Source organism: Perognathus longimembris, chromosome 18 (genome assembly GCF_023159225.1).
Source record: "Perognathus longimembris pacificus isolate PPM17 chromosome 18, ASM2315922v1, whole genome shotgun sequence".
Taxonomy (NCBI): Eukaryota; Metazoa; Chordata; class Mammalia; order Rodentia; family Heteromyidae; genus Perognathus; species Perognathus longimembris.
This window is the reverse complement of record NC_063178.1, coordinates 18547225-18660786: the sequence shown is the minus strand read 5'-3', so window position 1 is coordinate 18660786 and position 113562 is coordinate 18547225. Positions and strand designations below refer to the sequence as shown.

Here is a 113562-nt window from a genome sequence, read left to right as displayed (position 1 = left end):
ACAGAATGTCGTCATTTTAAATACTTATGGGGAAGTTTGCCTCCTCTCTTATTACTTTCCCTAGTACGTAAGGCGTAAGAAAATGCATAACAAGCATATAAGACTATATTTTTAAGCCTACGCCTGCCCTCCCCTCCTCATTTTAGCCACACTAGGGTTCGAATTCAGAGCTTTCCGCTTGCTACGGTGGTGTTCTACCACTTAAGCCATGCCTCTAATTCCTGCTTTCTGCTAGTTTTAGTAGAGACAGAGTCCAGAGAAACGTTCTTCCTGTGCTGACACTGAGCCACAGTGCTCCAGTTGTGAGTTTACTGAGTAGCTAAAATGACAGGTGTGGGCTACCAGTATACAACTCATTCCTCCCCGCCGCACCCCCTTTTAAAAAAAAAAAAAACAAGAGTAATCGTCTATTTTATTGAATTTATTTTTTATTTCTCTGTTGTCAAAATGAAGTACAGAGCGGTTACAGTTTCATAGTAGGAAAGTGGCTAGGCCGTGGGAGGCCGCAACCCCACTCTGTTCACTGGAAATCAAATGGGAAGGCCAAGTAATATGCAGGAGGCTAAATGTTGTAGAGAAGTACCAACTAGCTTATTATAGAACTGTCTGGAAACAATAGGATAATACTATTTAATTTTTAAATTACCTTTAGTTATTAAAAAAAAGGAGTGTGTATTCAACATATCAATTTAGGCAAACAATACATCTTGATCAATGTTTTACCTTCTATCATCGTCCCCCCCTCTCTTAAAATGTAAGTATTTCTCTTCTGGATACCACAGACTGAACCCAGGGCCTTGCACTTGCTAGGAAGACTCTTTGGAGCGAGACCCACAGCCCTTTTAATGTTTGTGCCAGTAATTTTACTAGGCTTAAATATTGAGGGAAGGGGTGAGAGGCTTTCCACTAAGGTGTGGTTTAGAATCATTTTGCAAAGATATCTATATATATATAGATATCTATATCTATCTATCTATATCTATATCTATATCTATAATAAAATATCCCTAGGGCCAACTTCAGGTGCTTTGTGACAAAGATGACAAGTGTTGAACGTATAAATTAGTAATTACTATTGATTTAAATTTTAAGTTTCAAACTATTTTAATAAGGTATATTAAGCATTGGTTATAAAGTCTTATTTATTGTGACTGAATTTGTATCAGAATTTATACATGGTTTTATGTTAGCCACTTTTCAGGCTATATCCTTTATTACCAAACTATATTGCATTAATGAAGATGGGTTATGTGAAAGAAAAACTGGATACTGCATCTACTAACTGTCCTCATCTGGAAGAAGATATCCAATGTTTAGAGCAGGATTTATTGTCCATAAAAAGCATCCAAAAGGAATGGGAACATTTAGAGAAGAATCAGGAGGACTTAGAAGAGAAATTCCTGACATTCAAAGATCTTATTCACGAGTATATGGTAGGTCACAATTATATGGTACCTCTTGAGTTACATTGCTCAAATTCTAAAAAAACAAAACCAAGGACTAATCCTGGTAGCCTGTGGATGCAGGGCTCCTGCTGCCTTCCAGTGGCGGAGCAGCAGCCCAGCATACAGAGGGCGCCATGGCAACTCCAGTTTCACAGAAAGACAAAGAAATTATTCAGGGTTATTATTATTAATTTTAATTTTGGCCAGTCCTGGGGCTTGAACTCAGGGCCTGGGTGCTGTCTCTGAGGTGCTTTTTGCTCAAGGCTCACACTCTACCACTTGAGCCACAGCGCCACTTCTAGCTGTTTTGAGGTAATTTGTTGGAGATAAAAGTCTCATGGACTTTCCTGCCTGGGCTGGCTTCGAACCGCCATCCTCAGGTCTCACCCTCCTGAGTAGATAGGATGACAGTAGCTGTCAGTTACCAGCACCTGGCTCAATGTTTTTTGTTTTTTTTTTTTTAAGATTTAATATGGTTGATACTGCAGATAAATATTTTAACCCGCAGTATCTTATTTCCCACATTTCATATTGTCTAACAAATCAACAGACTGAAACCTAAGACAAATGAAAATTAATTCATATGTAATTATTTTCTCACATTTTTAGCATTAATTACTTGTAAAGGGACTTAATTTTTTTAAAAACAATATTTTTTAACATGCTCTAGAAACAAAATGAAGATCCTGAAAATTTAAGGCAGTTAAGTGACTGTAATACCGATTCAACAATAAGTGAGATGATATTCAGTCTAAAAGATCTTGAAATTGAACTTTTTAAGATGAAAGCTGACAGCCAGTTGAATAAAAGCGAAGTGAAAAAATATAACCAACTGTTCAAAGAAGAAGCAAAAAGCATAGTATCACTATTAAGTGAGCTAAAAAAGTAAGTTACAACCTGAACTGGGAAAGAACTGAGCATATTCATGAATTTTTAAAGCATAATTTTGCTGAACCACTTTATTGAGATTAGTGGCATATGAAATGATTTTGGAAAATAATGTTCGGAAATGCACTTACACATATACTGTTAACCCAGGACAGTGTATAATCTTTCCGTTTTATTTTTTAAGACTCACTTAATCAGTTTTTCAGTGGCTATTTTGTGTGTGTGTGTGTATGTGTGTGCGTGTGTGTATGTGTGTGCCAGTCCAGGGCCTTGAACTCAGGACCTAGAGGCTATCCTTGAGCTTTTGTGCTCAGGGTCAGTACTCTACCACTTTGAAGGGCAATGCCATTTCTGTCTTTTTGGGTGCTTAATTAGAGACAAGAGTCTCACAGACTTTCCTGCCTGGGCTGGCTTTGAACCAGGATCCTCAGATCTAAGCTTCATGAATAGCTGGGATTATAGGCATTAGCCACTAGCACCGGGCTTAGTGATATGTTTTTGAGGCTTTTAAAATTAAACCACTTATATTGATATAAAGCTTTCATTATCATTTCCTTAAATATAAATATTAACAAGTGAAGCTATTGTTTCGAAGACTGCAATGTAAACCCAAATAGTCAAGTGCTAGCTACAGAGCAAATTGTGGAATGAACTTTCCTTTATTGGAGACTTCAGTGTTATCACTGACATTTCCTTGGAATAAAACCTGTCCTGTTGGGTTTTTTTCTCCTATGCGACAAATAGGAATATTCAAGGAACTGGAAATTAATATTAATGCAAGAATTAAGGAAAGTGATAAATAGCACTTGCTAAGTGGCAAAGAACAATTCCTTAATTGGCTGGGCATCAGGGCTTGAGCTCTGTACTCCCAGCTAATTGAGGACAGGAGATTCATAGTCTGAGGTCCGTCTCACAGAAAAATGGATAAGACCCCTTTATTTACCCGTGACCTCTTGCAATGCAATATGCCTGTCCCCCCAAGCTACATGGGAGTCTGAGATGGGGAGAAAAGCTCATGAGACTGACTCAGTGGAGGGAAGCTTGGTGCAGTGGCGTACACCTGGGCCCCAACTACCAGAAGACGAAAATACGTGATCTCAGTCTTGCCGTGGGGCAGAAAGTAAGACTTATTTCAAAACCAAGTAGTAGAACACATGGCTCAGTAATAGTGCACTGCCCTAGCACTACTGCATATAATAATGATAACAATAAGTAGTCATTACTACTACTAATCATAGTACTTTAATCAGTGTGAGGAAGTGTGTGGAAGAAAAAAAAGGCTATGTCCCAATTCAGATGTCTTGGTAATGATATGAGAAGCCAATTATCTGAAGATGTTTTATTGATTACCAAATCCGCTTTCTCTTTCATCCCTACAAACTGCTACTCTGAAGTATTCCTGACTGGTTAATTTAACAGTTTATAAGTGCAACGAACACATGGGTGAAAATAAGCTTTTGAAAATGTCTTTAGGAGATGTTTGTTTAAATCCCTTGTTGGTTTAGTAAATACAATCATTTTATTTTCTATCTTCAGTTTCATTTTAAATTCCATGTATACATATTTATATATGTTTAGGTAATTCAGTCCATTTGTTTTTTTTCATAGTAGAACCTTTATTAGTCCATTTGTATATATTCATTTATATAAATGAATTTTCATCTATATATAAATCCATATACATATCTAGATCTTTATAGTACAATGTGATGTTTTATTGTATTGACATATATTGAAATCATTATTATAGTTGAGTGTGAACATATCCATTATCTCCCATAGTTTTATTTCCACTGACAGCCTCAGAAACATTACTAGAATAGGCCCCCTAGAAAGACCAGTATCATCTGATACACCATGTGATACAGAAAACTATTTTCTTCCTACTACTTTGTTTGGAGGTCTTATTAGTTCAAAATCTTCCTGGAAATAGATGCTTAAAAAAAACCCACAACAATTTGTACCTGTAATTTTGCACAGGAGGTATGCTTTGATGTACTTTTAGGTTTAAGACTGTTTAATCTTGAATTCTGTTTTGACATGTGGCATTAAGAAGTAAGTTATTTAGGAATAGTCCAGGTAATGAGCTACTAAATATTTGTCTTTTGCAATTACCCCAGGACTGAGGAAGAGCTAGAGGCTGCCAACAGAAAATGTTTGCTGAAGAAAGAGAAGAGATCTTTACACAGTAGTCACCGTGCAAGGTCAGTCCTGGAAAAAGGTAAATATAAACCTACATTTATCCTTAGTTTTTTTGTTGTTGTAGTTCTGATCTAGATAGCATAATACTTAAAATCTTTGTTCACTAGTGTTTTATGAGCTATTATGACAGCAGCAATTCCTTCATGTGTCTATGGTGATAAAACATAGTGATCTGGGTTCAATTTTTAATCTCCCTTTTGCCTGACTATGCTGATTATCGAACTCAGAGGTCTGCATTTGCTAATCAAGTACCCTAGTATTTGAACCCAATCTTCAGTCATTTTTTTGCCTAATTTTCTTTTGATAGGACTTTATACTTTAGTCTCGATTGGCTATGACTATGATCTTAGCTCTTTCCGCTAAGTAATTATGATTATAAGCATATACCACTACACCCTGCTGAATAATTAACTTTCTGAAGATCAAGAAAATTCAATTTATGAAAAAATACATTTACGTGGAAAAGATGATAAAAAAATTTATAAGTTGGGCTGGGATCACAAATAATGGATTTAGTGTATCTGTTGAATTATTTAATGTTTGTATTAATATAATACCTTCTGAAATAATATACTAATGGATTAATATTTGTAGTCTTTTTAGCATATTAATATAAAGTAGCAAACAAAATTTTTAAAAATTGAAATAATATTCAAGTTAAGTCTCATTGCTTCTATGTTACTTAAAGGCCACATTTTCTAAGTGATTTGTAATTCAAATTGTAATATATCTTTTTTAATTTAAAAGTTTTAAATACAATTAACTTATTTCAGAGGCAGAGGAAGATGGCAAAACAGAGCAGTAGACAAATAGAAGGTATGTGGTTGAATTAATGTATTAATTGTAGCTTCATGGATTTTGAAATAAATATGAGTAAAATGTTTAACAGATTCTAGTGAAATATTTTCATATGTACAGATGGAATAAAAACTGTAGAATGTGGACATTTCTGAAGAAAATACACTTATTTTTCATTTGTTCATGTTCTGTAGTTAGAAAAATCTCACAAGTCTTTATTGTTTGGGGAAGCACACATTTCACTTTATCATTGCTGTGCAACTATCCACCTATGCTCTTAAATTATTCATAGAAAATGTGTATATCATAATTTCTCTGTCAAGATGATGGCAAAAAGCCAGCTCATATAATAAACACATAGGCAGGCAATTATAGTTCAAACTGTGTTATTTTAAGTCTCTCTTTTAATATATTTTTAGCTTACCCCTTTCCCTCAGAAAAATTCTAAATTCCTTAACATGGACTAAAAGTCTCCAAGCCATTTCAATTATTTAAAGTTATTTAGCCTCATTTCTTGCCCTTGTCCATTTGTTCAAGCTTAGCCAACTTGAACTACTTTTAATCGCACAAGTGTCCTATTGCACTTTAGATGTTTTTATTTCCTGCTTCCCAGTTCTGTGGTGTACTTTTCTCTTATTCCTCAGATGTCAACATTACCTCCACCACAGAATCTACAATACTAACACTAAAGGACATGTATGTCCCTTCTGTATGCTCAGACAGGGCTCTTTAGAGCTATCAGAATGTCTGCGTTTATGGGTACATTGCCTTTAATCAGTTCTGGGGTTATAGGATATAATTGTTGGGGAGTTGTCATAATACTTCAGCACATGACTGTTGAGTAAATGAATGTGTTATGGGAAACTGAGGCTTTAGCACTTGGTGTGGAAGTATGGGTAAATCATATTTAAAGCTATGTTATACTGAAGTGCAGTACATATTCTTCTTGTTAACAATGACAAAGTTCCGGGTATTTTTACTGACTTATTGACTACAGTCTTTGAGATATAGAATATAATTCTCACTTTTAATTTCTAGCTACTGCTGAACTTGATTCTACGCAGTTGGAAGCTTCTCACTCATGACTGATTGAAATGTCATCTCAGTAGCTACCTTAGGGAGAATGACAAGAATTTACAGATACCTTATATAATAAGTGTATTTATGATAGTTAAAATTTTGTTTGTTGGACTGTATATATATATATCACATTTAAGTATATACATGTATCACATATTGAAAGGAAATATTCTTATATTTACTATCTATAATTAAAAATCAAAGACTTGCAATGATTTCTTTGCTTTAATAAGTAACATATAAATGAATCTGCAAATGTCACCCAGTATTATGGAGTTTTGCACACTGAAACTATTGAGCAGTAGCTGTTTAATCAGTTCCAACATAGCCAACATACCAATGATTGAATGGAAATAAATATCAGTTTACTGAAGCATTATTTGCAGTTTCTAATTCTTTTCATAATATATAGACAGAAATAGAAATTTTGTTGCATTGGCACCGTAGCCAGTACCTTTAAACTCCATTACTAGGGTTTGAAACTTAGGACCACCTGCTTGCTTAGCTTGAATGATGGGCTGGCTTGCTCCAGCTGTTGATCTACACTTAAGCCATGTCTCCACCACAGTTTTCTGTAGTTGCTTTGGAGATGGAGTCTTGATGACTTTTCTCCCCGGGATAGCTTTGACATGTCTTAGCCTCCTAAGTAGCAAGGTGTCATGCTCAAGCTGTGTTAGAAATTTGTGTCTTTCCACAATGTCAGAATTTATTGAATAACAACAAATTCACAAGCTACATTAATTTCACAAGAATTATTTTGACAAAATATACTGAGCTCACTTAAAAGACTGGAGCAGTGGCAAAACAAACTCTGAGATTATACATTATACTTCTCAATAATATAGAGGTTAGGTATTGGCTATACTTTATGAATATAAACTTATTATTGCTGTATTTGTGGTACTGGGAATGAAACCAACATCCTTATAATTGATAGGCAAACTTTCCAAACAAGAATTATATTTATAGCTCTTCTGTTATTTTTAAAATGCATTTAATTGGAAATATTCTTTTGATATTTTTAGACTTCTGTAGAAAATTTGTCAGATTGCCACACTATATTCTTGGACACTATTCCACACATATCAGTATTTTATTACATTTTCATTATTCCTTCTCATCCTTTCTTTCTAAAATAAGTATAAACAATATATTACTTGAAGAAGTGAAGACTATTCCTAAATTCTTGTGTTTATTCCTAAATTCATGTGTGTGTGTATGTGTGTGTGTGTGTTCATAAGTGCTTGTTCTAGTGCTGTTCTCACAGCCTCATGCTCTTAAAAGGCTCTTTCAACCCTGGTCCTCCAGTACTTGAATTATGCTTCTATTTCTGGCTTTTTGCTGATTAATTGGAGATAAGAATCTCATGGAAGAGACAAAGTCTCTTCCATGCTTTGTTTCATGGAGAGACAAAGGATAAAAGGTGAACCAATGCAACAGCAATGCTTAGAAGACAATAAGCAGTAAACCAACTTTACAAGGGGGGGGGGGTGGAAGGAGTGGGAAGGGGAAGGGTGGGAGAAAATGAGGGAGGAGGTAACAAGTTGGATAAGAAATGTACTCACTGCCTTACATATGAACCTGTAACCCCTCTGTACATCATTCTGACAGTAAATAAATAAATTAATTAAAAAGAATCTCATGGAGTTTTCTACCCTGGCTGTCTTCATATCATATTTCTCATATCTCAGCCTCTGGATTAGCTATTATTATAGGTGTGAGACACCAGTGCCTGGCTAAATTCTTTCTTGTTAAAACAAATTCTGGCTAAAGTCATGTATTCTGAAAGTAAGGAATTATTTGACATGACAGTGTAGCAGAAGAAATCATGAAATTAATATTGATTAAATATTATTTAACCTAAAATTTTATTTAGATTTTGCCACTTACCTCAATAACATACTTTAAAATTTAATAAAACTCAAGAGGAGAGATTGTCACAACCCATGATACCATTATCCAGTTGTCTTGTGTCTTTAGCCTTCCTCAGTTTGGGACAGTTCTAGAGTCTGATTATCATGACATTTATGTTGTTAAATATTAGGGTTCCTTTGTATTGCAGATTTTTCTTTTCACCATTTTTTAAAATTTATGTTTAAGTAATTATAAAAAGGAGTTGCTATTTAACCAAGGGGTTTATGGGTACAATGAATCTATTTTTTTAATGATTCTTGATCATTCTCCCTTATCTTTCCCAACCTATATTAATGCACTTTCAGGATCCAGTAGTTTTTTCTTTTTGGTCTTTTTTTTTTCTTTCTTTCTTTTTTTTTTCCTTATGCCGATCCTGGGGCTTTAACTCAGGGCCTGGGTATTGTGCCTTTCTGTTCAAGGTTACCACTCTGCCATGTACGCCATAGCTTCACTTCTGGCTTTTTGTGGTTCATTGGAAATAAGAGTCTCATGGACTTGCCTCCTAGGGTCCTCAGATCTCAGCCTCCTGTAGCTAGGATTACAGGTGTGAGCCACCAGTACTGAGCTAGTATTTTTCTTTTTTAATAATAATGTTGTGGATTTAAGCCAAGATTACATTCATGTTAGGCAAGCATCTAACCCTGAGCTTGGACGTCACCTTTGTAATCCCTGTTTCTGATGGGAAATTGACACCTCTTATCCTCAGAGTATTTATAATTCGGTGTGAAATCCACCTTATATGGCATCCATCTCTTTTCTTCACTGTATGCAGCATCAATTTTTCCGCATAATCCTTGTGCCAGGTTGTCCTGTTCTATGACCGAGCCTATGTTCGCTGTCCCTCTGTCTTGGTGTGGATTCCTCCTGACTGTCCTAGGGTTGAACATGCTTCTGAGTTCACCTAGTGCCAATAGCTTACTCTGTGAAGCCTTCTGTCTCTGTTTCCTTCTAAGGCTTTGTCCCCACAACTTTGTTTGTTTTGTTTTGTTTTGCCAGTGCTGGGGCTTGGACTCAGGGCCTGAGCACTGTCCCTGGCTTCCCTTTTCTCAAGACTAGCACTCTGCCATGAGCCACAGCACCCCTTCTGGCTTTTTCTATATATGTGGTGCTGAGGAATCGAACCCAGGGCTTCATGTATACAAGGCAAGCACTCTACCACTAGGCCATATTCCCAACCCTGTCCCCATGACTTTGAGATGTTCAGGATCCATACAGCTTCTGCAATCAAATTGCCAAACTGCAACGCAGGGATTTTGCTTGAGATTGCATTGCATCTATAATATGATGTCACATTGCTGATTTCCCAAGTTTTTAATATTTTAGCATCTATCTAACTTTAAAGGTTTAAAAAATTTCCCTTAGAATCAGGAACCGGTGGCTAGCTACTCAGGAGGTTGAGGATCACCATTGAAAGCCAGCCCAGGCAGGAAAGTCCATGAGACTCTTATCTCCAGTTAACCACCAGAAAACCAGAGGTGGTGCTGTGTGTGGCTCAAGCACTAGCCTTGAGCTGAAGAGCTCAGGGACAGTGCTCAGGCCCGGAGTTCAAGAGTTCAAGCCCCATGACTGACCAAAAAAAAAAATTCTCTTAGAACTGTTTCTTAGTTTTTATTATTATTTATTCTGGTTTAATAATATGATCAATGTTGTGCTTTATACGTTCCATATGTTCTTATTTGCTTACTAAACGCATTAGAATTCTATGTACTGATGCTATTGCATGTATTTGGAGAATCCTCAAATGCCTGTGTGTTAGAAGCCTTGATGGCCTCATTTTTTTTTTTTTTAACAATAGTAAAATCAGCTTGTGTTACTCACTGTCACCATGTGTGTTTTGTCTGGGTATTGCACACCTTTTTGTTGTCATTGGTAGTGGTGGTGGTGGTGGTCAAGGCCTGACCTGGGGCCTGGGCGCTCAGGCTAGGGCTCTCCTGCTGGGAGCCCCGCGGTTGGGCCCAGGCGGAGGAGAGGCCCGTGGGGAGCCTCAGGCCTGACTGACCGACCTGACCGGGAGGCTCTGGGGAGCACGAGCCTGGAGCCTGACCGACCTGACCGGGAGGCTCTGGGGAGCGGGAGCCTCGGGCCTGACCGACCTGACCGGGAGGCTTTGGGGAGCTGGAGCCTGGAGCCTGACCGACCTGACCCGGAGGCGCTGGGGAGCCGGAGCCTGGAGCCTGACCGACCTGACCCGGAGGCGCTGGGGAGCCGGAGCCTGGAGCCTGACCGACCTGATCCTGAGGTGCTGGGGAGCGGGAGCCTCGGGCCTGACCGACCCGGAGGCGCTGGGGAGCGGGAGCCTGGGGCCTGACCGACCCGGAGGCGCTGGGCGGGGGTGAGGGTGGCGGAGCAGCTGCTCGCGCGCCGGCCCTCGGAGCTCGTTCCCCGCGCTCCCCGTGCGCCCGCCCGGGGCGCCCGCCCAGGCCCCGCGCTCCGGGGCCCGCGTCTCCGCGTTGCCTGGCAGCGGGGCCGCGCCGCTCGAGGCCGCGGGTAGCTGCGGGCTGTGGGGGGCTGAGCGCGGGCTCCGTGGGGATCTGCGGGCCTCCGTCGCGGAGCGCTGAGCGGGCTTTCGGGGATGGCCAGGGCCGGGTTCGGGGCCGGGGGTCCGGGGAGGCGCCGCGTCCCGGGAAGGGCCCCCGGGAGCGGCCGCGGGGGTCCCCCGTGCTGCGGCGGCCGCCGGAGCCCCCCGAGCCCCGAGGCCGGGCGCCCCGACGCCGCCAGGCTCCTGGCCGGCTACCGCGCCTCCGGGAAGATCCACGAGGCGGCCAGCCGGGGCCACCTGGGCCTGGTGCGGAGGACGCTGCGGGCGGGGCCGGAGGCCGCCAACGCCCGGGACGAGAACAACAGGTGCGGGCGGGTGGGGGGAGGGGAAGGCAAGGGGGGGAAGGGGAAGGCCAAGGGGGGGGGGAGGAGCCAGGGAGGAGGTAACAAGTTGGATAAGAAATTAGGTATATTAGGTATGAAACTGTAACCCCTCTGTACATCACTTTAACAACAAAGAAAGGAAAACGTGTAAAAAAAAAATATCAGTTTATGTGCTTAGTCTTTAAAAAAAAAAACCATTCAATTGATCCCCGTCAGTGACGTCAAGGCTCCCCCACATATTACCATGAAGGTTCTTATCATTGTAAACAACACAGATCCGCATGTCACTGCACATAACTGCGCAGTGCACAACTATGTCTCATAACACATCGACTTCAGAGCTAGAATTTTATCCCGTGCAATCCACTACCCGTTCCGGGTCATTATATACCCTCTATACATGTCCTTTTCTGAGGGATGTTTGAAATGGGATGATGGCTCAGTGTTTGTCTTTCTTTTTTATTTTTTTTACATTTCACACTCAAGTATTCGGAGTGCCATTTTTACTCCTCAGTAGGTTCCCTTGGTGCCAGTGTGTGGCTTCTTCATGGGCCTAGTTCTGAAAAGTAACTCCGTGCAAGGAGGATTTGTCGACAGCCTTGGAGTTCCGAAAGACCTTTCTCAGCAGATTGCTGTTGGTAGATGACAGTAAAGTTGATTGGTTCTTACTTCTCAACCCATGAGCCGCCTCTTGCCTTTTCAAGTTTGTCCTACCATCAGGCAGACCACGGAGAACATCACCATTTTAGGTGTGATCTAAGCATTTTATAGGCAAATAGGGAAATAAAACATGAAACTGTTTATACAATGAACATATACTAATACAACATGTGAGAAAAAGAACATCTTAAGCCAGACACTTGTCTCTAAACAGCTGAAGTTGGAGGATCTTGAGACCAAGGTCAAATGAACAATGTAGTTCAAATGTCTTAACTTGTGAAACTTGGATTTACAGAAATATATAGCCCTTGAAAACTTATCTGCAGGACAGATATAATTGCATTACTTCATGTCACCAAGAGGTTATGTTTGTAGAAGTAGTAGTAATTATAATGGGACGTGAGCTGACGTGTACAGTACTGTACATATTCTGCCTAAATTCTCATGGAAGCATCACTGTAGTCCTCTGTATTAAACTGCTCTTCATTACATAAATGAGAAACCTCTAAGTTACTGATTTCATAGATAAGCTAAGCAATAGCTAATTGATAACAGAATTTAAAGTAGGATCCAAATGTCATGTTTAAAGTCTATATGTTACTTCTTCAAAAAGAAATTCACCTCTGCAAGGAATTGCAGATATAGAGCCCTTTGTTTAAAACTATTACAACAAATTCAATCAAACAGGCTAATCTTCCTTCTGAAAAATTTAAATTACATGCTATTTGATGTTTAAAACTCCCCATATAATTTGACTATTATCTTTCATAGATCTTCTCATTTCACAGGACTGCTCTACATTATGCTTGTGCCTATGGACATCCAAATATCGTGCTTCTTCTCATAGAGAAGAAGTGTGAGCTTAATATTCGAGACAGTGACGACAGCACAGCTCTGATAAAGGTAACTAGCAGTAAATAATTTCCTCAGGACATGGGTTTGATTTAAGCAGTTTAAAGTAATAGCTAGGAATGGTTGTGTATACCTGTAATCCCAACACTTTGGAAACAGAGCCTGTCTCAATATCTCTCTTCCCCAATAACAAAGCTTAAAATGAAAACTAAGTGATCACATTAAAAAATAACCAGTTGAGCAGCCGCGAGCTCCTGAGTGTGGCTTCTGGGGCCAGCACCATGGCGGCCACCAAGGCGGGCACAGGTCAAGGCCCTACGGGAGCAGCTGAAGATAGAACTGAAGAATCAGTCACAGGAGATGCCAAGAGGAAAAGCTGTCAACACGGTATCAAATCAAACAAAGACAGTACAAAAACAATCAAGGCATCACAACGCAACAATCAAGAGCTTGCTCATCAATTAGGAAGGACCCCGTTGCACCAGGAACTTCTTATCAGTTGTCCCAGGCCCCTCTCCCACAGTCTTAAGAGGGTCGTTGAAGCCATGAGTGCAGCTTGAACGTTGTGGTCAGGGACATTGGTTAGCCAGTGTGCTGCTCTGTGGAGCTTTCCGCATCCCACGCGTGGCAGAGGAGCTGGGCCTCTCTGGAGGTCTATGGTTGCCCACCCACCCACCCGGGGCCTCTGGGTTCTACAGCCTTTCACACCTGGTCGCACAACACTTCACAGAAGTTGTGTCTTTCCTTTGAGACTTTTTAAAAATAATTTTTGTATGAAAAAAATCCTTATTATGTTTATAACTTAAGATAATAGGGAACTATAAATGAATTCCCTACAGTAATATACGTGTCACCTATCTATCTCTGTTTCTACTTCGTATTAATTTTTAGCTGTAAAATTGGGAAGTGGATTCTTATTACTGTCACATCCCTGTTTTTACTGTTTGGTTTTCAAATTCTATTTAAATCTCCTTGATTAGAATCAGTGTATCCCACTGCAATATTGAACCACAAATGAACCACAAATGAGTTAAATTTGCATGCCAAATAGACATGTTGACTAAAGTCCTGTTTATTTAGTCAAAGGCTTATGTTACTCTACATATTTGATAGCCAGAGAGTGAGTCTCCCATTGTACTGTTACCATAGTCTTGGCATCTTATATGCTAATTAGGTACTATTTTCTGGGACTTGTGATTGAAGATTAGTGACAAATTCAGAAAGTTCTTAATTTGCTTATGATATGATGGGTATTTCTGCTGCAATGTGAATTACCCAATCTATCAATGTATTCCAACAATCAAATAGTCTTATCCCTCTTTAAAAAAATAAAAATAATCAATTGGTGACATGTGTGGAAGGCGTCCCCTGAGCGCCTCGCATTGATGAGTTGTTTCTTGCTGTGATGTCCACAGGCCTCCCAGGGCCAGCATGAGGAGTGTGTGACTCTTCTCCTGAAATACGGCGCGGATCCAAACGTGAGGGACGCCGGTGGCAATGCTGCTATCCATTATGCCATCTACAGTGACAGTGTACCCATGGTGGCCACGCTGCTGGCCTACAATGCCAGTATTGAGTCGCAAACCAAGGTAGAGTGAGCCGGCTTGTGTTCCACGTGTGCAAGTTCCAAGTCTTCAGTGAAAGAAAATGTTAAAAAAAAAAATTAGTTCTCAGTGAGCTTACCTCAAATGATGATACTGCTTCCATACAAGGTTCAGAGTGCGCAGGTCGAACTGTCCTTGCACGCGGGCTTTTTCTTCACAGTCAAACAAAGCAACCTGCAAACCTTGTTGAAAAATTTATCAAAGTGAATTTTCCCTCTGAGGTAAGACTGGAGCATAAAAAGAGTAGAGGAAAAGCAATTATGACGATGCAGGCCGATTTGATGGTAGGTAATTGAGGGGAAACACCAAAAACGGTTTGTTTATTTAAACTCTTTCAAAAAGTTTTTGTGCTAGAAAAGATGCTGTTCAGTTTGGGGATAATATTCCTTAATGTGGTAAAGGAAATTATGTTGAAGTTGCAGAGTTGCCTAGAGATGAAATTAGTTGGAATCTGAAGAATCCTGGCCAGAAGTGACTAGATGCGGAAAGATCGAACACTTTTCTTTCATTTTATCCTTTTCTGGTAGGAATAGATACCTAGATAATTGTTTAAACTGTGTTCTTAAAAGTATAGCCTCGAGCTGAGAGGTGAGGGTTATTTTATTTTGTAACTTTGGAAAATGAAATCAAGTTGTAATTTGAATTTCTTGGTCCATTACTGACATTTTCCTTTAGTGGATAAATTAAATGGAGTATTCAGCAAGTGACTGTCTCTGAATTTTTATTTTTTCCTTTTGTCCAAATTGTCAAGTGAGGAAGGTCTGGCTGTGTGGAGGAGGGATGCGACAGAAATGATCTTATTGTTTTGTGTGTGGGTCCTGGGGCTTGAACTCAGGACCTGGACACTGTCCCTAAGCTTCTTTTCTCTTAAGGCTTGTACTCTGCTACTTGAGCCACAGCCCCACTTTCAGCTATTTGGTAGTTTAGTGACTTGAGAGTGAGACTTTCTTCAGATTTCAGCCTCCTGAGTAGCTAGAATTACAGGCATGAGTGCTTGGAAGGAGGGTAGAACAATGTTCAACAATAATTGTACTCCTTTCCTTACTTATATAACTGTAACCCCTCTATACTTCACTTTTACAATAAAACACTAAAAAAAGAAAAACATAATGCCTTCATGCATGCTGTTTGTGTCCTGAAATACGTTCCCTGTCATGATATTTGGATGCCATATTTTTTACACATGTACTGTACTATTTAGGTTCTTCATACTGTATTTTTATATGTGTACATATTTGTCAGGTCTTTTATATAAGCAGTATTATTGCTGATTGGGAAATGTTTGATATCTCAGCAATTTTGCATCTCTAATAAAAACATTTTGAGGTTAGGAAGAACAAGAATAAGTTTTTTGTCAGTAATTTAAATTTCAGGTATTCCTTGAATTGATCTATTAATTAGATTTAATAGTTAATGGGTTATTAAAGAGATATTAGTAAGTACTGTAAAAGTGGTTGTCTTGAAGTAGTTCTGTTGAGTCTTTTAAAAAAGTTTTATGGTATGATATTTTTGGTAAAACATGATATTAAAGAAAGAAACGATTTCACATCTAAATCTTTCTTTTATCCCCAACCATGTGGGATCATACAAGAGCATAAACCCCCACTAACTGTGGCCTACTGTTGAGAACTTAGTTTGCCTCCATAAACAGAGTGTCCATTTTAATTTCTGGAGGTCTCAGCATAAGTCTGGACTCTATATTTTTGTAACCTTTGGGGTTAATCATAGGTAGAAGTGCATTGACTCTTCGTGCCAGTGACCGAGGTGATTGAGTTTTAGTTACTATGTAAAATTATTCATATTCGTTAGCATAAAGTTATTACTGACAAATTACTTCAGTTTTATTTTTCATGTACATGTTTCTGAAAACAACAACAACAACTAGTAAGTAACCTGGAAATGGGAGAAAAATGACTTTAAAAGGTCACAGAATTATCAAGGCCACAGAATTATCTGTAAAAAGTGAGGATAAAATTTTGTTGAGATAGCCAACAGTTATGAAAAATCTTTAGTAAATAAGAGAGGTAGTATGAAAGTATATACAAAGGTATTAACCGGAATATGGTAGATTCAAGGGAAAATTCTTTATTTTATTTTATTTATTTTTTTTCCGTAATTTTTATTATCAAACTGATGTACAGAGAGGTTACAGTTTCATACGTTAGGCATTGGATACATTACTTGTACTGTTTGTTACCTCGTCCCTCATACCCCCCTCCCCCCTCCCCCTTTCGCTTTCCCCCCATGTGGTGTTCAGTTCACTTACACCAAACAGTTTTGCAAGTATTGCTTTTGTAGTTGTTTGTCTTTTTTTACCCTGTGTCTCTCAATTTTGTTATTCCCTTTCAATTTCCTAGTTCTAATACCAGTATACGTGGTTTTCAATATACTCAGATAAGATTACAGAGATAGTGTAGATACAACCACAGGAAGGTGATAAAAGAACATCGTCAATAATAGAAGCTACAGATACACATGGGAAGTTGAAAGTAGTTATAACTGTGATATAACAATTGTTTCCATAACATGGGGTTCATTTCACTTAGCATCATCTTATGTGTTCATAAGGGTATAGCTATTGGGCTCTTGTGATCCTCTGCTGTGGCTTGCCTAAACCTGTGCTAATGATTCCCAATAAGGGAGACCATAGAGTCCATGGTTCTTTGGGTCTGGCTCACCTCACTTAGTATAATTTTTCCCAAATCCTTCCATTTCCTTACAAATGGGGCAATGCCATTCTTTCTGATAGAGGCATTAAATTCCATTGTGTATAAATTCTTAAAAAGAGAAAAATCAAAGTTTAGCAAAATAAAACACCAGGAAGCAGGTATTCAAAATGGTGAGATCAAGGGTAACAGGGTAGGTGAATGAAGAGAAGAGGGGGAGAATGCAGTCAAGAGTCTAATATATATCCTACAAAATTAGGAGGAGTGAGGGAGGGGGTAGGGACAGGAGGGATGGGTAAAAAATGTTGGAGGGATGACAGTAAGATTCATTGTGTTCATAAACTGTTTTGTTCAATGGCAACTTCTTTGTACAACTACTTAAAAATAGTAATAAGAATGTCAAAGTCTATGTGAATATTATGTCTTTTAACTTCCAATTTCCTTAGTGCCCCATTGGGAGAGGCAGAAGCTGGAATCTAGGTCATGCTACTACAAAAATAAGAATCAAATGGAAAGATTTTTTTTTTTAATCATTGTGCCCATTGAACTGTATCTCTTACAAAGTGAATGTTTGTTTTTTTTTAAATTGTCAAAGTGATGTACAGAGAGGTTACAGTTTCATACATTAGGCATTGGATACATTTCTTTTTTTTTTTTTTTTTTTTTTTTTTTTTGCCAGTCCTGGGCCTTGGACTCAGGGCCTGAGCACCGTCCTGGCTTCTTTTTGCTCAAGGCTAGCACTCTGCCACTTGAGCCACAGCGCCACTTCTGGCCATTTTCTATATATGTGGTGCTGGGGAATCGAACCCAAGGCAAGTTCTGTTGCCACTAGGACATATTCCCAGCCCTGGATACATTTCGTGTACTGTTACCTCGTCCCTCATTCCCCCCTTCCCCTCCCCCTTTCCCTTTTCCCCCATGAGTTGTTCAGTTGGTTTACACCAAACAGTTTTGCAAGTATTGCTTTTGTAGTTGTTTGTCTTTTTATCCTGTGTCTCTTGAGTTTGGTATTCCCTTTCACTTTCCTAGTTCTAATACCAGTATACACAGTTTCCAATGTACTCAGATAAGATACAGAGATAGTACAGGAACAACCACAGGAAGAAGAAACAAGAAGATCATCAACAATAGAAGCGAATGTTTGCCATAAAAGTGTTTTCAGACAGAGACTAAGCAACATTCTCACAATTTCTTTAATGCTAGGCTTAGAACGTACTGTTGTATAGTAGGTCCTAAATATATGTTCATGAAATCTTTCTAGGGGGTATAGTACTTCAAGAAGGGACATATTCTTGAGAAATGTTGCTCTAACCTCTGATAATGTTTACCTTTTACATGCTGGGGTCTGTGGCATTCAAAGAGAGGGGAGTGTGTGAGGAGGTAGAGCCTGCTGTTTATTTCCTCTCGTGTTCATATTCAACTCAGGGGAGAAATAGGGACTTTCATGAGTTATGACTTATTTTAATTTTTTATTTCCACAGGATGGCCTCACACCACTTTTGCTTGCTCTAAAGGAAAACAAAGAAAAAATGGCAGAATTTTTAATAGAGAATAATGCCAATGTACATGCTGTTGATAAGCTGAACAGGTATAGTTATAGTTGTTTGTTCTATTTTCCAACAAAAGTCTCCTTTTGTTCTCATATCAGAAGCATCACTCAAATCAGAATTAGCACATTCATAGAACAAAGGTTAGTTTATACTTATTGGAATATAATGTAAAATATTGGCGCAGGTGGTCAGTTAGATAGAAAGTAATGGTTCAGATTGTCTCCACAAAGAACAGTATAGAATAGGATTCATATTCCCTTTTCATATTTGCCAATCTTTGATATTTGTAATCTGGTTCTGATGGTCATATGGTCTTATCTAAAGAAGTTTTCTATCAGTATTTTTTTTACTTAATTTCTTTGTTTCTTTTAAAAAGTTATCTTTAGCTATGCAGAAAGGTTTCAATTCAACATTATAGTTTATGAGTACAACGCAACTTGATCAGTATTACCCCTTGCATCAATTTCTTCCCATCTGTCAAATCCTCACTCATTTCCTCGTTACCTGCTTCCATTTTTACTTACGTTTGTACATTGAATATTGTGGTTTCAGTATGGATTTTAGTTTAACCTTTGAGCCACTATAAAATTCATAGCCATTTTATAGTCATGTCACTTCTCATACTATTTTCTTATGTGCTGGTCCTTGAGCTTGAACACAGGGCCTGGATGCTGTCCTCGAGTTTCTGTCTTCTCACGGCTAGTGCTCTACCACTTGAGCCACAGCTGCATCTCAGTCTTCTTGGTGCTTAATTGGAGATAAGCGTTAAAGGGATTCTTGTGGCCAAGTTGACCTTGAATTGCAATTCTCAGATCTTGGCCTCCCAAATTGCTAGGATTACAAGCCTGAGTCATTGTGCTTGGCTTTATTTCTTTTATACTTATTTAAGGGATTGTATTAAGCAAAAAAAAAATATGTGCTGGAAATAATTTTCTCACTCGGAATATTCTTTGCTTCCAATTGCTTTCTTTGAAGAATACTAATGTTAGCTTTTCCCCAAATAACTATTCACTGCGATTTCCCGATGCTCTTCCTGATGCTCTTGAGAGATTGCCCCTGTACCTATACTGTTTATTTTGTGAGTAAAAATGCCTGAGGAAAACAATTTGAAGAGGGTTCGTTTTGGTCATGTGTTCAGAGGCTGGCTGTTTTGTTTGCTCTGGGCAGAACGCCTTGACAGCCGGGATCTGTGGTAGAGGAGGGGAGGAAGGGGCTCCTCTCCTGGAATCTAGGCAGCAGAAAAGTGGAAGAGGCTTAGTTAGCACAGTCTCCCTCCAAGGACAATTTCCTTTAACTGAGTCTACTTCCCGACAGTCTGTCTGTCTTTGAGCGTATCCATTAAATTAACCAATCCACGAAGTTGGTACACTCAAGTTAGTGCTTGAATGTACACAGGAGCTTTTGGTAGAGCACTGTATCTTCAAACCACAGAAAATTTTATAGGTTTAATTGCTATATGCTTAGGAAATACAATATTTAATTGGATAAGCCTTTCCTTTCATGAAGAGCAGTCCCAGGTAGGTGATAAAGAGAAGATTTTTAGATCCATACAGTACTGGCTTTCATTCCTGAATTTCCAGGCGCTTGAAAACACTTATCAGCAAATACATTTTTTGATATGATAGGAAGAGTAATACCCCTGATAGGGGGATTATAAGTCATGTATATACAATTTAGACTTTTGTCTACCACATTATTACCATTCTTTTTATAGGATTAATGTTATTAGTCATTCCAATAGCTTTTACTTATTTGACTTTTACTTGACTGTGGATTATATTACATAAGATGAGGGAATTAGTGGAGAATTACTCATTAGGATGGTTGCTCCACATTAGACCCAGGAGCCTAGAATTTATTTTCTATCAAAGTACATTAAGACACATCTGACTGCAGTCTCCTTTTAGCTTTAGCAGTAACTGACAAAGGTGAACACTGGACGCGTAAGATGCTGTTGGTTGCTGGCATATGTAAAGGCTCAATTTTACCCACACAGGCATGATATTGAATTTATTAAACATACACAATAATGTACTAAATAAATGTAGTAAAAGTACCTGAAGGTGAAATTTTGCCTCTGTTATTTCAGATCAACCCTCATGTATGCTGTCCAATGTGAATCCAAACATATGGTCAAGTTTCTTCTTCAGCAAGGCGTTGATGTCTTTTTAAAAGATGACTTTGGATGTCGTGCATCATTTTATGCTCTTTATGGTCATTGTAAAGTGTAAGTGTTGGCATTAAAATACAAGTATACTTTAACTTGAGGTTGAAAATAATTACAAGTATTGCATAGTTATTTATCCACTGATATTTCATAGTTTAGTTCAGATAGTTCGGGCATAGCACTGAATGTTATTGTCTATAAGCCAAAAAGGGCTAGAGTACATACAAGGAGCAACACATGTAGAATTATTTTGATCTCAGGTTAACTATAGGGGATGGATCTTGGGACTCACATGGACTAGTAAAGTCTTCTACTAATGATTTAGGGATTTTAAGGCCTTTGTCCTTAATGGTTCCAGCATTCCCCATTTGATTCCAATTTAAATAATTATGCCTGCATGGTACATACTATCATAGCTGTGATTTGCCTGTTTATTTGAAATGTTTCATATAGCAGAATACAGAGTTATCATCCACAGATAGATATCTTCTGTATGGTTGTTCTTGAAGTTTGCTACATCTGAAGGAGTTCCTTAAGTACAAAGAACAAAGAACATTGTTCCTTAAGAACAATGCTGTTACACAAATCATGTGTAGTGGAATAAAAGAGGACATCCTAGTCATTCTTTTTGTGTTGTTGATTTTGTGGCTGCACTGTTGCCATTAAAACTCATATTGCTGACTGGGAAGGTTTTTTGCTTTTTCACTTTCTGCTTACTGATTTTGATATCACATGTATGTATATATATGCACATATGGATGCACACATATACATATATATACTCACACACTTTTGAAATTTTTCCATGGATATGCATTGTACATTATGACTTCTTTCCTGCCCTCTTCTTCGTTGTCTGCTCCTTCCCCCCGCCCTTTGCTCTCAAGTGCGTGTTTCCTGGCATTCATTTAGTTGGACTGTTAGTTTTTCTAAGAAATCACACCATTTGAATTCTCTCCTGCATGTATGATACTTCCCTTAATTTATTTGTGCACACTTCCACATGTGTTTACTTGTATATTTATAAATTATATCTACCTTCCAGCTAGGAGAGAAAACATGTGTCCTCTATCTCTCTGGGGATGAGTTACATGTATTTCTTTGCAAATGGTGCAATATCATCCTTCCTAATGGATAATAAATTTATAATGATATATATGTCATATTTTTTAACCATTCATCCATTGAAGGGCATCTGTGTTCTTTCCATATCTTAGCTATGGTCCATAGTGCAGCAATAAATATGATTGTTCAAGTGCCTTCATTGTATCATGACTTGTAGTCCTTTTGATAATTGGCTGGGGGAGGTATTGTTGGATAATGGAGGTAGTTCTATGTTTGTGTTTTTGAGGAATATTCGATTACTCTTCCAGTTTATATTCCCACCAACAGTGTATTAGGGTTTCTTTTCCTCCATTCTGCACCAGTCTCTCATTTGTTGATGATGATCGTTGTAACTGGGGTAAGATGGAATGTAACTGTTGTTTAATTTTGCATTTCCTTTTGGCCAAAGATATTGAGCAGTTCTGTATGTGTCTATTGGCTATTTTTACTTCTTCTATAAAATCTGTTTCACTTTCAATTTATTAATTTTGTTGATTCTTTGAGGATTCATTTCCTTGAGCTCTTTGTATATCCTGGACATTAGGCCATTGTGTGATGTTTAGCTGGCAATTAAGCTGCCATTCTGTAGGGTTTTGAGCTTGTTAGCTATGTCCTTTTCCATGCAGCAACTTCTTAGTTTGATACAATTCTACTTGAAGATTCTGTCTCGGATTTGCTTAGCCTGTGGAAATGCACTCAGAAAGTTCCTGGCTGTGCCAAGGGAAGAGGTTTTGGGTTGACATGGGTGGGGCACAATGATAAAATGGTGATATCCGTCAAGATGGATCATACTCATAAGATGATATGTCCAATGATAACCCCTACTTAGACATTATAAAAATGTTTAAAGACAAAAAGTTGCTGTTTTAATTCACATGTACATATGATGTTATGCTCAGGCATAATTCCAAAAGCAGCACGTAGTCTTACCATGCTGGCTTCGTAGCTTTCCAAGATTCATTGCTGCGAAGCTGAGCTTTCTTGTGTGTTGGAATGTCACGCGGAGCACACAGGTGAGTGTACACCTCCACACTGTGTTGCCCTCCGAAGTTTTTGTCTTCTCTGACAGTAGCTGTGAATTAGGACTATTGTAATCGATGACATAATTTCCAGTGACGCAGGGCGGGCTTTCTAACTCCCTTTCCGCTTCTGTCTCCTCCTCCTCTCGCTCATAACCTTCTTCTTTTTTTTTTTTTTTTTTGCTGTATTCTTCTTCCTGTATTCTTCTATTCTTTTTACCATCCTGGGACTTGAACTCAGGACTTTGGTGCTGTCCTTAAGATGCTTGTGCTCAAGGCTGGCACTCTACCACTTTGCTGGTGGTTAATTGGAGATAAGAGTTGTATGGACTTTCCTGCCTGGGCTGGCTTTAAAACAGGATCCACAGATCACAGACTCCTGAGTGGCTAGGATTACAGGCATGAGCTACTGGTGCCAGACTCCACTTCTTCTTTTTCTTCTTCATCTTTTTGGGATGTGTGTGTGTGTGTGTGTGTGTGTGTGTGTGTGTGTGTGTGTGTGTGTGTTGGTACTAATCTGGAACACAGGACATAACATTCTTGCTATGCCTTTCCCCCACATGGTGACACTCTACACTTGAGTCAAACTTCTGGTCTGGCATTGTGTTACTTACCTGAGTAGCTAGGATTATAGGTATAAGACATTTTTGTTATGCTATTGTTTCCCTTCTCTGCTACCAGACATATGCTAAAAGGTCTCTTGGTATCCTGTGTAGCCCCCTCACCGCACTGAGAAATCCCATGTCACCCTTCTTCCAGTGTCTATTAATGTTCAATTTTCCCTTTTAAGTAATATGTTTTCAATAATAATAAAATCCCAGTTGCTTGAGATTCTGCCTTAAGTTTTAAAAATATTTTCAAATTCTTTCTTCAAAGGGAGTTATTATGCAGAATGTTCTGAATCTAAAAGAGATGGGTTGATTTAATGAGCATCGTACCATTGTCTTGTTTTTGGTGGGAAGTGTTTGGTGAATGTGATGGCATTTTGGTAGCCTTGGTTGGTTCAGAGGTGAGTATAGGTTGGTGGAAAGTAAATTAAGCAGCAGAGGAGAAGTTCAAGAGAGAAAGAGGCTTTCTGTAGAAGTGACAGAATGTCTCTCAAGAGAAGAAGCAGTCAAGTAAGAGACAAACTCTTCTGGCAGTGTGTATCTTTCATTGAAAGAGAAAGACTGGAAATGTGTGAGTAAGAACTTGAGGCCTGTCCTTGTTTCTAGTCAGCCAGAGCATATGCAAACCACCAGGTTTAGCAAAGGCCAGCACCTGCTCTTGAGGAGAATGAGGACAGACAGGTGTGTGGGGAATCTCTTTTGTCTTTCTTGGTCTAGAGCCACTCCTGGAGGGTCATATGGTGATTACCTGACTTTTTCATTTCAAGTATACACTAGTTAAACATGGGTGTTGCTTATATTTGGAAGGTCCCAGTTTTGGAGGTAGATTTTAGGGCCATCCTCTTTGCTGCTGTGTATGTGCCTACCGTAACAACGGCTAATGACTATGCATTAAGCGAATTTTGTCTTCCAAGTCAGTTGGAGACTAAGTACCAGTCTAGTAGTGATCCTGAGTTTTATTAATTATCTTCCCTTACGGTGATTGATTAGTTTACCAATTTGGGACAGTTCATTTTATTTAAGGAACTAATACATTAATAAAAATTATTTACAAAGTATCAAAATTATTAAATAGTTGATATGCCCTCCTTTATAAGATTGCAAAGTATAGAAAAAATATAAATAAAAAAGATTGCAAAGTATTATGTTAATATAATTAATTTAAAAATTATTCCATTTTTCTTGTGCATGTTTTTACCTTATATTGTTTAGCCTTCAAAAAAATATTTGAACTAAAGATATAAGATCCTTAATGTTTAAAAGATTTTTTAAGCCTAACATAAAAGAATTTTACAAGAACAAAGTATTTGTTAGAGAGAAAGAATACCTGGTGAGTACCTTATCATGCCAATCAAGTTAATCTGCTGAGCTCTGTTGCGCCCTCTTCAGGATCATTTTACCTTTATTTTGTCTTCATTCATTACAGATCTTTTTTTTTTTTTCTTCAAATTTTTATTATCAAACTGATGTACAGAGAGGTTACAGTCTCATACGTTAGGCATTGTCATTACAAATCTTATGAAAATTTGTCTAGCAAAGTTTTGAAGCATATGGAACAAATTCCAAGAGTAGTACTTACCTTGTCTTAAATGCTCAAGAATTCAATATGTTTGGTAATTGTTTTTCATATCACTATCAAAATATTTTTTTCACTTTTTAAAATTCATAGCATCAGGAGAACACTTTCCAAATATGAAGAAAAGAATCTTAGATGTCTCCCATGCAACAATCCTGGTAAGGTCATTCATAGTGAATTACTGTAGATTGTCCAACCCTACACAAGTAAGTAAGGATGAGAAAGTTTTACTTCAGAAAGAGCAAAGAAACCAGGCACTGCTGGCTTATGCCAGTAATGCTAGATACTCAAGAGGCTGAGACAGAGGATCATGGTATTAAGACAACCTTGTAGAAAAGTCTTAAACATTCCATCTCTAAACAACTTGCAAATCCAACTAGCAGCATGTTCAAATGGTAGAGGTGTGTATGTTGGTCCTGGGGTTTGAACTGCTGGCCTGAGCACTGTCCCTGAGCTTTTTTGTTTAAGGCTTCCAGTCTACCACTTGAGCCATAGCTCCACTTCAAACCCTTTTGGTAGTTAATTGGAATTAAGAGTCTCATGAACTTTCCTGCCCTGGCTGGCTTTGAACCATGATCCTCAGGTCTCAGTCTCCTGAGTAGCTAGAATTACAACCTCGTGCACAGCTTCTATAGTGCTTTTAATGACTAATAAGGTTGAGCATCTTATGTTCTTACGTTTTCATTATCATGGCTTCTTTGGTGAATCACATTTTCAAATTTGCTTGCCCACTTAAAAATTAGTCATTTTTTATTTCAGTTTCATGAGTTCCAAAATACATTCTGGATACCAACTGAAAGTACACTGTGCACAATAATGGAATTATGACAGTGAAACTCACCTTGTATTATTGATGCATGTTAATAAGTTACAGTAAAATTGTGAACCTTTGCCACATAACTATTCAGTGCTAGAAATTTTTCTTAATACTGCTTTAGAGATCACAAGACATTCCATAATTTCTGGGTTATTTTTGCATGTTTTTGTCCATTCAGCTCAAAATGTTTCTCACTTTAGTTGTCTTTATGATCCAAAATTATTTAGATGTATGCTATGTACTATTCAAATTTCTGAGTGCTTTTCAGAGTTATTTTGTCATTGATTTCTGATTCGATCTTCATGACAAGAGAAAATATTTCAAATGGATTATTATGACTAAATCCTTAATAAGATGCATTAAAGATAATGAAATAAAAAATTAAAAATGTAGTGCATATGTAATAATTTGTTAAGATGCATGATTATGTTTGAGACTATTGTATCTCTCATGATGTTATATATTATATTAATGATTATTTGTGTATTATGTTTTGAATGTTTCTAGACTCTAAAATAACATTTGTGAATTGCTCTTCTTTGAGAATGTAATCAGTTTTCCACTTGCATTCTATTATTTGGTTATTAGTTGGCTCATAATCAATGAATCGTCTTCTGATGAATTAACCCTTTTTGATTTGAATGGAAAAGGAGCACATGTATTTGTGAATATATTTCCAAACATTCTCCTATACTACAACTCTCATATACTACATATACAAACTCTCATATACTACAACGTGTTAGTGACTTTTCTAGCATTCTGAAACATGTGGCAGTATCAATATAAAAATAAAAAGGATCATTTTGCTCTCAGATTTGGGTTTTGCATGCATACTACAGTCAGTCAATTGGCCTCATTTTGATCCCTTTGGGTCTGTGGTGAAACAACACGGCACTGAACACATAGAATTCACCTGAAGGCAACGCGGAAGCGCAGGAACACATATGCTAACCCGGGGTATAAATATTGACCACAAGTGGTATCGGCACCTTACTCTCATGCTTTCAGAGCTCAGTTGGGGAATTTTTTTTCTTCCCTGTTCTCCACTACTTCACAAGCAAATTGGAAAGATGATGTAAAGCGACACGAATAATTTGTGTACAGTATAGTTCAAAGGCAATTCAGTACAATGCTTCTACGTACCTAAGTTCCCACTACTAGACTCTTCCTTGAATACATGCAGCCAGCTCGTAATAGGACAATGATGTGGGCGAATAGAGTGATATAAGCAAGGTGGGTCCTGTCATGTATACACTGAAACTGCGTCCACCAGTTGATTAGATAGATGTTCATGTATATTTGTGTGTGTGTGTGTGTGTGTGTGTGTGTGTGTGTGTGTGTGTGTGTATGATTCTTTTTTTTTTTTTTTTTTTTGGCCAGTCCTGGGCCTTGGACTCAGGGCCTGAGCACTGTCCCTGGCTTCTTCCTGCTCAAGGCTAGCACTCTGCCACCTGAGCCACAGTGCCCCTTCTGGCCATTTTCCATATATGTGGTGCTGGGGAATTGAACCCAGAGCTTCATGTGTAGGAGGCAAGTGCCACTAGGCCATATTCCCAGCCCATGTATGATTCTTAATGATACGACTTTCTAAATACCTTTAAAGAAGGAGTAGGGAAGTATAGCAATTAACACCAAACATCTGACTTTTCTCAGACTCTTCAGTCGGTGAGAGTTGTGGTCCTGGACTCAAGAAATCTTCTCAGGAGGGAAAAGGTTCCTATTACTTTTCTTGCACTCCCTGCCCAGAGAAAGAGATTTCCAGTGAGACAGGTAAGACTGACTTACGGAGAAATTCCCCATTCATGAAAGAGAAAAGAAAGTATCTGAAAATAGGAATGCGTAGACAAAAACCTTCCTTCCTTCAGTTAGCAATAGAGCTTCTTGAAATAACTCAATCAATTCCTTTATTTAGATCTTTGATTGCTTTTTTTTCTCATCTATCACAGGTATTGTTATGATGAACTCAAACTTTTGTGATAATGAAATGACTTTGTTGCTGGGAGTAGTTTTTCCCACAATATCTACTTTAGTAAAAATACTGAAGCTGTTATCAACCATGTTTCATCAAGAATTCAGACATTATGTTTTTTTCCATCTTTCTAGCCTTTAAAGATTTTTATTTTTAATTTTTTGAATTTTAATTTTTTGATAGTGCTGGAGCTTGAATTCAAGGCCTGGGCTCTGTCTCCTAACTGTTTTGCTCAAGGCCAGTACTTGAGCCACAGGTCCATTTCCAGATTTTTTGCTGCTTTTCTGGAGATAGGAATCTCACAGACTTTCAAGTCCAGGACGGGCTTAAAACATAGATCTTCAGTGCAGGCTCCTGAACACCCAGGGTTACAGGCATGAGCCGAGTCTTTTATTTTATGTATTTATTTATTGCCAGTCCTGGGCCTTGGACTTAGGGCCTGAGCACTGTCCCTGGCTTCTTTTTGCTCAAGGCTAGCACTCTGCCACTGGAGCCACAGCGCCACTTCTGGCCGTTTTCTATATATGTGGTGCTGGGGAATCGAACCCAGGGCTTCATGTATACGAGGCAAGCACTCTTGCCACTAGGCCATATTCCCAGCCCCGAGCCTAGTCTTTTAAAGAGTATTTTTTGTTACTCCCCCTCCCCCAATCTGACAAGCCTAACAACATATCTTTCATGTGTATTTTCAGATACATTCACATGTATTGTTTACTTCCCCCAAAACTTATCTACTTACAGCCTATTAGAAGCCTCCTGATAAAAAGTTATTGCATTGAAACTGTGTAATGCATGGTGCAAATATGTGACAAACAAACCACTTTGACTGCAGTAGTTAACTTACTGGTGTGGGGAATTGCTTCCCGAAGGTGCTTCCCATTACATGGCCTTTACGTGAATATTCTTGACCTGTAAGATCACCACAATGAACACTGGAGGGACAGTTACCTTACTTCAGCACTGCAAGTCACATGGAATCTTTAGGTGTCTTAACATTTCTCTTCTTCAGCAGACACCACGAATATTCTGACAACGTTGTTTTATTCCCTGGACACAGGTGCTGGCGACTCACTCCATCTTGCGGATTTGCTTTACTCATGTGACAGACTAATCCAATGTAAAATCAGTAGATGTGCATTGCTTTCAAGAAAAATCAAAATAATGGAAAATAAGATCAGAAGACCACAGAAAGAGCTATTAGATATAGAAGAAGTGAAATCTCAATTAGAGAATGAAAATAGCGAACTGGATGAAATATACCATATTAGGTAGTATGAGGAAATGTTGGAACTCGTGTGTGTGTGTGTGTGTGTGTGTGTGTGTGTGTGTGTGTGTGTGTATGCTGGACCCAGGGCTTGAACTCAAGACCTGAGTGCTTTCTCTGAGGGATTCCGCCCCCCCCTTTTTTTTTCTTAAGTCCAGCTAGTGCTTTACAACGTGAGCTACAGTTCCACTTTTGGATTTTTGGTAGTTAATTGAGATAAAAGTCTCACAGACTTCCCTGCACAAGCTGACTTCCAACTGCAATCCTGAGTTACTAGGATTATAGGTGTGAGCCATCAGTGCCCTACTGGACTTTATGTATGTATGTATATATGTATATGTATGTATGTATATATTCACTTATATAATATATACATATATGTATATTTATATTCACATATATACATATGCATATATATGACTTTTGCCATATTGATATGGATATATTATATTTCGAAAGTGTTGTCTTGCCTGCTTATTTTTTGCAGAGAAAATGTTTTAGTGTAGAGTGTTACATTTTTTTAATGACAATTTTTAAATGTGAAACTTTTAATACTTCAGTACATAGTCTTCCAACTCATGACTTTGATAGTTATTTAAGAGAAGAGCAGATATGAGGAGTCCTGTTTTCTTTTTTTAGCAGCAAAAATTTGGGATTGTTATTTATATAATTATGTTAAATTAATGCCACAAGGATCTGACTTCATCTAAATTTTCTTTTATTTCTGATTTTTATCATTTCCAATTTTTCTTTATTTCCTATTTTGAATTCTTAAATATAAATTTCAGAATTGTAAAACCATTATTTGTATTTTATATACGCTATTCATTTTCATGTCTATTTATAGTAACAATATAGAAAATTTTAGAAAGGACTATGGCTAAGATGTGCAAAATAATCCTAAGAAATCTTGCATTAGTTTACACATGCATTAAAAGAGTATGAAATTACTAATTTTCCAAGCCAGAAATAAATTTTCAGTTAGGAATAAGTTACATACTTTATGTATTCATTCCTTTTCAGTAATGTGTGTATAGTCATTGGCTTCATATAAACTAAAGAAACTGTGTCCCATTAAGATAGAGCCAAAGATAACATTTTATTCTTAAGAAAATTGAAGGAAGGGATGTGTTGGGAGAGGGGTGTGAGAATGTTGGAAAAGGTGACACTGATCAAGACATACTGCAGTAGTAACCTGCTTTTTTGAATGGCAACTCATTTATACAACTACATAAAGATGATAAAAGTATTACAATTTTATTTTTAATATACAGGAAATAAAATACAGACAGAAAATACTGATGATCACAATCAATATGTCTCTCCACATTGATAAAATTAATTCAGGTTTTTATGCTGAAAGATCATACTAATTTTTTTTTTGCCAGTCCTGGGCCTTGGACTCAGGGCCTGAGCACTGTCCCTGGCTTCCTTTTGCTCAAGGCTAGCACTCTGCCACTTGAGCCACAGCGCCACTTCGGGCCGTTTTCTGTATATGTGGTGCTGGGGAATTGAACCCAGGGCCTCATGTATAAGAGGCAAGCTCTCTTGCCACTAGGCCATATCCCCAGCCCCATACTAATTTTTATTATTGAAATAATTCTATGCTTCTGGATTGTTGCAAAGACAGATTTTCAAATTGCCCATGACAGAAAATATTATTTGAAGTGTCAGCAGAAAATGAATACTAGAAATGAGCAAAAGCTTTTACACTTTTCCTTCTAATCCTGATTTTAATAATATGGGGACAAGTGACAAAACCGTTTTTAAATGATATTATATAGTATAAATAATTTTATTTCATTCCATTTTTTTTTCTGAACCTCAAAAGATTGTAGCAGGGGTTTATAGCCAACATGTCCATCTAAGTGTCTAGTGATTCTCAATCATTACTTCTTCCACCATTCGGTCCCACCCCAATTGTTTTCTAGCCACCTGCCTCATTTCACACGGTGGAGGGAGGTGATCCATGAGAAAGGGAACAGAGGACAAAAACACAATAAATCTTTTTAACTGTGCCTGTAATACCTTGATATTTTTTATCTCAAGTTAATATACAAACTCTTTTTTAACAATAACTTTAAAAATTAGTTACGTTATCTGTTTTTCTTGAGACTAATTAACGTGAGTGGCAAATATATTTTAAGCTTCTAACATTGATAAAATAGTAAAAGTGCTCTTTCTGTATTTACCAAAGTGGCACTTCACATTAACTTACCACCTCAGTCAACAAAATGTTCTTTCATTATTAATTTTCAAATAACCATGATCATTGGAAGAATTTTAGGTGAAAAATTAAAAACATGAAAAACTGGAGGAAAAGTGACTTTTTTTAGTATAATTAAATAGCATTGTAGGCATCCTGATGGCTACAGGAATTAAATTCTTGTTGCAGAATTCTCTTGCAGCAAGAAGCTTTGAAGAAAGAAAATGCTGATCAAGGTTTTGGAAACACTGACACAGTGCTAAAAAAAAAAGAAAATCATAATGAAGCAGAAGAAATAGATCAACGTACAATGTATGTTACGATGCTACATATGGAAATGAACATTATAAAATACCTTTTCAAAAAGGTAAGTTAATTTGTAGATATTGACATTTGTAATTTTATGTCATTTATAGACCAATGTGGATAAGGCCTCAGAAATATGTTGTTTAGGAATTTTATCATTGCACAAAAATGTGCAATTCTTAAGAAGATTTAAAGATACTCTCTGGATGTGTACTGTTCAGTGCTGGTGCTTGATTTATTCTTCCCACAATGATACCCATATTTCCCCAAACACATTCATCTTTCAATAACAACAACAACAACAACAAAACACACACATTTTTTTTCCTTGTTATTACTTAATGCGTCATTACCTTAGGAGGATTGCCATACCTTTTACCTCGATTTTGGGGCACCAGTTGCTTTTGGGAGACTTAGTTTAACAAAAATCAGTGCAAGGAAGCAATTAGTAGATCCCACAATAATTTCAACACAACTTATGATGCTAACTTCTCTGCATTTACTCAGCATTGGCAGGGACTTAACATCGTTTGGGAATTTATTTTTATTTTTACTTACTTTTGACTGCACTTGGCCAAACACATGTAATAGATCAGTGAATAAGGCATACATAATGTGTTTTGTGGACTCTTTTTGCTAATAAATCTTACCGTTTGAGTTAATTGGACTGATTTCACTGTATCTCAGCTTTTAGTTGTACTGTTCTTTCTGACTTTTCATCTTTTATTTCTTCTTTCTTTTTTTATTTACTTCTTACTGGCTCACAATTTACTTGTCATGAAACATTCTCTTGACTCGTTGGACTCTCATTGATTTTAGTTTGTCAGCCCTTTTCTGTACCGAACAAGTTTTCACTTGATGCTGTGTTTTGTGTTGAAACAGGACAGTTAATGGTGAGATAGAGACAATTATTTCCCAAAGCAACGTGCAGGTGAATGGGAGATAGATGTGTTGTAGGACATTTGGCTTGAAAATAAACGATGGCCAGATTAACACTAGTTTATCAGTAAAGACTTTTTTCTTTTAGTTGCAAGAAGAAGAGGCTCAAGACAGCAAGGCTATACGAAGTTCTGAGATGATTCAAGATCACCTACAAAAGTATAATTTTTTAAGCAATATAAATAATGAATAGTAATAAAGCAAATAAGCGTTGTACTATGGAATTTATATTAGTTATGGTATTCTGTATGAAGCTTGAGAAGCATTTTAGGGTCATAGTATGTGAAATAAATAATTTGGGACATAGTTCAGTAAGAGTCAAGTCATGCATTGTATCTGTGATTTGAACTATCTTTAGAGTGCCGAGTTCAATTTCTAGCACTAAAGAAAAGAAATGCATACATTTTACACAGTATCTTTAAATTTGGCACATTATCCACAAAACAGTTTGAAGAGTAAAAGACTCCAAATTGTCTACTTATTAAATGTTAACAGACTTATATAACTATTCCTATTTTTCTGATATGTGTGATATTTTAAGATTTCATCTGTGTTACTGATTATTTATCAAAATACCTTTAGGTTTAAACATGAATATTTCATGTTAGAAGGTACAATAAAAAAGCTAACAATGAAACTGGAAAAGTTACAGAAACAACTGATGGGTACAAATTTGGTAAGTCAGTTTTTAATTTTTTTCATCCTGAAAAGGACAATTTCTTTCTCTAGAAGTACTGTAGTAGGAATACTTAAACAATTTGAAAATTCACAAACATTTGCTGTATTTATAGCAATAGTACTGGCAATTAGTACAAATCTTACTGTCTTTAAAGAAGAAATTACGTGACTGGTGTAAGATTTTTCTAGAGAATTTGAGAGTCTAAAGTCAGTGTTTTATACATAAAGACAATGTTTTGTTTTTTCCATTCCTCTACTGGTAGATATGGACCTTTTATATCACTTTTTAGCTGTTGGGAATAATGATGCTCTGAACATTGTTGTTGTACTATTGTTTTAACCCTGATAACACTTAGTTTAAAATATCTCAAGACATTTAATTAAATAATTGAGCTTTTAATCTAAGCCTTTTAGTGACATTTGGAAAATGAGTTACTTTTTTCAGTCTCTATCAAGACTGAATACTTAGGCATTATTTAAACGTTCCTTGCAAATGTATGTAAGAAATGCATGTAAGAAAATGTTGCCAATAAGTATGTGGAAATAGTGCTTGTTTGAAAAAGACCTTCTGAGGTACTTAGTGCTCCTAGAATTGCAGGCTCAGAAACTGTGTTCCTCTGTTTTTTTTTTTTGTTTTTTTGTTTTTTTGTTTTTTTGTTTTTTAAAGACATACACTCCAGACTCAGAGGAGATTGCGCTACAATTCAGGATGTCATTTCATTTGTGTACAACAGACACTATACTATTGTTTACCAAACAAAGTAATTTCTCTACTACTCATATTTTGTTTTGTGGAAAAAGGTATCATAAGTTTGCTTTGTCAACACTATATTGAATTAATGAAGTAGTTGGCTTAATCAAGGAGTACCTAACTGGTTTCTTCCTACTTGACTTTCTGTTATTGATTTTGTTCCAATACTGGGACTTGGAATTAAGAACTTGTGCTCCCACTTGGCGTGAATTTTGCTCATGCTTGGGGCTCAATTACTAGAACCATGTTTCCATTAACTAATTGCTAAAGACGCAATATCTAGAGAAATGTACTTTCATTATGCACACAATATACATACATATTAGGGCGAACTTGAATGTTTATTTGGACTGCTTGGTTATGGCTAAAATGATCAAGAAAACTGCATATATATACATATATATGTGAATATATATATATATAATCAGTCCTGTTCTATTGCTGAACTTTGCAAATACATAACATTAGTGTATGTTGATAGTGTTCTATAAATGAGAATGCCAAATAGACATATTTTTATATAAGTGACACATGGAAATATATATTGGAAGAATATTTGAGAAATTTATAGTACTTCAAACCTATTAATCTTATAAAAAAATAACAAAAGATAACAAAGATAACAAAAAAAAGATTTTTCTGTACATTCCCGAAAGAATGAATCAGCCGTGTGCATAGGCCACTATGAATTCTACTTTGTGAGCCAAAAATTTCATTAGATCCAGCTTTCTTTTAGCCAAATCCATCAGTAGCTTCTAACTTTTTGAGAAACCTCTTCCATTAATGATTTGTGTGGTACAGATTACCTGGGTTAAGACAGCTGTGGAAGAAAAGGGACAAAGGGCGAACAAATACATCAGTGGTATTCGCTCGTCACTACGTGGAAAAGGAACTAAACTGGGAGAGTGAGGGGAGGTGTGACCTGGTTCAAAAGGAAGTGTACTCATTACCTGACTTACCTAACTGTAACCCCTCTGGCACATCACTTCTACAATAACAAATTATACACTCATGCATCGATATCTATGTATTGATGATACACAGTGCGATAGCTCTCGGTGATTCATACCTTTGAACCATGTTGCACATCTCAAATACATTTCAGAAGAAGACTCTTTGAAGGTCATGTCTGCCTAGAAAGGGACATGATTCCAGAGAAAAGAAAAATTGATAATTTGATCTCCTCAGGGAGGCTTTGCATCCCAACCCAGTGGCATCTCCACAGAGAAGTGGACATCTATCAGGCAACTCCTGGCATTCAAGAAATGGAGACTAAACCTGTGTAACTTCCAGACAGACCTCAAACTTGTGGCCAGTATCCCCAGGCCAAAACCCAGATGATTTGACACCAAGGCTTTAGTATGAATTCAGCATGACCTAGCTTCAAAGGCCTCTATCACTCGGAAAGAAGCCCCTGAGTACTTCTTCAGATTCATCGAGAACATCTGTCCCCGTCACCTCTTCAAATTTAAACTCCATTCAGGACATGCTACTCATGAACTCTAGCCAGGGCTACGAGAGTAAGAACAACAGAACCGGATGCATCATCTTGAGCCTCATCTGCTAATGGTGGCTGATCTCACCTTGAAAGTGATGTGAGGTGCAATTTCCTGGGCAGGAAATCTTTCTCCACAAGAATCATCCCTCAGAAGTCTATACTTCCTTGAAGGAATTTGATGATACCTCATGGTGCATAAGGAGTGAAAAAAACCCACAAAAACAAAAAGGAAGCAAGCCTATGTGATACTGTAAATTCCCAGCCCTAAAACATGAGCCCCTCAAGTCTGACTACGCTTGAGATCCCAAGGACAACACAGCAGAAAACGGCACACAGGCTTTTGTAGGATCTTCACTGGATCGGGCATTAGAAGCATGAGAAGGCCACCCAGGACTGGAGGAAGGGCACATGAAAGCTTGTTTCTAGCTGGATAGCAGATGTTATTCCTGGGCAGCTAGGACCAGTTAGGTGCAGGCCTCCAGCAGGCTTCTTCGGGGGGGCTACCATTGCTGCAAACGGGAAGACTACCTCCGAAAGTCTTTTGTGATTCTGTACCTGCTGCAGGAGACGCAGGAACAACAACACATGACTCCTCGTGGGCCCGGTCAGTGGACGGAGATGCCCCTCGTGTTCTCAGCCGTCCTTTCATTTGCTGAAACAGAGAGAAATGGCAAAGGAAATGGTAAAAAAAATTATCCTGGGCGAATGCTTATATCTCAAAATGACTTCAGCACATTGCTTTTATGCTGTTATGTCTTTCTAGAAAAATATTTTGAGGAAAAGGAAGGGACAAAATTCATAATCTGACGCTCACAGAAAAGACAAAACATGTGGGCCAGCATGCTAATACTATAAAAATGACAACCGTCAGGATCCGCTAAAAAGCCTGAAGTCAGTTGTCTGTAGAATCATGTATGATCAGTTTATTGCCTCTAAATTAAATAAATAATATACAAATTTCTGCCCCTCAAATCCCCTAAAAGGTAATGTTTATGAGTGTGTCAGTTTGAGATCCTTCTTTTAGTATTAATGTCCAATAGCCATCTTGTTAATTTTGCATATATGTTACTCATAAACTCAGAAATTATATTTCTAAGAAGAAGTAACTGTCTATAACTTTTTGAATTTTATTTTTATATGTTTTTCAAAGGCTGACGATGAAGCAGTAGAGAAACTTATTGAGTCCGTACAGAAGCTGGAATTTGCTTTGGCTCAAAAGAAGAAGAAACTGGAAGAATTAGAAAAAGAGATAACTGAGTAAGACCTTAATATTTAACACTGTCAATCACTGAACAGTAGTTTTACTAAATCCTACATATAAGTTCATTTTATAACCACAAATGAATTCCATGTTAGAATTTAGGTCAGAAACTCAGGACAGAATGCACACGTTTTAAAATGCCACCGCATAATGTTTTCTCCTTTGATGGTAAAAACTGATGCGCTGGCTGTGGTGCCCTGACCGAAACCATAGCCATTCGGGAGGCAGAGACTCAGGTGCATTCAAGTGGGAGGCTGGACTTGCACCACAGGTCTCAATACCACAGACATCAAACTGGAACTCCTAGCCAACACTTGTAATTCCAGCTGTCGGGGAAGTCAGTTAGGATAGCAGTCTGGGGCTGGCTCAGCCTAATCTGAGACTTCACCCGAACAAGAAATGAAATGCATAAAAAGCAGATAGCATTGCTCATTTGCTCAATTCTTAGTGAACGAAATAGAATGATAACAATGCTGCTTTTGGAGTAGAGCATCAGCCGCTTGCTTTTTCATGTACTCTGTTCATTTCTGTGGTCATTTTTTGTTCGTAATTTGCTCGTGTGCTTCCCTTCAGCCTCACCTGGGATAATTCCATGCCGCAGTCATGGTCTCGGGCAAGGAGGTGTTAGGCATTCTCTCCACTGGCAGGTCCCACCCCCATTCTCCCTTGCTTTTTGGGTGGGCTTCTTCTTGGAGACCCTGGTACTAGGGCTAAAGTGTACCTTTTTTTTGTTTGTGTACTGGACCTGGCTTTGAATAGAAGGTTTCACACTTGCTGGACAAGTGCTCTAACATTTGAGCCATACTTCCAGGCAGTTTTGGTTTTTTAGGGATTTTTCCTATCAGGCCTTCTTGTTTTAGCACAGGGCCAGTCTTGAATCATGAAATCCCACTGATACCTTCTACATGGCTGGGATTATAGATGAGAAGCCCATATCTGGCCTGGATTAGGTGTCATTAACTTCCCCCCGCCCCAGACTGGCCTTGGATCATGTACTTCCCGAACCCCCTCTTGTGAGTAGCTGGTGTTACAGAAGTGCATTTTAGTATCATATAAAAACATTTCAATAAATATACATCACCTTTATTTACCTATACGTATGCCATACTTATTCGGTTTAAGTATTAATCCTTAGACTATAGCCAATCTTTAATAAGGAAATGGTTCATGAATAATAATAGTTAAAATGATTCTTTATATAGTTATAATATGTGCTATTTCTCTGTCATACACACCATAAAATTTTCTCTGTCATACATACCATAAAATTTTTCAACATTATTTACATAATTTTGCTTACTAATACATAAATCTGCTCACTGATAGCTTATAATTGAAATAAATGAGAGATATTAGTTTAATTTGTTCGTGAGAAAATGTAATATCTGCTTAAATATTATTAAATACCTATACTGTCTTAAGCTTTGTTTACTGACTCTATGACCCCACAGGTTTAAGGAATACCCTAAAGTGGCCAATGAGAATGAAAATGAAAATGGAAATGGAGTGTGTAATACCAGTGAACATCTAAAGCAAAGTGAGCTGGAAAAAGGTGTTTCAATTAACATGCTGATACGTGAGGTAAATATAATCTATTTTTGCAACAAAAATCTTCTAGTTGGAGAAAATATAAATTCTATGAGCAGTGAAATAAAGGTTTAACATTCCATAAACCTGATTTCAGTGAAAGAAGTATATGTTTTCTCGGACGAGGGGAAACTTTTATTTTTTTTTTTTGCCAGTCCTGGGCCTTGGACTCAGGGCCTGAGCACTGTCCCTGGCTTCGTTTTGCTCAAGGCTAGCACTCTGCCACTTGAGCCACAGCGCCCCTTCCGGCCATTTTCTGTATATGTGGTGCTGGGGAATCGAACCCAGGGCCTCATGTATACGAGGCAAGCACTCTTGCCACTAGGCCATATCCCCAGCCCCGGAAACTTTTTTTTGGTCTTAAATTCCAGAGCACTGTGACATGATCTCAAGTTATAATGACGAAGTCGGTTTTTATTGAGTAACACCCTTAGGGTATAAGTGAAAGCATGCATTTCATCAGAATGCAATGCAGGTTTTAGGAGATTCAGAATTATACAGTTATCACTTTAATCTTAGAATATTTTTACTGTCCTAAAATGAAATCCAGTATCTTTTTGCTATCAGCCAGTCCTATTCTTGGTCAGATTTGGCAGCTGCCATTCTCCTTGTCCCCTATCAATTTGCACAGTTTGGGAATTCATATAAATGTAATCACCCAATCTGTGGCTTAGCTTTTTTTTTTTGGCTTATTTACTTGGAATGATGTTCACAATGATAATGTTGGTGGTAGGAGTTGTAACTATTTAATTTTTAAGGCTGAGTAACAGCCCATTGCAAGCATATTTGCTATATTTATGTGCTCATCAGCAGGTAGATCTTTGGTTTCTTTTTTTTTTTTTTTAATTTTGGCCAGTCCTGGGGCTTGGACTCAGGGCCTGAGCACTGTCCCTGGCTTCCTTTTGCTCAAGGCTAGCACTCTACCACATGAGCCACAGAGCCACTTCTGGCCGTTTTCTATATATGTGGTGCTGGGGAATCGAACCCAAGGCTTCATGTATGCGAGGCAAGCACTCTTGCCACTAGGCCATATTCCCAGCCCTTTGGTTTATTTTCTATTGTGGGATTTTGTTGCTGTTTCTGCTGTAGACATGTAAGTGGAAGGACTGAGTAATGTAATTCTGTGAAGTTTGCTGTCAGTGTTGCTGTGTTTTCCAATTTGACCATACCATTGTACATTCCACCAGCATGCCACTGATTGAAGTGTTACACCATAGAGGTTTTCCTCTGCACAATCTAGATAGGATTGAGCCTTTCATGTGCTAGTAAATCAACTGTACAGCTTTTTAAGAGAAATATCTATTTAAGTTCCTTCCAAATCACATTGTTGTTAAGTTTTTACTTTTAATAGTCTTCTGTATATCCCAACTAAAAATCTTTTATCAGATACACTGGTTTAAAATATTTTCTGCCACTGTGGTACTTGTTTTACTTTATAGTATCTTTACAAGTACAATATTTTATTGGGACAATCTACTTAATCTGTGTAAATTTTGTTTTCCTAGCACAGATCCAGACTCAGGAAATATGTCTGTTTTCTAAGCATTTAAATAAATCTTACTTTTGCATTAGCTCTTATATGTAGAGTATGGTGGGAATCACATGTGAATATCCAGGTGTCCTAGAACTATTACTTTCTAAAAAGACAATTGTTTGCCATTTTATTGTTTTGAAACACTTTTTGAAAATTAATTGACCATAAATATAGTTTGTATTTGGAGTCTCTGGCATAACTCAAAGACCTCTGTGTTTTTACTGAGCCAGTACCAAACCAGTCCAGATTCTCAAATAAAGACTCTTTCTCCCAGCAATATTGTGTTTGCCAGGTGGATTGTGTCAGAAGCCAGTGTAATAGAATGCCCTCCTACTGCTCTTTACTTAGACCTTGCTTATATCATCAAGATCAGATACTAAGTCATGCCTACAAGGACAGTCTCTATATCATCAAGATCAGATACTAAGTCATGCCTACAAAGACAGTCTCTATCGGTAGAGAAGAGAATAAGATACATTTAGTATCTAATCCTTCCATCTCCATTTCAAACAAATCTTGGCCACAGGATATGCTGTTTCACTCATTGCTGGACATTTTATTAATTCATTAAGATTTATAGAGTCCCATGTAGTTAAATCTTTACCAACTAAGAAGGGAAAATTTAAGCCTGGGCTTCCTACTTCATCAATGTACTCTAGCTACTTGTCAACACTTAATAACTAGATCCTTTAGATATCTGTTCTCTGAACTCTATTACCTGGGTGTATTGGGGCTAATCATTTGATGGTAATAGAGCCTACATTCTAAGAAACTACAGTTCCTTATGTTTACCTCTTTTCATTAGACAAATAGAGATGTATAGCTGTATTTTAGAGTTCAATGCAAGTTGCACTGAGTAAATAGTTTAACGTATCCAAAGGAAACTATTTCAAGGAAATTTGGCATATATCCACAATGGAAATTTTTTTGTCAGTCGTGGGGCTTGAACTCTGGGCCTGGGCTCTGTCACTGAGCTCTTCAGCTTAATAAGGCTTGTTCTATACCACTTGAGTTGTAGCACCACTTCTGGTTTTCATGGACTTTCCTGCCCAGGCTGGCTTTGAACCATGATTCTCAGGTCTCCGCCTCCTGCATAGCTAGGATTACAGGAGTGAGTCACCGGTGCCCTGCTGTCTTCTTATTCTAATTGGCAATGTTTGTCATTAATAAATTACTCTCAATATAATTAGATACTATTTTAGAGGAGATTAATTCTTATAGTGGAAGTTACTTTTTCTTTCGTATTTCAGAAAAAATAATTTCTTCTATTCACATTTTCTTAATTAAAATTCCAGACTTTAGTGGCATAAAATCATTAATTTTCCTCCTGGACTTGTGGTATGAATAAAGATTGATGAGGACAGATTAGCTCTGGCGGGCTCAGGTGTAGTTTGGAATGCCGACGGGCAAGAGACTTCTGTCATCCCAGAAAGCCTTCAGTCCCATGTCTGGATGTTGTCATTGTCAATGCTCTCCCTGGTTAAAACTTCAGATGGGGTAGCACCTGGCTGTCTATAACCTGACTTTTCTCAAACATGGAGGCGGGGTTTCAAGGGCAAGGAGTCTGTGGTAGACAGCTTTGCTTTTTTTAATTGTTGTACACTAAATTTCACATGGTTACTGGTTTTTAATCACACCAGCCTCATCCGTGTATTTATGTGCTTTGTTTATGCTCATCCACCCTGCTACTCTTTCTTGTCTTCATTTCTCCTCCCCTATTTTTGAAATGTCTTCTCTTCCTCAATAGTATCCATTTTACCATCGTGACATTTTTATTTTCTTTCACAAAAGATGAGCTAAATGATGTGAAGCCTGCCCTATGGACTAGCTTCTTTCACTAAACATGATGATTTTGACTTCCATTTATTTTCTGGGAATGCCTAATTGCTTAGTGGCTGAGTAAATCTCCATTGTGTATATAAAAATATTTTTGTTATTCATTTATTCATTGTGCACCACTGAAGTTGATTCTCTAATGCATTAACTGAATAATGTCACAATAAACAGGAATACTGGTAAATCTGTAATGCTGAATTTGATTCGCTTTGATATATACCCAAACTGGTACCGCTGTATTATACAAAAAGTTAATTTGTCAATTAACTTAATTTGTTAATATGAGATCAATTTGGGTATGTAATCTTTACATATTTTTGTGTATAAGATCCTGCAGTCTGGAGATAGATATAATTTGACTTCTGGGTTTCCTATCTTCATGTCTTTTCTTTCTTTCTTTTTCTGTATTGTCCTGGCTAGTGCATTTATTGGGACTAGGGAAGGGGACCACCAAAATGGAGAGACAAAGGGTAAAAGGCAAACCAATGCAACAGCAATACTTACAAGACAATATGCTGTAAACCAACTGTACAACTCAGGAGACTGTAGGGAAGGAACTGGGGAGGGAGGGGGGAAGGTGGGAGGAAAATGAGGGAGGAGGTAACAAGTCGGATAAGAAATGTACTCACTGCCTTATGTATGAAACTGTAACCCCTCTGTACATTACATCGACTTGTATACCAAACACCCAGGTGGCCTCGAACCCATGACAATAGTTACCAGCACTCAGTCAGTCGGGCTAGGAGTCTCTTATTTAGCTGTGCACAGTGTCTGATCGCCACCGGCAGGATGGTGAAGAACAGCACTGGGCCTCAGTGGGGCTGGGTTTTTAAATGCAAAAATCACCAGTACCATGCGCAGGTGGTCTGGGAAGTTGGGCAAAGCAGGCAGACGTACAGAAGCAGAATTGCTGTTAGTGATTACAGTGCCAGTAAACTCCGGTACAAAGCAATCAAAGCCATACAATTCGTGGTTCTGGGTGTGACAGGCATTTACCTATCTAACTTTCTTAACCTTAAATCTTTCTCTTTCCGGAACTTCCCCTAATCTAAAACATGCAAACGGAGTGGTCTTCCTCATTCCTTTCTTTTGCAAAGGTCGAGCAGCTCTAGGTCAAGCTGCTTTTGGCTCCTATTATTCAGCTTAGGTTTGCCCTTTCCCAGGCCCACTACCTTGTCTAATCCTGCTGTTTCTAGCGACTCAAAAAAGGGGGTTCCCCTACACCTTTCACTTGGATTCTGTAATGCCCAGATTTCAAGGCCCCCAAAGACACCATCAGAGTCCACAGTCAAAGCCAAACCGCAAGGGTCGTTTATTAGGTGTTCAAACCCGGACCCCCCCCCCCCCCCCCTGCACTCATTGACAGTGAGGCTGAGAGTCCCCAGCACAATTCCAACACAGCTTTTATAGACGGGTACAGGGAAGTTGAGGAAGACCCCTGGTTACAAGTACATGATTGGTTGACATTTGGCCTGGGTTTTCCCGCCATGGCCTTAACCTTGGGGTACAGATTCGGGTGGGCCTCCAGGAGAGGTCACGTAGCCACATCCCTGGAGCCAGATGGTTCTTGTCTCTTGTGCCCAGGTCCGGGCCGGGGTCTGAGAACTGACAGTTATGTCCAACCTTGAGTGGGCTCCGGGCGTAATCACGTCCCGGGCCAGATGGCCGTTATCTCCAGTGCTCAGATTCGGGTAGTACAGAGTTCACAGAGGGGTGTGTGTGGGGGGGGGGGGGGAGTGTGGTTACAGAGTAGCTATAGGAAGACTGCTGCTATTTCTCCACTTCCCCATGGGTTAGCAAGCAAAGGTACAGAAGCAAAATAGCTGTTAGGGGCATAATGGTCACAATTTTATTCTCTACGCTCTTCAGATTCCACAGACTATAAGTAAGTAAATAAATAAATTGTGGTACATGTACACAATGGAATTCTAAGCCTCTATCAGAAAGTATGACATTGCCCCATTCTTAAGAAAATGGAAAGACTTAGAAAAAAAAAATCATACTAACTGAAGTGAGACAGACCCAAAGAAACAAACTTCTATGGTCTCCCCTATTGGTAATCATTAGTATATATCTAGGATAGTCCCAGTGAAGGATTGATTCCTGCCTTATCCCCCAAGTCCAAGCAAGACAACGAGCTTTGACCACAGGCCTGTCAGCAGGCAGATCCAACCTGGGCTGCACCAAGGATACCACCGTGGGTCCCCAAGGGACAAAAGCCCCTCACCCCAGGTGGTCATGGACGTCACCCTGGGACCCTAACCCATGTTCTGTTTTCTATTTCCTTGTTAAGCCCTATATAAGCCCACACCCCCAAATCCAGTCAGCAGCACAACCTCCAAACCCTGGGAAGGTCTGTGCCCTTCGCTGTTCCTCAATAAACAGTGCTCCCTGTTGAGGATGGAGTCCAGCCTATCCCTTTGCCCTTCTCCTCCATGGTCCTCACACTAGCAGAGGATCACAGTGGCTCAACAGCTATGTACATCTGATCGCATGAGATCACTCCAAGTGAAATGGTCTCCAAAATGTGGAAACAAGCGGTTGATCACTGAGGTTGTTATTCTCAACGCACTGTGTGAAGTTCTTTCTTTCTTCCTCTGTCCATCTTTTTATGGGGTCGGGAAATCAACCACCGCTCAGATGACAGTCGGGAATGGAAAGAATTTTATTGAGCGAGACAGTACTGGTGCATCAGGACCGCACCCCAGGTTGGGATCTCAAGATGCAGCCCTGAGCCATCCCAGAAGGCTGCTTTCAAACCCAAAGCCACAGCAACTTTCCCTTTTGCCTAATTGTAGTGGCTCGTTAATTTCCAGAGGTGTCCAGGAACCAGTTCATTACTTTCAAGAAATATCCAGAAACCGGTTTCATTACTTTCAAGGAATGTCCAGAAACCGGTTTTGTCAACAGTTCAGGGCATCTTGACCATAATGGAAACCATCTACCCATCTGGTGACAAAACAGGATGTAGCTCTGGGGCAGGGTGTGTGTGTGTGTGTGTGTGTGTGTGTGTGTGTGTGTGTGTGTGTGTGTGTTTGGGGGTGTGTGTGTTACAGGTGTAGGCAATACAGAGCAGAAATCAAAACACAGGTGTGGGCAATTGCAACTACACACTATAGCGCAAAGAGCCAGTTTCAGAAAAGTTTCCCATTGAACAATGACACTAACACTGAACTTAGCAATACTTGTGTAAAGTTAGTATAGCAATAGATTATTTACATCACTTCAATTTCCCCTATTATTTAGCCCCTGGTGTCATTCTATTCCTAGACTCTTGAGAGCTTGCTTCATGAAGGTTTGTTGAATTTTACCAAAGGATTTCTCTGGAGAAATTGATATGAGCATGTGATTCTTGTTTCTGATTCATTTTGTGTGCTGATGGAACTCTGCATACCTGGAATGTCAGCACCTTGATCATGTCATGTTTGAGATGGTGTTGTATTTAGGTTGTGAATTTTGAGAATTAGCATATCCAAGAGATTTGTCTACAATTCTTTGTGTGCCATTGTTTGACTCTGGAATGTGTGGAAATCTGACTTCATAGAATGAGTTTCATAATGTACTTTCCCTTTTTGTCTCATGAAAACTTGAGGACTTTTGGTATTAGGTCTTCTGCAAAAGTCTAATATAATTCAACAGTGAATCCATTAGGCAGTGAACCTTTCTTTTGTTAGGCATCTACAATATCATTGCTTGCTATAGATTTAATTATATGGTTTCTATCCTTTGGTTAAATTTTGGTAGGTCAATATTTCTAGAAATGTATCCATTCCCTCCCACATTTTCTAGTTATGTGAAAATAGTTTTCCAAAGTGTTCCCTCATTATCTTATGAATTTGTTGTTTATTTCCATTTGTATGCCTATTTTTATTTGGATATTTTTCCTTCTTTTAGTTGGGTTTGCAAAAAGTTCTCTCTTTTTTAAAGATCCAATTTTTAAAATTTTTATGTATTTTACTTATCAACATATATTAGGTGGAGATGGGGGAGTGAATTGTGACATTTCCACTCAGATAGACAATGTATTGTTGTCAAACACATGTTCCCCAATTTCACTTCACTTTCTTAAAAATGTCAACATTGTTCTATTCATATATGTGAATACAGTTTATTGGTCATGTTTATCCTCATTCACCCTCTTTGTATGCTGTCCCCTCTAACGGTGTCACAATCTCACCTGGGCCTGTTGTGCCTTCCTGTGTTTTGTTATTTTGTTGTGTAAGAATTCTATCTAGTGGTTTCACTATAGTATTTCTCACAACATTGCTCTCTTCCCCTGCTGTCCAAATCCTCTATTGATCGACAGCATTCATGGAGGATTGTGATGCTGCTTCATGAATGGTTGCTGTGATTTCTGAAGGTCTTTTCTCTTGCTTATTCCCTCTCCTTCTCCAATTCTCCCATTGTTCCTATAGTTAAAGCGATATTCTATGTGTTCTATATACATAATGCAAATATAAATGTGATTGTGGATATCAGAATGAGTGTAAATGTGTATATAAATATATGGTACATATGTTTTTAGGTCTAACTCCACATATGAATAAACATCTTTTAACTGGAATTTTAAGTCAGGCTTATCTTGGTCCACATGAAGTCTCAAAATTCCGTTCATATTCCTACAGTGACACAATTTCATATTTTTATGGGTGTGTCCTATTACATAGTATATATGTATCATATTTTGCCTTCCATTCATCTGTTGTTGGGCACCTCAGCTCATTCTACCCTTGGGCTTTTGAGCGGCACTTTCAGGAGCATGAGTGTGCACGTACCTTTCTCATATATCAAGTTACACTCTTTCGGATATGTGCTCAAGGGTGGTACATTGCCCTACACCTCTACCTCCAGTATTGTGCAAATTGGAGATGAGTCTCCCAGATTCTCCTGTTCATGGTCGTTTTTACCTGCAGCCTATGAATAGGTAGGAATACAGGGGGCAAGGCAACATTCTTGAATTAAATCCTTTAAGAAACAAATAGTCACTAGACATTTACAGTGAGAATCACTGCTTCTCCTTCAAAACTAATTCTGATCCTACATTCAAGAATCTAAGGTAAATTAAGAATTCTCAAGTCATAATCATGACTTTGGAATAATTACTTATTAGACTAATTAAAGCCCTCCATTTCAAAGACTTTTTCCAGTAGGCATTTATTGATGCAGGCACAAATAACTGGAAGCTATGTCCCTGAAACCTTAAAACTTGTGAGGCTTGAATATTGGAGAAAGAGGTAAAAAGATGTTCTACTAAGAGGTAGCAAACATGTGGGCAAGTGCAGATGCTTTGTGACAAGAATGTCAACTGCAAATACTATTATTATTTATTTATTTATTTATTTATTTATTTGGCCAGTCCTGGGCCTTGGACTCAGGGCCTGAGCACTGTCCCTGGCTTCTTCCCGCTCAAGGCTAGCACTCTGCCACCTGAGCCACAGCGCCCCTTGTGGCCGTTTTCCGTATATGTGGTGCTGGGGAGCTTCATGTGTAGGAGGCAAGCACTCTTGCCACTAGGCCATATTCCCAGCCCCTCAACTGTAAATACTATAAAATTATAAATTACTATTGGCTTAAATTTTAATGAGTTTCAGAACTGTTCAATGCATTATATTTGAAGCATCCACTGTAAATTATTTATTGCAAGTATATATATATATCACAGTTTATACATGGTTTTATTTTAGGTAATTTTCAATTTGTATCTTTTATTACTAAACTATATTATTATATTCATGCAGATTAGCAATGCTAAACAAAAATTGGAAACTACATCTAGCAAATATATTTCTCTGAAAGAGCATATTCAATGTCTTGAGCCAGATATGTTGTCAATAAAAGATATCCCAGAGAAATGGGAACACCTAGAGAAAAATTATGAGGATTTAGAAGAGAAAGTCCTAATCTTCAAAAATCTTACACAAGAGCACATGGTAGGTCGTAAGTATATGGTAGTTCATAAGTTTCATAGCTCAAATTTTACAAAATTTAAATGAATGCTCTTATTCTGGGGATTTACCAATGAGATCAGTAGTAGACCAAGTTGATCCAGACTGAATGACATCTATGAGACACAGAGTTGAAACTCAAGCCCCACAGAAAAGCCAAAATAAATACAATATTTTTATGCAGATGAACATTTTAACCTGTAGGATTTTATCTCCCATATTCAACATTGTTCCATGAATCAATGTTACCAATTTTCTTACATTTTAGCATTGGTAATTGTACAAAGTGCTGAATTTTGTTTAAAATATGTCCTTTTCACTTGCTTTAGGAAAGCATAGCAGATCAAGAAAATGTAAAGCACCTAAGGGACAGCAATAATGATTCAATATTAAGTCAGATAGAACTCAGACTTAAAGCTATGAAAATTGCAATCTATAAAATGGAAGCTGAAAATGAGTCTGAAGAAACAGAGGAGGATAAATGTAAAAAAATTCGAATGGAAGATGTGAAACATATAAAATCACTCTTGTGTGAGCTAAATGAGTAAGTCTCAAATACATATTTTATTAATTGACTGAGGACTGGTAGGCCTGAAGCCAACCTTGGCAGCAAAGTTGACAAGATTCCTCATCTATTCATAATCAGGTGCAATGGATGTACCTGTAACCACAATCTACATGGTAGGCTGAAATGGGGAGAATCCTAGTGTGAGACCAGCCCAGGAAGAAAAGTTCATGACACCCTGTCTCAACAAAGGGAACAATTAGGTCTGGGGATATAGCCTAGTGGCAAGAGTGCCTGCCTCGGATACACGAGGCCCTAGGTTCGATTCCCCAGCACCACATATACAGAAAACGGCCAGAAGCGGCGCTGTGGCTCAAGTGGCAGAGTGCTAGCCTTGAGCAGGAAGAAGCCAGGGACAGTGCTCAGGCCCTGAGTCCAAGGCCCAGGACTGGCCAAAAAAAAAAACAAAAAAAAACCAAAGGGAACAATTATATATGAATCAAATATTAGATCTTCACAATCTGTATATCCATAACTCCAGTCTCATTGATGTCCTATTGTTTTAACTGTTAAACTTGCTGTTTAAACTTGTTTAGACTGTTTAATTTGATGGAGTAATGTGCACCTGTGACTCCAGCCACAGGAAGACTAAAATATGTGATCTCAGGCTTGTGCTGCCCCAGGAAGTACCATCCTATTTTTTAAAAGTAAATTAAATGTTATTGTCAAGGTGATGTACAAGGGGTAACAGTGTTTAAAAGGAAATGTAGCCATTACCTTACTGTAACACCCCCCCCCCCCTTCATCACCTTTGCAATCAATTAAAAAAAAGAAATTAAATTCTTCTGGAAAGGGATACAATTATTCACAACAATTTTAAACCAATAATTTAAACCAATACCTCCCAGAGTAGGTATCATTTGGCCTATTTCCAGGTTTAAGACATTATTTAATGTTCAATTCTGTTTGGACTTGTATTTACGAAAATGTTATTTAGAAGGCATCCAGATAACCATGAGCTACTCCTTTGCAATCTTCACAGTGCTGACGAAGAACTAGAGGCTGGCAAGAGCAAAGGCTTGCAGAAGGAAGAGCAGAAGCAATCTTTGCACAGAATTGACAGTACAAGGTCTGTCCTAGAAGGTCCTTGTACTTCAAATGGTGATAATTCAGACCTCAACTCCAGTTTTATTCCAAGCGAAGACTTACATTTCTCTAGCATGAGGCTTGCTTGTGAGGATGTAAGGAAGTACCTGTACAAGGTTAGTTATATTATTTTTTTCCTTTGGTATTTTAAATTTCTGATATCCTATTTTTAATTTGGAAATATTGTGTTGATTGGTGGGCTTATGCATGATGTGACAGTCACGTGATTCATGTGTAAAACTTAAATCAAGTTTTTATAAAAGTGAATAACATTACATTTCTAACTTCTAATTTCATAAAAATGTAATGTAACTTTTATAGTTTTTTTATTAATGGTATTATAAGTATCTTTCAAGAAAATTTTCTTTGATATGGTATTGAATTATCATTAAAAGACTTGTATGTAATGCTGTTTTCAGGGAAATTTTTCTCAAATTAATGTGAAATAAGTCAGTGAACTAAATTTTATTTTTCACTTAAACTGTCTGAGACATTTGACGTGATATGGTCATTATCACTAAAAGTGTTTGAAATATTCGGTAAACTATGTGAGACTGTGCGTAGCATGTGTAAAATATTTGAGTGATAGCAACCCTACTTAGAAAAAAAGCACAGGGCGCTCTTATCTTTAATTAACCAGTAGAAAACCAAGACTGGAGACCTGGTCCAGTGAGAAAGCACCAGCTTGAGTGAAAAAGCCAAGCAAGAGCTTAAGCATCAGTATGTGCAACAAAAAAGAAAAATGATTTAATGAATCACATTTCAGTTAAGGAAATATGGACAAAGGAGCAATAATTTGAAATATTTTCATACATTTCTCATTTGAGCAAAAATATACTTAGTAAATTATTAAAAAATTGGTCCTTTTTTTTCCTCAGAAGATATCCAACTTACAATAGTTGTACATTTCCCCCTTGTTCCTATTCGTAAAAGCCAAAAGTCAAGGAAATTAAATTTGCAAATTGTAAAAAAAGGATAAATGCATAACCATAGCCAATCTTTGTGTCCATCTTAGCAAAAGTTTTTACAGGTAGACTCTAGATAGCATAATATTTAAAATCTTTTGTCAGTAGTGATTTCATATACTATAATGACAAGAGCAATTGCCTCATTTATGTATGTAAGCTTCTGTTGTAAAAGTATAACAATGTCTTCAATTTTTTATTGTTCTGCCACACTAAAGATGAGACTCGGGGCTTAACATTTGCTAGGCAAATAAATGCCCTATTCAAATCTCTCAGCCCTTCCCCCCCCCCCCCCCCAGGTCCTAGGCCTTTGGACTCAGCACTGTCCCTGGCTTCTTTTTGCTCAAGCCTAGCACTCTACCACTTGAGCCACAGCGCCACTTCTGGCTATTGTCTATATATGTGGTGCTGGGGAATTAAACCCAGGTCTTCATGTATATGAGGCAAGCACTCTTGCCACTAGGCCATATTCCCAGCCCTTCAATTTGGTTTTGATAGGGTTTTATACTTGTATGTTAGCTTTGGATCATAATCTTCTGTCCTCTGTGTGCCAAATAGTTATAATTACAATCATATACCATCGAATTGTGCTCAAATTTTTAACTTTCTGAAGGTAGAGAATGGAAAGTCATTTTAGGAAAAATCTATTAAAACTGATGAGAATTTTATAAGCATCAGAGTTATGCTAGAAATCACAATGTAATGGATTTAATATATCTGTTAAATTATTAAACTTTGTTAATAAGATACAACACCTCACTGAAATAATGTTTAATTGATAAACATTGTATGTCTATTATATTAAAATAACATTTTTCTTCATAAAAATTAAAATACTTTTTGAAGTAATATTCAATTTAGATTTAATCATTTCTCAAGTGTTTCTTGAGGCCACATTTTCTAAGCGATCTATCATCTAAATGATAATGTATCTTGTATCTTTTTAAACTTAAAACTATTAAATATATTTGATTTCTTTTAGAGCCAGAGGAAGTTGGCAAATCTGAGTGAACAGTAGAAGGTATATTGTCAACTTTTATGTGTCAATAGTAGATTGACTTATGAAATAAAGTATAAATAGCAGATGGTTGATTCTATTTGAAATATTTTGATATATATATATATAAAAGAAATAACGATGAAGAATGTAGACATTTCTAAATGTAATTTTCACTTGAACATATTCTATAGTATCAGTTCTCAGATTCTGCCCCTTTTCTTACTGGTACAGTGTTTACTCGCTTGTCATTCTGTGCGACTGTCCCCTTACGCTCTGAGGCGATTCATAGAATGCAAGTTATCATTGTCTCTGCTAAGATGATGACAAAAACCCCAGGTCATCTAGCACTATGTAGTTAAGCAGGTACAGTTCAAAATGCTCCCTTGACAAATATCATTTTAAATTGGTCATTTACTGTATCACTAGTATATCCTATTCCCTCAGAAAAATTTAAAAAATCCTGAACATGGACTAAGTGTCTCACATCAAGGTGATTATTTTCAAGTTATTTAGCTTTATCTCACATCTCCGTCCATGTGCTCTAACTTAGCCGACTTGGATTACTTGTCGTTGACAGGTGTTCTTCCTCACGTTAGATGTGGGTCCGCACTGTTTCTCTGTTCTGTGGGGTACTTTCTCCTTATTCCTCAGTTAACATACACATCACCTCCACCACAGAAGCTTAAACACCAGCACTGCGCTGGTGCGAAGGCCCCTTTTTGTGTGTTCACACTTGCCTGGGTGAGACCTAGCAAAGTGTGTGTGTCTGTGTGTCCGTTGCCTTTAAACATGTTATAGGGGGTTATAGGGTATAATTGATGAGGAACTGACTGTCATCTTCATTCTGTCGTTCCAGTGCGTGTCACAGCGCCTTAGCACATGGCTGCTGAGTAAATAATTCTAGGAATTCCTGAGGGGCCAGCTTCTCAAATGCAACGTTGGCGGCGCAGCCCTCCACTCGGGATTCCATCGGAGTCCTTGGTGCCAGGCTCCGCTACTTAGAAGCACAAGTGAGCTTGCCATCGTTTCTACCTGAACTACTGTGGCAACTGTGTTACCTTCCTCCTGGAACTGTTATCTACTTTGCAAGTATATTTATGCATTAAAAATTCAGATTTACTCATTCTAGCGTATGGCTATCTCTTCTCCTTGCTCTAGGGCTAAGTATCTTATTCCTCTATCTTGGTCCTGAACGAACCTCTCCGAGCCAGCTACTTCTTAGAGTTGTTATTTTGCAACCGTGTATTGTTTTTAGGTAGTGTAGCTGAGTTATTAGTGATGTATGAAATACCACACAAATACAAAGTGTGCCATTTGATTAGTTTTGTCAAGTTCATTAAAACATATTTAACGAGATAAATTAACCAATCTGTCACCACACAAGACTCTTCCTTCCAGTTTAACCTATCCTCCCAAAGATTGCCAAATTGGTGGGCACCAGGGCTTATATCTTTAATCCAGCCATTTAGTTGAAAGTGAATCAGCCACGACAGACGATTTCACAAGACCTCATTTCACCCAGAAGAAAAAACTGGTGTGTGGCGCTGGGCTGCTATGCCAGCTATGTGAAAAGCATGAGCAGGATTTCAGTGCAGTGCTGGGAAAAGGGTGCTGGCTAGTCAATAAACAATGAGAGAAAAATGGTGACCTGGTCCAAGGGGTAGAGTGTGTGCCAGGCAAGGGCAATGGCCTGTGTGCGCATACAACACAAGAAGAACCAGGTGGATAAAGTATTACAGAGTGCTTTCCATTTACCTAAATAGCGCATGAGAATTCGAATGCCACGTTTTCTTCCCTAATATAAACTGTTGTTTAATTTTCGCAGCTCTAATCAGCGGTATTTCTTCCACTGCTAGTAGTGTGGACTATCTTCTTCTGTGCTTATGGCCCTCTGATAATCCTTTCATGGTCTTTTCAACTCCTCTTGCCCTTTTACTTACCAGTTTTTCATTTTTTGTTGACTTATAAGAGTTGGTTACACTTTTGAGATACCTTGCCTCATCAGAAGTGTCTTCAGAATGAGTTTTCCCGGCTGTATCTGAAGTATTTTACCGCTGGCTGCTTTATAAGTGAGTTCATCCCATCTCCGCAATGTGTGAAGAAGGGTGTTCCCCACGCCAGTCAAGAGGCACAGGTGCACGTGGACATGCCTGCCTGTCAAGTGGCAGCTGTCCCGCAGACCTTGTTCCCTTGAATGGAAGATGGCTGTTGGCAGGTGAAGGGTCAGGAGCTCAAGCACGCTTGGCACCCATTCCCTCAGCCGACGCCCTCCTGGCCTGTCTCTTCTGCTCCCAGGCCTCCCTCTTCGCCCTTGGCTTCTCAAGGCAATGCTCTGGCCTGTAGGTGAGCTACCCAAGTCTTGCCACCGAGCCCCTGCCAGCAAGGCAATGGGGGATTCAATGTCTACAATGGAAGATCATCTTTTCCAAGCAATGCTAATAAAACAAAATGTGCTCTGGCTCACGTGCGCATGCTCCTCTAAGAGAGGTGACACATTGTAGTCAAAAGTGATCCTTGTGGATGGGTAGCATCTAGCCTATCAATTTCTCCTTCCGTAGCACATCTTCATTCAATCTGAATACGAAATATCAGCCGGACAGATGCTACACATCTCCATATAAAAGGAAGTAGAGTCTGGAAATGCTGCACGCGTGGACACCAAGAAGATTCTTGATTGTTGAAAATAGTTTGCAAGACAAAGGAAGCTTTACTGTTTCCTTGGAGCACTTAAAATTATTTAATTGAAACTTCCAACCAATGATTCATCCCCAGACCTGTTATTTTCTCTCATTATTGTACAGTATATGTCACTATCTCTTGTTTTAGCATTTATTTTACCAGGAGCAATACATTCCTAGCAAATATAGAAGACACTTCATTTAAAAAATTTTGAATTATATACAATAGGCAATGTGAGAATTCTTGTGGGAGGGGGGATCATACAAGTTTAGGGAAAAATTTTTCTCCAACATCTACTTTTGCAATGTGTGCGGATTTACATACTTGTTTGTCATTTCCTTGTAAAATGATATATTATCTGAATTTTACTAGTAGGAACTAAAGAAAACATTTTATATTTGCATCAGGTTTAGCAAAGGAGGGTGTTCTTTCTCTTCTTGTATAGAGTGGTCCTTTATAGTGACTCTGAAACAAACCAGGATTCCCTCACTTTTCAGAAAAATACAAAACTGAGCTAACAAAACCATGTAAAGCTCAGCTAGGTAGGGTCTTAGGATTGTGTGTTAAACAATCATTTAGTTTGAGGCCTTTTTAAAGCTGTTTGATTGCAGCTCCATCTAAAACAGCTTCTAACAATAACTTTATTGGGACCTAACGACAAGACAGAGGATAAGTTTGAAGCCTCATTTAATAGAGAGCCACGTACTTTTGTCTGTATTAAGATCATGGAGCTAGACATGGTGATGCTTGCATGCTTGTAATCCCAGCTACTTGGGAAATGTACACAGGAAGACCACAACATAGAGCCAAATGTGACAGTCAGCACATGTAAATATCTGAAGAAAAAAAAAGAAACTAAAAGCAAAAGAACAGGGGCCTGGCTCAGGTGAAAAAGTTCTTGCCAAGCTTTGGCAAGGACTTGAATTTAACCCTAAGTAGCACTAAAGAAAAAGAAAAGTTCATAACAACTCCATGAAAGCAATAAATGGTGCATCATATATATATATATATATATATATATATATATATAAAGTCATATGTTGAATCTAAATCCATTTTTAAAATTTCTTAAAGAATTTTTAAAAATTTATACAGCAATAAGGAAATATATACAGGTTGAAGTAGATATTTTCTTAACAATGATGCACAGTGCAAACTAACATATTTGTTAAAATATTTTGTACCAGCTTTAAAATATTTGTCAACTATTTGCTAGCTTTTGACTTGGAAAAAATACAAAAGTTTGTAAAACATCTTTGAACAAGTTTTCTTACTAATTCGAAAGTCGGTATGGTTTGTCATCATTAGGACCATTTAAAAATCTCCACACATGAATTCTTGCTGTATGATTAAAATCACACGGTTGTGTTTGAAGCTTCTTATTAATCTTCAGGAAATATAAGGATGGCGTATAATTTTACACAACATTTTGGATAGGAAGATTAGAATTGATTCTGGTTTTTAGTGTTTGTTATTTAAGTGTGCATGATATATCTATCATGTTTGGTTATACATCGCTCAAAGGCAAGCAAGAGATGGCTGTAAGTGAAGTTCATTTTTTAAATGCAAGATTTCTTAATTTAACTATTTTAAAAACTGTTGGCTGTCACTATGTAAAGTTGGAGGAGTGCTAAGAATTAATGCACATAAATTACAAAAAGAATTAGTACAAGTATATTATTTAACTAATTTATCACATAGTGATTAGGGTAGCAATAAACTATGTTTTATGAAACTTGAAATAAAGATTATATAAGTAAATTAGCAATGAACTCTGTATTTTTACTTTAGAAAGTCACAAACTTTTTTTTTTTTTTGCCAGTCCTGGGCCTTGGACTTAGGGCCTGAGCACTGTCCCTGGCTTCTTTTTTTTTGCTCAAGGCTAGCACTCTGCCACTTGAGCCACAGCGCCACTTCTGGCCATTTTCTATATATGTGGTGCTGGGGGATTGAACCCAGGGCCTCATGTATACGAGGCAAGCACTTGCCACTAGGCCATATCCCCAGCCCCGGAAAGTCACAAACTTTTAATATTTAAAACAGAAATACTTTTATTGTTACAAGTTTAATTTATAAAACATATCAATTTCAGATTCTTTTAATTTTCAAACATCCATTTCAGGTTGCATGCTTGGATATTAATCATTTGTTTATGATCAGGGTGGAAAATAGGATTGTGCATGAAAATGTCAAAGTTCTGTGGCATTCAAATCAAACCAAATTCATTCAGAAGTTAAACCAGAGTGTCTTAAGCTGATTCTTCAGTTAAAAGTACTTATGCTCAGAGCTTTTAAAGAAGTAATGTGTATTATTTAGGTTACAGTTGCTGAATCAAATTAAAAAATGAGTATTTCTTGAAATGAAAGCTGTATGAAGTTTTAATAATTGTATTTTATTAAAACCTATTATTATGACCTTTCTTTAACATGTATAAGTCAACTAGATGATTCAGTAATTCACCAAGAATGATATCAGAAATCTGAAACCCTAGAGAAACAGAAACTAAACCAGGTCTTGTGGTGCTGCACCATCTCCACTGGAGGCTGTGGAATTGAGGTCTGGAACTGTTAAGTTTTCTGGGAAATGTCTGGGAAAAGTTCTTGGCATTAAAAATGCATTATTAGCACTTCCAACAACAGTGGACTCTAGAACAAGTCCTGTGTGTTCAGCGCTAGGTTGGGAAAATCTGTAGTGCTGTTTCTCTAGGAGGAGTTTGGTCTTGGCCTCTACTAGCTTCTCATTAGTTCTGTGAAAACATTGAAAAAGGAAAATAACTGGTATGTCATTGTTCCTATAGGAGTCTTAAATGACTTATATATTTTAAGAAATTGCTGTTAACAGTAAATTAAACCTCCCATTAAGCAGTGTCTTAACAATTAAAATTTGTCAGAATGTATCTCTTCTAATATGTTAGGTACAATTAGAAATACTTACATTTATAGGCTACCTGTGAGATAATAGATATGTTAACTTGCTTAACTGTAATAATCATTTTCTATGGATAAATATATTGAAACCTCACATTGTGCCCCTTTATTTAGATACACTTTAAACACAAGACTGAAATAAGCAAGAAATATTTTAGTAAGCCTGTTAAGGGCAAAATTAAAAAAACATAACATCTGTACCAACCAATAAATTATGTGGGCACCATTAAGCAAATAATTCAGAGTAGCAACAGCTAGTGACTATGAGATTGTAGAATTGTTTAAAACCAACAAAGGCATCTCCTTAGGCAATTACCATAGTTACCAGAGTATCAGACATGGAAACCATTTTTGTCTTCTATATCTCCTCACACTGAGAAATTATTTCTTACTTTATGCAAATTGTACTCTCATACCTGTGTTAATCATTTCCTACATCACAAGCTATCTTTTATGTATTGTATAATAAAACCACTGGTTCTCAGGTGCCCTCTAGTGGTAAGAGCAAAGACTATACTGAAAGAAAGCTAATTTACCAATTGACAGATTGCCCAAAGGAAGAATAATAGTATTTGACTTTTGGATTTAAATTGCATTCTTCTAAAAGATAGTTGAACTTGTTACAAATTTTGTTTTAGAGAATTCTGACCAGAAATTTGATAACAATATAGTAGTCTTAAGAAATAAGAGCTTCAAAATACTTTAGGCGACATGTTAATAGACCATCTTAAATGCATCTTAAAACACTGAGTGGGGAAATAAAACTATGCAGAAAGAAAAAAAGGGGGGGGGAATGCAAACTATGTCAGATGAAACATTAAAGGCATGTTCATTTATTAACACTGTGTTACAAAACTATATTTTCTAGTTAGCTATTAGGTACCATTAATCTCCTGAAACTGTTTCATTGAAAATATGTTAGAGACAAATTAATTAGTTTATGTGGAATGATTTGACTCTGACTTACTTGCTTAGTTTATTTGACAATGATTTTCTAATTTTGATTTCTTTTAGATAGAGTTGCTTATAGTGTTCTCGTTCTATTTTACTAGAATCTACTTGACATCTCATTTCAGAGAGTTCAGTTTCCAGTTCATTAATTCTGTCTTCTGTGTGTTTTTTCGATGAGGCATTTAACTGTTCTATCTTCTCCTGACATGCTGCTTGTTTCTGCAACAAAGCAAAAAAGATGTATTTTAAACAATTATAACCCAAACAACTGTGCATCTCTCTCTCTCTCTCTCTCTCTCTCTCTCTCTCTCTCTCTCTCTCTCTCTCTCTCTCTCTCTCTCTCTCTCTCTCTCTCATCTTGGGGCTTGAACTCTGGGCCTGGGTGCTGTCCCTGAGCTCTTCAGCTGAAGGATAGTGCCCTACTTGAACCACTTCTGGTTTTCTGGTGGATAATTGGAGATAAGAGTTTCATGGTCTCCTGGACTTTCTTGCCTGGGCTGGCTTTGAACCGGGATCCTCAGATCTCAGCCTCTTGAGTAGCTAGGATTACAGGCGTGAGCCACTGGCACCCGGCTTGTATTTCTCTTTTTATTTTCAAATGAATGTTTGAGTGATTTCAAATATTTGAAAATAGATGCAACAGTTAAAGTACTTATTATTATAAACTGCATTAAACCTGAATTACAAAATATTTAAACTATTCTTTTCTTTAGATATGTTTCAAAACAAACTGAAGTACTCATATGTCTTAAGAATATATTCTACCAGTGAGCTACACCCCTAGATCTAAATCCTTCTGATGTTACTACCCATGTCATCTGATAAAGTATAAAATCAATTTAAATTTTGAAAATTAAGCAATGTCATTTAAGAGCAATATTCAAAATGTTGTATTGCTTCAACATCACCATTTTTATATTCCTCCAAGTAGCTCATTTTACGCCAACTAGTGCTAAAATAATGCTCAATGGAAAAATTATTATGCAAGACCAATATAATTATAATTGTAGAAACGGAAATATTTATGTGGAAAGATATTCTTTTTAGACATCTGCAAAACAAATGAGGGGACTAGATGAAGTACCTATAACACTCATACCTAAAGCATAAATTGACTAAAAATGTTAAGTATATTATAAATTAACCTGCAAAAACAGATTGACTTCTGTCAGTTTCTCCTCTAACTCCTGTTTCGTTCCGTCTTCAATCATCTGCTTGTATTGTTCCATTTGACTAAGCTCTAACATATTCTTTGCCATGTGACTCTTGAGCTTTACAATTTCTTCTTCTAACTTCTTTTTATCCTTCTCAAGTGTGCCACATTTCTTTTGGACATTGGTCATAGACAGCAACTCATGCCGGAGAAGTTCATTTTCTTGATGTAAATGTCCATATTTTGAAGACTCAACTTCCATTTTTTCTACAAGACCACTATTCTGTGTGAATAAAAAAGTATACTTTGGTAATAAAGTGTTTTCAAGTTGGGCACTGGGAGCTCACAACCTGTTATCCTAGCTACTCAGAAGGCTGAGATCTGAGGATCGCAGTTCAAAGCCAGCCTGGGAAGGAAAGTCTGTGAGACGCTTATCTCCAATTAACCACCAGAAAACCAGAAATGGTGCTGTGGCTCAAAGTGGTAGAGCATTAGCCTTGAGGGAAAAGTTCAGGGACAGTACTCAGGGCCTGACTCTAAGCCCTATGATAAACAAACAAACAAAAAACAACTTTTAGATTGAGAATTGTCTAATAAGACCATCGCACACTTTGACACAAATTCTATTACAATAAAGTTTAATGTATAATAGACCACACTGTGGTCTGAATAATTATTCAAAGTAAAATTGTCAGGAGTTACAAAAATTATGATTAGTCTTGAAGGTCATCATGTTTGTCACAAATCATTTGATCTCATTAAATTTCTACAGAATAATACGGTCAATTTTATTTTATTCTAAGAGAAAATCATTTATTTGACAAAAGATTCCTTCGTAATGAATAGCTTACTTGCTATTCTTGTTAAGAAAATCACAGATAATTTACTCTTAAAATTCACTTGAACTACAAGAAAAAAATCAGAATTCTAAGGAAAATCATTGAATTTATTATAAGTTTTAAAGTATTACCATTCGCAGGAGCCCAACATTATAAATCAACACGCAGACCATTATTTGGCATTATTCAAAATAGTCAAAAGATTAAAAAAATAACCCCACAGCGCCTTCTATAGAACAATGGGTTAAAGTATTGTATATAAGCCTGGGCTTTAGACTGTCAGAACTGGTTAGTTATTGTGTGTGTGCCTGAACTCAGAGCCTGGATGCGGTCAGTCACTTGAGCCACAGCCCCACGTGCGGCTTTCTTGGGAGTTCATAGGAGGTCTGAGTCTCATGGACTTTCCTACCCTGCTTTTGTTCAACCAGTGACCCTCAGATCTCAGCCTCCCGCCTAGGTAGGATTATAGGCATAACCACCGGTGCCTGGTTGGTTGGTTTGTTTATTGTTGAGTCATTAACTTTATGAATTCAGTAAACTGTTCCATAGAGAGGAGCTGCCACCCGACCAGCAACTAGTATCAGCATGAGCACAATAACTATTTTATCAGTGAAATTTTACAGCGTAAAAGATTTCTATATGCTAATACTGGAGTAAGAAAACTTCCCTTTCAGTATAGGAGCAATTAATATGGAAAGACTTACCAAATTTTCGTTTGCACAAACTTTCTTCAGCTGTTCAATTTGCTCTGCTCTTTCTTTTGCTGTATGTTTTAATGTGAGAATTTTAAGTTCAAGCCTAAAAATGTATATTTTGATATGATTATTCTCATAGAAACCTTTAAAATGTCAAATAATTTCTAAAACAACGCATGTAAGTGCAGTCAAAACTTCAATGTATATGCTACAAAATTAAAGTGAGTGGAAAAGTGGGTGGGGAGGGATGAGTGAGAATGTTGAGAAGGCTGACATTGATCAAGACACATGGAATTCATAAAGTGCTTTGTCGAATGACAACTCTGTACAACGACTTAAAGATAATAAAATATTTTTAAAATAAAGAGAAATGAAATAGAAGGGAAATTACTGGGATTCATAAACATTTGTTAAGTATATGACTTGATAAATGCATCAAATTCTACCTAGGCTTTGTGGACGATATACAACTTTACAGTATAAAATCCAAGCTATTTGTCGTTCTTGATTCCTTTCTTTCTTGCTTTTCCAGGGCTGGATTGAATCCATGGACTGTACACCTGAAATATACTCCCAGCCCTAAATTCATACTTCAAGATGTATATGTCCCCAGCCTTTATACATGTATTGTTATCCTAACTGTTGTAATTATCCTGCTACATTGGTTATTTGATTTGTAAATGTCCAAGGTATTTATACTTTTGCATGCGCTTTTGCATCATCTCTGCATGTTGTTCAGCACTTTTGTGTAGATCCCGTAATTCTTGCAACTAAAACAAAGAAAAATATTTTAGTAATAATTGGAAAAAGTAGGCAGCTTCTGATTTTTTTCTGCTAAAATTTTAATTGAAATACTCATTACCTGAGTCATTTATATTATTAAGTATGGGAATTTTGTGTTACATTACCACAGGTTAATTGACATATTAGAAGTTTAATGGCTTGAGAATTTTAAAGTAACACATAGTATAAACTAACACTTTAAATAAATGCATATTGATCATGGGTATATATATATGTATATGTATATACATATTATGGCTATGGGACTGCAGCATATTTTCATTTAAAATTATGTTTTTTCAGACACTCATATTTACAACATTGATGAAAGGAGGGAAAGTGACAGTCCCATATAGTAAGAATTTATATTTTATATTCCTAGCATCATCTCATCAAGGATGATTTGCAAACCTCAAGAAGATAAATGATCACAGCTATATTGCAGATGTTAATAACACAGTGCTTTAAGTGACAAATAGACGTGTTATAGAAAAGTATGACAGGCAGTTTGTTCAAAATGGCCTGCATGTCAGGTCTGAATTCTTGACCCAGCAGTGAGGTTGAGCAAGTTAACTTTGTTATGTTTTAGTTTTGTCATTGTTAAGTGGAAATAATTGCATTAACTCCCTCACCAAAGTATTGGGAGATAAAATTAAACAGTCCAATGTGAGCAGGGTTCTACTAGCCTTAGGGTTATTGTGGAATAATAATAATAATAATTGTGCTCTTATAATATTTGAACTTTTCTACAGGTAGCATAAGACTGGAAGTGTTATTCTCTACAATTTAACATCGAGTCATTCTTTCTCCCAATAATAAGGAAAGAGAGGCCACAGAAAACCAGAATATATCCCCTAACTTTCATGGAACTTTCTCCACTTCTGCCCAACAGTATTTTCTCTGATCCTAATAACTTATAACTTATTTATATCAGAATTCAATGGTGGTCCTTCATCTTGGTGCATAAAGCAAATGATACCTCCTGGATTAAGAAGTAGGAAACTGATACAGCTCTCACTGTGCATGATTAAGCTTTCCAATCTGAAAAGAAAAATACCAGACTACTTGAAGTCAAGGCTCCCACGTCAAACCCAAACCATTCACAGCAAGAGGTCACGGTGGGCTGCTTTAGGAAAGCTTTATGGAGAGCTTTCAGTGGCTAGAATTTGGCACACATCCCAGTTCTATCTATATAAGGAAGGATAGAAAAATATATTAGTTCCATAGTAAGAAATTATCATTTAGTGGAACTGTCCTTTTAAAAGCTTTAAGTTTAAAGATATCTTTCGAATTTAAAAAAGCCTTAGCATGCCAGTGTCTCAAAAAATAAACTTTTAATATCTTATGAGTGATGGAACATCCTAACTGCTGCCATGAAAACACTCCCAATTTATTCAAGGAAAGGGTGATGTGAATGTTATATAAAATTACCCCTTAGGTAAATTTATTATACTTGGATAAGATTAACTGACATAGGTAGAACTAAATGATCTGAAAGGAAATTATGCCTTTTTATGCAAGACACCTGCTGAGAAGAGGAGGCGAGGGAGAGACAGAGGAGTTAGATAATGCTTAGTTAGTTAATGAAGAAGTAAATTATGAACCAGCTATAAATAAATAAAAACTGAAAATGCAGAAAGGATAGCAGGAGTAAAGGCAGAGATAGGAAAATGTGTCTCAGTAAACCAGAGAATAAAACTCCAGGTGAAGGGAAATAAAGTTGTATTTGCCACATATCTTACAACTGAATGTTCAGCGTAGCATTATTAATAACAGCCCAGAAGTACAATTAACCTATGACCCATCCACTTATGAGTGCTACTAGAGCAACATTGCAATGCCAGAAACAGTAAAGAGAGGATTCATTCATTATACAAATGAAATGAAAAATTAAAAAAAACCCCACCATGTTAAGGAAAAGAAGACAGTCAAAAATAACTAATTATTACTAAAAATACAAATTATGGGCTGGGAATATGGCCTAGTAGTAAAGTGCTGGCCTCCTATACATGAAGCCCTGGAGTCGATTCCTCAGCACCACATATATAGAAAAAAGCCGGAAATGGCTCTGTGGCTCAAGTGGTAGAGTGCTAGCCTTGAGCAAAAAGGAAGCCAGGGACAGTGCTCAGGCCCTGAGTTCAAGCCCCAGGACTGGCAACAACAACAAAAACAAACAAATTCTGCAGGATTCAGAAGTTTTAGAAATAATGAATAAATTGGTGTTTTCTAGGCCAGGAAGTAGATGCTGGAGGTGGAGTCCAGGGGTGGCTTCCATGGAACTTGCAGTTCTAAAAGCACACTTACATGACTCTGAATACGCCGAGCCACGCTCCCCTGTGTGCCAAACAGGTAGGCGCTGTGTTTATCCACACTGCCTCCAAAGAGGTCTTACAAACCCACTGCAGGCCTGGGATGTGGCCTAGGGGTAGAGCGCTTGCCTCGCACGCAGGAAGCCCTGGGTTCGATTCCCCAGCACCACATATATAGGGAAAATAGCCAGAATAAACCCCTCCCCTGAGTCAAACCGGTGGAAGTTCCAGAAGCTCACCCCCAGACAGCCTGTAAATGTGCAAGAGGAGGAGTCTCCAATCTAGGACACCTCGCCACTGGCTCTTTCCTGAAGGAGACCTTGAACCGGCCACCGTCTCTCGTGGGATGGGAACCGCAGAGGAGCAAACCCCTCAGGAGAGACAAGGCCCTATCGAGCCACGAGTCCTGTCTACTCAAGGGCCCGGGAAGCCATCGCAGCAGCTTCTCCCCCACCAGTCCTCAGTTTACCCCCAGTGGTCCAGTGTGGGAAAGCGCTTCAGCCCAACGTGGATGGTGTGTGTGTCTATTATATATATATATACTGCTAGTGTGTTCTTCAAAAGCATAATCTATAGCTATCCATGTGAATTTTAGCCTAAGTTTCAAAGCTCACTTCTTTCAACATTTGATGTTAATTGCTTTGCTGCATTGTAATCAACCTAAAATCATCTAGTGGCAAAATTCTAAATGTGAAAAAGGTGTCTACATAATATTACAAAACTCTGAAATTAGGATGAATAAAAATTACTTAAAATTGAAACGTTAAATAAGAGTTCGATGGCATAAGGGGTTAAACCAGTGTTTGTGATATTAATAGATTTTTTAGTATCTATTCCACTGTGGTTACATGATCCTATGCCTATTCTCTTACAGTACCTTAAAAATTATTACATAGGCATAAAAACCAATCTTGGCTATCAGCTTTTTTTCCATCTGTCAGATAAAACTGGTTTATCCCACGTGAACCATTTTGTGATGTTAGAATACTGTTTAGTAATATATTACTTCTATATCATTGATTAGCATCACAATTCTCTTTGTGAAAGTTAAACATCAAGCAAAGAAAGAAGTTTTACTTTGGGGAAATCTGAATCAAATTTTGGACATATGCTTTTGGTATATAATCAGACAGCTAAGTTTTTTTTCTTTATAAGAATCTATAAAAAAAGAATTTGTAGTACTTCACATTTTAACCCAAATGAATAAAAAGTAATATAAAACAAACACAAAACTTCAGGGGAAAAGATATCTATTCTCTAGTTTCTGCATAAAAATAATTACAAGTGATATATATATATATATGAAACTGCACAGTTTTCTCTACAAATAATTTAATAAGCATTTCCTTTGGCTAAAACATTGTTAATAAAAATACAGACAGAAATGTTATGCTGTTATTCTGTAGCCCAAATTCCTTTGAAAGTTTTCTTTAATGTTTCAAAAATGTGAAAATATGATTGGATTAAAATTTTACCTCATTCATTTAAAATTTGACCTAAAATATTTTCTAACCTTTTCAGTGATAGAACATTGACTTTACTGTACACCTTTCTATGTCTTCAGACCTTATTCTGTCTAAATAAAAATTAAAGAATTTTTCATAAAAAAAAGAAAAAAAGGCAGAGGGTGCTGTGGCTCAAGTGGTAGAGTGCTAGCCTTGAGCAAAAAGAAGCCAGGGACAGTGTTCAGGCCATACATTAAAGCCCCAGGACTGGCAAAAAAACAAAAACAAACAAACCATTGCCAAAGTTTGGTACTATTCTTATTTCTCTATTTGGGTTATCAGTACTATTCTTGTTCTATATCTATGCTTTTGTAATTTGTCTAAAATGAAAAGGAACTGCCTAATTTATCAAATAATTTGAAAAATAACTCAAAGCATATATATTTTAAAAAAAGAATATTTTTCCTTCATGTTCTATCAAAATACAAGAAATAAATGTATGTAGACCATAGGCAAGGGACATGTATCAGGGATAAAGAAGCTGAAAAGCATTCAAGAGGACCTGTCTTCCCTATTGAAGACTGAAAAAAGAAACCATGAAACAAAACACAGGGCAAGGTAAAGCTCAGGGACAGAACGCTTACTGAAGCATCTATCTATCTATATTTATCTATCATCTATCTATCTATATCATACATCCTATCATTATTTTCCAAAGCCCTTTGTCGTGAAAGACAGGATAACTGGGAGCACACACTGACTTTTCTCAAAGGAGAAAATGGCAAACAAAATATCACCTCTGATAGCTGTTATTTTATGCTTACCTAGCACTGGAAGAAATAACCCAGCCAGCCTACTAGCATACAAATGAGGGAAATCGGTGCCCCAAATAGAACATGTATTATAGTACCAAAGACGATTTGATCATGAAACTATAAATTCCTATAAAAATGCTAGGCCCCTTTGCATTGTACGAGGTCATTCTATATGTTCCCTACTCGGCTGCTAGAGGCGAAGGAAGTTGACTTCAGAACATTGTCCAGTGAGACAGAAACAGCATAGTCTCCACATACACTGGTGTTACACATACATAGGGTTTTCAATTCTACCATACTCTCTTATGGTTCTGGCATATTCTCATATTCTGCACTGAGCAGGATTTTGAAATATGTGCATACGGAAGTGCATACACACAGATTTAGAAACACTACCTCAGAACTCATTTTAGCTTTTGATATCTCCATTTCCTTTTGCTTGGAAAGATGATTTTCCAGAATTTCACCTTGTAATATTCTGGCACTTTGTTCTTCAGAAAGCTTTCTCAGGGTATCATTTCGTTCCTGTAAAGCCTAGAAAAAGACATTTAATTAAGTTTTAGTATCACATCATTTAGGGTAGCCAAGGCATTACTTAAGAGAAGAACATTATGAAAACAGTTGAAAGCTAAAACTCAAAAATACGAGAACTTTTCACTCACGTTAATCAAAAGTTAACTGCAAAATGGCATTTAAATTGATCAAAAGCAGAAACTTCATAAAACCAGAGATTGTATCATACATTATTTCTTTTTAAATGTGCAGCTTGTTTATTAACATAAAGATGCCTAAGTTACATTACTACTAGTGATTAGAGTCCAGTGCTCATTCATAAAATATATCATGATCATCTATTAGATGCCAAGATTTACAATAAAGAATTTCAGGAATAACTCTCCTAGTTTATATTTAAGTAGAGGTGAGGATTTGTTTTTAAATCTAAACAATATATTTATACCTCACGTAACAGGGCTTCAGTGACCAGCAACTTCACACGTTATGGCTTTATGGCTATACTATGTTATGTGGCTTGTTAGGTGGTAGAGGTCTTAAGCTTGTAAATGCACACGAGGGATGTTTGCAGAGTTATAAAATTACTAAACATTTCTCAGATTGTATCTTCACCAGTAAGAAACATATGACAGGATATATCTTGAATCAAAAGGAAAACGACTATTGATGAAATAAAGTGAGAAATATGAAGTTTTACCCAATACTCATTACCTGACTCAAATCATTTTTTACAGTTTTCAGTTCCTCACTCAGTGTCCTAACAGAGACACCAAGTGTTTGTCTCATTTTAACTACATTGTTATATTGCTCTTCTTTATCTCTTAACTGTTCTTTAATTTTTTCATAAAGCCCATCAATATTTCTTCTCTCTTCTTCTTCTTGCTTTAGGGCAAATCTGCAATTAAATATGCTTATCTTAAAAGTCATTTTGGTAGAGAATGAAAATTCAATTTATAATCTCACTGTTCATCTGTTAATTTGTTATCTTAATAAAATTCCTATGCTTTTAAAAAAAATTGTCAAGGTTACAGTTTCAAACACAAGGCAGTGAGTACATTTCTTATCAAACGTGTTACCTCCGCTCTCGTTTTCTCCCACCTTCCCTCCACCCCATTACCCCTCCCCCCCCCGCCGGAGTTGTACAGTTGGTTTACAGCATCTTGTCTTGCAAGTATTGTTGTTGCATCTGTTCACCCTTTACCCCTTTGTCTCTCCATTTTGATGTTCCCCTTCCCTTCCCTAGTTCAGTAAACATATATACAATACCCAGGGTGCCGAAATCAAATACAGTGACAACAGGGGTAAAACCATAGGAAAGAAAAACAAGAGAAAAAGATCTAATTTCACATTGTATGTTGAAAATAACAACGATAAACCACTGAATTCTGTACCTTGAACTTCATTTTGCTTAGCATCATCTTATGTGATCATATATACATAGCTATTAAGCAGGCTATTATGATCATCTTTTAGGACTATTCTAGATATATACTAATGGTTACCAATGAGGGAAACCATCCAATCTATACTTCTTTGGGTCTGGCTCACTTCACTTAGTATGTTTTTTCCCAAGGCTTCAATTTCCTTATGAATGGGACAATGTCTCTCTCTCTCTCTCTCTCTCTCTCTCTCTCTCTCTCTCTCTCTCTTTCGTTCTTTCTTTTCCTCCCTCCCTCCCTCTCTTTCTTTCTTTCTCTCTTTCCTTTCTTTCTTTCTTTCTTTCTTTCTTTCTTTCTTTCTTTCTTTCTTTCTTTCTTTCTTTCTTTCTTTCTTTCTTTCTTTCTTTCTTTCTTTCTTTCTTTCTTTCTTTCTTTCTTTTTTGCCAGTCCTGAGGCTTGAACGTAGGGCCTGAGAACTGTCCTTTTTTGCTCAAGGCTAGGACTCTACCACCTGAGCCACAGCACTGCTCCAAAGTGGGGTTGCTAGGTCATAGGGGAGCTCTAGGTTTACCTTTTGATGAACTGCCATACTGCTTTCCAGAGTGGCGGAATAAGCTTACACTCCCAACAACAGTGTAGTAGAGTTCCCTTTTGGACACATCCCTGTTATTAGTTTTCTTGATAATGGCCATTCTTACCGGGGTGACTGGAATCTCAGTGTTGTTTTGATTTGCATTTGTTTTATGGCCAGTGAGGTTGAGCATTTCTTCATATGCCTCTTGGCCTTTCTCATTTCCTGTTCAGAAAAGTCTGTCTTTCAGTCTTTAGCCCATTTATTAAGGGGGCAGTTGTTTCTTTGAGGGTTTGTTTTTGGGGAATTTAAGTTTTGAGGTCTATGTATATTTTAGATGTGAGGCCCTTCTCTGTTGTGTGGCCAGTGAAGATCATCTCCCTATCTGAGTGCTTTCTATTTATCTTTCAAACTATGTCCTTTGCCATGCAGAAGCTTTACAGTTCAATGCAATCCCATTTGTCCAACCTTTCTTTGATTTGTTATGTTTCTGGGCCTTTAAAAGAAAGTTTCAACATGTGCCAAGGAGCCCAAGTGTTTCTCTTATTCCTTCCTGCAATGTTTTCAGGGTATTTACCTTGAGGTCGTTGATCCATTTGGAATTGATTCTGGTGCAGGGTGGTACATAAGGATTTAACTTTAGTTTTTTTTTTTTTTTTTTTTTACAGGTGTTTAACCAATTTTTCCAGCACCAGTTTTTGAAGAGGTTGTCTTTCTTCCATCCTATTTATTTAGCTCTATTAATCTTTGGTTAGTCTCATGACAATCAAGTATGGGTGCATGCATGCCTTCAATTTTTCATTAATTGAATTTACCACTCGTGCTTGTAGAGCATTTTGAGGACAATCCTCTTGGCTTTTCATTGACTACTCTATGGCCTGTTTCTTTTGAGCAGGAGTAGATTCCCTGACTTGCCATTTTCTTGTGCTTCTTCTTCACATTTGGGAAAGAAAGGAAATCCAATAATACAACAGAACACAATTTTAAGGCATGAACTAGCCCAGACCTGAGTCTTGTAGTTGTACAGACTTTAGAATTTCACTGTCATAGGTAAATTCACTCTTTCTTCAATATAAAAACAGATCAACTACCACCACAGAACACAATTTTAAGACAAAAATCAACCCTGGACCTTGTAATTGCCCTGATCTTGGAGGATCAATATGTTAGGTAGCTATTCCCCTATCTCTGAATTTATTTGTTAGGGAAGGAGTATTGTGACTCAGGGGTTGGATTATATATAGTTGGAACCAGTGAACTAACCTGTCCTTACCTTTAGATCTATCTGAACTGAAAGGATTACTCAATGAACCCCTTTGAGACAATCAAGAACTAGGGATCAATGGACTATAAAGGTGCAAGGAGGAGTGTAGAACCAGCACTTACAAAAGGGATAAGGGAAAATGGGAGGAGCAATTAAGAGTAGAGAAATGGAGGGAATGAAAGGGACAGAGGGATGATGGCTGAGATATAAATCCAGAGAAATGAAAAAGAGAGTGAGAGTAAAAAAGTAAAAAATAAGGGTAAGAAAAAAACAAAAAAGAAATAAAAAACTTAAAAGGTTATGTAAATGTAGGCGAATAATACCAAACCCAATGAGGGTACTGAGCCTGAGAGGCAGAGCTTCTGCTCATGGGAGCCTGGATTTCGTCTGTGCCTCCTGAGGGCGGAGGCCTAAGAAACGCTGTTGGCTACGGATCTAGGGAAGAAATAGAAAACAATTACAAGAGGTTTGTTTTTAAAGAGAGAATAGAAAAAGAAGAAAAAAATATATCTAATTTGCTCATTGCTGTGAGACTATCTTCCAATATTGCCTCTGGTAGCAGACCAAGTAGTAAATATACTACTGCCTTGATTTTTATTTTTATTTTTTATTATTTAAATAGTCTCTGTGATAGATAGTCTCAGTCCCCAAAAGCTGTGCCTCCTGGCAGTTATACTTCTGTGTGATTTCCTCCTAGGGCATGAACTGGACCCTGGGACTTGCCTGGATGGAGCAGGATATGGTAAAAATGAGAGAATAGTCTCTCTACGCTTACAGTCCCAAAAGACTGGCTTCCACCGGGCTGGATTGCTTTTTCTTGGTCTCTGCTTCACTCCCTCTGAAGAATGCCAGTACTGTACCATGGGCTGCCTAAAGAAAAGGTCCCACATGGAGAAATGGAGGGAAGCTTCTGGCCAGCAGCCAGCAATGAACCTCTCTACCCGTCAGCCTGTGGGGAAGTCAATCCTGCTGAAGGCCCTGTGACCTGAACGTGGAAAGCGATCCAGTCTTCCTGGAGCTTTGGGGTAATGGCAGCCCTGGCCGACACCTGGATTGCAGCCCTGCGAGCAACCAAGCCACCACACAGTACACAGGGGATGCGAGCAACCGAGCCACAAGTACACAGGGATGTCTCGCCCACTGAGAGCTCAAGGTAATGACGGGTTGTGTTTGGCTCACATATTTTGTAGCAATTTGATAGGAAACAATAGATGACTAACAAAATCTCCCTCTCCCGAGAGGAAAAAAAAAATTAAAAACTGATGGAAAATGAGAAAACATTTAAAAAGTTATAATCGGTCAAAAGAATTCTTCATTATTGGGGTGACCTTGTGTCGTCTTTGGTTGGAGCCTCTGATTTCCTGGCCAGGGTCAGCTTTCCTGTGGCATCGTTGGTTTCTTAAGTCATTTGTTTGAGGTGGGAGGAAGGGGGTCCCCTTTTCAGATTGAAACAGTTGTTATTATTATTATTATTTTAGAAACTCTTGCAGCCGGCTAAGCTACAGATCTGCAGAGGGGCGGGTGGGATGGGGGTGCGGGGGGGGGGGGCTCTGACTGTGTTTTCCTGTGGGTGAATGGGCAGCACCCCAGGAGAAGCTCTTCCCACCTGGGTGGGGAGACCTCCCCCCTGGCTGGAGCTGACTGTCAGATTCCTTTGCCCTTTGGGAAGATGGCCAGGTCTGTGCCAGCCTCAACGCTGGCATCTTCTTTCTCTCCAGTGGTGGGGGGGAAGGGCTCCCTGCCAACTGCTGTTCTGGGGGTGCAAGCGGGGCTGTCTTTTGTGGGGTACTCATGCTTCCCATGGCCTTGGGGCCGCCTGGGGTCCGTGGCCAGTGCGCGCTGGGCCTGAGCCTGGCCCGCTCTGTCCATGGCTCTTGTCCTGGTTTTTGCCCTGCCCGTGTGGCGGCTTCTGCGGCTCCGATCGGACCGGGCTTCCCAAGCAGGCTGCCTAGAGCTGTCCTTCCTGGACCCCCCGCGATTCTACCGTGGCCCCCTCGGCGGGGGGTCTGTCTCGGGAACACTGAAACTGGATTCCTGGAGACGCCCAGCCAGCCCCCGCCGGCTCCTCCCCAGTTTTTCTGGGTCTCAATTTCTATGCTTCAACATATATATATATATATATATTTAGTTCTCATATTTAAAAATTCTCACGTCCACCGCTTCCAGAGAACACATGTGCTTGAAAGGTTATAGTGGAAGAATATTCTGCTACCTGTAAATGTCATTTCTACCTCTTACAAATATTATGGAAAAGGAATTTTGAAGTCTCTCAGTATATTGACAAGTGTAAAACTTATTTTTATACAGTCATGTTTATACCTCAATAAAAAAAACATATTGTCAAGTAAACTAACTTTCTATACCTATTGCCTACAAATAAGTTTATTAATTAGTTAGAAATCCAGTAGACTCTCAATGGAATACAGTCATTGCTGCATTAGTTCCTTCTGGTCCCCTCATTTCTGTGCTCCCCTTTGCACTCGTCGAAACAGATTAAACTTACATACAGGACAAAAAAGCACAGACGTCAAAAGCATTTCTTGGTGTTCATTTTGATAAGCATCATTTTATACCACCATATGCACACAGCTATTGAGCCCTTGTGGGCCTCTCCCATTACATCCTGCTCTGGTCTCACTGTGTGAATGGTTAGAGCCCTGTTTAATGTGTCATGTCCACGTAAACACATCTTTTAAATGATCGGATCTTACCTCAAATTGCGGAGTTCCTGTTCCTGTTCTACTTTTGCATGCTCTTCTTCTGATAGCTCTTTGTGTAGTATACTAATATTTTTTCTCATGTGTTCAGTTTTTTCTTTCAGGACTTCATAGTGGCTACATTTAAGTTTTAATACTTTTTTATATGCATGAAGTGTATCTTGGATTTTCAGTATCCTACCAGGATCTATATCAGGGAGAAAACAAGACATACATGAAACATAAAGAACCTGTCAAATATGAAGTACTGAACATTTTCATATTTTATACACTAAACACTATAGACTCCGGCGTAGAACATATTATGCTAAGTTCTGCAGCTAACACAGATAAGAACATGTTCAAGTTCTAAGTCTAGTGCAGATGAAAGACAAATAAACGTGGCCACAATACATTCCCACCGATTATGTGACACAAAAAAGTTCTGTAATCAGCAAAGTGAATCTGATCTAAACTGAACTCAGAGGGTTTTCCCTGGAGAAAAGATGGCTACCTTGAAGCCTGAAGGGTGAGCAGGAGGCAGGCAGAGGGAGAAGGGGGGCACTAAGGATCTTTTGTGTCCGCTGTGGCCACCATGGATCCGTAAGTACTAATTTTGTTTCTGAAACAAAACGAAGCATACCAAATGTCTAAAACACTTTTCAGAAAAATAGATGTTAGTTCATGATCTCCGATAGACAGGAAGCAAATAAAGTTGACCTTTCCGCGTCCTAACGTCTTGCTCTGAAGTGCTTTCTAGGATGCTACAATGAGAGAAGGAACTGAAATAGTCTATACCAGAGTACGTGAGCGGTGGTAAAAGCTGAGAGCGGGTTGAAAGCAAGGCAGTCAGGTGGATCCCTGAGATAAGGATCGCAGGACAGAACCCTGTGCAGGACAGCACTGCAGGTCAACAGCCCTACAGATTTGCAAGGACTTCCTTTAGTAATTATCAGAGCACTGAGGACACACGTGTGACCGAAAACTACCGGGTATCGAGGGAAGGAAATCTGAAAGGATTATAGAGAGGTCAGGCTGTTCATTTGAACAACTGTAGTCCAGATTGAAGGTCAAAAGAGAGGTGTAAGTATGAAATATAATTAAAACAACAGGTTGAGCATGTCGAGACACAGAGAAACCAAACTGAATGATGACAGACAATCCTAACTCCAGTTGAAATCTGAACTGAGAAGGTTTCTCATGTGTTTGGATTGTTTTTCAGATTTTAGAGAACTTTCGTATAAACCATGTACCCTGGAGATAGCAAAATTTAAGAAAAATTAAGTCTCACATAATTTATCACTGTAAGCACAAATTTACCATAAACGTTGGAGTTAATCAAAATGTAATTTTCAATACAGACTGTTCTTGCCGCCATTTTAAGTGAGGACAAGGTAAACAGTCATGAAGTTGTAGAATGATATAATTGCACTACTGTAGTATGTTTAGAATCCATATTTGTTCAGGTGCATAAGATGGGCTTCAAAATAAACTTTTGATCTTCAAATTATAAATAAATAGCCATAGTAGTAAATTATAAATAAATAGCAATAGTTAATAGCAGTTGAGGATGTAACTAAACTATTCTGAATGTCTGGGATGATGAGGAGGTCCTAGTGTCTGTGCCAGCAGTGTCTCAGCAGGAATATCTAGACAGTGTGAAGGAAAAACAAAGCTCACAGAGTCTCACACTCAGACAAGAGTTGATGGAGTCTCAACAATTGGACTCCATCTTCTAAACCCCGACTCTTGGGCCTCTGGTGCCATGCCATGTTCTTTGGCTTTCTTTCACCTCTCCTTCCCTCTTTTCTCTCTGCTTTCCCCATGTCCGGCTCACCCTGCATCTCCAGCAGCCGTTGTGACCTCTGCCCCCTGCACAGTACCATCCCTGAATTCCACAGGGCACTCGGCAGGGGTCACCAAGATGCCAACAGCCAGGCAGTCCAAGGAGAGGAAGTCTCTGCTTGTTCTCCCTTCTGAAGAAACCTTGTCACCTTCTCCCCCTACAAAGATGCCAGCCAGGTGGGAGGAATGAGGGGAGAGTTTTCAAGTATCTCAGCAATGTCTGAGCCTTCCATGTTGAATTTTCTTTATTAAAATGTACTTTTATCTTACAGAAAAGCTAGAGGAATTAGGTAATTATCTCTGTACTAACACAAAAGCGTAGCTTGTGTTTAAGCAACAAATGAATATGATTATGTCTGAAATTTAAAAAAATGTGTAGTTACAGTTGCTGATTAGATCCCGGTTTTTGGAAAAGTGGCAATGGATATATAACATTTATAAAGTTTCTACAGTAGTGGAGGCAGAGATGAGGGTAACTGATCTGATAAAGTGATCATGTTAAAGGCAAAGGGAGAAACAGTCAATCAAAAGCCTGAATGAACCACTCACAGTGAACAAATGGCAATATTAATTAAAAACACTGTTCTCATTATGATTATTATTAACTATTGTTTGCAGTAATGAGGATCAAGCCCAGGGCCTTGCATCTGCTGAGCAAATCTACCACTGAGCTACATCTGTAGACTTTTTATCCAATTATAGTATAATACACATTTCTCGTGAACACAACAGTGTTCTATGGTGTAGTACTGAACACTATTAGCCATGTATTACGGTCAAAGATCATACGTGTTCAAGCATCTTACCATTGTACTTCAGTCTAAGTTGCTTGAGTAACACCAAGATGTCATCACAGTCCGGACCAGACAGCTCCCATCCTCCACAGGTTATTTCAGATGACAGAGTGAAGTCATCAGACTCACTCATGGTAGTTATCTCATTTTTCACCTGAAAATAAATCATACTAATTCAGTTTCTACAACATTTATACCCTATATTAAAGGTACGAAGTGATATTTTCCATCTTTTTAGATAAGCAGGAGATAGGTAATGCTGAAAAAAAAAGTCATTTGTGCCAAATGATATTTTACAATGGATAGAGATTATTAATTCCTATTTCAATGTAAATTTCATTATATAATCAAAGATTCTCTATTTTCACGTTGTTTTTAATGTATTTTTAATTTGAATTTTTATTAATATAATGGCATAATACATTTTCCTAACAAACATTGCTTTTGATTATTGTTTTTAACCATACCTTTGTCTTAGTTTTTTCTTTTTGAGCTACCAACTCTCCAAAAGATTCACAATTTTTTTTTTCCACACTTGTAATCTTAGCTACTTGGGAAGCTAAGATCTGAAGATTGCAATTCAAAATCATCCCAGGCAGGAAAGTCCACGACACTCTTATCTCCAATAAATTACCCCCAAAAAATAAGTAAATACAAGTCAAAAGTGGAGCTCAAGTGGTCGGTCACTAGCCTTGAGCAAAAAATCTCAGAAACAGCACCCAAGCCCTACGCAAAATTTGAAGAATATCTGCAGCTACTGTCTTTCATACAAAAATTTCCGAATTTGTAATTTATGTTCCTACTCATAACACTTTATGAATAGGTAAAGTCCATTAACTCATAAAGTATTAGTCTACTTAAAATACCATTTTTCTACAAATATAATACAACTATAAACAGCAGTGACATTAAGGAACAAAAATCACACTGTTGTTAAATTCATATCAAACTTTCCACCTGTCAAAGCAAAAATATATTACTAGCACTATTTGACAGGACGAAATAAAGACTTTTTGTCTTTTTCATTTTAAATTAAAATATGTGTTGAAGGACATTCAAACCTTGGGGAATACTGTTTAATTCCTCAGATGAGAGAGACATTGTTTTAGTAAGAATTGGAATTAGTTTTCTTAGAGCATTCTACGCATATCCTGCCTATTATTTTATGCACTGTGCCCGTGTCTCACTCATTTTTAATCCTTACAACAATTCTGAAAATTGAAATACCATTAGGGATTTCAAAACAGAAAGAACTACACAGAAAAAGGCCAGGTAACTTAGCCAAGCTTGCACACCTCGTCAGTGGTAGACCCGATTTGAAACCCTTAAATTCTGCTCCACCCCATGTGACACACAAATAGCATTTATCTTCAGGTGTTTTTATGTGATCATTGCAGGTGTACTTATAGCAATTAATAAAGGATGAATCTTGCAATACTTTTAACAATAAAAAGTCTTTATGCTTAGCCAATTTTGGAAACTTCATTTCAATAATGATTTTTAAAAATCTTTATTGAAAATGTGATGAGCAGGGGGATTACAAATACATAAGTAAGGTAATGATGACATTTGTTTCTAAACAATGTTACCGCATCCCTCATTTTCTCCCAGTTACCCCTCCCTACTCCCCTTCCCCCAAGTTGGTAAGGGTGATGATATCCAACCTCTTGTTAAGTGAGTATCATTGTTGTATTAGTTCATCCTTTGACCTGCTGTTTCTGTGATTCCCTTTCCCTTCCCCTGGTCAAAGAATCTTATACACAAGACACAAGGTACAGAAAATTAAGAGGAAAGGAAAAAAAAATCCCTAAAAATTAAAAACACGACATACAGTATGTAATAAGAACCTCTTGCTTCCATATCTGGGGGTGCATGTGGATTCCCTTCCTTCTATATGGTCCCCTGTATTAAGCAATTGGGTTGCTGAGATGCCCTGTTAAGAATAGCAATGATTTTGTCAAGGACTCTCTCCTTCAGGCAATCAGCGGCGTGTACACCTTACCAATCTCAGTCCCCAGCACGCACTCAGGGGTACCAGGCTGGCTAAGGAGCGCCATTCTCCTTCCAGGCCTTTTCTCCCAGAGAGGCCAAAGCTACTGTCCTCTTACCTCCTCCGCTCTGGGAAGGCTCTGGGTGCCCCGAAGCCACGCCCCACTGGCCGTTTCTGCCCTCTGCCCTTTAACGCCTGGGTGTGGTTGACACCCCCACCCCACCCCGGGGCTCCTTGTGGTACACTCAGGGTGGAAGTGGTTAAATGTAGCAAATGTGTGCAATCCAACTGAGAGAGAAATCCATCCCCATGCAGTTGATCCTCACCTCCCAGGGAATCGATGACTTAGTGTTAGTCATTGCCCAGATAGATCCACACCAATGGGCTTTGAGCCATTGAATCTTTAGGTTATGATACATTAAAAACTAGAACGGATACTGATATTAAGTAACACAAGCAAAACACCAAACACCCTAAGATGTATTTGTAGGTAGAAGCCGAAAGGACCTAGAAAAGAAAAATATGTCTTAAATCTACTGTTGCTGGACTTTTGGGAGACTGATTGGAAAGGCATTAAGGCCAGTTGGTATGGATAAACAGTAACATCTAGATCAGATTTTTGTCACCTTGGTCAAGATATATACATATATATGCATATGCATTAAAATTGTACAGGAAAGAAGCAGCCTGGAAAAAAATTACTGAGCAGAAAATACGGTATTCCTTTTGCAACAAAACAAGTAACCCAATGGTTATGGCAAAGAGCCAGGAGAATGACTCCCACTTTCAGTAATAATTCTTAATAAAGAAATGTCAAAATACACCAGTTGCTAACACATCCCATTAAGTGCTAAAAGAATTTCCCCCAAAATTCTATTTTAGAGGAGCTATAATCTAAGAAGAAATTTCAGGGTAAAGCTAGGAGAATGGGGTATTTAATATTATAACACTTCTAAGAGCATCTGACTTTTAAGTAGCAGGTTAACATGATCAGATCTGAAAATTTAAAAGTACACAATTATTGTTGCATGGTTTGGGAGAAGGTTTACAGGGGATAGGTTGTAGTGATAGACCTGATTATGGTAAAGGCACAGGAGAAAAGCAGAGCTAACAAAGACCATTCATATTGACGAAGGTGGCATGAAAATAATCATACCTCTGTCTGTTAGTCAATAGTTCTCATCTTTTTATTCATTTTAAACACACTTTTCACATGATCAGCACAATATAACTACTATACAATACATCCATGCTCTATGGTGCAATATGCACAAATTTACTTATTTGTATAACATGGTACTCCTTTTACAGTATGTTTTGTCCTCAAAGAGTTCTTGATAATTTGGGTAACTTATTGGGGTCTTCTAAAGCATTTATTTCCCTTTTTACCTATGAAATAAATATATGATGAACTTTCAATGTGTCTCTACAACATCTGTATCACATACTAACTCTTCAAAAATGGCAATATTCCACTTGTGAAATATAAGCAGAAGTATAGACAAAAAAAAAAAGATTTTGGTCAAATTACTCATACTTGTAATCCCAACTACTTAGGAGGCTAAGATAGAGAAAGATTTCAGTTCAAAGCCACGGGTTAATTGAGATGAGAATCTCATGGAGTTTCCTTCCCAGGCTGGCTATGAACCACAATTCTCAGATCTCAGACTTCTGTGTAGCCAGAATTACATGCATCAGCCACAACTTTGCCTGGTCAAACTACCATTTATTAGTTCCTTTTGCAAATACATATCTTTGTATAAGCAAAATTCCCTATTTTCACTTATTGTAAATTTTTTACTTTATATTTCATGATGTATCTATTTGCTTTCTATCATGCCTTTTTATTATCATTCATTCTTTAGATGATCTCTAATTAGTTGTTCAACAGGGTTTCAGTTCTGCACATCAATTTATGAGTATAGTGTATCCTGACCAAAAGTCACACCTTCCATTATTCTACCCCTCCTTCTGTCCCAATCCTACCCATTTCTTCGTTGTTTCATTCCATTTTCACGTATGTACATTGAATATTTTGACTGTAGTATCCATCTTTCCCCTCTCCATTTGTCTGTCCTCTTTCTCTTTCGTGTCCCCTCCCCCCACCTGCCTGGGCAAAATGTTTCTGTTTCCTGGTATTAATTTTTTTAAACTGTAAATTCATAAACTGCAGGTTTATACCTTTTGCCTTTATCAGATGTTTGTTTATTTGTCTAAAAGAAATGTCATTAAATCCTTTCACGTGAATATTAAATATTTAAAATGAAAGAGCACCTACAACTAATAACTCTATATAAAATCTCTGAAGTTTTAAGTTTTTATCCTAATTGCAAAGTTTACCAAGTTTATAAAGTGAAGCTATTCAAAACACAATCATTTTCTACATCAAGGATTCAAATATTAATAGAAATAGCAACTTACAGTAAATTAAGTTTAGATCAAACTTTCTGATAGTCAAACAAAAGGAAAAATATACTATTTTGTTTATTTGATAAAGTAATATTCTACATATTTGTTGTTTTCAGTTGTATTTTTAAACAACATTTTGCACCAAAATGTTTTGAGGAAGCTTACTAAGTCCTTAGGTAAGGGAATCTGTTTTAACAAGTGTTTAACTTAGTTTTTCTCAAAAATCTAGTATGTAAACAATATGCATTATTCTAGGTTCTGTGTACATGTTGAACTCAATTTAAATCCTCCTAACTCAGTGATGTTAGCACTATCTTAACTATCTTATAAAACAAAAACCTTGGCAGAGCAGAGCCAGGTAAATCGCCCAAGACAACGAACGCATGTACTCAGCGCTAGACCCAGAATGTGAACACAAAACTCCCCGCTCCACAACGTGTGATTCACAAAACGCGGTGCACATATTCACCTGCAAGCGATTGCAAGCGCTACAACCGCAACTAAGCATCGAAAACGCTACCGTCCTTTAAAAGCAAACACCGTGCACCTGCCTGATGTTGCAACCCGACTTGCAGAAGTCGGCTCTTGGGTGAAGGAGCACCTTGGTGGGAATCGCTGGTGCACCGGTCTACGTGTTGGTGCCCCAGCAGACGCGTGTGCAGCGGACGACGCCCGTCCCTGGCAGTGTGGGGAACTCAAACTGTGTCACCCAGAGTCACGTGCGTGATAGTGCACTTTGCTATCCCGGGTGAACACGCTTTCCCCGGGCCCCCGAGTCTCAGTGACTACCTCGGTGCACCTGACAGCTCGCAAGATCAGGTGGAAGTGCGCAAGCCCGCTGAAGGCGCCGTGCGCTCCTGGGAGCCGGGGAGCCAGGCGCACGCCCCGCGCCCTGCGCCCCGCGCCCCGCGCCCCTGCGCCCCGCGCCCCGCGCCCCGCGGGGGCCCAAGGGCTTCCTTCCTTCCCAACGGCGGCGCCGGGCGCGCGAGCCCTGAGATCGTTGCGGCCCGGTGGGCTCGGCAGACCATCCGGGTGGACGGGGCGGGCAGGCAGCGGGCCCACCCTCCGCCGGCACCGATGTCCGCGGGGCGCGGCGGGCGCCTGGCTTCCGCAGGGCTTCCCGGCTGCCCGCGTCAGGAAGATCGGGGAGGCTGGTGATCCCCCCACGCGTGCGTTCCCACCCCGAGCCGCCCGGGCACAGGGCCCCCCCACCGCGGCCGCCGGTACTCACCCTGCAAGCCCTGGAGGGCGGAGGGCGGGCGCGCCCGGGCTGCGGTCCCTGCCTCCGGGGCACCTGCTCTGCTGTGCAGAATAGGGAGAAAACCGTATTTCGGAACCCGTCTCCACACTTGGCTTCCTCTCTGCGTTGCTAGAGTTTAGCATAACGAGCGATATTGCCGTTGACGCCCACGAGCGAGCTGTCACAATGCCAGGAACCGAGAGCCGCGCGAGCGGATGATGACGCCACACGCCCCTCTCAGGGGTGCGAGTTACAGGACTGCGTGCAACCAATGTGTGTACGCGTTCACGGTTTCCTTATTGCACACGTATTCCTTGCATGGGACTATTCTATTCATTCTATATATATATATATATATATATATATATATATATATATATATATATATATATATTTTTTTTTTGGTCAGTCCTGGAGCTTGCACTCAGGGCCTGAGCACTGTCCCTGGCTTCTTTTTGCTCAAGGCTAGCACTCTGCCACCTGAGCCACAGCGCCACTTCCTGTATTCATATTTATGTATCCGTTTGCTTTGTTCATTTGTTAGGCCATTTTTCAGTGGAGAAGGGGCTTTCTCAAAGGAATACACTATCCTTTCTGTTCTCACTTCTTAAAATACTCTACTGCCTGTCCCCTCCTTTTCTGTTACTATTAAACAAAACAAAATGAACAGATAGCAAAAATAGTATTTTTTTATACCTAACTGAAGCAAGTTGTCCTGTTTAAAACAGATTTTCTTGATCAGTGCTAGGTACATGTACTTCCCATTAATACTTTCCATCAAATTACCTATGAGTACCTTAGTCTCAATAACAGAGTAGAGAAATTCCCTACTTTGAGACACAAATCTATGGTCTCATGGTCCCAGTGAATCAAAAAGTCATGGTGTTTGCAGGATTAACTCTTCCAAAAGGCCCTTAAGGAGAAGATGGACTTCTCTCTCAGCACATGGGGGTGTTGATAATGTTTCGTGTGTTCTTAGATTATGGGCTTTTTTTTTTTTGCCAGTCCTGGGACTTGAACTCAGGGCCTGAGCACTGTCCCTGGCTTCTTTTTGCTCAAGGCTAGCACTCTACCACTTGCACCACATCTGGCTTTTTCTGTTTATGTGGTACTGAGGAATTGAACCCAGGGTTTCATGCGCGCTAGACAAGCACTCTACCACTAAGCCACATTCCCAGCCTGGCTCTTCCTTCCAATAACTGCTTGTTGTCATGCGACGTTCTTTTTTTTATGTGTCTGTTTTTGCTTTGCATTCGAAAGTCATTAACAGATGGGTGATGATTAATTTCTCAAATGTTTCTAGTTTTAAAATCTTTTTATCAGCATCTATTAGTTGTGCAGCTTATATTGAGATATAATTTGTATCCTTAATGTAGGAAACACTTGTTCTCATTTGTTGCGCTGGGGAGCAAACTCAGGGCTTCGCTGGGCGAGCGCCAAACCACTGAGCCACACCTAATCCTCAAATCAAAAGAAGAGAAAGTCACTGGAGTAGGGAGCTTCTAATTTTTTTTAATGCATCTTAATTTGATAATATTTACCGAGACTGAATTCCAAACGCGGTTACATTCACAGGCGGTAGGATTCAGAATTGAATGTATTTGGAGATAGGTCACAATTCAATAGCGCACAAACTTGTTAGCTTCCATATGGGAGGGGTTTCCTCTTGATCACAGATTCTCTCTCCAGTAGCACGTTGTGTACTTGCTGCGTTTTGTAAGAAAATATCTGAAGTATTTCTATATTCGTTTTACTCTGACAATTCTCTTTTGAATTTCTGTCAGCTAGTCATTCGCCTTTACGACTTTGCATAACCTTGTTCCCATCTTGCGGGTCGCAGACAGTAGCTTGCATGTCACTAAGTCCGGTTGTCAGTGCTTCCTTCCCCTCCCACCTTATACAACCTTTGTGTCAGCTCGCTCAGCCTCCTCGGGCGCTTTCTTCACTTTGCTTTCAGTGTATCTGGCTTTGTCTGGGTCATGGAAGTCTTGTTTCTTGTTTAATGAAATCTCCGTGGCAATATGATTTCCTCAACGTTTTCCTGATGCTTTGTTTTATTAATTGTTGGAGAATTAAAATCTCCAACCAGTGGAAAAATTTAGCCCCGGCACGGTTACTCTGATGCCTCATTAGCACACTAATAGGCCCTTGGGAACACATTCCCAGAAAGGAGTTTCTGGTGTTTGTGGGCCAAAGGAAGCCACCAGTTGTTGCGAGAATCTCCTTTTTCCCCCTACTTAGCAAGTCTCTCTTAGGAGACTTGCTAGACCAGCTGCCTTTAGTGTTAGATTATCTCTGTAAACAGGAAAGTCTCCTCACTAGATTCTCACTGTAAACAGGAAAGTCTCCTCACTGTTATTTCACAAGTATTTGGAGAAGTCAAGATTAATGTTATCTAGCCTTAAGGAGATAATAGCTAGGAGATAATTAGTTCTACCTCGGTTGTATACAGTTCCTTGTTTTGATATCTATAATCTTTGTAGTCACTACCTCCTGTAATTAGAAAGGCATTTGTACCAAGTTCCTGCCCTCACAGTAGGAAATTTCCTCCACTTCTGTATTTGAGAAAAATGTCATGCTGTATTGATCTTTTACCCTGTAATTGTAAAATTGGTTTCTAACCCTATATAAACCCTGGCCCTCTTGGAATAAAGTATGCATTGGTTCACTCGCCTTGCATCCCCCGTGTCCTGATTTCGACTGCAGTTACCCAGGTTCAACAATTAATCTCATTTGGGTATTTGCATTATTTTTCTTATTAACTTCATTTCAATCGTCTACTCACAATCACAATAAGGAAACAAATAAAATTTCAGAGGGGAATTAGGCTCAAATTGTTTTGTCTGTGGACGATTGAGAAGCTAGGATCTCACTGTATCAGGGACCAGTACTGGGTCAGTGCTTGAATCACCTGCCTGGGTGTAGGAGTGCTGAGGGGAAGATGTGAATCACTACAACCATCTTTAGGTTTTACAATGCATACACTTACTATTGTAATAAAGTTTTCAAAAGGGAATTTTATTCAAATGAAATTTTAATAATATTGGTGGCAAATTATCTTTGGTTTTACTCTTATACTAAGATTGAAAGCTACTATGTTCAACTATAATGTTTCTTTGAAACAAGACAATTGAGGAGTTTGGACAAAGTAAAAGTTTTCGGTGATAGCAGAGGAAATATTTGCTAGGTTGTTCATAACCAAACTCATAAATGTATTAAGAGGATATTATGTCTTTGAACACACTTTAATATTTTAGAAAATTTTAATAAAAATGTGAAAAAATTGTTAATATATCCCTTCAAAATTAAGAAATCTTTTCTTAATAATAAAAAAATTTATTGTCAAGAAATCTTATTACCCTCTTTGAAAGAATGATGTCAGTGGTAGGGCTTATGAACGGATTCAGTTTTTATGGTCCCTTTAATGCACATGTAAAATCTACCTTGACTAGGGTTTTGGCTGTGAAACATCAACCAAAATATATCCCTAGAAAAAAGAAGCAGCCTACTCGAACATCTGTCAATACCGTCAGTTTCATACAACTTATAAACTAATTCAAAAAATCTTTTTTTAATTTATTATTTTTAAAATTTTATTGTCAAACTGATGTACAGAGAGGTTACAGTTTCATACGTTTGGCATTGAATACATTTCTTGTACTGTTTGTTACCTCCTTCCTTATTCCCCCCTCCCCCTCCCCTTTTCCCTCCCCCACCATGAGTTGTTCAGTTGGTTTACACCAAACAGTTTTGCAAGTATTGCTTTTGTAGTTGTTTGTCCTTTTACCCTGTGACTCTCGATTTTGGTATTCCCTTTCTAATACCAGTATACACGGTTTCCAATGTATTGGAATAAGATACAGTGATAGTGCAGGTACAAACACAGGAAGAGGATACAAGAGGGTCATCAATAATAGAAGCTATGGTTTCACGTCACATGTTGAAAATAATTACAACATTGATATAACAATTGTTTCCATAACATGAAGTTCATTTCACTTAGCATCATCTTATGCATTCATAAGGGTATAGCTATTGGGCTCTTGTGATCCTCTGCTGTGACTAGCCTAAACCTGTGCTAATTATTCCCTATGAGGGAGACCATAACAATTTTGTCAATAAAACTGGATATTCACCAGGTAACTTCAGAGTCCACTTCAGTTGGATTTGATTGACTGCACATAGGTGACACTGACTTGATTTAAAAAGTATCTATAAAGACCAGCCTTCCTATTGAGCAGTGTATAATGAATATACTTAGTCTGATGGGGTCATACTATTTTAGGCTACTTAGGGTGGGCTTTGAAATCCAGTTTGCCAAGGCTCAGTCTGCTCTGGTACTTAACAACTCAGCAGCTACTGTGCATGCTAAGATTCTCTATCTGTAAACTAGGAAGAAAAATCCTAGGTCATAAAATTTTAAGGAAGGTCAAGTACAATGATTCTTATAAAATATTAAATCAAACATACAATTTAGAAGTGGAAATAAAATATTAAGTCAAATATTTTGTGGTATTTAGTGAAAAAATTCAAGGGAAATTGATCACGTTGGATGACAGAATTTTGGGAAGTTCAGGATTCATTAATTCTATGAAAGGCAATAGAGAAGATAGAGAGATATTCACAAGTCAATTACCAGAAAGGCATATAAATTGGCCATGCACTGGCATACCTGTAGTCATTCTCTTATTTGCACTTCCCCATTAACGAACAAAGGAGGACAATTAGTATTTATCAATAACAATTTTGTTTTTTTTGGCCAGTCCTGGGCCTTGGACTCAAGGCCTGAGCACTGTCCCTGGCTTCTTTTTGCTCAAGGCTAGCACTCTGCCACTTGAGCCACAGCACCACTTCTGGCCGTTTTCTGTATATGTGGTGCTGGGGAATTGAACCCAGGGCCTCATGTACACGAGGCAAGTACTCTTGCCACTAGGCCATATCCCCAGCCCCTTATCAATAACAATGTAACCCGAGTAAGCTGCTAGGACAATAAGCAGATACAGGACACAAATTTAATTAGAACACTTTACATTTTTGTTGCATAAATAGTAGAGGTTTTCTCTAAATCTCTCCATGTTTACCCACAGGAGGAATTTTCGTGTGTGGAATTTTTAAGCCACATTGATAAGAAAATGAAGCCAGCAAAAGACACTTCAACTCCTAGTCACACTTTGGCAAGTGCTCCAGAAGTGCCTTCTATAAAACGACTACTCAATTTATCATTGTCACCCAAAGCAAAAGAAAAACATGGTGCAAAATTACAGCACCCTAAAGCTGAACCGGTTCTGAGCTCTCCACCCACAGGAGAAATCATGATGTGCTACGCTTTGCCCATTCCGTCCATCAAGACAAAGAGATTGATAGCAGGAGATGAAAAGATCAAAGAAATCATCAAACACCTAGTTGTGGTAAGAAATGTTCTGGTCCCCATATTGGGAGGTGGCACGACAATGGTCCCCATGTTGGATGATTTGCTAGAAGGTTACACAATATTCTGCACATAAAAATGACAAGATTTATTATCAAAGGCATGTGGATGGAAGTCTAGAAGTATCCAGCTCAAAATTTATAAGAGATTTCTTCCTCTGAGTACCAGGGAACACGCTTGCCTCCTCTGGCAAGAAACCTTGGCAACACAAGTGAAATGTTCAGAATTTCCTTGTGAGCTGGTCAGGGGGGTCACCTCTGCCTTGCACACACCAAAATTTCAAACTCCCCCAATGAAAGCAAATACTGGTATGATTGCCTTTACACTTACATTTACTGGCTAATTTTATACTACAGATGCAATTAATTTGCTTTGCATGTTTATAGGTTGTTACAAATTTGGAAGAAACTTATGGATGTGGTTTTGAAAATGCAAAGAGTAAAAATGTTGAATCTAAAACGGAAGACCTATCTACCTCTGTAAGTGTATATGAAACTCCATGATTAGAGAGTATCAATGGAAACAGTTAATATTTGCTTGTAGAACCCATATATTTATTTAAATAGTGAATCCCTTGTGCACGTAAATGATCTTCTAGGAAACTTGGCATTACTGTACAGAATTTCATCTACTGTCAATCCCTATTCTAAAATTTTAATAAGACTTACATGTGTCTTGAATCTACACTCCCTCCCCCCCAATCCTTTATACAGGAACTTGTGCTTGATTGGCTTTCTTGTTACAGCAAGTACACTTGTTGTTCTACATCTTCATACTTGCTTGTAGCTGATTAATTGAAAATGAACTGATTAAACTGGGTTCAAACCCCAGTTCTCTAATAATTATCATTATGAGCAGCTAAGATTACATGTATACACCATTGGTACCTGAATGTTTACTTATAATGTTTACATCTCCCCAATTTAACTTTTAATTCCTAAAAAATCATTAAGTACTTGTATAGAGGATACATCAGTGAGGTCATGAGCACAACTTATCTTGATTGGTGTCACCCTTCCATCATTCTCTCCCAGTTTCCCCTCCCATCTGCAACTTCAAGGTACATAGTTCAAATGTTATGTAATGTACATTTAATATGACTATATTTGCTCACCCTTCCTTCATTCTATGTCTCTTCCCTCATTGATTTTCTACCCTAAAAATGTTTTATATTCCTGGTAATCTTTCCCCAGTTCTGGAGCTTGATCTCAGGGCCAGAGCACTGTCCCTGAACTTCTTTGTGCTCAAGGCCAGCACTTTATCACTTGAGTCACCGTGCCACTTATGGGTTTTTCTGAATAGTTTATTGTAGTTAAGAGTGTCACAGACTAGGGCTGGGGATATAGCCTAGTGGCAAGAGTGCCTGCCTCGGATACATGAGGCCCTAGGTCCGATTCCCCAGCACCACATATGCAGAAAACGGCCAGAAGCGGCGCTGTGGCTCAAGTGGCAGAGTGCTAGCCTTGAGCGGGAAGAAGCCAGGGACAGTGCTCAGGCCCTGAGTCCAAGGCCCAGGACTGGCCCAAAAAAAATAAATAAATAAAAGAGTGTCACAGACTTTCCTTCCTTGGGCTGGCTTTGAAGCACAATCCTCAGATGTCAGCCTCCTGAGTAGCTGAGGCAGGTGTGAGCCACCGGTGCCCAGCTTCCTGGCAAATATTTCGTTAAACGATTCATTAGATTTGCAGAGTTGTTAGATCTTTGTATTCCTCTCCTAAATATATTACCCCTAGTCAGTTTGTGTGCATATGCAAATGACCTGTATACATAATTTCAGGCTATTGAAATTGAATTTTTAATCCTGATTTCCCTCTCTGAACATTGTGGATAAATACTGAAGCTACTGAGTTTTGTGGGTTAATTTTGTATCCTATTATTTTGCTGAAGTTATTGATCATATCTAAAAGATTAGGGGTGGGGTCTTTAGGGTCCTTCAAATATATACATTCATACAGAGTGACAGGAAAGGATGACATTTTTAGGAGAGGAACAGAAAGGCACAATGACTTTGTGCTTCAATCATACAAATGGTTGTGAACTGAGCTGCAGGAAATGGAAAATATCTTTTCTTTTTTCACTGTTTTTGCTTTCTTTTTTTTTTTTTTTTTTTTTTTTTTTTTTTGGCCAGTCCTGGGCCTTGGACTCCGGGCCTGAGCACTGTCCCTGGCTTCTTCCCGCTCAAGGCTAGCACTCCGCCACTTGAGCCACAGCGCCGCTTCTGGCCGTTTTCTGTATATGTGGTGCTGGGGAATCGAACCTAGGGCCTCGTGTATCCGAGGCAGGCACTCTTGCCACTAGGCTATATCCCCAGCCCTTGCTTTCTTTTTTAAAATCTGTTTGTCTGTATGTCTTCGTGAGTGTAAGAGGAGGCGCAGAAATGGAGGAACATGGGGACAACAACCACATGATGGCACTGACTAAACACTGTTGAAAATGAACTGTGTAACATGAGTGGGATGGGAGGGGAGAACAGAGAGAGAGAGAGGAGAGAGGAGAGAGGAGGAGAGAGAGGAGAGAGGACAGAGGAGAGAGGGAGAGAGAGGAGAAAGGAGAGAGAGAGAGAAGGAATGCATGTACAAGGGAGGGACGAGGGAATGCTGTCCATACGTACTTTTTGCTTGACTTATGTAATTGCAACCCTTCTATGGAATCATGTCTTCTGCAAATAGGGATAATTGAATTATTGTTTCCCAATTGGGATCCTTTTTATGTCTTATTACTCTGGCTAGGTATTCATTTTTATTATACTGAAAAGAAGTAGAAAAAGTCAACTGTTTGTCTTGTTCTTGATTTCAGAAGAAATGGTTTCAGTTTTTCACCAATGACATGTTGACTATAGATTCACCATAGATAGCCTTTATTATGCTGAGGGAAGTTCCTTCTTCACCTAGCTTCTCCAGAGATTTTGGTTTTTTTTAAAATCATGAATGGGTATTCGATTTTGTCTAAGGCCTTTTTTCTGCATCCGTGGAGCTGATCAGAGGATTCTTGTTCTTGACTCTGTTAATGAAGCATATACACTTATTGTGTTTTTTTTCAAGATTAAATTAGTTAATTTTTTCCCCTTTATTGTCAAAGTGAAGTACAGAGGGGTTACAGGTTCATATGTAAGGCAGTGAGTACATTTCTTATGCAACTTGTTACCTCCTCCTTCATTCCCCTCCTCTCCCTTCCCTCCTCCCCTTCCCCCCGTGAATTGTACAGTTGGTTTATACCAAATGGCTTTGTAAGTATTGCTTTTGGAATCTTTGTCTTTTTATCCTTTGTCTCTCCATTTTGATATTCCCTTTCCCTTCCCTAGTTCTAGTACGCATATATACAGTATCCAGGGTACTCAGATGAGATAGAGTGATAGCAAGGGGTGAAACCACAGGAAGGAATACAAGAGAGAAAAAAGGGTATGGTTTCACATGGCATGTTGAAAATAATTACAACAATGATATAACACTTGTTTCCATAATGTAGAGTTCATTTCACTTAGCATCATCCTATGTGTTCATAAGGGCATAGCTATTGCGCTCTTGTGATCTTCTGCTATGACTAGCCTAAACTTGTACTAATTATTCCCTACGAGGGAAACTCTAGTGTCCATGTTTCTTTGGGTCTGGCTCACTACACTTAGTATAATTTTTTCCAAGTCCTTTCATTTCCTTATGAAGGGGGCAATGTCATTCTTTCTGATAGAGGCATAGAATTCCATTGTGTATATGTACCACATTTTCCTGATCCATTTGTCTACTGAGGGGCATCTGGGTTGGTTCCATATTTTAGCTATGACAAATTGTGCTGCGATGAACATTGTTGTGCTGGTGGCTTTAGTGTGGTCTTGCTTGTAATCTTTTGGGTAGATACCCAAAAGTGGGGCTGCTAGGTCATAGGGGAGCTCTAGGTTTAGCCTTCTGAGGAATCTCCATACCGCTTTCCAGAGTGGCTGAACTAGTTTACATTCCCACCAACAATGAAGTAGGGTTCCCTTTTGCCCACATCCCCTCCAGCTTTTGTTATTATTAGTTTTCTGATAATAGACATTCTTACTAGGGCGAGGTGGAATCTCAACGTTGTTTTGATTTGCATTTCTTTTATGGCCAATGATGTGGAGCACTTCTTCATGTGTCTCTTGGCCATTCTCATTTCCTCTTCAGAGAAGTGTCTTTTTAGGTCTGTAGCACATTTGTTGAGGGGGCTGTTGATTCTTTGAGGATTTGCTTTGGAGGAATTAATTTTTTGAGCTCTACATATATTTTGTTTATTTATTTATTTATTTATTTTTGCCAGTCCTGGGGCTTGGACTCAGGGCCTGAGCAATGTCCCTGGCTTCTTTTTGCTCAAGGCTAGCACTCTGCCACTTGAGCCACAGCACCACTTCTGGCCGTTTTCTACATATATTTTAGATGTGAGGCCTTTGTCCATTGTATGGCTGGTAAACATCTTCTCCCGCTCTGTGGGCTTTCTGTTTATCTTGCAAACAGCTATGTCCTTTGCCCTGCAGAAGCTCTGCAGTTTGATGCAGTCCCATTTGTCCAACCTTTCTTTGATTTGTTGCGTTTCTGGGCCTTTATTAAGGAAGTTTCATCTGAGGAGCCCAAGTGTTTCTCCTATTCCTTCTTGTAGTGTTTTCAGAGTATCTGATTTTACTTCGAGGTCTTTGATCCATTTGGAATTTATTTTGGTGCAGGGTGATATATAAGGATCTAGGTTTAATTTGTTACAGGTGTTGAACCAGTTTTGCCAGCACCATTTGTTGAAGAAGCTATCTTTCTTCTATCTTATTTTTTTAGCTCCCTTATCAAAGATTAAGTAACCATACTCCTGCAGGTTCATTTCTGGGTCTATAGTTCTGTTCCATTGGTCCTCAGGCCTGTTCTTGTGCCAATACCAGGCTGTTTTTATTACCATAGTTTTGTAATACAGTTTGAAGTATTGAAATCCCTCCAGCACTGTTCATTTGACTTAGGATAGCTTTTGCTATTCGGGGTCTTTTGTTGTTCCATATGAATTTCTGGATTGCTTCCTCTATTTCATTAAAGAATGGTGTTGGAATTTCGATGGGCATTGCATTGAATTTGTAGATAGCCTTTGGCAATATTGCCGTTTTGACAATTTTAATCCACCCAATCCAGGAGCATGGGAGGCTTTTCCATTTTCTTAGTTCTGACTTAATTTTGTTTTTCAAGGTTTTAAAGTTCTCCTCAAAGAGGTCTTTCACTTTTTTGGTTAAGGTTATTCCTAGGTAATGTATGTTTCTTGAGGCTATTGCAAAAGGAGTTGCTTTCCTGATTTCAGCCTTGCTGTTCTGGTCTTGGTGTATAGAAAAGCCTTTTGAGTTTTGAGGATTTATTTTATATCCTTCTGTGTATATCAATGTTTATTCTCTGATCTCATGTGCTTGCATCATCATCATCATTATTATTATTATTATTATTATTATTATTATTATTTTGGCCAGTCCTGGGCCTTGGACTCAGGGCCTGAGCACCCTCCCTGGCTTCTTCCTGCTCAAGGCTAGCACTCTGCCACCTGAGCCACAGCGCCCCTTCTGGCCATTTTCCATATATGTGGTGCTGGGGAATTGAGCTTCATGTGTAGGAGGTAAGCACTCTTGCCACTAGGCCATATTCCCAGCCCTTGCTTGCATTTTTTATGCTTCCATCAGATGGGTGAAATTATTTTTCTTGAGGTTTGGATACAGCTGTGATTTTGTTGGATAGGTTTTTAATACCTCAGTTTTCATCATCAATTCCTCTTACATAGATTTGATCTCTGCAAATTCTTGTGTGTTGACTTGCTACCTTCTGAATATTCCTTTTCAATGATGTTGGTTGTTCATTCTAGTTCCTCTGCTTTTTATTCAACCCCGGATGTCCTGTTTTCAACTTCGTTCAATCGATTGCCTAGGATTTCTGCCATGTTTTGTAATGAGGGTGATGGAACTCTTCTGGCTTATCTCTGTATTGAATTCCTCTCTTATCTCATACATGACCTTCTTTTCTTTATTTAGATGTCTTTCTGACTTCTGTATCATATAGTTGTTGGAAATATTTGGGTGTTAAGGAGGACTAGGAGGTGAAGGTACCCTGACCAGAGATAAATAGATAAGACAGAATCTAGTATGTGTTGGGAGAAGGACAATAACTGTATAGTTCTTTTCTTCTCTGGGACTTTATATTCATAGAGATCCCTAACTTCAATTATTTATCTCCAATCACATTTTTGAGAGTTTCTCATGCTGTTGTATGTATCAGTAATGAAAGCCTCAGCCCCGAAGGCCACCCCCACAGCCAAGTGTACTGCCAGCAAGCTGACAGGCCTGCCCTGGGCAGGGAGAGCACCTGTCCTTGAGCGAGGGGGGTTACATGGCTGGGGGTGGAGAAGGTCACTAGGGACAGGAGTACTCTGCAGTCTGGCTTGCGTGGGACGTGCAGTTTGTGAGGTACACGAGAGTGGGCGATTCTCTTGGGGCAGGGCTAGGGTTTACGGGTGCAGCTGCCTGTGTCACCTGGGAAGGCCTGCATCAGCTCATTTGGGGCGGGGGGGATCTATGTGGCCAGATTCGGGAAAAGGTCATGCTTCGTAGCAAGGCCTAAGACAGCAGAGTGATTCCTGAGATGGCGGATGTCAGGCTACCATTCCTCTTTTTTCTTTTTAAAGTGTTGATGGGGATACCATGTTGGGGTGTCATCTTCTGCATCAGCTTCCTGCTGGATAACGGGCAGGGCCCTGTGGAAGTATCCTCTGGGGGAGCAGCGGCATGGGGTCGCCCCAGTATCTGATTGGCTGCCTGGTGGGCGAAGGCTCTTGCTCTTTCTGTGAGAGGTTGTGCCGGTATCGGGTCCTCAGGATGCTTTGATGTCAAGTCTTCCAGAATGCTGGGCAGGCTCCGCTCCACTCATCAGCTACACATGAGCATTATGTATTATAGCAATTTGTGTTAGCATGAATAATATACAAGACCTGAGAAGATAAGTATTTATGCATCTTGGGTTATTATTAAAGTCGGTGGGCTCTTATTCTTTATTGTATTGCTGGGATCAAGCACACGGCCTCTCTCATATTCTACTAGTGAGCTATATTTCTAACCATGCTGACTATATTATTATAGCTGTACTCATAAGGCCAGTCAAAAGTTTCAGAAAAAAGGCTAGATGTTTGATTTACTGTATCATATAGGGGGCAAAAGGAAAAGAGATTTACTGGGCATATGTCATGAATAAGCCACTCTTAGAATGTATTTTTAATCTACATTTTTTTTTATCACATAGAATTTTTGCTAGTACAGCATTTCAATTGGGATTTCCTTCCTTAAATGTTTGAAGGAACATAAATTATACAACAAACCAAAATGTTTTGAAAATTTAGAGAAATGTAACCAAGAAATAAGCAACAGACTAATATTCACACAAGTTTTGAAATTAACCTTACATTTCTATTTTGTTATTTTTTTTAAGGCTGGAAAAGACTTAAAATTATTCTTGGCATATTGTTCAGAATATGCAGAACAGCTAGAAGAATCAGTTACTGAAGAATGTACTGTATGTATTCTGGGTAAAGGGCTAAGAACAAACTTAAAACTGGTGTTTGTTACTGCAAATTTAATGTCATGTCAATGGATAATATTAGCCTGCATTCAAACATTTAATTAGTCATAAAGTGTATTTAAAGTAATTGCTTTTATTTACTCTTCACATAGTCACGTAGATGTATGAATTTTCTTCACAGCATTGATAGTAGCGTACTTTAGGCTGAAAAACTATTGTTTTATTTCGTGTTTTTTTTTTTTTAAATGCACTTATAACAATAACAATAAAAAACCTCTTGTTTCCATATCTTGGAGTTCATTTCACTTAGCATCATCTTATATGATCATTTATACATAGCTCTTGAGCTATTGTGATCCTCTGGTAGGACTATCCTAGACATATATTAATTATCACCGGTGAGGGAAACCATGGAATCTCTGATTCTTTGAGTCTGGTTCACTTCACTTAATATGATTTTTTTCCCCAAGTCTTTCTATTTCCTTACAAATTCTTTCTGATGGAAGCATAGAATTCAATTGTGTATATGTACCATATTTTCTTGATCCATTCATCTTCTGAGGGGCATCGGGGCTGGTTCCATATCTTAGCTATTGTAAATAATGCTGCAATGAGCATCGTTGTGCTGGTAGCTTTAGTGTGGTCTTGTTTGCGATCCTTTGGGTAAATGCCCAGAAGTGGGATTGCTGGGTCACACCCTGAGTATTGTACATATGTTTATCTGAATCAGGGATGGGAAGAGAACCTTAAAATTGTGGGACAAAGGACAAAGGGTGAACCAATTGCAACAGCAATATTCACAAGACAATATGTTGGAAATTAACCATACAACTTGGGTGAAGGGGGGGAGGTATTGGAGGAAAGGGAACGTATGAGAAAAAATGAGGGACTGGGTAATATCACAAGTTTGACATGAAGTGTACTCACTGCTTTATGCAGCTGTAACCTCTCTGCACATCACCTTGACAATAAAATTAAATAAAAAGATGGAATAAAACAAAATAATGCATCTATAGCTGGATGCTGATGGTACATGCCTGAATTCGTGCTACTGGTGGAACTGAGATCTGAGGATTGTGGTTCAAAGCCAGCCTGGTCAAGAAAGTCTGCGAGACTCTTATCTCCAATAAATTACTAACAGTGGCAGAAATGGAGCTGTGGCTCAAAAGAGGTAGAGCCTTAGCCGTGAGCAAAAGAAGCTCAGAGACGGTACCAAGGTCTTGAGTTCAATCACCAGGACTGGCAAAGAAGAAAAGAAGAGAATAGCTTGACAAGAAATGTACTCACTACCTTACGTATGTAGTTGTAGCATTACCTTGACAATACAAATTTAAAAAATAAATATAATGTCTTAAATAAGATGACTGACTTTAAAATGAAAGTAGACAAAAGGGTATAAAAACTACTACAGTACTATTTCCCAAGTATGTAACTAATAGTAAATACTTTGTAATTTACTTTCATTTGAAATATAGATGATGATCTCATTTCCTTTCGAAAATTTTGTGTATCCTTAGTGGAAGATGAGTAATTTTTTTTTTTTACTAAGTTTTGAAATTTTTATAGAAAATAGATAAAGCACTTCCAAATAAAATTTAACATTTCATTTATAATATTGTTTTAAATCATTGTATGTTTGTATTTACCTATAAAATCCCTGAAAAGATTCACTGATTTATATTGGACTTATCAGAACTTTATTGCCTTTGTTCTTTAATTATGTAGTGTCAACCACTCTCAATTCTTTCTGATTATTTTATCTTCATAATTAAGTTCTGATTCACGTTTTGTTTTGGGTATTGCTTTGCTGCTGTATATGTGTTATTAATTTTGTTTTGGTTTAACTTTTAAATATTTTCTCATTTGAATATTTCTAGCCATCTTTAAATTTCATTTTTCATAAACAGAATGTGATTGAATTTTATTTTCAGAATCGACATATGTATCTGTTCCACTTGCCTGTTGAGAAGAAATTATTGTTCTTAAACAATAATTAGATAATTCTAAGTGGTTTATTTGACTGTTTATTTCTACAGGGATAATGTGTTGAATATCTTCTTTTTTGTCTTTTTCTGTAGCACTTAAATGATACACTCTTAAATATAAATTATTACTTCTAATTTTAAAGTCATATATGTTCACTATAATAAATTCAAGCACGGAAAAGGCAACAGAGAATTGAAAGTCCTTTTTACCTTCATTCCTCCTTTTTCATTGTCATTTATCATTGTCATTACTGATGATAGAGTATTTTTCTGGTTACAGAGTATTCCATAAATATATAAACTACAAGCCCTTCTCCATATTTCTGTTTCTCATTAGTTGGCACAGTAATGGAAATGTGTACTTTTTAGAGGATATTCTGTATGCATATAAGCTCTATGTATACTATGTCCTTTATTCATGTTATCAGTAAACATTTGAGTTGTTTTCAATTATTGACTATTATGAAAATGCTGTGGTGAATATGGTTATTTAAATATTTCTGAAAGATATGAGTATACATCCCCAAACTCTACATATAATTAACTAAGGAAGTAAAATATTTTTAAAATGAAAATATATATCATTTATAAAAGAAATCAAGACCTTAGAAGACCTTCCAGTCTCATGGTTCAGCAGAGCCAATATTGTGAAAATGCCCATACTGCTGAAAGCAATCTATAACTCAATGCAACCCCTACCAAAATTCCAATGGCAGTCTTCACAGAGGCAGAAATATGAATGGTAAAGCTTACAGGGAGACACAAAAGACCTCAAATATCAAAACAAACAAACAAGCAATCCTGAGCTGAAAGATCAATGGGAATATCACCATAGCCTTACTTTATCCATATCAGAAGCCATATTAACAATGAAAACAGCATGTTATTAGGACAAAAACAAGTATAAAAATCAATGGTACAGAATCAAAGACTCAGAAATATGCCTACACAATAGTTAGCCAGCTAACTTTTGACAAAGATGCCAAAAAATATAATTTGTGGAAAAAAAAGATAGCCTCCCTAACAAACTGTTGAAGAAAGAAAACAATGAAAAATACAGGCATAGATAGAATCTCTGAACAGAAACCCAATAGCTCAGCAAATAACAACAAGGATTTGACAAATGGGCTTACATAAATGTAACAACTTCTGTGTAGCAAAGCAAACTGGCATGCACCGAAAAGTTTTTGTTATTATCTGTCACCAGAGCAATAACTAAGCAACTCAGTTATTCAAGACCTCAAAAAATATCTAACTTCAAAATAAACAACCAAATAGTGAGCAAATGAATTGAAATGTGTCAAAAGGTGAATATAAATGAGCACTAGCACAAAGAGATGTTTAAAATTCCTGAGTATCAAATGAGACACAAATCAAAACAACACTTCAATTTGATACCTCTGCAGTTACAGTCGGTACCATCAAGAAGAAAACATCAACACATACTGGTGAACGTACAGGAGAAAAAGATGAGGATGTGAACTGGTATAGCTACGGAAGAGGTGTCTTTAAAAAGCTAGCAATAATTGAGTGCTAGCTAGTGGTTTACATTTAGGCTAACTGTTCAGTAGCTGTGTCTTGAGGACGTCAGTTCAAAGTTAGTCTTGGTGGAAAAGATCACAGAATAGCCAGGAACAGAGCGAAGGGAAAGCTTGGCTCACGTGGTACAGCACTAGTCCAGCAATAAGATGAACAAGTAGTAGGCTCTGAGTTCAACCCCTGTATTGAAAAACAAAACAGCTAAGAGTAGACCCAATGGTAGACACTTGGGCATATTTCAGAAGCAATATTAATTGGTATATGAGAAAGACACTTGTTTATTCAGCTTATTTCACTCTGCTTACTTCAGCTATTTTCACAATAGCCAAGGTATGTAGGCAGCAGCCTAGAATACCTGCAACTTCTTAATGACTAATGGAATAGTTTTTAGCCATAAAGTGGAATTACAATATTTGCAGCAAAGTGGATAGAACTAGAGATCTGTGAAGATGGGATAAGAAAACTGTCTGAAAACTGTTGAGGAATGGGAGGGTAATGAAGGCACACAGAGTAAGAGGATTAAACTAACTAGAAGAATAACATATACATACATAAAATATCACAAGGAAATATTTTTGCACAATTAATATGCACCTACAAAAATCAAACTTCTTAAAATGGTTTTATAAAAGAGAGAAGGTGAAGACAGAGAAAGAAAAAGGGTATGAACACCAGGTTTCTTTGAATAACACCTTCCATATGAAAGTCATAATTACGTTTGGGAGAATTTCTATATGGATTTGCTTAGTGGCCCAGAATATCCAAGCCAATCTTGAAAGAAAACACAAATGCTACCGAATTTTCACTGTTTCTTACTTCAAATCGTTTTATAAAGTAACAGTTATAGGTGATATTGGAATAAAACGGAGGGCGTGGTCTAGCTGATTTTGGCAAAGGTTCCAAGATCCACACAGTGGTGTGCAGATTTAGTTTGCATCTGTGTACAAGGACACTGGTTGATATCTTTCCGTTTCTGGGGTTTGTATCTTTTTCTAGTTTGGTATTAGTGTTACACTGGCATTGTGGAATGAGTTTGGTTGTGTGTTTCTTCCATTCACATATTTAGAGTAATTTGAGAATTAGTATTTATGGTCTAAGGAAGGTCTGATAGGAAATAAAAAGAAGATTTGACAGAATTGAGAAGTAAATTCTTCCATTTCTGCACAGGACGTTGCCTGGCTATCTACAGTGTGTGTGTGTGTGTGTGTGTGTGTGTGTGTGTGTGTGTGTGTGTGTGTGAAAGTCCCGGCTCCTTATCTCGGAGTTAATTGTTTTTTTAGTATTAAGTGGTCACACAGGATGTTACACGTCTCTATGTCTGGTTAGGAGTACATTTTTGTGTGTGGCAGAATGGATTTCAATTCTGAACTTTGCACTACTTGGCCATAAATGCATCATCTGAGCCACATCCACTGCTGTTTATTTTAGTATAATTTTAAGATCAGATTTTGTGTCTTTTTAAGGACTGATGGCTTTCCAACCATGGTCCTCCGATCTTTGCTTCCTACCTCCATGGCTTTATAAGCCTGTTCTACCACTTCTGGCTTGGGGCTTGAGATAAAGTCTCGCCGATTTACTTAAGCTGACACCGAATGACAATCTAAAATTCTTATATCTCTGCCTGGCAATAAAGCCAGGATTAAACACACTATTTTTAATTTTTAGCATAGGTGAAAATTGAACACATGAGCAGTTTTACTGTGATATTTCTTTACATGCACAAATGAACTTTATTAAATATCCCCCCTCCCCCATTTACTCCTTTGTCTCTACCTCTTCTTCTTTTTTTTAATTTTAATTTTAATTTTTATTTTTTATTAATGGACATAAATTTTTTTACAAGGTGTTGTGCAAAGAGGGTGCAGTTACATAGTAGGGCAGTGTGTACATTTCTTATGATATCTTACGACCTGTTTTTCTATCCCTTGTCTAGGTCAGGTTGACATATATGCAATATACAATGTATCAAGAACATATACAGTATTCACAGACTTGGTCTCTACTGTCTCTCCATCTCCCTTTGTTAACAGTCATATATCAGGGAGATCATGCCCCTTTGTTTTCTGTGTTCTAGGCTTGTCTCACTCAACATTATTTGTTCGAGTTCTGACCATTTCCCTGCGAATAACAGTATTTCACCATTCCTAATCGCTATGTAGTATTCCATTGTGTATAAGTACCATATTTTTTGGATCCATTCGTCTGTGGAGGGGCATCTGGGTTGTTTCCATATTTTAGCTATTGTGAATTGTGCCGCGATAAACATGGAAGTACAAATGCCTTTTTGATATCTTGGATTTTGCTGTTTAGGATAGATGCCTAGGAGTGGTATGGCTGGGTAATAGGGTAGGTCTATATTGAGCTTTTTGAGAAACCTCCATACTGTTCTCCAAAGTGGTTGTACTAATTTGCACTCCCACCAACAATGGAGAAGGGTTCCTCTTTCCCCACAGCCCCTCCAGCATTTGTTGTTTCCTGAGTTCAGAGTATAGGCCATTCTAACTGGGGTGAGGTGGTATCTCAGGGTTGTTTTTATTTGCATTTCCTTTACTAGCAGGGATGTTGAGCATTTCCTCATATGTTTCTTTGCCATTTTTATATCTTCTCTTGTGAAGTCTCTCTTTAGCTCTTTTGCCCATTTCCTAATAGGTTTATTGGGCTTGGAGGGGCTTAGTTTTTTGAGTTCTCTGTAGATGACCAATATCAGGCCTTTGTCTGTTGCTGTGCTGGTAAATATCCTTTCCCATTTCGTTGGCTGTCTTTCTATTTTGGTGGCTATGTCCTTAGCTGTGCAGAAACTTTTTAATTTGTAGTAGTCCCATTTGTCGAGTCTTTCCCCTATTTGTTGTGCCCCTGGGACTCTATTCAGGAAGTTCCTTCCTGTGCCTATAAGTTCTAGTGTCTTTCCTACTCTGTCCTTCAGTAGTTTCAAGGATTCAGGTCTGATGTTGAGGTCCTTGATCCATTTTGAGTTGATCTTGGTGCATGGTGATAGGCTTGGGTCTACTTTGAGTTTTCTGCATATGGCTGCCCAGTTCTCCCAGCACCAGTAGTTGAAGAGGCTATGTTTATTCCATTGTATGTCTTTAGCTCCTTTGTCGAATATCAGTTGGCTGTAAGAGTGCGGTTTTATTTCTGGGTCTTCAGTTCTAATCCATTGGTCTTCCGATCTGTTTTTATACCAATACCATGCTGTTTTTGTTATGATGGCCTTGTAGTAGAGCTTGAAGTCAGGTATTGTGATACTTCCTGCACTGCTTTTTTTGCCTAGAATTGCTTTGGCTATTCTAGGTTTTTTGCTGTTCCATATGAATTTATGGATTGGTTTCTCTATTTCAGTGAAGAATGTGGCTGGGATTTTGATAGGTATTGCATTGAATTTGTATAACAGTTTGGGCAATATGGCCATTTTCACTATATTGATTCTGCCTACCCATGAGCATGGGAGGTCTTTCCATCTCCTTGTGTCTTCTTTGATTTCCCTTATTAGATTTTTGTAGTTTTCATTAAATAGGTCTGTCACGTCCTTGGTTAAGTTGATCCCTAGGTACTTTATTCTTTTTTTGGCTACTGTAAATGGAATTGTTTCCATAATTTCCTTTTCTGTTTGTCTATTGCTGGTGTACAGAAAAGCTGCTGACTTTTGTGGGTTGATTTTGTATCCTGCTACTTTGCCAAATTGGTTTATTAGGTGTAGGAGTTTGGGTACTGAGTTTTTTGGGTCCTTCAGATATAAGATCATGTCGTCTGCGAATAGGGATTACTTGATTTCTTCCTTGCCGATGTGGATCCCTTTGATGTCCTCCTCTTGCCTTATTGCTATGGCTAGGGATTCCAGCACTATGTTGAAAAGAAGTGGGGAGAGTGGGCATCCTTGTCTTGTTCCTGAGTTTAGGGGGAATGATTTAAGTTTCTCTCCATTTAATATGATATTAGCAGTTGGTCTGTTGTATATGGCTTTTATTGTTTTGAGGAATGTTCCATCTATTCCTGTTCTCTCCAAAGCTTTTAATAGGTATGGATGTTGTATTTTGTCAAAGGCTTTTTGGGCATCGACTGAGATAACAATGTGATTCTTGATTTTAGTTCTGTTTATGTGGTGAATTACGTTGATTGATTTACGGATGTTGAACCATCCTTGTGACTGAGGGATGAAGCCTACTTGGTCATGATGTATGATTTTCTTAATCAGTTTCTGGATCCTATTAGCTAATATTTTACTGAGGAGCTTTGCATCTGTGTTCATTAGCGATATTGGTCTGTACTTCTCTTTTTTTGTTGGATCTTTGCCTGGTTTGGTGATGAGTATGATATTAGCTTCGTAGAATGAGTTTGGGATTTCTCCCTCCGTTTCTATTTCGCGGAAGAGTTTGAGGAGTATTGGAATTAGCTCCTCACTAAAGGTTTTGTAGAATTCATTGGTGAATCCATCTGGGCCTGGGCTTTTCTTAGTAGGGAGGTTCTTGATTACCTCCTGTATCTCACTGTAAGTTATTGGTTTATTTAGTTGATTTATTTCTTCTTGGTTCAGTTTGGGCAGTTTGTACTTCTCTAAGAATTGATCCATTTCTGTAAAATTATTGTTTTTTGCTGAGTAGAGGTTTTGGAAATAGCTCCTTATGATTGTTTGAATATCGTGTGTACTTGTTATAATTTTTCCTGTGGAGTCCCTGATTTTACGAATATGAGTCTCTTCTCTTCTTTTTTTTGTAAGTCTTGCAAGGGGTCTGTCAATTTTGTTTATTTTCTCAAAGAACCAGCTTTTAGTCTTATTTATTTGTTGAATGGTCTTTCTATTTTCAATCAGATTTATCTCTTCTTTAATCTTCGTGATCTCTCCCCTCCTAGTCGTTTTAGATTCTGTCATTTCTTGTTTCTCCAGTTGTTTTAGTTTCATCGTGAGGGTATTCACCTGCTCTGCTTCCATTCTTTTAATGTGGGTGCTGAGTGCAATGATCTTGCCCCTCAGTACTGCCTTAGCTGTGTCCCATAGGTTTCTTTGTGATGTGTTTTCTTTGTCATTGTGGCTTATGAATTCGTTGATTTTATCTTTAATTTGATCTGTGGCCCAAGTGTTGGATAGCAGCGTGGGGTTTAGCCTCCAAGAGTGTGTATAGGCTCTGTGGTATCCTTTGTTGTTGAGGGTTACCTTTAATCCACTGTGATCAGATATAATACATGGGATGACGTCAATACTTTTGTATTTGCTGAGGTTCTTTGTGTGGGCTATGACGTGGTCTATTTTGGAATATGATCCATGGGCTGCTGAAAAGAAGGTGTATTGGGTCTCTGTAGGGTGAAAGGTTCTGTATAGGTCTGTTAGATCCATTTGGGAAATGGTGTTATTTAGGTCCTCAGCTCCCTTACTAATCCTCTGGGTGTTGGATCTGTCTCTTGGAGAGAGAGGAGTATTAAAGTCACCCACTATGATTGTGTTTGCGTCTATCTTGCTCTGTAATTCTTTGAGAATTTGCTTGACATATGTCGGGCCTCTTTTGTTTGGTGAGTATACATTTATCACCGTGATTTCTTGATTCTGGATTTTTCCTTGTATTAATATGTAGTGTCCTTCTTTGTCTTTTTGAGTGGACTTTAAAGAGAAGTCCAGCTTGTCTGAGATCAGAATGGCTACACCTGCCGTTTTGGTGGATGCGTTTGCTTGGTAGATCTTGCTCCATCCTTTCACTCGAAGCCTGTTTTTGTCCCTTGCTGTAAGGTGGGTCTCTTGTAGACAGCAGATGTCAACTTTTTGTTTGCGAATCCATTCTGCCAGTCTGCTCCTCTTAATCGAGGAGTTTAAGCCATTTATATTTAAAGAGATCAAGGATAAGGGTGTTTTTTCTCCTTCCATTTTCTTGGTGGGCTGTTTTTTCTTCTTCTTTTTTTTTCCCTTCTTGTCTTTAGTGAGCTTGTGTTTCTGCTGGACTTTGGCTATTGAAGTTTCTTTCTGATTCTGTCTGTGTGTCTTTTACGATCTCTGTTGGGTGGGGATCCCCTCTTAATATTCGCTGTAGGGCTGGTTTTTTATTCACATACTCCTTTAACTCCTCTTTGGTGTGGAAAGATCTGGTTCTCCCTTCGAATGTGAACTCCAATTTCGCTGGATATTTGATCCGAGGTTGTAAATTGTTATTCTGGAGTACTTGGATGGTGTTCTTCCACTCACTTCGAGCTTGGTAAGTTTGTGTGGATAAGTCGGATGTTATTCAAATCCTCTTCCCATTGAAAAAAGTTTCCTTCTTCGCTTTGGCTGAATTCAGAATTTGCTCTTTAATCTTGAGGTCTGTAGTCTTGAATATTATGTGCCTTGGGGTGGCTTTCCTGGGGTCTGGCCTGCCAGGTGTCCTATAGGTTTCGGTTACCTGGATGGGGTCCCCTGTGAGATTGGGGAAGTTTTCTGCAATAACTTTATTGAGAACATGATTAAGCCCTCTGCTCTGGTATTCGGCTCCTTCTTCTATTCCAATTATGTGCAGATTATATCTCTTGTCTTTGTCCATTAGTTCCTGGATTAGTCTTCCCTGAAGCTTCACCTTTTCTTGGAGTGTGGTCATTTTCTGGTTGTTGTCAGCTGCTTCATCGTCCAGGCGAGAGATTATGGATTCTATGTGGTCTACTCTTTGTGTTATGGTTTCAATTGCGGAGTTTATGGATGTCAGAGAGCTATTTATGGTTGTCATATCAGCTCTGATCGTGGAGATTTCTTCCTTTAAAGAGTTGTATTTTAAATCTATTTTTTCATGCATTTCAATTCTCAGGATGTGGAGATTTTCTTTAAAGGCAGCTTGCATTGTATCCATTTTTGCTTCCATTTCTTTAAAGCAGGCTTGCATTGTATCCAGTTTTGCTTCCATTTCTTTCTTGGCTTCCTGGGTGTCCTTCCAGATTTCTGCTCTAAATTCCTGGAATTGTTTTCTGATTTCATTTCTGACGCTTTCGATCATTCCTGTTAACATGGCCTCATTTGCTTTTTTATTCTCCATCTCCTCTTCAGTCGTGCTGCTTTTTGGAGCTGGTGAGTTGGCTTGCCCTTTGATGAACTGAATTATGTTTCTTTGTGATTTGCGCATCTGGAGATCTGGATGGCTTCTCAGGTTTGGTTCTTCCCTCTCTCCTGTGTAGGCGTGTCTACGGCAGCAGGTGCTGCTGCTGTGGCTCCGCCCACCAGTGCAGGGTACACGCCTACCAGAGTGGGCGCTGTCACCGGGGGCCCCACCATCCTGTGCGCTGTGTGTCCACTGCAACAGGCACTTCGGCGGGATATGCCTCCCAGAGCAAGTCCTGGGTTGTTGGGTTGTGCTTGTGCCCTCCCGCGAGTCCGTTGTGGAGGGCGGTATGTGTGGGGTCCAGTGGGATCGACTGTCCGGGTGTGGCTTGGCACCTTCAGTCCTCACCTCTGCTGTGAGGAGGGGGGACGTGATCAGGCTCGGGTGACCCTGCTGGGCTGGTATTGCCCACCAACGCCTGTGGTTTTAGTTGTAAGAGCCTGCGAGGTCCAGGCGCCTCGGGTGGGGTTTGCACAACCGGCGTCTCCCGGCCCCTGTTGGGAAGGGGGCGGGGCCGGTTCTGCCAGTTCAGGAACCTGTGGGGCCTTGGGGCTGCTCCGCCCTTCCCCTGCTAAACTGATTTCCCAGCGCCTGATGGGAGCTTCCCCGCCTGATTTGGGGGTTCTTTGTTCCCTCAGGGGTGGGGGTGGGGGAGGGAGGGCACTCACTTTTGCTGCTTTGTGTGTGTGTCCCGCGCAGCCGTTGGCCCTCCAGGGGTTGGCTATGTGTCGTGGTGGCTTCCCTGGTTCCCGATTTCTGCCGTGCTGGGTTCCTTTGTCCGGACCCGGTGTGGACCCGAACTTCTCGTTGCTGCCGGTGTGTGTCTTAGTCCGCACCCTGCCTTGTGTCCGTGGGGTCTCCCGCTATATGAATTCTGCGCTCCTGGCAGCCTGTCTGCCGATCGCCGGGTTCCCCTTTCCCAGCCTGACCTCTACCTCTTCTTTTAAACATTTTTAATTTTATTGTCAAGGTGATATACAGAGGGGTGTCAGTTACAGACATAAAGTAGTGAGTACGTTTTTTTTTTTTTGGTCAGACTTGTTCCCCTTCCCTTATTTTTCTCCCATTTACCCTCCGCCTGGAGTTGTACTTATTTTCCAACATATTGTCTTGTGAGTATTGCTGTTGCATTGGTTTGGCCTTTGTCCTTTGTCTCAACATTTTGATATCTACCCCCACTTTTTAATCTTCTTGCAAACTTCTTTAAATGGAATCGAGTGCATCATTTTAGGTAGTATAATGGTATCAAGTTATCACAATGAGCACCATAAGTATGTATATGTGCCAGTTAAAAGTAAAACATTAAAAAAGAATAAAAATTAAACAGTAATAAGATAGGACCACTTACCTAATAAAATGGACAAAATCGAACCATTGATGATAAATAGCAGTAATGTACATAGAGCAACAAGAATTATCATTAATTTCTGATAGAAATATAAGGTGATAACATATTTAATTAGTGTCAAGTAGTAATATATTTAATATCTTGATATGTTAATTTCTTTAGCACAAATCAAATTATATTAAAAATGTAAAGATAATTTGTTCCAGTTGAACTTTATATTTAAAATAGAATAAAATGCTGTTTGAAAATGTCTTTAAATTTTATTTATCATTTATGGTTGGAAAAAAGAACAGGGTATTTGTAAATTCTCTTGGGGCCTCTTAGTGGAGATGCATATAAGATAGAAAATAATTTTATTCTAGTTTTAAGTTGTCTATAAAAGTGAAATAAGACAGTCATTAAATACAAATAAATAGAAATATAATAAAGATATATTTTACCAATGAGTAGTTTTATGGTTGAAAGTTATAAGATGAATGAAAAATTGTAACATATTACAAAGATTTATTTTTAAATATACTAATTAAAACTTTATTTTTCAGATTTTGAATTCTCTTTTCAAGGTATGCATTGCAGAATAAACTTATTACAATTTAGTACATACAAATTAACAAAGCAAATTTCCCTAAGTTTTGAAGCAATGACAGAACTTGCACATTTGCTACTTTATAGATTCAAAAAAATATGCAATTTTATGTTGCATTATCACTGTTCTGAGTCGTAAGTGATTCTTGAGAAGGGACTGATGCTGGAAACATTATGGAGCACAGATCCAATGTACACACATATTTATGTCAATGAAGAATTTTAGCTTATTTTATTTTACTTGTTAATAACTCTTTTTATTCTTTATTTTTCAAAAGTGGTTTCAACAACAAGTCGATCAGATGGAGGAGGTAAATATTTGTTTATTGATCATTAAATTAATGTTTTTCATTCATTTCAAAACGAATTTGCAGTATATGTAAATTATTTTTTTGGTTAATAACAGCCAGATATAAAGTAATTTTGTAAGAAAAGTATTTGTGGATGGAACAATATGTTTCTCTATAATTGTGTATTCTTAGTCTGACTGACACATTCTTTCTCTTAAATTTGAATGTCAAATATTTAGCTATATCCCCTTTCCTAATTTGCATAAAAAGTGACAAGGAAGGATTTATTAACTATTTCTCCTGTATTTAAAAAGCATGAACACAAGTCCAAATTGTGCATATTTTTCTAAATTTGCCATGATATTTAACTCATCTGTTCTGCATTTGTGATTTTCAACTTGTTTAATACCAGCTTGAAAATGACTGACCTCTGACTTATTCCATTTTAGAAAATACTTTGTATATCCTTCTAACATAAAAGATAATTTTAAATTTAGCTTGAGTGATTTATAGAATTATTCTATAGGACCATTTTCTCTTTTATTCCAATTAAACACACTTTAAAAGCCCTGGCTCATTAAAGAAATGAAAAATCATTTATTTGAAATATAAATACATGATTAAGAAATGAAGGTGAGACTTATTACTTTATCGCTAGTATTTGAGAGGAAGGGCTTCATGGTATACAGGCTCCTAACTTTAGAACAGTTATGGCTGATATTGGGAAGAGGTGGTTTTTTTGAATATGCCATTTGGTTTTTATCTTTGCAGAGAAGTAGGATTGAGGAAAGAATTTTCTGTAGTCTCTTGCAAAATTTATTCTTTACAATTTCAAATAAATTTAGCTTACCTTCTGCTTTCTTATATTTTAAATCTAGATACTTCTTCTGAAATCTTTTCTTCGTGATTGTGTCTACGTTTCTTTCTAGGTTCATTTTTCTGTCAGTGTGCATGGCGTATACCATATCTTGCCTATCCATTCTTTGAATTTTTCTACCTTTGGCTTGTACTTTCAGTCACACTCTGGACCTGTTAACCAAATTTTCCTATTTTTTATATAAAAACAATCACTTTTTTTTTAAGGCAATCGAGTCTTAAACTATATAATTTTATCACTCAAGTTACAGTTGACAGCAGTACCATACATTATGGTAACTGCTATTGTGTGAACGTCAGTAAGTATACTTACAGAAACAAATAGGTATGATGACACTGGGCCACTATTACACATGTGGTCTGTCATTGGTTGAAATGACACTATATATGAGATAACTATTTTGTATATGAAATTTAAAAAATGATTGCAATGCTTTGAATGCTGATCCAGTCTTTCTGACTTCATTCAGACCTAGGATGACCCTGGGGCTAGTGCCTCCCACTTGGAGTCCTAGCTACTCAGGAAACTAAGATGTATAGATAAAGTTTCATGTCCAGCTAGTCACAAAAGTTGGTGAGGCCTTAGTTTTGATTAGCCAGCAAAAGCTGTAAGTGGACACGTGGATCAAGTGACAGAGGGCCAACCTTGAGTAAAAAAAAAGCCAAGCACTGAATACAAGTCCCAGGACATGGTCATACTCAAAAGAGATACAGTGTATTTATTCAGATTTTATATTCTCTTTGCTAAATTTTCTCAAGAATACACACTGTATTATAGTAAATTGGTTAACTTTTCCAAACTGTTTGTTTGTTATTCCTTTCTAAGAAAACTTAACCCTATGATTCAGTTGTGAAACATTGCTAATGAAAATTACATGATTGGCCGCATACAATTTCTCCAAGTACTACCTGGAAATTGTACTGCACTTTTAAAATGAAACTCAGCCTTTGTTGTCTCTTGTCTCATTTCTGTGCCATTTTCATTTTCACTCCCAATCTCTTTCAATCCCCTAAAAAGCAAGTTGTTGATTGAAATTTCCTTACCTACTACAACACATTTGTCTAAAATCACGTTACCTTCTAGCTTCTTAAGAAAACACCTTGTCTTCCATTTATACTGAAGACATTCTTTCATTTTGTTATGGATTTTTCTTCTTTTTGATTCTCTCTGGTACATTGTATCTAAATCATGTGCCTTTTAGCTTTTTTCTTTCTTTCTTTCTTTTTTTTTTTCTGAGGCTTGAACTCAGGGCCTGGGCTCTGTTAGTGAGCCTTTCTGCCTCTGTGTCCTCAAGGCCAGCACTCTACCACTTGAGCCCAAGTGCCATTTTCTGATTTTTCTGAGTACTTTCTTGGAGATATGAATCTCTTGGACTTTTCTCTCTGGGCTGTCTTTGAACCATTATCCTCAGATTTCAGCACCCTGACTAGCTAGAATTACAAACATGAGCCACTGGCACTGCCCCTTTTAGTTTTAAATTAAATTTATTTCTCTTGTTTATAATTTATTATTCTCCATTTAAATCCTATATCTGTAACTGTAATTTCTATTTATTTCTGAAATAGTTTATATGTGAATTTACTCATATTAGGGAAACAGACATTGGATTATAGTTGGTTATAAACAAAACTCAAGATTTATAAGTGAATGGAGAGAAATAGTACAGATAATGTTTGGGCAGTAAAACCAATTGGCTTTATTTAAAATTTTTAATTCAGCTGAAACTGGCAGCAAGGAAAATGATAATCTGGGAATTTTGTCCTTTGTAAGAGCCTACAAGTCTATGAAACAATATCATTTTGTTTGCTATGGATACCTATAAAACAATTAGAAGTCAGCTATCAGGCTCCTATAGTAGATTTATAGGTAAATTAGATTCTATATTAGTTTAGTACAAATGTGTTCTTAATTCCAAAGTACATTTCAATCTACCCATATTGAATTCCCATGTTGTTCCTGAAAATGTTTGTTAGTGAATGAAGTATACAATTTTTTTATCACAATCCCAATTAACATTATTGATCATTTTCTCATTTTAAAGACTCCATTTCCTTGTTTTCTGCAAGTTATGCTACTGTGACAATTGCTTAGACTTTTTGTTTCAATCTTTTTCAGGGTTATCTCTTTTTCCAAACCAGTAAATATTGGCATGCCTCAAGATCTTATTTTTTGGCTACATTTTTTCTTTCATACATTTCACCTGGATAACTTCATTCAATTTTTTAATTCATGAAGTATTAACTTTGTGCTGGTGACTTATCAACAAACGTTTCCAGCTCAAAATTGTGCTTTGAATTCCATATTTGTTGTACCTTGATACAATGAGTTAAAACTAATACCCACGTTAACCCTTTTTCAATGTTTCCTATCTTGGTGAATGGTAGTAGTACCACTTCCCCAGTTAGATAAAGAAGCAATTTTATTAGTTCCCTAGTGTGCAGCCCAACCACAAATTGCTTTTTAAAAATTAAATATGTCATTTTCTCTTTGTATCTACATTTTACAAATTAATCAATTAATTTCCAGAAGAAATCCCTAACAAACAGTTACACTTCTGATATGGTGTTCCAACTTTTCAATGTTTACATCCACAACAAATTTGATCAAATGCTTTTTCATGGTGGACTTATCACTAGATAATTAATTATGGATGTGGCATCCTATTCTATGAAACATATTAATTCTCCTTACCACTCTTTCTTTTTGGTTCTATTTAAAAGGCCCTCATAAACAAAAGGGCCTAAGTTTACCAATATAGACCAAAGAATAGCAGCTTTATAAATACATGCTAACTTTTTGAATTTAGTAGCTGAACATTATAGACATTTTAGAAAAAAAGTTGCATTCTATAATTATGGTAATAAGGATAATCTTAGAATTTAAGTAGCAATTATTTTAGAATCTCTCTAGTTATTTTGAGTTGCATTTATTGTTATTGAGCTTCTTTAAAATTCTATATATCAAAAGAGTAAATTGAATATTTGAGCTGAAGTTCTCATTTAGATTTAGTTCTACTGTTAACTACCCATAGAAACATATACAGAAAATAGGATACCAGCTTTGGTTATATCTAGGAATAACTAATATTCAAAAGTTATTCATATTCAGTGAGGGAAATAATGAAATGTCTTTGAGGTATGGTATCAAAATGGCTATTTTCTATGTAACCTGTTAATTTTACTGTTTTAGATAAGTAGAGATCAAAATATTTTAGAAGATCTTCCAGTAGCTGCTGAAAAACCTTCTTTGACCTTTGCACAAGTAGTAAAGCTAATAGGAAAACTAGAAAAACTGAGAAATTTTGTTAAACATGCACCTAAACATATCGAGAAATCCATGTAAGTTAATGAATAATTGAATGAAATATAACATGGGGTAGATAATAAGAATCAAACGAAAGATTGTAGGTTGGGTATTACTACTACACGTAGAGCTTCTAAACAAAGTCAGAATGTTTCATTTCCTCAGTTTTGTTTGATAATTTTAAGAATATAGATGTCAGTCAGTCTACAGTGGAGTACCCATTAGTCTGATGTGAGTTTTCATTTCAAATTCAGTTCAGTTGCAATGAACGTTTTGTTTCCACTAATAATTTTTCAAATGCTTAGTAGCCATACTTTTATTAGTAAAGAATTTTATAGGACACAACTAGCTTTAAATATATATATATATATATCTTATGAGATCTCAATTTAATAAATGCATTCTCAATAATAAACAGGAAAATAAGGCCTAATGAATATTTACTTGAACATGAATATCAAATTATATAACCAACTTAAATTTTTTATTTACAAATAACCATTTTACACATTGTTATGAATTAACATAAACATAGTATATACACGAAGGCCTTATATATCATATTATTAAAACAAAAATTACCCAGAGCTTCAGGGGCTACTTTTTAGGAAGACATTACTATTTTATATTACTTAGTTTAATTTGCTATCACATTTTACCGTTACACTATCTTATTTTGAGTTCAGCTATTCACATTCTTACTCTGCTTTATTGCTCATGGCTGATCTCTACCACTTAAGCCACGTGTCCATTCTGGCATTTTCATTCTTCATAGGAGTGGAAGTCTCACTGATTTTTCCACCTAGGGAGGCTCTGAAGCAAGCTTCTCCAGGTCCTAAATCCTGAGTAGCTAGGAACCTAAGCATAAGCCACAGGTAGTTGGCACAGTGGTTTGTTGATATCTCTATGTATCAGTGAGATGATTGTCATGGGAATTGCATAACTAAATCTTGAGTTTGGAGGTAAACTCAATGGAACTATATATTCATACTTATCATTTTACTTTCTAGTGGTTAATAGACATTATTCTACTAACTTCACATGTAAACTCTCTTGTTATCCTTACAAATGCCTCCTTATAAGTATGACATTTTACCTGTATTTCAATAGATGAGGAAATTGAAGTTTAGAGAGGTTAACTATAACAGCAATGACAGCTATGTATTATCAAAGAGAAATCTATTTTTTTCTGCCAGTTTATTTTTTGTTAATTTTGCTATTAATATTGTGAATGTGTATAATTATATTCACAATACACACAGAACACATAGAATTATTCTGAGTATCACTAGTGCATTTCTATAACAGTTATGAGCAAAATTAAAATATTCAAATTAAATACCATGAATTTAAATGTCTAGCCTAATTCTAATGATTATCTTTTACTTGATTAAGGAATTTTGTGCATTTTTATTCACTTTTTGACTGTTTTATGGTATTTTTAAAAAAGTGATGTGCAATTTTCATACGTTTTTGTGTTTAAAAGTATTTTTATTATCTTTACATAGTTGTACAAAGGAGTTACCATTCACCAAAGCAGTTTATGAAAGCAGTGCCCCTTGATCAACGTCGTCCATTTCAACATTTTCACAGACCCCTCCCAACACACTGCTCACATCACTTTCACTAATTTTTAGATTATGTAGTGAATTTTCTGGTGTTTATCAAAGCGGTTTGTGTATACAATGAATCTTGATCTGTGTCATTCCTTCAATTCTCATGCTGTGTAATTTAAACTCTTATTTTTGATATATTGAAATATGTTCATTAATGCTTTAACAGAGAACGTGAAAACTTGTTGGCAAAGAAGAAAAGTTATGAAATTATTCAACAACAAATTGAAGGTGAATATTAATGTTTTATAAATATTTTAAATTCATGGGACTGCCTAAATATTTTAACACTTGAGACTTATAGTTTTAATTTTTACAGTTATGAAGGTATACAATAATAAAGTTAGGAAGTGAGTTTGATATTTCTATATATTATATTACTTTCCAGATTCTTTAACTTCACAGTTAAAAGGAATATAAGCATATCACTCATTTAATTATAGTGTAATGCATGCTAAGGTATGTGTGCTTTTCATTGAGTTCATGTAAAGATTGAATTTATTCAAACTGAGGCAGTTAGGATTATTTTGTGTAATTATAAGGAAAGTATAGGACTTAGTCAAGTGAAGGACAAAAGTATTGGTTATTTTGGAAAGATCATAATAGCCGTCTGGGAATATGACCCAGTGGTAGAGTACTTGCCTCATATACATGAAGCCCTGGGTTCGATTCTTCAGCACCACATATATGGAGAAAGCAAGAGTGGTGCTGTGCCTCAAGTGGTAGAGTGCTAGCCTTGAGCAAAAAGAAGCCAGGGGCAGTCCTCAGGTCCTGAATTCAAGTTCCATGACTGGCAAAAACAAGATCATAATAATACACAGAAACTAGATGGATAAGCATTTGCAAATAAATTGGTATATTAGAATATGAAGTGTTTATATAAAAGGTAGGAGAGGGACTTCTTATTGGATTTTTTCATATGTAACAGGGAAGCACTGAAACCTTTCTTTAAGAAAAAGGATAAATATCACTAAAATAATTTTGGACACTTTATAAGGGTTAAATTTGGGCAGAAAGTCAGAAATAGAAAATTTTGTTTTATATTTGGTAGGTGATAAACACCAATGATAGAACACTAATACAAGAGGAAAAAAAGGAAAAAAAATTGAGAATATTTACTTGTGATTGGTAAAATGTAGTCATTGATATAAAAGAAAATGAAGTTGATAATGCTATCAAAACCACAAATGGATAAAAGAGGGAAACAGGGACTTTTGTTTAGCTCTGTTTGTTAAATCTTATCTGTAATACTCAAATCCCTAGCAAAAGATTATGGTCATCACGTTGATGAAAAGGTGATGATTTCATGCTTGAGCTATTACTACTCAGCTGTCTGATTGGAAGGACCTAGTATCGGTTGTCATGCTTTTTCTTTCTCTGGATCAAATTGTTTAAATACAAAGTATAATTGTTTTTAAAACAGAAGAGGGAAAACAAGAAAGGGCAGTAGAGGGGAGGAGTTCGATTATGTGCAAGAATGCAAATATCACTATGAAACCCCTTTGTCAAAT

General features: G+C 37.9%; 2 protein-coding genes and 3 long non-coding RNA genes across 5 annotated transcripts; 3 read left to right on the top strand and 2 right to left on the bottom strand.

Moving 5' to 3' along the window:
* The first annotated feature begins 1106 nt into the window (after positions 1-1106).
* On the top strand, positions 1107-6538 carry LOC125367220. The gene is made up of 4 exons (XR_007214014.1): positions 1107-1433; positions 4454-4554; positions 5309-5351; positions 6372-6538. It is a non-coding gene; the product is annotated as an uncharacterized LOC125367220 (long non-coding RNA).
* Positions 6539-11770: 5232 nt separating this feature from the next.
* LOC125366878 (ankyrin repeat domain-containing protein 26-like) lies at positions 11771-51223 on the top strand. The gene is made up of 16 exons (XM_048367600.1): positions 11771-12752; positions 14117-14290; positions 18453-18559; positions 20611-20748; positions 25089-25153; positions 27469-27585; positions 28842-29052; positions 31444-31621; positions 32588-32658; positions 33082-33175; positions 36577-36683; positions 38139-38268; positions 47383-47574; positions 47919-48133; positions 49137-49356; positions 51188-51223. Exons 2-16 carry the CDS (start codon positions 14240-14242, stop codon positions 51221-51223), a joined length of 1932 nt encoding a protein of 643 aa, XP_048223557.1. The 5' UTR covers positions 11771-12752; positions 14117-14239.
* A 6660-nt stretch (positions 51224-57883) lies between these two features.
* On the top strand, positions 57884-74817 carry LOC125367223. Its single transcript, XR_007214017.1, has 4 exons — positions 57884-57895; positions 63345-63353; positions 66716-66720; positions 74688-74817. It is a non-coding gene; the product is annotated as an uncharacterized LOC125367223 (long non-coding RNA).
* On the bottom strand, positions 57935-58740 carry LOC125367217. Its single transcript, XR_007214011.1, has 2 exons — positions 58541-58740; positions 57935-58030 (listed from the first exon to the last, which is right to left on the bottom strand). It is a non-coding gene; the product is annotated as an uncharacterized LOC125367217 (long non-coding RNA).
* On the bottom strand, positions 66270-75454 carry LOC125367214 (coiled-coil domain-containing protein 144B-like). Its single transcript, XM_048367828.1, has 3 exons — positions 74876-75454; positions 72240-72432; positions 66270-66335 (listed from the first exon to the last, which is right to left on the bottom strand). The coding sequence occupies exons 1-3, from the start codon at positions 75030-75032 to the stop codon at positions 66308-66310; spliced, it is 378 nt and encodes a 125-aa protein (XP_048223785.1). The 5' UTR covers positions 75033-75454; the 3' UTR covers positions 66270-66307.
* Positions 75455-113562: the final 38108 nt, after the last annotated feature.

Excerpts from the sequence above, each read along its gene's own strand:
- LOC125367214 (XM_048367828.1), bottom strand. The coding sequence starts at position 75,032 with ATGATTTATTTTCAGGTGAAAAATGAGATAACTACCATGAGTGAGTCT. Across the intron at positions 72,433-74,875 it reads ACTTAGACTGAAGTACAATG|ATCCTGGTAGGATACTGAAA; the intron begins GTAAGATGCTTG and ends TCCCTGATATAG. Across the intron at positions 66,336-72,239 it reads CAGGAACTCCGCAATTTGAG|GCTTTACAGGAACGAAATGA; the intron begins GTAAGATCCGAT and ends GTCTTTTTCTAG.
- LOC125366878 (XM_048367600.1), top strand. The coding sequence starts at position 14,240 with ATGGTGGCCACGCTGCTGGCCTACAATGCCAGTATTGAGTCGCAAACC. Across the intron at positions 25,154-27,468 it reads TCTCCCATGCAACAATCCTG|ACTCTTCAGTCGGTGAGAGT; the intron begins GTAAGGTCATTC and ends GACTTTTCTCAG. Across the intron at positions 29,053-31,443 it reads GATGAAATATACCATATTAG|AATTCTCTTGCAGCAAGAAG; the intron begins GTAGTATGAGGA and ends TTCTTGTTGCAG.